The following is a 141,028-nucleotide window of genomic DNA, read 5'->3' as shown; positions in this document are numbered from 1 at the left end:
GTCCTTCATATACCAGTGACAGAAGAGAGGAAAGGGGGCAAAGTCTCCATAGCTGGTCTTGTGGCATTTCTACCATGTCATTTCCCGAAATTGCACCATTTGATTTTGTCAAGGACTGTGGTGGCCAGAACTTTTGTTTTTCCTTCTGGGTCTTCAGTGGCTATGGCTGCAGGATTCACAGAGAGGCAGTAGCCAGGCTGCGTCTCCAAGGAAGCTGCTTCCTGGGATGGTTTCTTCAGAGACTAAGATGGAAGCAGGAATGGTCATCTGGAGTGTGCTGATGCTTCTGGGCTCTTGGCTTTCCTTACCTGATGGTCAATGGCATCTGGGTAACCTTTGGTGTTGGTGGTGGAAAGGAAGGTGGGCTCCTTGCCACAGAGATTGCTCCCCTCCATGATGGCTGCAAGGCTAGGAGTATCTCTGGGGAGCACTGCTGTTTTCAAGACTCCTCTGTTCTGGGTCCTGGGCTGTCTCTATTAGGGTCTGAGGGGAGGTGGTGGTCTAGGTAGTAGTGGTCCTTTGACTTGCCTTTCCCCTGCCCCCTCCTGTTCCTCACCCTTTCAGGGTGTCATGCAGTTTCAACCAGCCTACACCATAGGTGAAAGAAAAAGCCTGTGAGCTAGGCATGGAACTCTTGAAAAAGGAAGAAAAACGTCCTGGCAGGCTGATAACTAGTGAGTCCAGGTATTTGGATGGACATAAAACATGATCCTCAAAGGAGGAGATGTTGCTGGTGTTATATAAATTGTTCACCTAGTTCTGCTCACATCATTCTGTGCCAGTAGATGGAGGTCTTCCCAGGTTTCTCTGAATCCATCCCTTTCATCATTTCTTATGGTGCAATAATATTCCATTTCCTTCATATGCCATAATTTGTTCTGCCTTTCTCCAAGGGTTGGTCCATCTCTTCATTTCCAGTTCTCCCTTACCACAGAGGCACTGCTACAAATTGTCCCTATGGATCCTTTCCCTCTTTCTTTGATCTCTTTGGGGTATATGCCTAATAGTGGAGTCATTGGGCCAAAGGGGGTACACAGTTTAGTGACTTTGGGGGCAGAGTTCCAAACTGCCTTTCAGAAGTGGTTGAACCAATTCACAGCTGCCCTGATAGTGAATCATTGTGCCAGTCGGATAACACCTCTGGCATTTGTCACTTTCCATTTCTGTTACCTTTGTGAATCTCATAGGTGGGAGGTAGAACCTCAGAGTCATTTTCATTTATATTTCTCATTATTAGTGATTTAGAGAGTTTTTTTTATATATATTTATTTTTAGTTTTCAACATTTACTTCCACAGGATTTTGAATTCCATATTTTCACCCCATCTTGCCCCTCCCCCCACCCCAAGATGGCATGCATTCCGAATATCCCTTCCCCTAGTCTGCCCCCCTTCTATCTCTCCCCCCCTTCTCTTATCCCTTCCCCTTCTATTTTCTGTAGGGCAGGATAGATTTCTGTACCTCATTTCCTGTATTTCATGTTTCCCAGTTGCATGTGGAAACATTTTTTTTAAACAAGTGTTTTTAAAACTTTGGGTTCCAAATTTTCTCCCTTCCTCCCACCCCACCCACCCTCATTGAAAAGGCAAGCAAGTCAATACAGGCCATACTTGTGCAGTTATGCAAAACACTTCCATAGTAGACATGTTGTGAAAAACTAACTCTATTTCCCTTAATCCTATCCTGCCCCCCGCTATTTATTCTGTTCTTTCTTTTGACCCTGTCCCTGCTCAGAAGTACTTCCTTCTGATTACCCCTTTCCCAATCTGCCCTCTCTCTATCACCCCCTGCTCTCTTGTCCCCTTCCTCCCCTATTTTCCTGTAGGGTAAGACAGATTTCCATACCCAATTGAGTGTGTATGTTATTCCCTCCTTAAGCCAAATCCTATGAGAATAAGATTCCCTCATTTCCTCTCACCTTCCCGTTTCCCCTCCACTGTAAGAACCTTTTCTTGTCTGTTTTGTGAGATAATGTACCCCATTCTACCTTCCCTTTCTCCTTCTCCTAGTATAATCCTCTCTCACCCTTAATTTTATTCTCCAGATATCACCCCTTCATCTTCAATCACCCTGTGCCTCTATCTATCTATCTATCTATCTATCTATCTATCTATCTATCTATCTATCCATACATACATGCATATAATTTTTCCCCTCCCACTACCCTAATACTGACAAAGGTCTCATGAGTTATAAATATCATCTTTCCATGCAGGAATGTAAACAGTTCAGCCTTAATAAGTCTCTTATGATTTCTCTTTCCTGTTTACCTCTTCATGTTCCACTTGAGTCTTGTATTTGAAAGTCAAATTTTCTATTCAGCTCTGGTCTTTTCATCAAGAATGCTTGAAAGTCCTCTATTTCACTGAATGACCATTTTTTCCCCTGAAGGATTATACTCAGTTTTGCTGGGTAGGTGATTCTTGGTTGTAATCCTATCTCCTTTGCCCTCCAGAATATTATATTCCATGCCCTGCGGTCCCTTAATGTAGAAGCTGCTAAATCTTGTGTTATCCTGATTGTGTTTCCACCATACTTGAATTGTTTCTTTCTGGCTGCTTGCAATATTTTCTCCTTGACCTGGGAACTCTGGAATTTGGCTACAATATTCCTAGGAGTTTTCCTTTGGGGATCTCTTTCAGGAGGAGATCTGTGGATTCTTTCAATTTCTATTTTGCCCTCTGGTTCTAAATATCAGGGCAGTTTTCCTTGATAATTTCTTGAAAGATGATGTCTAGGCTCTTTTTTTGATCATGGCTTTCAGATAGTCCAATAATTTTTAAATTCTCTCTCCTGGATCTATTTTCCAGGTCAGTTGTTTTTCCAATGAGATATTTCACATTGTTTTCTAATTTTTCATTCTTTTGGATTTACTGTGTTGTGATTTCTCATAAAGTCACTATCTTCCAATTGCTCTATTCTAATTTTTAAGGAAGTATTTTCTTCAGTAAGCTTTTGGACTTCCTTTTCCATTTGGCCAATTTTGCTTTTTAGGGCATTCTTCTCCTCATTGGCTTTTTGGACCTCTTTTGCCATTTGGGTTAGGCTATTTTTTAAGGTGTTATTTTCTTCAGTATTTTTTTTGGGTCTCCTTTAGCAAGCTGTTGACTTGTTTTTCATGATTTTCTTGCATCACTTTCATTTCTCTTCCCAGTTTTTCCTCTACTTCTCTTACTTGCTTCTCAAAATCCCTTTTGAGCTCTTCCAAGGCCTGGATGATTCATATTTTTCTTGGAGGCTTTGGATGTGGGAGCTTTGACTTTGTTGTCTTCTTCTGGTTGTATGTTTTGATCTTCTTTGTCACCAAAGTAAGATAATATAGTCTGACTCTTTTTGCAAGGTTTGCTCATGATCCCAGCCAACTACTTGAGTTTTAAAGTCTTTGTTAAGGTAAAAGTCTGCTTCCAATGTGGAGAATGTACTGTCCCAAGCTTCGGGGGTTTGTATAGCTGTTTTCAGAGATACTTCTAGGGACCTGTAAATTTTCAGTTCTTCCAAGGTGGTATGATAAGGGTCGAGGTGTTTACTCTTTTCCTGGCCTGAGCTCTGGTCTTTGAGTGACCAGCCACAAGCAGTCTTTTCTCTCTTGGAACTGTGAGGAGGGTTTCCTCTCTACCACCACTACAAGCTCCACCGTGCCAGCATTCCTCCTCACCCCAGGACCGCCACCCAGAACTGTGACCCACATCCAAGCACGGGCAAAGCAAGAGATTCCTGCCTCAGCACCGGCAAAGAGATCCCTGCAGTCCCCCTCTGATCAGCCACTTGATTCCCCCTCAGTCTGTGGACCGGAAGCTCAGGACACAACCACCGCCCAGAACACATGCTCTGGAACTGGCTCTGACCTAACTCCTCTCTCACCACAAAAACAGACTTTTCCCACTGACCTTCTAAGTTGTCTTTGGCGTTTGTGGATTGAGGAGTCTGGAAGCCGCCACAGCTGCCCGTGATTCAGTCCTTTGAGGCCTGCTCCAGGTTCACTGTGGCCTGCACGCCCATGCCAAACTGCCCTCCTCTCCCCATCTGGCACGATAAGCCTTTCCGATCAACCATCCAGGCTGTCTTGGGCTGGAAATTTGTTTTACTCTGTCTTTTTGTGGGTTCTGCTGCTTTAGAATTTGTTTAGAGCCATTTTTTTATGGGTATTTGGAGGGGTTTAGGGGAGAGCTCAAGCGTCACTGCTTTCACGCCACCATCTTGGCTCCACTAAAAAGGAGAGTTTTTTCATATGGTTGGATTTTTTTTTCTCTTGAGACCTGCGCATTCATCTCCTTTCATCCTTTGTTGTCCAATCCTTTCAGTTGTGTCAGACTCTTCATGACTCCATTTGGGCTTTTCTTGGCAGAGATTCTGCAGTGGTTTGCCATTTCCTTCTCCAGCTCATTTTTGCAGATGAGGAAACTGAGGCAAACAGGATGAAGTGACTTGCCCAAGGTCACATACTTAGTAAGCATCTGAGGCCAGACTGGAAATCAGGAAGCTGAGCCTTTCTGACTCCAAGCCCAGCACTGCACTACCTAGCTATCCTTTTGACCCTTTACTTATTGGGGAATAGCTCTTCTTCTCACGTGTTTGAATCAGTTCAATCAAGCAATCAATAAACAAGCAATTATTAAGTCCCTACTATGTGCCAGACACTGTGCTAGTTTCTGGGGATACCAAGAGAAAAAAGAAGCACACTATGTTTCTTGACTATCAGATCTTTATGACAAAAACTTACTGCAAAGATTATTTACAGGCTCACAGAATTTGAGAACTGAAAGGGACATCATTTTTTTTGCCTGTTAACTCTTTCCTTTCTAATATTAACTGCATTGATTTTGTTTGTGCGGAAGACTTTCAATTTTATATAATCAGAATTATCCTTTTTATCTCCTATAATCTTTTCTATCCTTTGCTTGCTCAAGAACTCTTCCCCTATCCATAGCTACGAAAGGCATCTCCTTTCCTAATCTTCAAACTTATTTTTGATGTAACTTTTTATATATAATTCATGTTTCCATTTGGAAGTTATTGTGGTCTATTATGTAAGATATTGTTCTCCACGTACTTTTTTCTAGACTGTTTTCCAGTTTCCTAGAAGTTTTTATCAAAAAGGAAGTCTTGATTCCAGTAGCTGAGGTCTTTGGGTTTATCAAACACTATGCTGCTATGTTCATTTGTTTCCATGTGATGTGGTACTTAATCTGCTTTACTGATCAACTTTTCTATTTTTGACTGGTGCCAAATTATTTTGATAATTATGGCTCTATAGTATACTTGGAGAACTAGTACTGCTGGTCTCCCTTCCCTGACACATTTCCCCCATTATTTCCCTTAAGATTCTTGATGTTTTATTTTTCCATATGAATTTTATTCCCTTTCCTAGCTGTATAAAATAGCCTTTTCTTTGGTCGTTTGGTTGGCATGCCATTGTCATTTTTATTATATTGGTGTAACCCCTGTCCCAAAGTCCATTGGCATAGGACTCTCTCCTTATTGGTGGGGATGAATGCCCTGCCCTTCAAAACAGGAGGGATTGGGCAAGAGGTGAGAGAGTTCCAGCCTTCCCCAGTCTCTCTGGGGACTCTTCAAGTCTAGCTCCCCATTAGGACTCTGGAAGCACTGAGTCACTGGTTTCCGTCTTTGAGAAGAAAGATGGAAGAGGCCAACCCCACATCGAGTGAAACACTCTAGGAACATGAGTAGGGCTGGCAGTCTCCATTAAGCCCCTATCCCCAGCTTGCTCCTCTATAGACTTCAGGGAGTTTTCCCCTTGGGTGAGATCCAAAACCTTTTCTCTTGGTTGAACTGAGTTACCTTACTCCCAGTGGAAGAGCTCCTTCACTCTGTATTGTTTGAAATGTATCATTCTCTGATTTCTGTTTTGCTATGATTGGCATAAAAGGTTTTTTGCTATTCTCTATGTATGTTGATTGTGGGAGCAGTGTTAGGTAGGAAAGGGGTCACATCTTGGGTATAGAGCTTTGGGGTCCTCCTTTCCCCCCAAAGTGAATGACAAACGGATCCGAAGTTAGATGGAATCTGATCGCATCCCTTGTATGGGAGTTTTAAGGGAGCATCTAGCCTGGTACCTCCTCTTCCTCTGAGAATGATTCCTATGGGATGCTGGATTAGATGACTCTGCCCTGGTCAAATCACACTTGGAGAACTCTGGCCCATGGTGGACACAACAGTCGATCACAGAAGTCGACAAAATGGGATGGATTCATAGGGAGCTGATCAGGATGAGGAAAGGACTAGAGACTATATCATGCTATTGGAGGATCAAGTAAAAGACACGGGAATGTACAGCCTGGAAAAGAGAAGGCTTCAACGTGGCCGGCAGGTGGTACCACAGTGGATACAGCGCAGGAAGATCAGAGTTCAAATCCAGCCTCAGGTACACACTGCCTGTGTGACCCTGGGCAAATCACTTGACTTCTGTCTGCTTCAGTCTTCTCAGCTGTAAAATGGGGATAATGACAGCACCTACTTCCTGGGGTTGTTGTGAGGATCGAGGTAGGGTGATAGCAGTTGCCTTCCCTGCTGCTGCACATTGCTGGGGGCCTTGGCTGATCCCTTCTTTCCTCCCTGCTGCCACCTGCTGGTGCTCGGGCTCTGGTGCTTGCTCTCCAGCTTCTTTGCTACTGCCATTCACTGGGTCAATGCTGAATCGAAGTTACTGTTCGGTTCTTTCCCATCGGGGGCCTTCTGTCTGTTTCTCTTCCTTCATAACCTCCAAGGCTATGTCATCTCTTTTGTGATTCTGACCCGCAGTACTCCAGCCAGAGAAGCATGTCGTTTTCAGCTGCCTTTCTTTGGCTTCAGCTGCCTTCTATTTTGTTTATTCTGAGCGATGAGTGGCGCGTTTAACCTCCCATCATATTCTGTCTACACCATGCAAATCATTCTCTGCCTCTTCATGACTGGGAGAGCACGCTGGACCTGGCAATTTTTGTCTTCCCTTACTGCTAGCCCCAGACTTCCTGTCCTTCCAACATAATTTGTTTAAATCGTCTGGGAATGTGAGAGTTCTTTCAGAAAAAGTCCCATGTCCCCCGGCTAGCGGCCAAGTAAGTAGATCCTCAGCCTCCCTACAAGTCTGAGCCTGCTTAGGTGTTTTGACATCCACAGGGCCAAGAAAATGAAGCTGTTTCCAAGATCAGCAAGGTGCTTGAGAAACCCTGGGCTCAGCTTTGGTGCAGACTACCAGTGTAACAGGGAAATCTTCATTTCTCTAGGACTCAGTTTCCTCATCTTTCAAATGAAGGAGTTGGATTCGATCCCATCTAGCTCTCAATGGTGACCCTGTGCCTGTTCCCCAGTTTTCCACTGTCCTCTTTACTTTCTACATGCAGACAAAAGGCCCTAGGGTACTTTGCTTCCTCTCCTCAGCATTCCAACCAAAATGTATCACCTGCTCTTCCCTAAATGAGACATTCCCTCTCTCCACTCTGGTCCCTTTGGCGGGCTATCCCCCTGCCTGGAATGCTGTCACTTCCCTCCTGCGGCTCTTAGGTGCATCTCAGCTGTCACCACCCCCAATCAGCCTTCCCTGACTTCCCTCATTGTTGGTGCTCAATGTCCCTAAAAATCACTTTGTCTTGATTTGGTATGTACTTTCTGTTGGCTTATTTGATAGGATGGGATGGGGAGCCTGCAGCCTTAAGGCCACATGTGGCCTTTGACTGAATCCAAAGGCTGCACTTGAGGATTTAGAAGGCCACATGTGGCCTTACAGCTGCAGATTCCACACCCCTGGAACACAAGCTCTTTGAGGTCAGGGACTTTTTCCTTTTCTTTATATTTCTATGTCCCCAGCACAGTGCCTTGTAGAAGGTCCTTAATAAATACTAGTTGACAAGATTAAGAGGGAAGCAGAAAGCTGGGAAACAATTTTTACAACCAGTGTCTCTGATAATGGCCTCATTTCTAAAATACATAGAGAATTAAGTCAAATTTATAAGAATACAAGTCATTCCCCAATTGATAAATGGTCAAAGGATATGAACAGACAGTTCTCAGGTGAAGAAATTGAAGCTATCTATAGTCATATGAAAAAATGTTCTAAATCACTATTGATTAGAGAAATGCAAATCAAAACAACTCTGAGGAACCACATCACACCTATCAGACTGGCCAACATAGAAAACAGGAAAATGATAAATGCTGGAGAAGATGTGGGAAAATTGGAACGCTAATGCATTGTTGGTGGAGTTGTGAAATGATCCAACCATTTTGGAGGGCAATTTGGAACTATGCCAAAGGGCTATCAAAATGTGCATACCCTTTGACCCAGTGATAGCAGTTCTAGGCCTGTATCCCAAAGAGATCATAAAAATAGGAAAAGGAGCCACATGTATAAAAATATTGATAGCAGATCTTTCTGTGGTGGCAAAGAATTGGAAATTGAGAGGATGCCCATCAACTAGAGAATGGCTGAATAAGTTGTGGTATATGAATATAATGGAATACTATTTTGCTATAAGAAATGATGAACAGACTGACTTCAGAAAAACCTGGAAAGACTTGTATGGACTGATGCTGAGTGAAGTGAGCAGAACCAGGACAACGTTATACACAGTAACAGCCATGTTATACGAGGACTAATATTGTTAAACTGAACCCTTCTCAGCATTACGAGGATCTAAGACATCTCCAGAGGCCTCGGGATGGAAAATGCTGTCCATATCCAAAGAAAGAACTATGGAAGTTGAATCGCTATCACTTATTTTTACTTTTTGTTGAGTTTTGTTTCATCTTTCTGATGGTTCCTCCTATTGGTTTTAATTTTTACTTACAACTTCACTAATGTGAAAATATGTTTAATAGGAATGTAAATGTAAAGCCTATATCAGATTGTGCGCCGTCTTGGGGAGGGTGGGGGGGAGGAAGGAGGAGAAAAATTTTCAACTCAAAAGCATATGGAAGTGATTGTTGATAAATCAAAATAAATTAATAAAAATTTTTTTTAAAGTTACATTGTGCTATGACTAATATTGATAGACTTAACCCTTCTCAGCAATACAAGGATCTATGACATCTCCAAAGGCCTCATGATGGAAAATGCTATCCACACCCAGAGAAAGAATTATGGAATTTGAATGCAGATCGAAGCATACTATTTGCTGTTTTTTTCCTTCTGTTTTGTTTTGTTTCATCTTTCTGGTGGTTCCTCCTATTGGTTCTAATTCTTACTTAAAACATGACTAATGTGAAAATATGTTTAATAGAAATGTATATGTAGAGCCTATATCAGACTGCACACCATCTTGGGAAGGGAGGTGGGGAGGGAGGGGGTGAAAAATTTAAAACTCAAAAGAGGATAGAAGTGATTGTTGAAAACTAAAAATAAATTAATAAAAAAAAAAGAAGCAGAAACAGTTGAGTATACCAGTGCAATGTTTAATAAACCCAAGAACCTAAAAAATAAATAAATACTGGTTGAACTGTCTAATTGAATTGAAGTTGTTAACATTAAAAAGCTGAACATCTTATCTTCAGCAAGTAAGTTGCTTCTGAAAGTTTAGAAAGTTTAATAATTTCTATTATACTGGAAGGATATTGAGAAAGAATTAAGCTACTAATGCAGTAAACCATATTCTCTCCCTCTATCCAGCCCCTCCCTACCCATTGAGAAGGCAAGTAATAGGATACTGATTATACATGTGAAATCATGCAAAACGTATTTCCACATTTTTTTCCATGTTGCAAGAAAAGAAGAATAAAATCAAGAAAATAAAAGTGAAAACAAAATGGACTTCAATCTGCTTTCTGTTCTCTCTCTTTCTCTGGAGGTGGATAGCATTTTTTCATCATGAGTTCTTGAAATGTGTTGTGGTCAGAGTAGCTGAGTTTTTCACAGTCAAGCACTGTTACAATGTTGTTGTTGTTACCACATACAATGTTCTCCTGCTTCTGCTCCCTTCACTTTGTATCAGTTCACCTAAGTCTTTCCAGGTATTCTGAAAACATCCCCTTCATCATTTCTTATAGCCCAATAGTATTCTATCACAATCATATACTCCAACTCATTCAGCCATTCCCCAATTGATGGACTTGCCCTCAATTTCTAACTCTTTGCCACCACAGAAAGAGCTGTTATCAATATTTTTGTATGTATGAATCCTTTTCCTTTTTCTTTGATCTCTTTCAGATACAGACCTAGTAGCAGTATTGCTGGATCAAAGGGTATGTACAGTTCTATAGCCTTTTGGGCACAAGTTCCAAATTGTTAGCCAGAACGGTTGGACCAGTCCACAACTCTACCAGCCATGCACGAGTCTCCTATTTTTCCACATCCCCTCCAGGATTTGTCATTTTCCTCTTCTGTCATGTTAGCCTATCTGATCAGTATGAGGTACTGCCTCAAGGTTGTCTTAATTTGTATTTCTCTAATTATTAGTGATTTAGAGCATTTTTTCTCATAACGATAGTTTTGACTTCTTCTTTTGAAAACTGCCTGTTCATACGCCTTAACCATTTATCACCTGGTGAATGGCTCTTATTTTTATAAATTTGGCTGTTTCCTATATACTTGAGAAATTAAACCTTTATCAGAAAAATCTGCTATAAATTTTCACCTAGTTTCCTCCTTTCCTTCTAATTTTGACTATTCTGGTTTTGTTGTGCAAAACCTTTTTAATTTCATGTAATGAAAATTATCCATTTTATTTCCCATGATCCCCTCTATCTCATTTAGCCATAAACTCTTCTCTAATCCATAGATCTGACAGGTAAAATTTTCCGTGCTCCCCTAATTTTGCTTATGAAATTACTCTTTAGGTATAAATCATGTCCCCATTTTGACCTTATCTTGGTATAGATTGTGAAGTGTTGTTCCGTACCTAGTTTTTGCCAGACTGTTTTCCAGTTTTCCCAGAAATTTTTGCCAAATACTGAGTTTCTTATCCCAAAAGCTTTAAGTTTATCAGGTCATTTATTTCTGTACTAATATTAACCTATTCCACTAATCAATCATTCTATTTCCTATCCAATAGTAGATTGTTTTGATGATTACTACTTTATAATACAATTTGAGATCTGGTACTGCCAGATTTCCTTCACATTTTAGAAATTCATTCCCTTGATATTCTTGACCTTTTGTTCTTCAGGATGAATTTTGTTGTTATTTTTTCCAGATCGATGAAATGATTCTTTGGTAATTTGATTGCTATGGCACTGAATAAGTAAATTAATTTAGGTACTATTGTCATTGCTATTACATTGGCTTGGCTTATCCATGAGCAATTAACATTTCTCCAGTTGTTTAGATCAGTCTTTATTTGTGTGAAATGTGTTTTATGATTGTGTTCATATGGTCCCTAGATGTATCTTGGCAGGTAGATTCCCAAGTATTTGTCTACTATTACTGTCTGCAGTTATTTTAAATAGAATTTCTCTTTCTATCTCTTCCTACTGGGTCTTGATGGTAATGTATAGAAATGCTGGGGATTTATGTTGGATAGATTATCCTGCAACTTTGCTAAAGTTGTTGATTGTATCAACTGGCTTTTTAGTTGGTTCTCTAAGGATACCATCATATTGTCTGCAGAGTGATAATTCTGTTTTCTCACATCCTGTTCTTATTCCTTCAATTTCTTTTTTCTTGTCTTATTGCTAGAGCTAGCATTTCCAGTACAACATTAAACAATAATGATGATAATGGTCACCCTTGCTTCATCCCTGATCTTACTGGGAAGGCTTCTACTTTTTCTCCATTATAGATAAGGCTTGCTTTTGGTTTTAGATAGATGTTAGATATCTCGAGAAAAGCTCCATTTCTATTTCCTAGTGTTTTTTGTAGTAATGGATGTTGTATTTTATCAAAAGTTTTTTCTGTATCTATTGAGATAATCACATGATTTTTGTTGTTTTTATTACTGATATAGTCAATTATGCTGATAGTTTTCCTAATACTGAACCAGCCCTGCATTCCTGGTCTACATCCCACCTGGTCGTAATGCATGATCTTTATGATATATTGCCGTAATCTCCTTGCTAGTATTTTATTTAAAATTGTTGCATCAATATTCATTAGGGAAATTGATCTATAGTTTTTTTTTCTTTGTTGCTCTCTTTAAACTCATTATTATTTTAAAAGATATTTTGATAACTGTATTTCAATATAGTTGGCTTCCTTTGTAATCCCATGTATTTTGTTTTGTGCATTTATAAACATGATTCTGAGAAGGACCCTTTCTTGATAAGACTGTCTGCCCAAGGGTTTCATAACACATAAAAAAGTGAAGAAATCCTGACCAAGAGAAGGCCTCCAGCACTGGGGGAAGAAGGAGCTGGGGGAAGTAAAGAAGGATTCTCCTTTAATTCCCCAAATCTAACAGTCATTTGTTATGTGCTCACTAGAGGCAAGGCAGTGCTAGACCAAAGGGCCTGACCACAAGGAGCGTACTTCTACCAGGGGGAACACGACATGTAAACAGATAAAATGCAAATACAATATAAAGTCAGTTGTGATAGGGGCGAGCAGAGGTGGCCACCCAGTGCTCTGAATCCTGTTTAAGTGGAAGTGTACCTGAAGGTATCAAGAAAGCTTCCCTGAGGAACTGAGCGGAGGCTCGAAGGGAGAGTCAGTATCTCTACGAAGCCTCTGAGGAAAGACAGAGACCAGAATCACTCAGGATGACTCATAATCATAGATTCACTGAAATAGAAGGATCAAAGAATCAGAATTTTACATATATGGGCCACTTTAAAATTTACAAAATGCTTCCTTCACAGACCCCCTGCAAGTTTGGGAGTATAAGCATTATCCTCATTTTTGAGGTAAAGAAACTGAGACTAAGAAGGATTATGACTTGTTCTTATTCAGCCATTTTCAATCATTTCAAACTCTTCGTGATCCCATCTGGGGTTTTCTCGGCAGAGATACTGAAGTGGTTTGTCATTTCCTTCTCCAGCTCATTCTACAGATGAGGAAACTGAGGCAAATAGGGTACAGTGACTTGCCCAGGGTCATGCAGCGAGGAAGTGTCTGAGGCCAGATTTGAACTCAGGAAGATGAGTCTTCCTGACTCCGGGCTGGGTGCTCTGTGCACCATGGCGCCCCCTAGCTGCCTTGTGAGGATGCCACAGTAATGAGTCAGAGTCCAGGACTTCCAAGTCCAGAGCTCCTTCCAATCACATGTCGTCATGCAGTAGTGTCCAACTCTTCATGACCCTATGGACCATGTAGCACGCCAGGCCCTTCTGTCCTTGACTGTCTCCTGAAGTCAGTCCAAGCTCCTGCTCATTGCTTCCACAACTCTCTGCATCTTGTCCTCTGCTGGCCCCTTCTCCTTTTCCCTTCAGCCTTTCCCAGCATTAGGGTCTTCTCCAATGAGGCCTGCCTTCTCATTGTGTAGTATTTAAGCTTCAGCTTCAGTATGTGACCTTCCAATGAATAGCTGAATTAATTTCTTTATCTATTGACTGATTTGATCTCTTTGCTTTTCAGGGGACTCTCAAAAGTCTTCTCCAGTATTGGGGCAGCTAGGTGGCATAGTGGATAGAGCACTGGCCCTGAAGTCAGGAGGACCTGAGTTCAAATCTGGCCTCAGACCAAACACTTGACACTTAGTAGCTGTGTGACCCTGGGCAAGTCACTTAACCCTGATTGCCTCAAGAAGAAAAAAAATCTTCTCCAGCACCACAATTTGAAAAGTCTGCAGCGCTCAGCTTTCCTTATAGTCCAGCTCTCACAGCCACACATTGCTTTTGGAAAAACCATAGCTTTGACTATACTAACCTTTGTTGGCAAGGTGATGTTTCTGCTTTTTAGTATGTTATCCACATTTGCTACAGCTTTCCTTTCAAGAAGCAAGCGTCTTTTAATTTCCTGGCTGCCGTCACTGTCTGCAGTGATCTTTGAACTCAAGAATATAAAATCTGACACTGCTTCTATTTCTTTTTTCTCTATTTGCCAGGAGTGATGGGGCCAGTCGTCAAGATCTTAGTTTTTTGGGGGGGGGGTTTGCTGTTGAGCATCCATGCAGCTTTTACACTCTCCTCTTTCTCCTTCATCAAGAGGCTTCTCCATTCCTCTTTTCTTTCTGCGAGGGGTTTCCTCTGCATATCTAAGGTTGTTGCTACTTCTCCCGGCAACCTTCATTCCAGCTTTTGATTCCTCCAGCCTGGCATTTCACGTGACGTGCTCTGCACAGAAGTCAAATGGATAAGGTGACAGCACCCGGCCTCGTCATGCTCCTTTTTCAATCTTACACCAGTCGGTTATTCCATGTTCCGTTCTGTCTCTTGCTTCTTGGCCCGAATACAGGCTCCTCAGGAGACAAGTCAGATGACCCGTGCTCCCATCTCACTGAGGATCTGCCACATTTTACTCATGATCCACACAGTCAAAGGCTTCAGTGTAGTCAGTGATGCAGGAGATGTCTTCCTGGGACTCCCTTGCTTTTTCCATAAACCAGCAAATGTTGGCAATGAAAACCAGGCTGTTCTGGGAATTCTCAGTTCACATACTGCTGAAGCTTAGCTTGCAGAATCTTAAGCTTAACCTTGCTGCCTGTGAAATGAGTACAACTGTTTGGTAATTTGAGCATTCCTCCACATTGCTCTTCTTTCAGACTGGGCCTTGGGCTGATCTTTTCCGATCCAGTGGCCACTACTGAGTTTTCCAAATTGTTGGCACACTGAGTGCAGCACTTTAACCGCATCATCTTTTAGGGTTTTAAATGGCCCAGCTGGAATTCCATCACCTCCACTAGCCTTACTGTTAGCAGTGCTTCCTGTGGCCCACTTGGCTTCATTCTCCAGGACGTCTGGCTCCAGATCGGTCAGCACAGTGCCGCGGTGATCTGTGGCGTTAGAATCCTCCTCACGCAGCTCTGTGTGTTCTCGCCGCCTCTTCTTACTGTTAGCAGTGCTTCCTGTGGCCCACTTGGCTTCGTTCTCCAGGACGTCTGGCTCCAGATCGGTCAGCACAGTGCCGCGGTGATCTGTGGCGCTAGAATCCTCCTCACGCAGCTCTGTGTGTTCTCGCCGCCTCTTCTCACTCTCTTCTGCTTCTGCTGCGTCCCTACCATTTTTGTCTTTTATGATGCTTAGTTATTCACGGAATGTACTCAAACAGGTGTCATTCTACCGGTTTTGAGATTATGCCCCGTGCTGCTTTATTAGCTATGAGAGCTGCTCCATTTCTTCCAAGGGATCCACGCCCACAGCAGTGATCACAGGGAATTAAATTCGCCCATTCCCATCTATTTCGGTTCACTGACACCCAAGATGTCAGTGTGTAATGTTGACATCTCCTGTTTGACCGCACCCAGCTTACCTTGGTTCACAGACCTTACGTTCCAGGGTCCTGTGCAGTACTGATCTTTACAGCGCTGGACTCTCCTTTGGTCACCAGACACATCCCCAGCTGAGCTTCCTTCCAGCTCTGGCCCAGCCACTTCTTTAGCACTGGAGCTGCTTGAAGTTGCCTCTGTTCTTCCCCAGCAGCGTGTTAGACACCTTCCAACCCAAGGGGCTCATCTCCTGGTCTCATCCCTTTTACCATTTTGCTATCGTCCATAGGGTTTTCCTTGAAATGATCCCAGAGTCTCAGGGTCCTCAGTACGCATAATAAGTATTTGACATAGACTCGTTCCATCGCAGCACATCTCCTGAGCACTCACCATTTGGAGATCACCGTACTAGAGGTACAGGTGGAGGCACCGAGTTTAGCTAAAACACAGCCCTCATCCTCACGGAGCTCAGTCTTGTGGAGGTCACACAGTCATTCAGTCATGTCCAACTCTCCGTGACCTCCATGAACCATAGCACGCCGTACTGTCCGTGGAATTTCCTTGGCAAAGGTACTAGATGCGTTTGCCATTCCTTCCTATAGTAAAGTAAGGCAAACAGAGGCTAAGTAACGTGCTCAGGGTCATACAGCTAGTGAGTGTCTGAGGCCAGATTGGTACCAGGACTTTCTGACTCCAGGTCCAGTGCTCTATCCACTATGCCACCACCTGCCTCTACCAAACACTCCCATTGCATCAGCCCTGTGAAGTAACTAAGACAAGCATTACAATCCTCATTTGATGGATGAGGACACTGAGACACAGAGCGGTAAAATGACTTGTTCAGTGCCACGCAGCTAGGAAGCGTCAAGAGTCTGGACTTGAACTCAGAGCTATAATTTCAAGACTGATGCTCTATCCAATACACGAGGGGAGATCAAGGGAGATTTCATAGAGAGGTGACATCTGATTTGTAGGAGAGCAATGTGGTCAGACTTGTATCTTAGGAATATCATTTTGGCAGCTGCATCAAGGAAAAATTGGAGAGGGGAGAAACATGGAACGGGGAAAACAATAAAGAGTCCACGGTAGTAGCTGGGGATGGGTAGAAGGACATGGCGTGGCTGACAGAAACCTGAACCGTGCAAGAGGAGTTGCCGTGTATGTGGATAGAAGGGGATGCACCACACTGAAGTAGTGTGTAAATGGAATGGAATATTACTGAGACACCAGAAATGACTAAAGGCAGACAAGTCTCCTCTTTCCCTAGCCAGCTCTATGAAGCGATAAAGCATCCTTTTTTCTATTCAGTTCCCAGTAGCAAAGCTTTTCCTCCAATCAGCTCAGCTCCCAGCAGCAGCTAGAAAGCCTTTCTTCCTCACTTCAGCTCCACAGAACCCTTCTCTCAGCCCTCACTTCAGCTGCTTCTCTATGAAGTGTCTACCCAGCTGAGCTTGGCTGAACATGGCTCCTTCAAACAGCAAGAGAATCTTGCTTCTTTCTCCTTCACCCGGTGTCCATGGTCTTCTTCAGCTTCTATCTCAGTGCTGCCTCAAAGCAGGCTTTCCTGTGTGAAGTGGCCCACCTCTCTCTTAGGGGAGGAAACCACAGATTCACATTTCTGTCAGCCCTGCCACAAACTGGCAATATACAATTGTCCCATAGTCACCAACAAGTTCTAGTTATCAGGACTTCTCAGCTATCGACTTCAAAGTCTTCCTGATAATCCTATGCACATTAGTTGCTGGTGAAAAAAAAAAAGACATTTTGTTTATCTTTGCCTTCAACAAGTATTTTTTATCTGAGGACTGATTTCTCTCAGGTCCTCAAAACTGTGTCTCTCCCCAAGTACCTTTCGGTGGCTGCTTGCTTGGAGGTTCTCTCTGAATTATCGAAATTTCTGGCCCTTTTCTTAAGTAAACTTGTCCCAGTATGAAAGGGACACTTTATACTTATTTATCATAAGAGAGGGTTTCTGTTTATAGTGAAAGAGATGCACAAGAAGAAAAAAAATGAAAGAAGGAGACATCAATGAAACATTTTTAAAATATAAAAGAGAGAGAGCAGAGGGTTTAGGACGGGATACAGGGAAACAAAGAAGTCTTGTTACCACCATGTTAAATTTAATATGCCATTAAAAAAGAAATTATGCATAACATGAGTGCACAGATTCACACAATCCTCTTTTCTGTTCTCTGTATATTGAAATGATCAATTCTGTTGATGTTAATAAAGCTCATAAAAAACTTTTTTAAAGAAGGGGATGGATTCAAGAGATCTATAGAAGTAGAATCAATATGACTTGGCAATTGGGGACAGGAAGAAGGAGAGCCAAGGAGGCCTCAGGGTGGGGTCTAGGAGACTGGAAGGATGAAGGTACCTTTATAGAAACAGAGAGGTTTAGAAGAGAATTTTGGGGGAGAAAAAAGGCCCTGGCACTCCAGCATTCCAGGTCATCCATTCTTCAGAGCCCTGAACACGAGGAGAAGGGGGCTGGAGAAATGCATCCCCTGTGATAGGGCAGGGAAAGTGATCAGGATGATGAAGGCGCTCTCCACTGACCTCCAGCCAGAGCTTCCTGAGGGTCTGGAGAATGTCGGCTGACCAGGTGATGGAGAGTCGGGAGAGTAATAATAGGCACAGATGACACTCTGTGGTTTTCTCTGGGCAGGAATCTTCTCCCTCCCTCCCTGCACACACAGCCCTTTATGGAGAATCCTTGGCAGTGGCTGTGACCACTCTGGCCACCTTGGGTCACAGCTCCTCCAGATCAGCCCAGCTGGTCCTCAGAGAGTAGAGGCCCAATCTGCCACTGGGACCGTAAGAAAAGCTCTGTTACTCAGCTAGGTAAACTGAGGCATGGGGGCACTCCTAGGCCTTAGGGTCACCTCCATGCCATGGTGAGTCATCCACCTGAATAAGAATGACAGACATTTATTATTTGTCAAAGTCTTTGAGATGTGATAAGGAGATAAGAAAATTCAGCTCCTACAGGAGTGGATGGTAGCCAGGAAGATTTGTTCTTTGTAGGGGATACAAGTGTGTTGTGAAGGAGTGTGGCCCCGGTGTAGGACAGGGCAGAGGTTTTATTTTTTTTATTAATTTATTTTGATTTATCAACAATCACTTCCATATGCTTTTGAGTTGAAAATTTTTCTCCCCCTTCCTCCCCACCCCCTCCCCAAGACGGCACACAATCTGATATAGGCTTTACATTTACATACCCATAAACATATTTTCACATTAGTGAAGTTGTAAGTAAAAATTAAAACCAATAGGAGGCACCATCAGAAAGATGAAACATTTCAACAGAAGGTAAAAATAAGTGATAGCGATTCGACTTCCATAGTTCTTTCTTTGGACGTGGACAGCATTTTCCATCCCGAGGCCTCTGGAGATAGGACAAAGGTTTTAGAGGGTTTTGTAAAATTATAAATGATAGGTCAGAGATACTCAATATAGAGCTGTAAGCGACCTCAGATTCTTAATTGGGGTGGGGGAGCTTAAAGTTTCGCTGCGTCTGAGGAGGCCTAGGGGCCCCTTCTGGAACAGAATGGTGTTTTCAAATGCCTAAAACAAAATACACAAGATTACCAAGGAAACCAATTATATTGAGATATGATTATCAAACTATTAAAACATTAAAATATTTGTAAGAAGGTCATAGACCCAGTGCCTCATTTAATGGGAGGAAAGTGAGGGAGGCTGAGTGACTTACCCAAGGTTGTGAAGCTATTGTCAGAGATGGAATTTGAACTCAGGGCTTTTAAAGAGCTGGGGGCTGGCTGAAGGGGAGCATCCAGCCGTGTGAAAGAGGGTGATGTGAGCTGCCCAGGGCCCAGCATCCTCTGGGCTGTAGGTGGCAACACCTGCCTCCGGCCTCCAGGCAGATCCCAGCCATCGGGCCAGGCCAGTGAGGCCTTGGGATCAAGTCTGTGGATTCGTTGGTGCAGGACAGAAGCTGAGAGCCCGCTGGAAGAGAAGGAAGGCGCCTGCAGCCTCAGAGAGGAGGGGGGTCCACGTGAGGAGGGTCTGGCCCTGATTCCGTCTCTGGGAAAGGTGCTGTGCACTGCCCCAGGGCACTATGTATGCTGAGGACCACACGGGGCGCTGTTGGCAACCTCTGGGTCTTCTGCCTGCCCTGTCTTTGTTTGACATGAGCCATCCCAGTCCTGATGACCAAGCTGTTTTAGGGCCGCCCCAGGCACATCACACTGCCACTGTGCGGCGCGCAAAGTTAAAGGTTGGGAAGGCTTGGGGGCAGGGGCAGCAGCCTCCAGGCTCCAACACCAGACCTGTGCTTTCAGCCACGCGGGAGATCCTTCCAGGGACCTGCTTTACACATGATCCTTTGGGGAAGTGCTGGGGGCACTGAGAGGTTAGGGTCCCCCACCCAGGATGTGTCTTCCTGGATCTGAGGCCATCTCTCCATTGGCTGCCCATCCTACTGTGTGGGTGGCCCTAGAGCTTTCACGGGAAGAGATTGTGCTCATTAATATCTGGGTCCCAGGCTGGGAGAGAAGCCCCTTAGAGGCAGTGATGGAAGGACTCCTGATCTCATACTGGACTTGCCTGAGAAAGGCGGGAAAGGGAACTAGCCTGCTTCACCCCCCCTTCACCCCTCTTCTCCTGGAGCCTGCAACTTTGTGTTTTTAATAATAGCTAATATTTCTATAGTGTTTAAAGCTTGCATAGCACTTCACACGTCTCACCGAATACTTTGGCTTGGTGCCATTGTTATCCCTATTTTACAGATGGGGAAACGGAGACACCCAGGTCAAATGACTTGTCCAGAGTCACACAGCTAGTAGGTGTCTAAGCAGGATTTGAGATCAGGCTCTCCTCTTCTGACATCCAGCACTAGCTCCACCAGCCACCAACTGCTTTTAGAACGGGAAGAAGATGGAAGGAGGCGAGCAAGCAACGGGGAGATGGCTGCGGTCCTCCGCTCAGGGATTCAGAGAGGCCTTGGCACCCATCCCTCTGCCTCCCCCGCAGAGACGCTGAGTCACATGGCTGAGTGCCGTTACCATCACTGCTGGTGTCATGCTGCATGCCTAGATCATCTAAGACGGAGGCATCTCTGTGGGACAGGCTGGGGACTTGCTTCAGAACAGTCACCGTTATCCCATCATGACTATAGATCACCAGGAATCATTTGGGATCTCGGGTGGGGGGCAGCGCCAGGGGCATCAGGGAAGTCATTATCAAGGAAGGATGTGTGTGATGGGGAAAGGAGGTGAGCCGGGCATTGGGAGAAAGTGAGGAGGAACTGGAGTGCAGTCACGGTGGCATGCTAGCATGCAGAAGCTATCAAGAGGAGTGAGGAAGGGACCTAACATGGGACTGGACGCTCTGGGATTTGTGGAAGACTGCAGCCCCTCCCCACGCACCCTTTTGCCATAACAAGAAGCAGAGTTAAAAACCCAGTGACACTTCTGCTCCCCCAAGGTCACTCCAGACCTGCGCCAGGGGCACACAAGCTGACTCTGAGGCCAGCTCTCTCTGTGTCCATGGTCCCATTGATAGTAAAACCCTCTTCCCCCAAACCTGGGGCTTAGTCTCCCCCAAAGATGCATAGCATTCATGGGAAGAAGGGCCACCCTCTAGGTGAGGACAGTATTGGTGCTCCCCCAAAGTACCTTGTATTGATTTTGTATATGCTGATTTATGAACATATGTTCTCTCCTGATAAAATGTGCTCCTTAGAGCACATGATAAATTTGAGCCTGCTCTTCCCATAGGGCCTCTGGGTATTTGGGAGAGTGGTGTTTGGGGAAGGAATGTTTAGTCCCAACTGTTCCTACCATACCATCCTAGTGAATGCCTTTGCTAAGAGCTATGAAGTATACTGACTGTTAATGAGGGCTCATGCACTAAGGTAGAAAGGGGCAGCTACTCACAGGATCACCCTGTGACAATGAGAAAGCAGCTGCCCTTGGAGGACCCAAGCTCCAAGTTTCAGGGAAAGCTCAGGAAGGCGGCCAGAAGGGAGGCTAGAGCAATACAAAGCAGGTGCCTCCCTGCAGGGGTGGGCAAGGCACCATGCCAGGGGACGAGATGGAATCTGATTCAGCCCTGCAGGCGCTTTCGATTGGTGACCGATGCCGAGTCTCTGTCACCTTCTCCTTCCTCCAGCTAAAGCCACAGAGCCTCTCTGGCTGTCGTGCTGGGGCCCCCACATCTCACATGCGGTGATGGAGCCCGCCTTCACCTGAATGCAAAGCCAGGGGGACCCTGCTGGTGCCTGCACTTAACACAAAGTCTCCCCAGGGTCAGATCTTGGGGCATCTGAACTCTTTGAAGGTGACCATATGACATCCCTTTCCTGCCGTGGACTCAGAGTACCAAGAAACTATCCCCACAGTGGGGCTGCCAGCACAGACACACAGCAACCCAAGTTATCTCCCATTTATTAAGAGCCTCCAAGGGCTGGGATTGTAAAGAGGAAAGGGAATACAAGCCCGTTCTGCCTTGAAGAAACTCACAGTCTAACAGGGAAACAAGACAGAATGAGCTGAGTGTGCAGGGAAGAGCCCAACGACATGGCCTAACAGTGGGAGCACGGAGTGGAGGGGAGCTCAGCAAAGGCTTCAGGAAGGAAGGGGCATCCAGGCGTGGCTTCTGGGGATTGCAGGGGTAGGGTTCATCCGTCACAAGTGTGGGGCCCACAGCCTAAGCAAAGGTACGGAGTCCAGAGATGACAGGATGACAGAATCAGTCCAGTTTGACTGGTGCACACACAGCCTGAGCAAACCCTGCTGGGGTGAGATCAGGCTGGGAAGGTTGGTAGGAGGATTGCTGAAGGTCCTTAATGCCATAATCAGGGAGCAATGGGGGACTACAGAAGGCTTTCCAGGAACAGAATGATGTGTTCAGAGCCTGAAACCCTGAGGCTCTTTAATTCCCTCCCCCTCCCCCCTTTTATAGAGGAGGAAACCGAGGCCTGAATACTTTTTCATACCTAAGACCAAAGTACAAAGAAAAGATAGTTTATCAGAAGTTCTGGGCCTAGGGTCAGGAAGATCTGAGTTTAAATCTGGCCTCAGAGACTTCCTGGCTGTGTAACCCTGAACTTTATGACCGTTTGCCTCACTTTCCTCAATCGTAAAATGGGGATAACAGCACCTCCTCAATGAGCTATCTGTAAAGCGCTTGGCACAGTGCCTGGCACACAGTAGGCACTTAATAAATGCTGCTCTCCCTTCCCCCCCCACCCCAGTCCTGAGTTGTTCGCATTATGAGCTTGAAATTGTACTCGTTGTTTAAAATAAGTTTATTATTTGTTTTTACATTCTCACAGGTCAACTGTGCCCATCAAATGTGTTCACCCCCTTCCATTCAACAAGGTTAGCACACCCGCTGACCTCTTGCATTTACTAAATGACTACATATGTGCCAGGAACATTCAAGGCAGCTGGAGACATGAATGCAAAATGGGTCGTCGTCCCCCCCATCCCCCCCCCCCACCGCCTTCCAGCAAGGGAACGTGGCACTGTACAGGGAAGTGAATGCAGTGCAAATGCAAAACCAGTACAAAGCGATGGAGAGGGCCACTAACAAGGGGAATGAAAAAAGAGGGAAGACTCTTCTGTGTGGGGAAGCCAAGGAGGGGCAGGGGGACAGCCTAGAAAGATAGATTTGGACCAGAACACGGAGGGCTTCGAAAGCCAGAGAACAGGTTTGGTCCTAAAGGCAAGGGGGAGAAGCAGGAGATGGTCAGCTCTGGGCTGCTTTAGGACTACAGCCTCTGCAGCTCTGCAGAGAGGAGAGGCTGGACCACCTAGAGGGAGACCTCTTAGGAGGGTACTTCAAAGGCCCGAGTTCAGGTGAACAGAGATCGGGGTGGAGGTGAGATTCTTGGGGAGCGGTAACTGATTAGCTATGGGGGGCAGAGGAGGGAGAGAGAATGAAGAGTGGGGCATGACTCACTTCCAAGCCTTGAACCTGGGGGGCTGCAAGATGGGGCATGCTCGTGGCAGAAACAGGAAGTAGAAGAAAGAGAAATGGGTTCTCCTCTGACTACATGGCATTTCTGATCCTCATGGGAAGGCCAGGTCTGAGATGTGGGAAAGGAGCTTAGGAGACATTGAGGATCATCTGTGGAGGGGTGATGGGTCACTCAGGGAAAGTAGAGGGCCCAAGACAGAACCTTGGTGTTCATCCACAGAGAGGACGATGCTCCTGCAAAGGTGCAGGGGAAGGGTCAACCAGACGTGCAGAACGAGGACAGAGCGGCGTCCCGAACAACCAGGGAGGATTCCCAAAGAGGAGCCCCATGGGATCAAATGCTGTAGAGAGGCATCCAGGAAGTCAGCCAGAGGAGACTGGGCTGAGGGACAGCGAGGCCCTCAGTGACCCTGGAGAGGCCAGTTTCAGTCTGGGGTAGAGACAAATGAGAAAGCAAGGGGCTGAGAAGCAGGTGGGGGGGTGAGAAAAGCAGGAAATGAAAGCACAGGCCGAGTTTTTCCCAGGAGTTTGGCTGTGACAGGGAGGAGATGTCTGCTCTCCATATAGCGCTGCCTTCCTAAACAACCTCCTTCTGTTTCTTCCTCTTCCAATTCGTCCTTTGCAGGGAAGCCAATGTAACCTTCCTTATCCAGACACAAATATTTGACCGCTTGCTGTTGTTTACAGAACAAAATTCAGACGCTCTCCACTAGCCTGTCCAATCCTCTGAAATCTGGACCCAACTAGCTGTCTTCGACAGAACTCCCCTCTGCACAATCCCTATTCCAGCAGAACACGACTTTGGGCTGTGCTGTGACCTCCCCTCAATCTCCCCTGTTCCCCTCCATTTCTCTAGGTTCTTGCCAGGCCAGAGACTCAGCATCTCAAGGCTGTCCAGGTAGTTCTCTGCCTTGGAAGCTGGGTGTCAGGGATGCCTCCTCCAGGAAACCTGCTCCCCAGCCACCAACCAAAGGCACCTCTCCTACCTCCAGCTTTCTTTTTTTCTTTTTTAAAAAAATTTCTTTTATTAATTTCTTTTGATTTATCAATAATCACTTCCATATACTTCTGAGTATAAAATTTTTCTCCCCCTTCCTCCTCACCACCCTCCCCAAGACGGTGCACAATCTCATATAGGCTATACATTTACATTCCTATTAAACATATTTTCACATTACTGATCTTGTAAGTAAAAATTAAAACCAATAGGAGGAACCATCAGAAAGAGGAAATAAAACTCAATAGAAGAGAGAAAAAAATAGCAATTCAACTTCCATAATTCTTTCTTTGGATATGGATAGCATTTTCCATCATGAGGCTTTTGGAGATGTCTTAGATCTTGCATTGCTGAGAAGGGTTAAGTTTACCAATATTAGTCATTGCACAACGTGGCTGTTATTGTGTACAAAGTCCTCTTGGTTCTGCTCACTTCACTCAGCATCAGTCCATACAAGTCTTTCCAGGCATCTGGGCCCCCCCTCAGCCCCTCTCCCCCGGGGCCATCCATGGAGGCCTGCCTCCTTGCTTCCCCCACTGCATGGTCAGCAGATGGGCCCAGGGTCTCTTGTTGTGTGCATTTCCCCAAGCAGTCTGCTAGTTTAATTTGTCAGGGGTAACTAAGGGTCCTTGCCCTGTGAGAGCCGGTGTGGCGTGCCAGGAGCTTATGCCTCCCTTCTGGGCCTTCTAGGCTGATGCCCTGGAAAGGGTGTTGTTTGTCTTCAGGTGTGGAAGAGGACCATGACACCAGGAAGGTTATGCCATGACTGGCAAGTGAATTGGATTTGAGTGAGGGAAGAATGTGCAAAGTCATCAGCCTCAGTTTCTCCTCTGGAGCCTCAGGGTCCAGTGGCAAGACATAGATCAAGATGACTGGAGATGGCCCAGGTGCAGTGGGGGGACCTTGGCCTTTTTAAGCTAAGGTCTTTCCCAGGTCTCAGTCAAACTGAGGCAATGCCCATTCAGTGATTAAGGCTAGGTAAGAAAGGAGGTAAAAGAACGGCCTCTTTTACCTAGTTTAAAAAAAATCAATCTGGGAGAGGAAAACCCTCAGCTCCCAAAACAGTAACAATTGCTATTCACATTCACTCTGAGCCATCAGAGCCCAAGCAATGAATGACCAGGTGGAGCGTGGGCTGGGACCTATCACTGGCCAAAGAATGAAATGTGGCCTGTAAACCCCAAGATATCTTTGGGTTTCAACTTCCTGATGTCATGGGCTTCTTGGAGAAGGAAGGACTAACAACCTGAAGTAGCAGGAGCTGGGGACCCCTGGGGACCCAACTGACCGGCCTGGTTGAGCAATGCAGCTTCTTCCTGCCTGTCCACATAGGGTGTCCACTCTCACCAGCCAGTGCTCTGCCCAAAGGAAGGTAAACTTTGATCCTGGAGGGGACAGAGGATTCAGAGGCCCAAGCTTGGCCAGCCTGCTCTTTGTCACTCTTGGGTCCGGCCCCACCGCCTTTCTTGCTGTCTCTCCCACCCTAGACGATCCCCGTCTCCACGATCTTACAGCGGGCAGGGACCGTCTGGGTCCCCAACGCGTCCCGCGTGCTGGATCTGGGGGAAAGGCCGGATTCGGTCCTGGTCCACGCTGGGCACGTGCTCACTCCAAACCTGTCTCTGGGAATCTCCGGTTTCCTTTCGGTCCCGGTGTCCCCAGCGCCCAGCACGGCGCAAGCAGCGAAAGAAACCACCACTAAGTGTGGGCTGGTTGGTCTCCAAGCCTGACCCCCATCTTACCTGGCTAAGGTAAGGGACAGATGGCCCCAGGGGTCACCCGTGCTCCTTCCCTGCTCCCCTGGCCCAGACTTTATCATTTTTGTAACGGCCCCTCCCCATAGCAAAGAATGACAAAGAGGAACACCACCGGTTCTGTGGAACTACCCACATACGCGAGTGCGGCTTTGTGCCCTGGGCTCCCGACTCGCGTGGGGCCCCCAACTTGCGCCAACGGGGGAGGGGAGGGGGGCCTCATCGCCCCCCCCCCCGGGAGCTAAGGGCCTCTGACTGCGGGGGCGGAGGGCAGGGAGCCTTGGCTCGAGCCTCTTTCTCCACCCTCGGACAGTAAGCTCTGTGAGGGGAGGGGCCCCCCACAGGGCTTTGGCCACGATGACCCCAGACGGAAGTGACCAGTCCCTTCCTCCACGCTCCCTCCCCCTCCTGCCCAGCGCGCGAGAACAGCTGGGTGCGAAGGGAGTCTTCCTCCCTGGGGTCGCGGTGCCCCCCATCACCTGTGGCCCCGCCCTGGGAGACCCCTCCCCGAAGTCGAGGTGCCCCCATCACCTCTGGCCCCAGCCTGGGAGACCCGCCTCGCCCCCCCCCACTAGGGGCGCTTCTGCGCGAAGCCAATCTCTCCTCTCCGAACCCAGAGAGGGAACGCCTCCTCCAGGCAGCGTCTACCTTTATAAAGCGCTTTAGAAGCCCCGGGACCTGGGTTCGAGTCCCGCCTCCGCTACGCTTGGCCTCAGTTCCTCCTCTAGCACCTGCCTCTCAGGGCGTGGTGAAGGGCCAAGGAGTGGATGACTGCAAAGTGCACTGGACCATGACACCTATCATTACACCCAGTCTCCCGATAGGGGAGCTGAGGCTTCAGGGTTGGGGACCTGGCTGGCGGCAAGGCCCCGCGCGCATGCGTACATTTCCCTCTCTTTCCCTGCCCCCGCCTCAGCCTTTAGGGCCGTCGGCGGATGTGGGCGGAGCAGCCGTTCAGTGGCGTCACGCGCTGGCCGTTTCTGACAACCCCCCCCATTCACCCCTTCTCGAGATGCCAGGACGAGGGAAGCGCATGCGCACGTCGTGAGGGCCGTAGGCCTCGCATTGCGTCACACCTTCCCTTTACAGACGCCTCTTCCCGTCGTTCTCCGCCACAGAAAGGGCGGGGGCGGGAGTATGCGTGGGGCGGCCCGACGACATGTACGTCATTCACGTTAGCGTTAGCGTTTCTAGGCGATCCCCGAGGCTACCGTGGCCTGCTCTGAGGGAGAGCCTGTTCTCTCGCCGGCCTCAGGTTTCCCCCGTGTACCTCCCTGCCCCGCCATGGCACCAAGCAGGGGCTTCCGGGCCGCCTCCGTCATGGGGCGGGGTAGGGCCGCGCGGAGTCCCGAGGCGGGCTCAAGTGCAGGAGGACAGCCGCCATCTTGAGGCGGCCGAAGTCCTGCGCGCGCTCCCGCCCGCATTTCCCCCCCCCCTCCCCTCGGGCCCTGCCTCTTCTCGCCTTCAGTGTCCCTCCCATCCCCCGGCCGGTTCGTGCGCGTTCTCGCGCCGGTCTCTTCCGCCCCGGCCCGGGCGTGCGCGTTCCCGCCTGCGGCTGGCCCCCTTCCCTGGCTGAACGTGCCGGGGCGTGCGCGCTCCCTACCTCTCTCCTCCCCCGCCCTCCCCCACCGTGGTTGGCCGCCGGAGCTGGAGCCGCGGGCGCCCCGCGCGCTGTGGGAGCGGAGCGGGAGGGGAGGGGCGGGGGAGGAGGAGGAGGAGGAGGAGGAGGAGGGAGGGAGGGAGCGGGGAGGGGGAAGAGGAGGAGGGGGCCGAGACAAAGCGGCCGCTAATGAATGGGGACCGGGATCCGGATCCGGCTGCTCCTCCTCCGCCTCCGCCTCCTGCAGCCGGGCCGCCGGGCCGAGGCCGGGGCCGGGAGAGCCGCGGAGGTGAGTGCGGGGGCGGGGGAGTCGCAGTGGGGGGTGGGGGGGCGGCCCCCCGGGCTCGCGGCCAGGAAGCGCCCGCCCCCGGGGCCCGGGGCCCCCCATTGTCTGCGGCCGCGGCCCCGACCCGGCCCGGCCCGGCCCGGCCGCCACGCGGCCCCGCGCCTTGACAGCTGCCCCGGGCCTGGGGGCGCCGTGACCCCGCGGCCCGGCCAGCAAGAGCTAGCTCGGACCCGCTCTCGCGGAGGGGGGCGGGGGGCGTCCCTTGTGGTGGCCGGTGCGGGCGGGCGTCCGTCGGGCCGCCGTGCCCGCTGCCCACCGCCCACCGCCCGGTGCCCGCTGCCCGGGGAGAGAGGAAGTGAGTGTTCGCAGGAGCGTGCGAGGAGCCGAGCAGGCTGCCGGGCCCCCCCCCCGCCCCCCCGGCCCGAGCTGCCCGGCCCCCCGGGCCCCGCGGCCCTCCGAGAGCGCAGGGAGAGCGAATGTGCGGGAGCTTTCCGGGCGGGTCACCGCGACCCGGGCACGGCCGGGGGCCGGGGCGGACGCTGCAGAAGCGGGCCGGCGGACAGGTGTACAGACGTGGAGTGCGGGGCGTTTCTCCGAGTCCTCTACACGCACAGGCAGCGGGTTATATCCGGGCGCGGATCTGCAGCCCTGGGAAAAGACCCGGACACGAGAACGTGAAGAGTACTTCAGGAGGAGTCCCACAAAATCGTCCTTTGAGTTGAAGGGAGAAGAAAGAGGACCAGTTTGCCCCATCGCCCTTTGTCAGACGCCGAAGAGCGAAGGGAACTGACTTTTTAAATGACCTTTAGCAAACCCCCCATTTGTACTAGTGAATACCTGAATTAAGTGGTCCGTGTTTTGGGGTGTGAGACCCCCTCTGTACCCTGGCCTCACTCACCGGATGTAGTTAGTACCAGTGCTGGGCTGTACAAAAACAGACAGGCTGGACTCCTGCAAAAAAGAAACACTTAAAATTTCAAGGAAATGATGAGGCCAGCAGTCATGGGTTCCACGGGTAAACTCCGGAGATTGTCCCTGCAAGAGGCAGATGGGATTCTCTTGGGTGGGCAGCTCCTGGTTCCCTCCTGTTGCCCCCAAAGCTCGACTCAACCCAACCAATGAAAGGCATCTTCTGTTTTTCAGATCCTGTTTGGACGTATGGTTGGGAAAGTGAAGAAGAGTGTGGGAAATGAAGTCAGGGGCCAGGGAGAAGACGATGAGTAAGTGTTTCCTTTCTCCTCCTTTCTCAGTGGCATTTCTCTCCCCTTTTTGGTGTCTTTTCTCCTCTGAGGCCAGTGAGACTTTTGGAGCTGGGTCCTGGGCATCACCAGGCGGAGAGGGCTGCAGTCGAGGCCCCTTGGGGGCCCCTGGCAGGAAGCTGCTCAGGTTTTTGAAGTGGCATAGACTCTGACCCCGAAGCTGGCCGAGCCCACGTGCTTCCTGGTTGCCCTCTGCAGCGAAGTAGTCGTGCTCTGGGCTGCTTTCAGAGTGAGGTGGATAAACATCACCCTACGAAGAAAGTCACGGTTGCTTTTCATTTTTTTGTGAGTCATGCTGAGTGTAATTCTTCCTCCAGAGTCAGACCTCCTTGTGACAGTCAGAAACACCGAGGGACAGCGTGCACAGTATTCTGCCCTAGTGGGCCCTACTCTTTGCAGAAAGGCATGATGTCGTTTCTCTCTCCTCCCTGGGCCGTTCTTGGTTTTTCACTTGGAGTTAGTCTTCCTTTTAATGATGTTTTCATTTACGTGGCATAATCTGATTTTTAAAGCATTCCATCGGTTTTAGGAAGGTGTCTTCTACTGTCGTTTCACATTTTACTCTCCTTGGTGAATGCAACGAAACGAAGAGCAGAATCTCTTAAAGTTTCGTTGTGATGCTTGCCAAATGCTATAGAACAGGCAGGAAAAACCTGTTGGTGTGGTCACCTATAGAAACCATTGAGATTGCATTTATTCTCATTCTCGTGTTTTTGAGCATGTGTACCAGCATTTCCCCTTCCACTCAGAGGCCTCACATCTGTGACTGTCTTGCTACAGTGGATTTTTCAAGCTCCTAGTGTTGTCAACAGCATGCCCCCCTCCCCTTTTTCCTTTGGCTCCCTGGTCTCCTTATTTTTTATGGATTCTGTTAGATCGCCAGTCCTCCTCATCGCATCTCACACTGGAGCTCTGGTGGTCAGGGCTGGTGCCCAGCAACAGGAGGCCAAGGGGCCAAGGAGCTGGTGGTCCCTGGTGTTAGTCCCTTCTGTGCTCTGGGGCCTCCCCTGCATCTGGTGGAAATGGCTTCTCTTCAGGATGACTTGTGCCGTGCTGCTTCGCCGCGAGTCTGGGAGTGCCTGGTGGGGCCTCGGGCCCCGGGGCCGTGACTGCCTCCTGGGATATCACTGCCCAAGGGATAGTCACCTACATCCATCTCTTAGGTGGGCTGTGGTTTTTTCTCTGCCGTTCCATCTAAAACCACAGAGCTGGGTTTGAAGCCTTCGGACTAGATGAGAGATAATTTAAGTCTGTCCTTATTTGGCCAAGACCAGGAGCTGGTGTGGTCTGATATAGGTTCAGTTACTCTACCGGCCAGTTTGTGTGGTTGAGATGGAAGAAACCTGGCAGGGCCCTGGCTTCCAAGTTCCCGTACCAGTGGGGGTCCCTCTCACCAGGATGGGATGCCCTCAGGCTGGGGGTGGTAGAGGCACACCTCATGTGGGGAGCTAGGAGAAAAACTGACAGCACAATCCAGGGTCCTGGTGTTTGACCCAGAACGTGCCCAGGGCAGAACGGAGACCAGATGACCTTCTCTCCGACTGTTTGCTTGCTCTGGAATGCACTTTGTTACTAAGGTAGCCTTATCAGACTTTGTGAAAGGGCTGCTCACCCGACCCGTCCCATTCGGGCTGTGGGCTTGCTATGGTCCTCACCACACCAGGCCAGGCTTCTCCAGGGCCAGAATGGCAGCCACGTGCCCGTCCTCGGCAAGGAAAGAAGGAAGGTGCAGCAGCGGGCTCGCTGGCTTCTGTGCCCATAAACACGGCCCTAGTTTGCATTAACCTCACTAGGAAAGAATGTGATCTACCAGTTTGAACCAGGCCAACCAGGGGCTGGCGAACTCTGCTGGGTTTGTGTCAGAAGGCTCTGATTTACTGGGTGCCTCGGACCAAATCAGCCAGAGCCGCGACGCTCCAGTTTCAACGTGTCAGAGAAAAAGGAGCCGAGCTGTTAAATGGCCAGAAAGTGTGTTTGGGGAGATCTCTTTAACATTCATAAAGCATTTTGGGTGAAAAAATATAACCTGTGTAAATAAAACCATTTTCTCTGTAGGCATTCACTACAGAGGGGACAGCCTTTGAGGCAGAGGTGGGATATCGGTGGTCGAGGGACCGCTGAGCTACGGAAGCTTCCTTTGCTGGAGTGGGCTCAGGTCTCCTGCGGTAACTTGCAAGTTTGAGTGAGCTCCCTGGAGATGCTGAGAGCTTGGGTGACTTGCCCCAGAGGGTCAGAGGCTGGGCAAGCCTTCCCTGAACAGAAAACACGCGTGTACTCCTGGCTAATGAGAAGGTTGGCACTCAGATTTCCACTTTATAATTATTTGGAATGTGTGTTCTTAAAACTGATGGGTGAACGAGATAAATTCAGCTCCAGAGGCACGTGTGAAGTGCCTGGTATGTATGAGGTGCCCCCTGGCTCTGGGGTCATTTGGACCAAGGTTAGTCCCTGCCCACAGAGGACTTACGTTCTACTCGGCCACGGCTGTGTGATTCAGTACCAGCACTTGGCACTTTGGGAATCTGAAGTCTAGTCATTGACACAAAGACAGGGCGTTGAGATTGGGGGATGTCTCATGGTCTGGAGACCAGATGAAGTGAACTCCTTGTCTGATAACTCATGGGTCAAGTGAAATCTTTAAATGAAAATGCTCTCTTCCCCCCGGGGTAGGAGAATTTTGTTGGCTTTTTCAACTTAGAATTTTTTTTAGTACTGACTTTCTGTGCTTGGGATTTAGTTGAGTGAACTTTATTTCATTTTTCATGGTTTCAGAGATTTTTTTTCATTTGTTCCTTTTTACCCTCCTGGCCATAATTGAAGAGCAGACAGGTGACGGTGCATGCTACATACAGTCTCTGTGTTTAGTTTTCCCCTCCCCCTACTTTGGGCAAGGTATCTTGAGGGTGACACCCCAGCGTGTGACAGTTTTGTGAAAGTTTCTGGCCCATGATGGCTCTGAAGGTGTGATGATGACTAGCTGAGGACAGAAGTGTAAGATTGACATTGGCTGGAGGAGGGGTTTTTCACTGAATTTTTTTTTCCATTTTGCTGTTATGTGCCAGCTCAAACCAAACAAAAAGCAGGCTTGGTCTTGGTGGCTAGAGAGGGCTCCAGATGTGAGCGAAGGTGGATTTCAGTGTGACCTCCAGGCCTTGGCATGCGGTGGGCTTCTTCAAAGTTTGGCGAACCCTCTTCTGAATTAGGGTTTATTTGATTTGTTTTGTTTCCAAAGAAACACTTGTAAAGGAAGGAAAAGCTACATTTCAATGAGAGGTTAGAGTTTACAGGCTTCTCTGACATCCAGGACCTGCTGGGGACTCCCCAGATAGCTGTGAGGGGGCCCTTCCTGCCCAGCCAGGAGCCCTGATTGGTTCAGGGATACAGGTGGCACGGCCCTCTTTGGGAAAGAAGGAGGCTTTGGGCAGCTGTGCTGGGCTAATAGCACTGTGATGAACGCTTCACAGCCGTTCTCATTAGATCCTCACAGTGACTGTGAGGAAGGTGCTGTTACAAGACCCATTTTACAGTTAAGGAAACTGAAGCACATAGAGGGGAAGTGGTTTGCCCAGGGTCATGCAGTTAGTAAGTGTCTGTGGCTGGATTTGAACTCTGGTTTTCCTAACTCCAGGCGCAGCGTGCTCTATCCGCGGGGCCAGTGGCAGAGCTGGGGCCCAAACCAGGCCTCACTGTACCAATCAGCAGGTGCCTCTTCTGGGCCCGGCCCTGCCCTGCCCTCAAAAGGCAGTCTTTTTTAAGATGTTGAGAAGGATTTTCAGGTGTTGGTCCCAAGGCAAAGCCGCCACTGCCTCCGTTCATGTATATAGCGTTCAGGATTTTTTTGATAGGGAAATAACCTAACTTTAAAACATAAACTTTGAAGTGTGTGGGAGGAGGGCCAGGCTGCTCCTTCCTCGGCTTACCTGATGTAGGCGTGAGGAATGATCGTGAACAAAGGAGAACTTCGTGGGGGCATTAAGGGAAAGATGACGACGAGCCCCTTGTCACCTGACTGCGCCGTTTTGGCAGCTTCTTGGAAGAGGTCTCACCTTTCCGTCTATTCATCTGTTGGGTTTAAGGGAGCCATTTCTCTGTGCCTGGACTGAGGGAGGAGAAGGTGGGCTCCCTGCTTCCCCCGGCTCCCAAGAGAGGTTCTCATTGAAAGTGGGAGAAGTTGGCATCCACCAGCATGGACGTGGCCACCTTGGGTGCTGGGCTGGCTGCGGTGGGGACGTGGCCGTAGACCACCATCCCTCTCCCAAGGAGATTCTGACCTCTAGAAACCGTATGTAGAGAGAAAGAGGAAGGATCCAGGCTGATGTGTGGGAGGAACGGGTGGTGAGTACTCTAGGAATTCTGGGGCTTCCATGCCTTGCCCCCCCCCCCCAGGGGTCAGTGCCCTGCTCATGCCCAGCCTTCCTGCCGCAATCTCTGAGATTCTTTTCCTTACTGCTTGGAGCGAGTGCATGGTTTAACATGGAGACTCTAGGGGGAGCTCCCTGCCTTTGAAAGCTTTTTGGTTTCTGTTCCACCATCATTTTCCAGGGTATAGAGGGTGGGGGGAATCAACCTCTCCTCTGTAACAAAGAGAAAGTGTTTGAAGCAGTGTATGCAGTGCTCTGATCCAGGAGCTCCCCACCTCCCCAGCCAGAGTCAGGAGTATTGTTGAGCTCAGAACTGGGCATGGCACTTAGAACTTGGCCCTCTTCCTCATTTCTGGTGTTATCGTTTACATTCCCCTGGTCATTGTCATGAGAGTCATTCTCTCTGGAATCTGTCTCCCCACGTTTCTCTAAGTTTCTCCTCTTTGTTATTTCCTAGCGCACAGTAGGTCTCCTACATTCCATCCCCGTGCACTAGCTAAGGGCCCTGGCCTCTGGGCCCTTCCAAGCAGTTTGATCAGCTGTTTCCTAACTGATAGGCACTGACTTGGGCTTAAGATGCTGATAAGAATATTTTTAGCATATATGGGATCTTCCTGTCTTCCTTCCATCTCTTTGGGGATGGTGCCCCGGGGGCTGGATCACTGGGTCTGCAGGTGAAGAGAGCTCTGTCTGATGCCAGGCCCCAGACTGGTCCAGATCAGATGCTCAATCAAAGTCCTAGAGTGCAGGCCAATTTGAGTTGGAACGCTCATACTCCTTAGGGTTCTTAGTTCCCCTTTAGAACGTGTGGCCTGGCTCCCCTGATCTTTGGGTGTTTGGACTGGGCTTGAAAAAGTCACTTCTTCCTTGGCCCCAGTGATTTCCTCCCTGGGCTGACCTTGCCACCCTCCACTGTAGGTCTTGATGGCATTTCGCCCTGCCCTCATTCTTCTCTGGCCTAATTGGTTTGGCCCAAGTAAATTCATAAGCTGATTAAGAATGGTTTTATCCCCTTGAAAATGAGGTTCTACCTTAAGGACTAATGTTCTAGGCATGAAACGGTCACTTACAGGCATTACATACAGATATAAATTGCTAAATTGTGCAGTGTACAATTAGAGACTAGAACTGTGGATTATAATGTACTAATTGTGTGGAGCAGACAGCTAATTCTAGAGGAGTGGGGGGGGGGCGCTGGCGTGATTAGCTAAAGCTCCATGGAACTGGAGGAGGAGGGACAGTGGGGCCTGAAAGGAGCGCTGGGATGGCCAGAGAGAAAAGGGCCAGGGCTTCGGGAAGAAAAGCATGAGCGATTAGTGGGACAGCCTTCCTGGAATCCTTGGGGAGAAGGTTAGAAAGTTCATGGAGGCCATGTCTGGGAGGTTCTGAGAATGAGACAGAGCAGTTTGGATTCCCTTACCAGTGTGCTGTGGCCACAGCCTGTGATTTCACCTCTGCAGCATCCCTCAGACACACGCCCTCCCCTCCTCTGACACCACCCCTCATCCCCTTCTGCCAGGACTCTTGCCTGCGGCTGGGTCAGCCTGCCTCAAGCCACTGCCCCCCCCCCCCGCCCTTCCCCCATTCAACCACTAAAGTGATTTTCCTCAAGTTAGGTGTGACCATGTCAGCCCCTCTTCAATAAACTTCAGTAGCTCTCTGTGGCCTCCAGGAGCAAATACAAAATCCTGGGTGGTGTTCAAAGCCCCACATAACCTGCCCCCTCCTACCTATCAGGCCTTCTGACTCCCGACTCCCCGCTTTTTGATCCAGGGACGCTGGCTTCCTGACTGTTCCTGGAACAAGACCCTCCATCCAAGACCCGCCCTAGGCATTCTCTCTGGCTGTCCCCCATGCCTGGAAGACTCTCCTTCCTCATCTCCACCTCCTGACCTCCTGGGCTTCCTTGAAGTCCCAGCTAAAGTCCCCCCTTGTACAGGAGGCCTTCCCCAACCTCCGCACCCCTTAACTGCAGTGCCTTCCCTCTATTAATTATCTCCTATTTATCCTGTTTATAGCTTGCTTTGTGTGTATTTGTGGGTTGTTTCCTCCAAGGTCAGGGACTGTCTTCTGCCTCTCTTTGTATCCCCAGCACTTAAGACAGTGCCTGACCCTTCCTGATCCCAAGGACCAGAGCACACCAGGCACTTCTCTCCTGCACTGTCTCCTGAAGTCTGTCCAAGGTCACATCCATGGCTTCTGTGACACTCTGTCCATCTCATCCTCTCCCGTCCCCTTCTCCTTTTACCTTCAGTATCTACCAGCATCAAGGTTTTCCAGTGAGTCTGGTCTTCTCAATATGTGGCCACTGTATTTAGGCTTCAGCTTCAATATTTGCCCTTCCAGTGAATTTGTTATCAGTTGTTTCAGTCATGTCTGACTCTTCATGAGCCCCTTTGGGGTGTCTTTGGCAAAGATACTAGAATGATTTGTCATTTCCTTCTCCAGCTTGTTTTACAGATGAGGAAACTGAGGCAAACAAGGTAAAGTGACTCGCCCAGGGTCGCACAACTAGTAAGTGTCTGAGACCAGATGAATGAATCATGAAGATGTCTTTCTGATTCCAGGCTCAGCTCTCTATCCACTTCTCCACCTAGCTGTCCAAAGAATCGTCTGAATTAATTTCTTTTAAGTATTGACTGATTTGATCTCCTTGCTGTCCAGGGGGACTCTCAAAAGTTTTCTCCAGCACCACAATTCAAAAATTCGCTTTCCTCATAGTTCAATCATGGCTTTGACTCTGTGTGTGTGTGTGTGTGTATGTATGTGTGTATGTGTATGTATGTATGTATATTTGTCAGCAAGATGGTGTTTCTCCTTTTCAGTCTGCTGTCCACATTTGTCCTAGCTTTCCTTCCAAGGAGCGAGCATCCTTTAATTTCCTGGCTGCCATCACCATCCGCAGTGATCTTTGAGCCCAAGAGTATAAAACGGGACACTGCTTCCGTTTCTTCTCCCTCTGTTTGCCAGAAAGTGATGGGACCGCTTGCCAAGACCTTAGTTTTTTTGCTGTTGAGCGTCCATGCAGCTTTTACGCTCTCCTCTTTCTCCCTCATCAGGAAGCTTCTCCATTCCTCTTCCCTTTCTGCATATCTGAGGTTGTTGCTACTTCTCCCGGCAACCTTCATTCCAGCTTTTGATTCCTCCAGCCTGGCATTTCACATGACGTGCTCTGCATAGAAGTTAAATGGATAAGGTGACAGCACCCGGGCTCGTCATACTCTTTTCCCAATCTTAAACCAGTCGGCTGTTCCATGTTTGGTTCTGACAGCTGCTTCTCGGCCCACGTACCGGTTCCTCAGGAGATGAGTCAGGTGACCTGCACTCCCATCCCTCTGAGGACCTGCCACATTTTGTTGGGATCCCCCAGTCAGAGGCTTCAGTGTAGTCAGTGAAGCAGGAGGAGACGTCTTCCCGAGACTCCCTTGCTTTCTCCATGATCCGGCGCGTGCTGACGGTTTGGTCTCCGGTTCCTCTGCCTGCTCTTCTGGGATTCTCGGTTCCCGTGTGGCTGAAGCCCAGCGTGCAGAATCTTAACCTTGCTGGGGTGCGAGATGATCACAGGTGTTCAGTAATTTGAACATTGCGCTGGCATTGCCACCCGTTAGGATTGAGACGTAAACTGATCTTTTCCAGTCCAGTGGCCACTGCTGAGGTTTCCAAACGTGTTGGCCTGTTGAGCGTGGCCCTTTAACAGCATCGTCTTTTAGGGATTTCAGTAGCTCAGGAGGTGGATTCCATCACCTCCACTAGCCTTATTGCTAGCAGTGTTTCCTGCAGCCCACTGGACTCCATTCTCCAGGATGTCTGGCTGCGTATCAGTGACCGCACCATCCTGGTTATTGGTGATGTCAGGATCTTTCTTGGGTGGTTCTTCGGTGTATTCTGACACACAGCCTGACACGTGGTAGGCGCTTTACAGATGTTTATTGAATGATTGGGGGTAATTTGTTAACTTTCCTCAGTCCAAATTTCCTCACCCTTCAAATGGTGAGGACACTTTTTACTTTGTGGGGTCATTGTAGGAAAAGTGCTTTATGGAGCACTGTGTATTATAGATCATTTTAATAACAGTCTTGTATTGGTCCATGTATTTATTCTTACTTCTGCTCTGTCCTTCCCTGCCCCTCCCCACCCGCAACACGAAAGTCCCCCCAAAGTAGCGCCCTCCTTGTAAGTTTGCATAGTGCTGTCCGTCTCTGCATGCTGCATCGGTCGCCTTGCTGGCAGGAGTGAGTGCAGTGTTTTGTCTTCTCTTCACTGGATTCATGGTCCATCATCACCTTGAGGATGCTCCAGAACTTCTTTTCTCTCTCACGTTGTTGTCATCGTGTGCATTGTTCCCCCAGTTGGGCTCCCTTTGCAGCCTTCCTAGCTTCCCGTGAAACTGTCCGTTTCATCGCGCTCAGCGTGATAACGTGTCGCTGCATCCTCACACCACTGCTGTGTGTGTGTGTGTTCTGTGTGGCTGTTCCCCACGAAGAAGAGACTCCCTTAGCTTCTGATCCGGGGCTGCTATGCTGTAAATGTTTGAGGCCGTAGGGGCACTTTTCCTCTCTCTTTGAGTTCTTTAGGGTATAAGCCTGATTCTGTATAGCTCAGGAACTTTCGGGGCCCAGCTCCCAATTGCTTTCCAGAGTGGCCGAACAATGCCCGACTCCACCAGCGATGTTCCAGGGTGTCTGTTTTCTCACAGATCCTACTTACGATATTTGTCATTTCCCTCTTTTGTACCTTCTGCCCATCTGGCGGGTCTGAGGTGGCCCCTCAGAGCTGCTTCGTCAGTGGTCTAGAGCATTTGTTCCATATTGTTAACCGTTGATTGGCCGAATTTCTCAGAAAACTGCCCGTTCACGTCCTTTGAATGCTGATTGGGAAATGCTGCTTAGTCTTCTAAAGTTGAGTCAGCCCCTTATCAGAGAAGCCGGCTGTTTTTCCCCATTAACTTGTTTCCCTTCCAGTTTTAACTACATTAGATTTGTTGGTGCAAAAGCTGTTAAATCCTCTATAAACAAAATTACTCCTTTCATCTTGCGTGATCACGTTTAGTCGTGAACTCTCTCCCCCAGTCTGTAGGCCCGAAAGTCGATTTCTTCCTTGCACCTCTAATTTACTGAAGAGCTGACCCTGTCATATCACAGGCCCCATTTGGTTGTCTTTTCAGGGTTACTGTTACTCCAGCAGTGCCCTCCACCCCTGGGAGAGCATCCTGTGGACTAGAGAAACCAGGCAGGCTGCCATGATTGATCTGGGCTGGTGGGGCTCCCAGAGCGCTCTTGGCATTATCAGGGTCGGCATGTTCCATATCAGCTCCTCCGTATTTGGCTTCTTCTGTTCGCTTGCCAGGACTTGTTCAGTTGTGCCCATCGGTCCTTTGCTACTGCGCCACTGCCACTCTGATGTTTGGGTGTCTGTGTGACCTTTCCTTCTGGCTGTAGCCTCCATGCAGTGGGATCCCTTGGCCAAAAGGGGCGCACGCTTGAATGACTCATCTACCCAAATGGAGTTTTGTTATCGTTAATGTGACTTCTTGACCCAGAGTGGTGCTAGGTAAGAGAACCTGGCAGGATGAAGTTCTGGGCCGTTGCAGCAGTCCCGCTACTGAGTAGGAAGGTCCTGGACAAGGATGTGCAGAAACAGCAGTGACTTTGCTTCTTCCTTCTTTTTTTTTTTAATTTATGGAATAAAACAAGCGTTTCTATAACATAGTATAATAAAAAAAAAAGACGATTGCACGTGAAACTGCAAATCTATTATGTACAACTTGCTATTCTTTTTAAATATATGATACATTTTTTCCTTTTTTTCTCCCCCCACTCCCCCACCCTAGAGATGGCAGCCATTAGACACAAATATAGATATGTAAAATTATTCTATGCATCTGTTTATCAGTTCTTTCTCCAGATATGGACAGTGTCTTCATATAGTTAATTTGGAAACTTATAATGGTCAAAATGACTTATTTGCTCAGTACTGCTGTTAGTGTATACAGTGTTATTTTGGTTCTGCTCATTTCCCTCTTCGTTATTTCTTGCAAGTCTTTCCATGTTTTTACAAGATCATCGAGCTCATCATTTCTTAGAGCACAGTCATATTCCATCACAATCATGTAGTACAACTTGTTCAGCCATTCCCCAATTGATGGGGATCTTCAGTCTCCAGTTCTTAGAACAACAAAGAGAGCTGTTGTAAACATTTTAGAACCTGTAGGTTATTTTCTTTTTCCCCTGATCATCTTTAGAAATAGACTTAGTTGTGATATTGCTGGGTCAAAGGGTATTGGCCGTTTCATAACTCTTTGAGTACAATTCCAAATCTTTCCCAAAATGGTTGGATCAGTTAACACAATTTCACCAACAATGAATTAGTGTCCTAGTTTTTCCACATCCCCTCCAAAATCTGTCACTTTCCCCTTCAGTCATTTTAGCTAGTCTGGTAGATGTAAATTGATGTTGTTTTAATTTGCGTTTCTCTAATCAATAATGATTTAGAACATTTATTCATATGACTATAAATTGTTTTGATTTCTTCATTGGAAAACTGCCTGTTCATATCCTTTGATCACTTATCAGTTGCGGAATGACTTATATTCTTATAAATTTGACAGAGTTTTTTATATATTTGAGATATGAGACCTTTACCTGAGAAACTGTCTATAAATATTATTTTCCAGTTTTCTGCTTTCCTCCTGATCTTGGCTACATTTGTTTTATTTATACAAAACCTTTTTAATTTAATGTAATTGAAATTATCCATTTTACAGCTCACTTTGCTCTCTGTCTCTTCTTTATTCATGAATTGTTTGCCTGTCTGTGAGTCTGATATGTAATGTATTCCATGGTCTTCACATTTTCTTGTAATATCTCCCTTTGTATCTGGTTCATGTGTCCATTTTGACCATATCTTGGTAAGTGGAGTCACTATTGGTCTATGCCCACTTTCTGCCATATTGCTTTCCACTTTTCCCAACAATTTTTACTGTTTCAGGGGGATATTGTGGTGCTTTAAAAAATGCTTTATAACAGATTAACATTGAACAGCAGTGAAAACCCACTAAACTTGCTTAGCCACTATTTATATTTAAATTCACTCCAGTGTATAATATGTTACAGTTTTTCTGAGGGAAATTTTGCAGGACAAATAATCAGGATTTGTGATTGGATATTCACATTAAGGGACACGGTTTGAAGCAAGGTTATGGTGGTGCTGTTGACACAAACTGGAAAGTAAAGACAAGTTAGAAGGCACAGGGCATTGTGAAGGAGCGACAGAGCACAGATGGGAGGCCCCTGCCACTGGCAGGCCTGGGTTGTGGAAGAGATAAGGCGGCTCAGGGTCCCTAGAGCCCACGACGGGGGGGATGTTGTCTGCAGCAGTGCTCCAGGGTGCCAAGAGGTCAGAAAGGAGGTGGCTGAAGGATGGGCCTTGTGCTCCTGCCGGTGACCTTCCCCAGGGTCAGCAGGCTGCAAGGATGGAGGCTGGAGGCCAGTTGGAGGGGGGCAACGCCTCGAGCTCCTCTCTCAGGAAGGTCCGGCAGAACCATTTGAAGGCCTTTTATGAAGAGCGTGGCCCAAAGGTCTTTTTGAAGACAGAGGGAAAGAAAGCTGAGGAGGGAGAAAAGTGGCAAGGGCTCTGGAGGGAGGGTGGACATTGGGGGAGGGGCAGGAGCTGGCTGCCCTCCTTGGACGTCGCTCCACCTGCCCCACTGCCATCTGGCTCTTGCCCGTAACACTGTGCCTTCCCTCCCCACGCCTGGAGCTCCCGCCTACTCCACTTACCGCTGCCTCCCAGGATCCCTCTTCCTTGGAGACAACTCAAGCATCATTTTTTGTGGCTGAAAGTCTCCTGATACCCCCCAGCTGCTAGTTCCCTCCCTCCTGCCATCTTGCATCTACCTGCATCTTCTGTCTGTTTATTCATTCACACTGTGTGTTGCTGTAGGTGTTTATGGATGCACTTGGCTCACTCATTAGAGCGTGAGCTCCTTGAGAGCAGGGATCCTGTCATTCTTAGTCCTTGCACCGCAGGGCCTAGCATACAGTAGATGCTTAATCAGTTCTTGTAGGTCGATTGCTCTGATGTCCCATGTGTGGGCCAGATGAGTGGGAGGGTCTGGCCAGAAAAGTGACCTTGGACAAGTGTGTTCACCTGACTTGAGACAGTTTGTCTTCTGCAGAAAGTGGGGTGGGGAGGGGGATGGGACATAGTTTCCTTTGGGTGACCTGCTGGGCCACTCTGGCTTCAGATTTTGCGGTTTCCTCCAGGTCAGCTGCCCCGAGGCCAGTCATCAGTAATGCCTGCAGCTGGGGAGGGGCCTAACCAGGATGAGTCTGGGCCAGGGACTCAAGATTTTATAGTCAACCTGTTGTCACTTTAATCACTGATCGGAGTATTTAATGTTAGGAATTTAACAATTGGCCTTGGATGAGTCAGAAGTAACAAGACTTAGGAAACCTACTTTAATTCAAAATGTGTAATTGTATCTTTTACCCAAAGATAAATATTGTTGGGTTAGCAATGGCAAATATTTAGAATATTTAAATCTTTGAATTCCTCAGTTGCAAGTGGTATTTTAAGTAGTCATCCCAAAACAACCCAGAACCAGAAAGTTGTCCTTGGTGAGGCTGCATGCTTGTGTTTAACGGATGTGAAATGGTTCTGAATGAGGTGTTCCATCTTAGGACGTTCTCCATGTGGATCGTGAAGGGGGCTGATGTCCTTGTGGAAGGAGCCTTGGACCATTTGCTCAGTGACACCGAGGGCTGGCAGCGGAGGCAGGATGTGGAAGGACCTGCTGCCAGGGGAGGTGGGCGTGGGGTCTGCGAGGGAGCGAGGGCGCCTCTCCTCAGGAGGTTCTGCTCCAAAGGGGAGCTGCAGGTGTTTTGTGAGGGTAGTGGCCTCGTAGGAGAAGAAAGTTAAAAAAGTGATATACGTGCAGATAAACATTAAGTGCCTGCTGTCCACAAGGCAGGCCCTGGGTTGGGTGCTAAGGTTAGAAAGATGAAATGAAATCCTGCTGGCCCCCAGGCCCCACATAAACAAACGTGGGTGGTCATCGTGGCTGGAGGAGGGAAGGGTGAGTAGGAAGGCTTCTCTGGAAGAGGTGGCACGTGGTCTGACCCTTGAAGGAAATGAGGGTTTCCAAGCATCAAAGGCCTGAGGGACAGGTGGTTCAAGGGCGCCGAGGTGGCGATGAGATGGCGCATTGGGCTAGATGTGGAGTCTGTGCCCCTGGGCCCTAGGGAAGCAGAAGCGTGAGACAGGACCACACTTTGCTTTGGAAGGACCCCTTGGCAAGTGGGTGAAGAAGGGCTCCAAGGGGCTGGCTGGCTGACCTGGGACACTAGTGGTGGCGGTGGAGGCCCAGCACCCGGGGTGGCCCAGACACTTGTCAGACTTGGTAGTAAATGGCATGTGTGGGGAGGAAGGGGCAGTTCCTTCTCCTGCCCAGATACGCTTCTGGTTGTGATGGCAGTCCTGTAAACTAGGGAGGGGTCTCATCAGGTTCTTCTCAGGGTGACCTGCCTGCTGAGGACCCGAGCTCCCAGGGCCTTTGACATTTCCTTAGAAGTAACTGGGTTTTCTGTTGAACGCTTGATAGGGAGTTAGTCATTCCGCCCTAAACACACAGACAAAAGTCAGATGCACCAGAATGACTATTCTTTCTCTTTCTGTTTCTGTAAGGTGTCGGTGGTGAGCCTTTGCTGTGTGTGAAAGCTACTTTTACTTTAACGTTTGCAAAATGTTTTATTAGGTTGCCTCCGTCCCCCTGGAGGCGCTATCCTTATCCCCATTTTGGAGCTGAGAACACTAAGGAGAGGTGAAGTGGTGTGCCTTGGCTCACACAGCCAGTGAGTGTCCGTGGTAGCATTCAAACTCAAGTGCAGGTCTAGATCGCGGTGTAGCTTTTTATCTGCTGTGCCACAGGGACAGATGCTGACTGTGTGCTCTTCCTTGTGGCTACAGACTGCTGCGTAGACAGAAAACCAGCCATTCTGATGTTCTAGAGCTCTAGAAAAGTCTTTGCCTTTGAAGAGCAAAATTAGCAAGTGCCCCCGAGTCTCACCTGTCTCCTTTTTATTTTTTAAATAAAACTGTATTGCACTCTTTTGTTTATATGGCACCTTCATTTCCTGGTGTGACCTTGTCTTTCCCAGAGAGCTGTCCTTAATAACAGAGGGTCAGAGAGAAAGGAAACAGTGTAGCAAAGCAAATGGATGTTTCATTTTAAAAAGGTTGTATTTTCTCTTCAGGCCCAAATTCTCTCCCTCCTCCCACCTCCTCCCCACCCATTGAGAAGGCAGGGAAAAGAAAACCCATTACAAATACAGAGAGACATACAACAGATTTCCACATTAGCTGTATTCTGAGGTTGAAAAAAAAAGTAGGAAAAGGTAAGAAATCGGCTTCCATCTGCATGCTCGGCCCACCTGTTCTCTCTGTGGAGGTGGATAGCGTTTTTCCTCCTGGGTTCCTTGGAATTGACTTGGCCATTGTCTTGATCAGAGCAACTCCTTTCACAGCTGATCATAGTACAGTGTTCTGGTTCTGCTCACTTCACTTTGCATCAGGCTATGAAAGTGTTCTCAGGTTTCTCTGAAGCCATCCCCCCACACAGTGGTGTTCTGTTAATCACATCTGTGTGTCTGCCTCGCCACTTCAGCCATTCCCCCCCATCTGACAGGCATCAGCCAGCTACGATTTCAGAGGCGCTGACCTCGTGTTCCACACCCGCAGGCCTCCCCCTGTGATGCAGAGGAGAGGAGACAAGAAGTTCTTCTTGGGCAGGTCCTAGCCTGGTCGTCATTTTGCAGTTTTCACTTGGGATGGTTGCATTCTTTCCACTGACTACGTTTCTGTAATTGTGTCCATGGCCGGTGAATTCCTGGTATCAGTCAGCTAACATTTATTAAGCACCTACTATGTGCCAGGCCCTGTGCTAAGCCCTGGAGATACAAAGAACAGCAAAAGACAGTCCATCCCTGCTCTGCAGAAGCTCCCAGTCTAATGGGGAGACAGCAGGTAAACAGGAGTGCACGTTGGGGTAGTCTGAGAGGGAAGGCCCTAGGATTCATAATTCATTCATAATGATTTAAAGGTTCCAAAAGTGCAGTGAGTCCCCCTCCCCCAATTCTTCATGAAAGATAACTGGGCCTGGGTTTGAATGCTGCTTTTGAGGTAGATCCGGGCCAAAGCTCTTGCCATCAGACCATGGGTCAGCTCAGCCCCTGAAGGTGTTTGCTGACTCTCAGGCTGTGCTCTGAGACAGATGGCCTGGTGTGGTCTTCATGGCTAGCCTGGTCACTCTAGTGACTTCTTGTGGGTGGTCTTTCCATTTCCCTGTTTTTTTCTTTGTGAGTCACAGGACCCTCAGTCTCACGGGGGCCCTCGAGGCTCTGAGGACTTCCCCCATCTTTCTGGGCTTCTCTGTGCTCCTCGTAGTCATCACTTCCTGTGGCACTGTGATTCCTGTGCCCAGACTTATGGGGCGATTCCCCAGTCATCGAACAGAGAATATGGAAAATAGGCATTTCTTTCCAATTCTTTCCTCTAGCAAAAAGTGTTGCTGCCCCTGGTTTAGTTTGCAGGGGGCTGTCTTTTTAACGTTGATCTCCTTGGACTGTGTGCTGCCTGGCAGTGGGATTTGGGGGCCAAGGGCTGTGGATGGTATTTCCCCTCTCTGTGCATAATTCCAGATTTCTTGGTTCACAGCTTCTGAAAGCTCCCTGAGACTCCTCTTCCCTCTAGTCTCCAAATCCTTTTGTTTTTTGCATTTAGTCCTCATGTCTCTCCCTTCCTGCTGCCACCTTCTGCTGTGGGTGGTGGCCCAGCTGACCGTGGGTGGCGGCATCATGAGGTCCCAGCTCGAGAGCCCCAGGCCTGGCCTCCGTGGCCCAGGCAGCCCCCTTGGCTCTTTCCCTTGGCTCTCACTGCTTTACAGAAGTTTTTCTGAGTGTCAGGCCTGCATGCCCCTATTTCTACTTCTGCCCTTAGAGGCCAGGCAGAGGACATTTTACTTTCCTCCCAGTGCCAGACAGCCAGCTCTTCAGGTGCTGAGGACAGTGACGAGAACCATCCTGCATCATCTGCACTGAGCTTTCCCAGACTCTTCTGGGTGCCTTCCTCTTTATTCGTGTCCTTCCTGGAGTGTGGTGAGCAGAGCCCACGCCTGATGTGGGCGGGCCACCCTCCCACCTCTCGAGGTCACACAGTTGACTCCTGTTGACCTTGTGGGCCATGCAGACCCCCAGACCTTTCCGGAGCACACTGGGTCTGGGGTCCCTTTCCCACCTAGCACTTTGGAAGTTGAGGTTTTGTACGCAAATGAAAGACTTTTATTTGTCCCTGTTACATTTCATCTTTGATCACATGCCAGGATAGGCCAGCTATTATCTATCCCATCTTTGTCATCTATGGATGTGAGAGTCATGTGGCCTGGCCTGTTGTCAGTGATAAAATTGCAGCCCAGGCCCAAACGCGGATCCTGGAGGTGTCTTTTTTTTTTTTTTTGGTTAGGCAGTGGGGTTAAGTGACTTGCCCAGGGTCACACAGCTATTATGTGTTGTGTGTTGTAAGTCTGAGACCGGATTTGAACTCAGGTCCTCTAGACTTCAAGGCTGGAGCTCTGTCTACTGTGCTACCTAGCTGCCCCATGGAGGTGCCTTCTTTAAGGACCTTGGCTTAATTGTACTCGTCTCACACATTTTCCTCCATCCCTTCCATCAGAATGTCCTTTATTAGAGACTTTGTTTTGCCAGAATCTGGGCAAACAGTATTTCTCTAGGTAGTATATACACACCAGGTCACCAGATCTGCTTCCAACTCAGTTACCACAGCCATCATTGAGGGGAGAGATCAGTGGGGAGAGGGGGCCAACTGCCAACCAGCTGCCCCCAATGGCCAGTTGGATGGGCACAAGAGCGCCCCCCTCCAGACTGGTCCTCGCAGCCATCATCTGGGGAGGCAGCTCCTATGGAGAAGGGGCCAGCCATCCCCACCAGCTGCCACCCCCAGGGCAGGCACTCACCAAACCGAAGCAGCAGGACGCTGAGGGAGAGACAGGCAGCAGGTGCTGGGCAGCTCAAACCGCCATCTCCCCTCAGACTCCGATGGAAACAGCCCGGGACCCCGAACCCAAGAGCCCTCCCCATCCAGGGGAGCTGCAGCCCAGGGCCTGCTCCTGTAGGGGCTGCAGCCGCAGAGAGTGAGGACCCAGGCGAGAACGTGCCCTTGGCCCTGTCCGCTGGTTCAGCATCAGAAGCGAGTAAGATTTCCACAGTGGAGATGACACAGAAGACGAGGCCAGAGCGCCTGCTTTGCTGCTGCCCCCGAAGGCCCAGGGGACCTTTGCACTGGACTTGTAGCTGAGGCCTTCCCCGTGTGCTGTCTCCTCGAGTGGCCTGGGAGCGCTGTGAGAGCAGGGACGTCTCCCTTTCTACTGGATCCCCAGCACTCGGCCAGTCCTTGGCACACAGTAAGTGCCTCCTCCATTCATTCATACTGCATTCCTCTTTGGCCAGTCTGGTTTAAAAAGAGAGAAAGAAAATGAAATTCATCTGGTATGACCTGTTGTGGACCGAGGCACGTTTGGTCGTTGTGATCACTGCTTCCTGTCCTAGAGAGCCCTCTACACCAGTGTCAGTGATGCATTCTGGAATGTTAGTCGAGCTGCAAGGCCCATGCTTTGCAGACTGTTCCTTCCCTTTTTTGATCATTGGAACGTAGGCCTTTCTTCAGTTCTGTAATGTCGCTTCCTGTTCTAAGGGATCTTTTTTTAAAAATTATTTTTGACGCCATTTTTCTGTCACCATGCTCTCTGAATGTATCTTGCCCTGCTTTCTTGCTGGAGGTAGCTCTTTTAAGCAGATATTTTAAAAGAAAGCGAAAAGTGAGAGTGAATCATTTAACAAGCATCATTAAGAGACTGCTCTGTCAGGCACTGGAGCTACCAAGGTGCAAGCTGGTGGATCCCTCATGCCCCCAGGGAGCTTACACTCTCCTGGAGGCAGAGACAACACGTGCCTCTAAAAGCGTGCCTGAGATGGGGAAGAGCACTTGTAGATGGGAGGGCCCTTGACGCCCCTGGAGGGAAGGTGGAATGCTGAGAGGAGGGGGTGAAGGAGCGCAGGGCAGGGGGCACCAGAGTGGGAAGCTCAGCTCCCCTGTTCTGCAGAGCAGAGAAGTGGGGAGCACTGCGGGACCAATTTAGAAAGGCAAGTTGGGACCAGGCCATGCAGGGAATTTTATATTTGATCCTCGAGCTAGGCAACAGGGGGCCACTGAGTGATCAGATCTGAGCTGCAGCTGGGTGGACGGTCAGCTGTAGGGGCCAGGAGGCTGAGGGAAAATCCTGGGCATGATGAGGGCAGGACATTGGGTGTGTAGCGTGCATGAACATGTTACTGAGGCTGCCCAGGGGAATGCACGGTGGCACCCTGGATGGGGACAGGAAGTTCAGAGGAGGGGCCCCATCTGGAAATGAGGTGAATAGGTTCTGTTTGGGATATGCCTAGTTGCACATGTCTACAGGACATTCAGTGGAAAAGTGTTTGTGAGATCAAGGCTGGTAGTCTCATGCATAGGGACATTTATCCCCAGGGGAGCTCAGGGGGCCACCCTGTGAGAGGATGTCCAGAGAAAAAAAGAAAATGTACTACTCCATCCCCCTGCAGAGCCAGGCGGGCCTTGGGGGGCTGCTAGGGTTAGGGTGCAGCAAAAGCGCCCTACAGGTCAGTTGAGTCTGACTGTGTGTGTGGTATTTCACACCTCTGTAGGGAGGCTCGCGAGACACGCTTTTCTCAGCTCTTCGTGTTTCCATGATCTTTCAGAAATCTCTGAGTGGCTTTGGAATCACAGGTTCCTACTGCTTCCCCATTAGCCGTTTTGAACTGAGTTTAGATCCAGCCTCAGGCACTTAGAGCCACTTTTTTTTTTGCCGAGGCGGTCAGGGTCAAGTGACTTGCCCAGGGTCACACAGCTAGTTAAGTCTCAAGTGTTTGAGGCCAGATTTTCACTCAGGTCCTCCTGACTCCAAGGCTGGAGCTCTATGCACTGCACCACCTAGCTGCCTCCAGAGTCACTTTCTAACTCAGAACCACGGGCTGCCTCGGTTTCCCCATGAAATGGGTGAAATGGGAGACTAGTCACGTCTCCTTCTCAGGATTATTGTGAGGAACAGATGCAATGCATCTGTAAAGCGCTGAGCCTACGGCATGTCCTACAAGCTTTTTTAGGCTTTGGTTAGTGGCAGCCTGCTGTTGCCTTTTCCTGGGTATGATGTTTGGGGTTTTTTTAGGCAATTGGGGTTAAGTGACTTGCCTAGGGTCACACAGTGTCAAGTGTTTGGTCTGAGGCCGCATTTGAACTCAGGTCTTCCTGACTTTAGGTCCGGTGCTCTATCTACTGTGCCACCTAGCTGCCCCTTGATTATTTTTTAAACCTCATTTTCTCGCCCCAGTTTCCTGTCCGGCCTTTGGCGAGGTGCCCTTTCCCTTTCTCAGGGGTCCTGCGAGGGCAATCCCCCAGCTCCCACCTGGGGCTCCTCAGACACTCATGGGGTTCTTCCTTCCCTCCCTGAGGCTGAGGGAGTCTCCTGATCCGGCCTCTCGCGGCTGAGGTCCCACCGCTGTTGCAGCTGTTCCGCCTGGGGACTAGCAGGTGAACTGCCAGATGGTCAGGCCTACCAGTGCTATCCTGGAGCCTTCTGTGCCCGTCTGGGTTTTTTTCTGTGGGCATCGGGCAGGAGGTGCGTTTCTCTTTCTGCCGCACAGAGGGTTTCCCTCCTCTGCTCTCAGGATTTCTTCTTGTGAATACGAATTCTTCACAGTAAATGTTTCCTGAGGGCCTACTGTGCACCAGGCCTTGGGAGTACAAACAAAGGCAAAAAGCAGCCCCTGCCCTCGAAGGGGAGTCAGATGACAGGCACAGAATAAATCGGAAACAACCAGCAGAGGGAAGGCACCAAAGTCAAGGGGAGAAGAATTGGGAAGGCTTCCTGTGACGGTGAGATTTAGTTGGGGCGTCCAGGAAGATCAGTAGTGGGAGCAGAGGAGGGAGCGCGTTTTGGGCCTGGGGGCGGCCTGGAGGATGCCCTGAACCCAGAGATGCAGGGTCCTGGTGGTGGAACAGCTGGGAGGCTGGGGTCCCGGGATCGGAGAGGTCGTGTCAGAACAACAGACAGAGCATTTGATCCTGGAGGCCGTAGGGAGCCCCTGGAGTTTCTGGAGTAGAAGGGCATGTGGTTGGACCGGAGCTATAAGAAGATCACTTTGACAGCTGAACAGAAGGTGGGCTGTGGTGGGGGGAGACCCCAGCAGGCAAGGGCGCAGGACGGGGCTTGTAGGAGGGATGCTCCAGAGGTGGCTTGGGTGGGCTTTGGCACCAGGTTACATGAAGAAGTGCTCCTGTGCCCTGCCTTTGACTGAAGCCATTCCTTTGGCCTGAGCCAGGCCAGCCCCTGCCTTCAGGCTTCTCACTCGTATGTAAATGTTGCAGTATTTTCCTGAAGAAAAGGGAAAAAAATTTACTTTTCTCTCTGCCTTGGCTTTCTGTTTGACTCTAATGGTTTGGTTTGTTTTGTTTGTTTGTTTTTTCAATATTTATTTTTTGTTACATTTTGACTTCTGAGTTATCTCCTTTCCTCCCTCCCAGAGGCTATTAGAGAAGGCCAATATTTGATATGTGTGTTTGTTTCATCGTTTCAGTTGTGACCAACTCTTCAAGACCCCATTTGAGGTTTTCTTGGCAAAGAAACTAGAGTGGTTCAGCCATTTCCTTCACCGGCCCATTTTATAGGTGAGGAAACTGAGGGCAACAGTTAAGTAGCTTGCATTTCTCTCTTACACACACACACACAGAGTATATCCATGTGTCAGTTCTCTCTCTGGTGGTGGATAGCATTTTCCTTCATAAATCCTTTGTAGTTGATTTGAACGTTCCTGTTACTCAGAATAGCTTAGTTATTCACAGTTACTCATCAAACATTGTTGTTACTATATACAACATTCTCTTGATTCTTTTCATTTCACTCTTCATTATTTCATGCAAGTCTTTCCATATTTTTCTTTTGGATTTGTTTTACAGTGTCTTGTTTTCTCATAAAGTCACTACCTTCCAATTGCTCTATTCTAATTTTTAAATAAGTATTTTCTTCAGTAATCTTTTGGACTTTCTTTTCCATTTGACCAATTTTGCTTTTTAGGGCATTCTTCTCCTTATTACCTTTTTGGACGTCTTTTGCCATTTGGGTTAGGCTATTTTTTAAGGTGCTTTTTTTAAAAAATTTTTTTTAAGGTGTTATTTTCTTCAGTGTTTTTTGGGGTCTCCTTTAGCAAGCTGTTAAATTGTTTTTCATGATTTTCTTGCATCACTCTCATTTCTCTTCCCAGTTTTTCTATTTTTCTTGGAGGCTTGGGATGTAGGAGGTTTGATTTTGTTTTCTTCTGGTTGTATGTTTTGATCTTCTTTGTCACCAAAGTAAGATAATATAGTCTGACTCTTTTTGCGATGTTTGCTCGTGATCCCAGCCAGTTACTTGAGTTTTAAACTCTTTGTTCAGGTATGAGTCTGCTTCCAGTGTGGAGAATGTACTGTTACAAGCTTCAGGGCTTTGACTAGCTGTTTTCAGAGATACTTGTAGGGACCTGTAAATTTGCAATTCTTCCAAGGTGGTATGTTAAGGGGCGAGGTATTTACTCCTTTCCTGGCCTGTGCTTTGGTCTATGAGTGACCACAAGCACTCTTTTCTCTCTTGGAACTGTGAAGAAGATTTTCTCTGCACTGCCACTACAAGCTCCACCACACCAGCGCTCCCCCTCGCCCCAGGACCGCTGCCCAGAACTGTGACCCAGATCCAAGCAAGGGCAAAGGAAGAGATTCCTGCCTCAGCACCGAAGAGCACCCTGCAGTCCCCCTCTGATCAGTCACTGGATTCCCCTCAGTCTGTGGGCCAGAAGCTCAGGAGGCAGCCGCCGCCCTGGGGCCGAGCTTGGGAACTGGAGCTGGGACCACCATCCTTCTTTCTCACCTCAGAAACAGACTTTTCGCACTGACCTTCTAAGTTGTCTTCTGCGTTCGTGGGTTGAGAAGTCTGGAAACCACCACAGCCGCCCACAGTTCAGTCCTCTGAGGCCTGCTCCAGGTTCACTGCGGCCTGCGTGCCCACGTCGAGCTGCACTCCTCTACCAGCCTGGCACGATATACCTTTCTGATCAACCATCCAGGTTGTCTAGGGCTGGAAATTTGTTTCACTCTGTCTTTTTGTGGGTTTTGCTGCTTTAGAATTTGTTTAGAGCCATTTTTATAGGTATTTGGAGGGGTTTGGGGGGGAGAGCTCAAGCAAGTACTGCTTTCACTCTGCCATCTTGGCTCTGCCCCTCCATATTTTTCTAAAATTAGCCTGTTCGTCATTTCTTTTTTAAAAAATTTTTTTTTCTACATTCACTTTTATAAGATTTTGAGTTCCAAATTCTCTTCTCCATTCCCCCCTTTCCTTCCCCCTCCCCAATATGGCATGCAGTCTGATATAGGCTATACATGTACATTCCTATTAAACATATTTCCATGTTAATCTCGAGGAAAAACCTCGAGAAAGAAAAAAACAAAAACAAAAAAGAACAAATAGTCTGCTTCTATCTGCATTCAGATTTCATGGTTCTTTCTTCTTTGTGGATAGCATTTTCCATCACGAGACCTTTGGAGATGTCTTAGACCATCGCATTGCTGAGAAGGGCTAAGTCTGTCAAAACTGATCATCACACAACGTGGCTGTTACCGTGTACAACGTTCTCCTGGTTCTGCCCACTTCACTCAGCATCTGTTCATCATTTCTTACAGTACAGTAGTTAATTCCATCACAATCATATACCACAACTTATTTAGCCATTCCGGGCATCCCCTCACTTTCCAGTTCTTTGCCACCACAAGAAGAAATACTGTCAGTGTTTTAGAACATGTGGCCTCTTTTCCTTTTTCCCTGTTCACCTTGAGAAACAGACCTAATAGTGGTATTGCTAGATCAAAGGGCATGCATAGTTTTATATCCCTTTGAGCATCATTCCAGATTGGTCTACAAAATGGTTGGATCAGTTCACAATTCCACCAGCAGTGTATTAGTGTCCCACTTTTTTCACACTACCCCAACACTTGGCATTTTCCCCCTCCATCATTTTAGCTAATCTGATAAGGTGAGATGGTAGCTCAAAGTTATTTTAATTTTCATTTCTCTAATCAGTAATAATTTAGAGCATTTTTTCATGTGACTATACATAGCTTTGATTTCTTCTTCCAAAAGCTACATGTTCATATGCTTTGCCCATTTGTCAATTGGTGAATGACTCATATTCTTACAGATTTGACTCAGTTCTCTACATATGTCAGGTATGAGACCTTTATCTGAGAAACGATGTATAAATTTTTCATCTAGCTTTCTACTTTCCTTCTAATCTGCTACATTTGTTTTATTTGTAAATAAAATTTTTCTTTTCTATTTTAGTTATTTATTTTATTTATTTGTGAATAAAATTTTTAAAGTTAATTTTAACTTTTAATTTAATGTGATCAAACTTATCCATTTTATACCTCACAGTGCTTTCTATCTCTTGTTTGTTCACAAATGCTTCTTCTATCCATAAATCTGATAGATAATGTGCTCCATGCTCCTCTGATTTACTTAGGATATCTTCCTTTCTGTCTGGATCACGTATCCATTTTGACCTTCTCGTGGTAAGTGGTGTAAGGTGTTAGCCTGTACTTTGTTTCTGTCAGACTGCTTTCTACTTTTCCTCACGGTTTTTACCAAATAGTGAGTTCTTATCCCCAAAACGTGGATCTTTGCATTTATCAAACACAAGGTTACTATAATCATTTACTACTGTGTATTGCATACTTAATCTGTTCCACTGATCCACTGCTACATTTCTTAACCATCATTGGATAGTTTTGATAATAACTGCTTTATAATACAGTTGGAGATTCAGTATTGCTAGACCTCCCACCTTCGTGTATTTTTTCATCAATTCCTTTGATAATGTTGACTTTTTTGTTCTTCCAAATGAGTTTTGTAATTATTTTTTCTAGCTCAGTAAGATACATTTTTGGTAGTTTAATTGGGGTGGCACTGAATAATTAGATTAATTTGGGTGGAATTGTCATTATTATATTGGTTTAGCCCACCCATGAACAAAGAATATTTCTCTGATTATTTAAATCTGATTTTATTGTATAAAAAGTATTTTTAAATTATGTTTATATAGTTCTTGGGTATATCTTGGCAGGTATACTCCAGATATTTTATATTGTCTATAGTTATTTTAAGTGAAATATCTCTTACTATCTCTTCTTGCAGGGGTTTCTTAGTGATAATAGAAATGCTGATGATTTATGTGGGATTTTTTATATCATGCTACTTTGCTGAAATTGTTCATTGTTTTTGCTAATTTTTTTAGTTGAATCACTAGAATTTTCCAAGTATACCATCATATGGTCTGTAAAAAGAGATAGTTTCATTTCTTCGTTCCTTCTGATTCCTCTGATTCCTTCAGTTTCTTTTTCTTCTCTTATTGCTATTGCTAGCATTTCTAGTGCAGTATTGAATAATGTTGGGGATAATGGGCATCTTTAGATCACTCTTGATCTTACTGAGAAGGCTTCTAGCTTATCCGCATTAAAGAGAATGCTCGCTGATGTTTTAGGTGGACGCTCCTTATCATTTTAAGGAAAAATCCGTTCATACCTATGCTTTCAAGTGTTTTTAATGGGAATGAGTGTTGTGTTTTTGTTAGGTTATTTTTCTGCATCTGTTGATATAGTCATGTGATTTTTGTTGCTTTTGTTATTGACATAAATAATCAGTTATGTTAACAGTTTTCCTTACATTGAATCATTCCTGCCTTCCTGATGTAAATCCCACTTGGTCACAATGTGTGATCTTTGTGACATACTGTTGTAGTCTCCTAGGTAGTATTTTATTTAGAATTTTTGCATCAATATTCATTAGTGAAATTGGTCTATAATTTACTTTCTTTGTTTTTGCTCTTCCTGGTGTAGGTATCAGCACTATCTTTGTTTCATAAAAGGAGTTTGGAAGGATCCCTTTTTTGCCTATTAATCCACATAATTTACTTATATTGGAATTAGTTGACTTTAAATATTTAGTAGAATTCACTTGTAAATCCATCTGGTCCTGAGGCTTTTTGTCTTAGGAAATTCATTCATAGCCTGTTCTTTTTCTTTTTCTACAATAGGTTTATTTCGATGTTTTATTTTATATTTTTGTTTATATTTTTGTAAGTATCCTTCTATTTCACTTAAAATTGATACATTTATTGGCATATAATTGGGGAAAATCACTCTTAATTCTGTGATTTCATCTTCATTAGTGGTATATTCACCCTTTTCATTTGTGATGCTAGTTTACTTCTCTTTCTTCTTAATCATACTAAATATTAATCAGTGGTTTATCTATTTTACTGATTTTTTTGTAAAACCAACTCCCAGTTTTATTTATTAATTCAATAGTTTTCTTACACCCAATTTTATTAATCTCACTTTTAATTTTTCAGGATTTCCAGTTTGGTGTTTAATCGGAGATTTTTAATTTGTCCTTTTTCTGGTTTTATAAATTGCATACCTAATTCATTGATCTGCACTTTCTCCGTGTTATTGATGTAAGCATTTAGAGATACATATTTTCTCTGATTACTGCTTTTGCCGCATACTATAAGTTTTGGTATGTTGTCTCATTATTGTTATTTTCTTTAATAAAATTATTTATTGTTTCTCTGACTTGTTCTTTGATCTGAGCCTAAAGTTCTCTTCAGGTCTTGGAAGGCATTTTTTTTTCCAATTTGTTATTTATTTATAACATTTTAAAAAATTTTGAGTTCTAAATTTTCTCCTTCCCTTCCCTACCCATTGAGAAAGCAAGCAATATGATGTCAGTTATATGTGTGAAATCATGCAAAACGTATTTCCATATTAGCCACATTGCAAAAGTAAAATAGCGAGAAAAATAAAGTGAAAAAATTGTACCTCAGTTTGCACCCTCAGTTTGCCAGTTCTCTCCCTAGAGGTGGGTAGAATTTTTCATCATGAGTGCTTCACTCATCTTGGGTCATTGTATTGATCAGAATAGCTCAGTCTTTCATGGTTGACCATCCTTACAATATTGGGGTAGATTACGCTTCTTTAAAATTAATTAATTTTTAGTTTTCAGCGTTCCCCTTCGTAAGCATTGGAGTGCTTCTCAGCTGGATGGCCTCTTCCTGGATGTGGTGGGCTGGGACATCTTCGTAGGACTGACAGTGCCCCTGGTGCCAGGTCCTCTTGGCTCGCCTTCCTTTGCCCCTCCACAGCCTGTGCTCAGAACCGCCCTCCTCCTCACTTCTCAGCCACATGCTGCTCTCCCCGTCCATTACTGAGCCTTTCCCCAGTGGCCGAGCATGAGATTCCATCTTGGCTCAAGACTGTTCTTAGTGTGGCTGATCCAGCCCTGCGGCTTTGTGCCCAATCATGTTTTCTCTTGTTAAAAAGTAGGAACATTTTGTGACTGTTCCTAAGGGATTCCAAATTCTTTTCCAGAATTGTTGGGCCAGTCCGCAGTTTTCTCCCTGGTGTATTGGGGCACGCTCTAGCATTAACTAGGGATGTCCGTCAATGTGGGACAGACTTTTCCACCTGCTAGCTTCAGCACCAGGGAAAGAGTCTCTACTCGTGGTTTTCCACAGTTTGGAACGCCCTTTTCCTGTCTCTGTCATCCATGGCTAGCGTGAGTCCGCCGCTCCACGAGGCTCTTCCAAGCAAACCTTGACCATAGGCTTTCCTCCTGAGACCCCCACCTCGCTGCTCCTGGCATGTTTGCCATACTGCCTCAGCTGGTCATTTAGCCCCACTTTTGAACTCGGTCTGATGGTGTCTCTGGCACAAGGCTGCCAAGGTCTTTGTCTTCAGCATCATTCCTTGACACCTAGATTTTTGTTGAAGTATCTTGATTTCTTGAATGGAGTCTCCCACACAGATGTCCACAGGAAGCAGTGCAGGAATGGAAGCAAAGAGAAAGGCAGAAATACTTAGATGTCCTTGGGAAATAATCTGTTTAATAATTTAATTTTCTAAGTAGCTGAGCCTGACCCTGCAAACCTTTTTTTTTCTCTCCATGTTATTCAGTATCTGTTCAGTGACGGCCCTCTATATGCCTGGCAGTTGTTAGTTTTTATTAGAAGTCTTTTGAGGTAGATTTCATGTGTCTCCCAACCATTTCTTTAAAAAAATCTAGTATGGATAGTTTTTGTTCTTTCCTCATTTTCATTTTGAAATCTGTTCTTCCTGTCTCACACCTAGCAAGCCATCCTTTGTAGAATAAGAAAGGAGTCCAGAAAAACCGAATCAGCAGCCCCCTCAAATCCTGGAGTGTATAAAGTACTCTGCACCCATAGTCTCCCCCTCCCTCCCCACCCTAGCAAAGGCTGGCTGGGTTTCATCAGCTCTCCTCCAGTGGCCAACCTTTCTGACTATATTTGAGTGTTCTATTTGTTTTCTTTATGTTGTCATTTACACTGTCATTTTTATGCTCTTAAATATAATAAGCTTATTTTTAAATGCATTTGTAACCCCTCTTCTATTCCCCTCAAATAAACAACAGTAGAAACCTTAAAATTAAAATACCTCCCCATACTGATCTGGCATCGGGCTGTGTTTTAAGTTCCTTGCCTCTGCAGCAGGAGAGTGGGAGGTTTCATTTTCTACCCTCTGCATTCATGCGTTTCTTTGTGTTGTTCTGCTCGGAGTTCTAAAGTCATTCAGAGTCATTTGTCTCTCTTGTTGTTCTGTTCACTTTACATCAGTTCATGGAATCCCTCCCAGCTTCCTCTGAAACTGTCCATCTCATCTTTCCTTACAGCACAATAATATTCCATTTCCTCAATAGGAGGACATCCCCTTAAGTTTCCAGCTTGGGACTACTGTGGAAAGAGTTGCTGTAAATATTTTTTGTGTGCCTATGGGTCCTTTTCCCTCTTTCCTTTCTTTCTTTAGGAACATAGCCTAGTAGGGGTATCCCTGGGTCAAAGGTTATACACAGCTTACTAACTTTGGGGGCACAATTCTAAATTGCTTTCCAGAATGGCTAGACAATTCACAGCTCCACCAACAATGTACTAGTATTCCCATTTTCCCACAAACTCTCTAGCATTTGTCATTTACCTCTCTTGTCATCTTTATTTTTTTTTTTATTTTCAGCCAAAGACAAGGTTTATTAGAAACTTCCATATTGGGCAGACTCTTAAGGAGTCTGCACATGAGTAAGCAGTGGCTAGATTTTAAGAATCCCAGCATCTTATTGGAGACAGGATGGACCTTATATACAGAAAACCTGTGGGAGGGATCTAGGAGTGGATTGGAATGGGAGTGGCCAGTAAGCTGGGGTAAACAGGACCCCTGGGACCTGGACAGTGGAGCCCAGCTAGGATTAAGGGTGGGAAGTGGCCAGGGGCCATAGGGAGGGCTAGGCTAGGTTAAGGGTAGCAGAATTGGGAGATGGGTGGAGCCACAATGAAAGGCCAGTTGATGGGATTATATCCTCGATCAAATGCCAGAGATTTGGCCATGTGGGAAAGTACAAGGCCTTTCCTTTCTGGGGCCCAAATCCCAACCCCATCATTCCCCCCTCAAACAAAGGGAACCCAAATTCTTTTGGAGTAAGGGGCGAAGGTCTCAGCTTCTGAAACTGCTTCCTGCTGGCAAGGGGCGTAGAGCTGTTCCTGCCTCAAGGGGTCCCAAAGAGGAGGTTGACTAGAACCGAGCGCAGGCTGCATCCAGGGAATGATGTGGGGACATTGGCTGGTACTTGCTGTTTGCTATCAACTATAGGTGAATGGCCCCTAGTCTGGAAGACACAAATCTGACAGAAAAAACTGCAGGGCCCAGATACTAGATTTAGGGCCCAACTTTGAGAGGATAAAACATCCTTATCTCTGTTTGGATTCAGATAATTCAGTTTTCCAACCATGCAGTATCAAATCCATCTCATAGCCAGGTGGGTAACATTCCCTTTCAAAGGAACATAATGGGGAAACTGAGCCAGGAGGATCCATCTTAGACTGAGGCTAAAATTGTCCTCTCAGCTTTTCCCAATGCTGACTTCCCACCAGTATCACATTCTGAGTAGCTTGTGGCATTTCTCTCAGATGGTGGATTATTGATTATCGATGGATTATGACCCATCAGACAACTCAAAATAAAATCCTACAAGCTTTTACCTCAAACAGCAAGTTTTACTAATTACAGCTTAGAAAAAACTTTTCCAGGATTTACATCTCAAACTTAAATTTGTCCTGGTGTAAAAAGCCAGTCATTAGAGATTTCCGTACACTTGCAAATTCTCAGCAAGCCATACATATAACCCAAACAAACTTTTTGGCAGGTTTACACATTAAAACAATAATCAGCAATAGCTAGATTATTTTAGCGGTAACCAAATTATGAAAAGTTGCTTGATGTAACTGATCCAGAAAGTTCACCAGTTTGAAACTTGAAACAAACCAATTACCAATCAAGTGACTTCGGCTTTGCTAAATGCACTTCCAAATTACTTTTTAAAGAGAGAATCAACATCTCATCTTTAACAGTTAAAACTACAAATTTAAAAGAGCGTGCTTACCCACATTTGGAGGCTAGCTTCTTTACCTTGAGCAGGATGTGCTGAACCTGGGTAATGCTTCCAGGTAAAGGTTGCCCCAGGGCCCAAGGCCATTGCCAGGAGGACCTATGCCATAGCTGCTGCCCCTCCCTCCCCTTCCTTTCCCAGGTAGGGGAGGGGGAAATCAAAGGTGAGGGGTAAAGGGTGAAACTCTCTTCTCCTATGAGAGGGGTTAACAGATACCCCCTTGACTCAAGGGAAAGGAAGGACCAGGGTTGTAAGGAGGTGTTTCAACACTCCTTAATGATCAATCACAAAACCTCCAGAATCTGCCAACATAGTTTTAGCTGTTCTGACTTTCCCTGGAACCTCCATGAAGGAGGATTCGGAGGTGCAGAGGGAAGGGAGGAAGGAAGCCTCAGGGAACCAAAAAGCAACTGCAGTTTTCCCCACTTCCCTAGCGCTGAGGGAATGAACAGAATTGACCATACACTTCCGGATAGGACATCCTTCCTGGTCCTCTATGCCACGCAAGGTGTACCCAGGTCCACGGCCTCGAACCGACCCAACGGACTGAGAGCCTGAGGGCATCAAGCCAAGTGCGAGACAGCCTCGTAACTGTCTCCCAGAAAAGCACCTCCAAGCCTTGGTGCTTAGAGAGCGACCCCAACTGCAGAGCAAGAAAGGAGGGGAGGGGGGAGGCTTACATACCTCACGGCCTTCGCTGGAGAAGAACTTGAGGTTAGGCAGTTTCCCCATACGGGCCACCAAAATGATGCGGTTTAGGGGTTCAGGGGTTCTGGGACCCCAAAATCACAACACGGGGTCCTGCCTGAAAAAATTCAACCCAAGCCTTCTTTCAGCCAAAGACAAGGTTTATTAGAAACTTCCGTGTTGGGCAGACACTTAGGGAACCTGCACATGAGTAAGCGGTGGCTAGATTTTAGGAATCCCAGCCTCTTGTCATCTTTGTTAATCTGGTGAGTCTAAGGCGGGCTCTCAGAGGGTCTTCGATTTGCATCGCTATAGTCATTAGCAAGTTGGAGCATTTTTTCCTGCCTGTGATAAATGTACTAATGCACTAAATTGGTGGGCTCTGTGCAGCCCCATCTCTAGGCTTCATGCGGGCTTCATCAGCCATTGCAGCGTGCCGAGTAGCGGCTGTGGCTCTTGTTGAGCATTTAGTCCAGCGCTAGACACAGTAATAGAGGGTCCTCTGTCAATCGAAGCCTCGGGGTGGGCTCCCTTCTGTTACAGCGCTGCTGTGGACATCCCTCATGGCAGGGTTGGAGGCCTCTGAGCGTGGATCTCATCTGATATCATCAGAGGCTCACTGAGCCCCGTTTTCTTTGTGGTCGCCTGCTGTATGCTTGGCCACAGTCACTGGTCCTGAGACAGTTCTGCTCCCACCCTCCCCTCTCCAGGCGGCCCACCCCGTAACAGAGACGTAAACAGTTACACAAAACCAGCCTGGCAGGGACCAGCGAGGGGTCAGATAAGATCATGTTGGTAAAGCACAGAGTAGGTGCCTAATAAATGCTTATTCCCTTCTCCTGCTGCCCCCCCACACCCATTAGAATTGTTGATTGCATTTAATCTGAATACAGCTGTTTTCATGTGAAGGTTCAAAATTATTGTTCTCTTCTTTGTTCTGTATCCATTTGAATTTCTCTGAATTCCTCACCCTTGCCTTGGGGTTCAGTAATAACTCCCTTTATGGACTTGTTTCACTCTTCTCTATGAAGGGATCTTGTGTCTTCTTAGCAGATGCCCCAGCGGCCCCTCGTCGAGGAAGCACCTTGAAGGCTCTCCTAGGCTCTGTCAGCTCAAATAATCCTGCAGTGGGAGCTGTGGGGGCCTCGAGGGTGGTGAGGCCACCCAGAGATGCTTCCCAAAGAGGGGAGCAGAGAGGCGTGTTGGCCGGCTGCCGACAGCTTGCTCTGCGCCTTCTTGGGGTAGCGAGGAGTCCGTGGTCTCGTCTGTCTTCTACAATCTGGAGACTTGATCCCTGACTGTTCTGAACACAACGCAGGCTTTTCTTGACGATTCCTGTCACCGCGTGGACGAGCTGATTCAGTCCTGCTCTGATATAGTCATTCCCTTGACAGCTCCAAGGACTCCCGGGCTGTGGGCTCTTTGGCTAAAGGGCTCCGGGATTGCTCTGCGCTGGCTTGCTGCAAGGTTTTGGCCCCTTGGCTCAGCTGTCAGCTCACCGGCCTGTAAGGAGGCTCTTCTGTTCTTTCTAGTTCTTACTTCTGGTCTGCTCTGGGTAGAGACCCACCTTGACTGTAACTGTGTCTAAAGAAGAGGCAGCCTGTGGAGCTCCTTCAGAAAGGCGCATCCACGCCGAGGACTCTGTCAGACGTGTTTGGGCCCTTTTTGTTTTCCCACCAGTAGGTCCATTGTCTTTGGCCTGAATAGGCAAAGTGGCCAGTGCCACACGTGTCCTCCATACGGAAATTACTTGTTATATAAAAACTGAATGATATGTTCAAATGTGTTTATTCTTACTTTTGGCAATTTTAGCTTATATTAAAATACTTTTTATAATTTTATTTTAGTTTAACTAGTAAAGTTACAAAGTCAATAATTTGCCAAATTTAAGATACTATAATATTATCGAATTATGAAATAATCATTTCTCAAGACGTTGACATAATGAGTAGATTATTTTAATAGCTTGACTCTATATGCATTTTCTGAAATAATCTCGAGGTTTTCAAGGAATTCTCAAAGAATCTCACTTTTGTGGAGATAGCAAATACAGAGTTGAGTCTTTTTAAAAATAGATTTTTATGGATATCTTTTGTTTTGACATCACTTATATCATTATAACCTTCCCCTTTCATCCCTTATAACAAAGATTAAAAAAAATTAGTTAAACCGACCAATGCATTAAAAATAATCTGGCATGCGCAGTGTCTCCCACCGTTGGGCCCCTACCTCTTTAAGAAAAGGTAGAGTATAGAAAGGAGTCTTCTTGCTCTCTGAGGCCAGCTTGTTCTTTGTCATTTTTTTAAAAAATATAAATTTATTTATTTTTAGTTTTCAATATTCACTTCCACAAGTTTTTGAGTTCCAAATTTTCACCCCATCTCCCCCTTCCCCCCACCCCAAGATGTCATACATTCTGACTATCCCTTCCCCTAGTCTGTCCTCTCTTCTATCTCTCCCCTTCTCTTATCCCCTTCCCTTTCTATTTTCCTGTAGGGCAGGATAGACTTCTGTACCCCATTTCCTATATTTTTTATTTCCCAGTAGCATGTGAAAACATTTTTTTTAAACATATGTTTTTAAAACTTTAGGTTTCAAATTTTCTCTTCCTCCTCCCCACCCACCCTCATTGAAAAGGCAAGCAACTCAATATAGGTTGTACATGTGCAGTTATGCAAAACACTCCAGTAGACATGTTGTGAAAAACTAACTCTATTTCCCTTAATCCTATCCTGCCCTCCCATTTATTCTATTCTTTCTTTTGACCCTGTCCATCCTCAGAAGTATTTACTTCTGATTACACCCTTTCCCAATATGCCCTCCTCTCTATCATCCCCCTGCTCTCTTGTCCCCTTCTCCCCCATTTTCCTGTAGGGTAAGACAGATTTCCATACCCAATTGAATGTGTATGTTATTCCTCCTTAAGCCAAATCCTATGAGAATAAGATTCACTCATTCCCTCTCACCTTCCCCTTTCCCCTCCACTGTAAGAGACTTTTCTTTCTTTTTTTGTGAGATAATTTATCCTATTCTACCTCTCCCTTTCTTCTTCTCCGAGTATAATCCTCTCTCATCCCTTAATTTTATTCTCCAGATATGACCCCTTAATCTTCAACTCACCCTGTGCCCTCTATCTATTTATCTATATACATACATATAATTTTTTTCCTCCAACTACCCTAATACTGACAAAGGTCTCATGAGTTATAAATATCATCTTTCCATGCAGGAATGTAAACAGTTCAATCTTAATAAGTCTCTTATGATTTCTCTTTCCTGTTTACCTCTTCATGTTCCACTTGAGTCCTGTATTTGAAAGTCAAATTTTCTATTCAGCTCTGGTCTTTTCATCAAGAATGCTTGAAAGTCCTCTATTTCACTGAATGACCATTTTTTCCCCTGAAGGATTATACTCAGTTTTGCTGGGTAGGTGATTCTTGGTTGTAATCCTATCTCCTTTGCCCTCCGGAATATTATATTCCATGCCCTGGGTCCTTTAATGTAGAAGCTGCTAAATCTTGTGTTATCCTGATTGTGTTTCCACAGTACTTGAATGTTTCCTTCTGGCAGCTTGTAATATTTTCTCCTTGACCTGGGAACTCTGGAATTTGGCTACAATATTCCTAGGAGTTTTCCTTTGGGGATCTCTTTCAGGAGGAGATCTGTGGATTCTTTCAATTTCTATTTTGCCCTCTGGTTCTAATATATCAGGGCAGTTTTCCTTGATAATTTCTTGAAAGATGATGTCTAGGCTCTTTTTTTGATCATGGCTTTCAGATAGTCCAATAATTTTTAAATTCTCTCTCCTGGATCTATTTTCCAGGTCAGTTGTTTTTCCAATGAGATATTTCACATTGTTTTCTAATTTTTCATTCTTTTGGATTTGTTTTACAGTGTCTTGATTTCTCATAAAGTCACTAGCTTCCAATTGCTCTATTCTAATTTTTAAGGAAGTATTTTCTTCAGTAATCTTTTGGACTTCCTTTTCCATTTGGCCAATTTTTCTTTTTAGGGCATTTTTCTCATTGGCTTTTTGGACCTCTTTTGCCATTTGGGTTAGGCTATTTTTTAAGGTGTTATTTTCTTCAGTATTTTTTTGGGTCTCCTTTAGCAAGCTGTTGACTTGTTTTTCATGATTTTCTTGCATCACTCTCAGTTTTTCCTCTACTTCCTTACTTGCTTCTCAAATCCCTTTTGAGCTCTTCCAAGGCCTGGGACTGATTCATATTTTTCTTGGAGGCTTTGGATGTAGGAGCTTTGACTTTGTTGTCTTCTTCTGGTTGTATATTTTGATCTTCTTTTCACCAAAGTAAGATAATATAGTCTGACTCTTTTTGCCTGCTTGCTCATGATCCCGGCCAATTACTTGAGTTTTAAACTCTTTGTTAAGGTAGAATCTGCTTCCAATGTGGAGAATGTACTGTCCCAAGCTTCAGGGGTTTGTAGCTGTTTTCAGAGATACTTGTAGGGACCTGTAAATTTTCAGTTCTTCCAAGGTGGTATGATAAGGGGGAGGTGTTTACTCCTTTCCTGGCCTGTGACTACAAGTACTCCTTTCTGTCCTGTAACTGTGAGGAGGGTTCTCTCCACAGCCACTACAAGCTCCACCAAGCCAGCCTCCTCACCCCAGCACTGCGCCCAGAACTGTGACCCAGATCCAAACACGGGCAAAGCAAGAGATTCCTGTCTCAGCACTGACAAAGAGATCCCTGCAATCCCTCTCTGATCAGCCACTGGATTCCCCCTCAGTCTGTGGGCCGGAAGCTCGGGAAGCAGCTGCCCCCCCCAGGGCACCAGCTCTTGGGGAATGGAGCTGAGACCCCGCCTTCCTTTCTCAGCACCAACAGAAACACACTTTTCCCACTGACCTTCTAAGTTGTCTTTGGCATTGGTGGATTGAGGAGTCTGGAAACCTCCACAGCTGCCCGAGATGACTGAGGCTGCTCCAGATTTGCTGTGGCCTGCGGGCCCACGCTGCAGCCTGCGCGTCCATGCCACGCTCCCAGCCCGGCGCGATACACCTTTCTGATCAATCATCCAGGTTGTCTTGGGCTGGAAATTTGTTTCACTCTGTCTTTTTGTGGGTTCTGCTGCTTCAGAATTTGTTTAGAGCCATTTTTTGTGAGTATTTATTTGGAGGGGTTTGGAGAAGAGCTCAGGCAAGTCACTGCTTTCACTCCGCCACCTTGGCTCCGCCCCCTGTTCTTTGTCATTTTACAGCACTGATTTTCCTATTGTTTTGTGGTGGGTCTTTCTGTTTGCATTGTTATAGTCCTAGGGTCTGTTGTTTTCCTGTCTCTGCTTCCTTCACTTTGCATTGGTTCCTGTAAATTTTTCCTGTTTCTCTCTGCTCATTGAGTTTGACATTTCTTATAGCACCCTGACATCACATTTTTCACATGCCACAGTTTGTTTACACCTCAGGCATCTCTTTTGTTTCCAGTTCTTGGTGTAGGTGGGATCTTTCCTTTGGTCGTTGGCTTCCTTAGGTCATTTGCTCAGTAGTGGGATCTCTGGGTCAAGGAGTAAGGATATTTTAGCCCCTTGATTTGCATGATTCCAAATGGCTTTGCAGAAGGGTTGTAGAGTTGTATCTTACAATGAACAGCTGGCATCCCGAGATTTAAGACTCTTGGGTTCTTTCTATTAGATTGGCCAGACCAAGATGGGACGAATCTTACTTTTCTGAGGCTGCCAGGAGCCCTGGTACTGTCTGCGGCTGCAGCACCAGCAGAAGTCTGGTGTCCAGGACGTGGGAGGCGAGAGTCCCCTGAGCGTCCTGCCAGCTCCATCAAAGACGTGCTCCAGAGGTGTGCCTGGACTCAACCTCCGTGATCCAGTGCTTCCACGTCACCTCCCACCTCCCAGGCCTTCGATGTAGCTGCAGTTCTCCTCTGCCCCTCTGGCCTTGCCTGTTCTGTGCCCAGCCTTGACCTTTACCTGCTCCTTTCTCATATCACTTATAACCCAGGATCTCTTGTCTCCTTTCTCTGGTCTCCATCAGCTTCTCTTCCTCCCTGGGGAGACTCCATCACCTAAGATGCCATTCTGGCTCCAGAACTTCAGAATGTTGTTAGAGAAAGTCATGCCAGCGGCTGGGCGTGGGGCCCACGGCTGTGATCCCTGCTGCCCCAGAGGCTGAGGCTGGCCATCTGGGCTGAGATGATGGGGTGTCTGCACTAAGGCTGGCCACCAGCTTGCAAGGGGCCTCCAGGCTCTGGGAAGAAAGGGGGATTGGGCCGTGAGCAGCTCTGCTTCCAGGCTGACGCCAAATGCTTCTCCTTGGGCCCAGAGGAGGGTCTGCTGGCCCGGGCTTGGTGGAAAGTGAGAATTCACTGTCCCAGGCCTTTCTCTCTTTTCATGACCAGCTTGACTGTTGGCATCGCAGGCCCCACTGGGTGCCAGCCTTTGCTTCCCAGGCTCTTTTCAACTTTTATTTTTAAAAAAATCCCCTAGAAAGAGAGTCCTGGGATGCCACAATATTTCCTGGCTGGAGTGGCCTGGGGTCCTCTTGCAGGGAATGCGTTGTCCTAAAGGGGGCAGTGTTGCAGTGTTGAATAAGGGCAGAGTGATGTCAGCCAGGGCCTGGGCAGGGTGGGGGTTGGGGGCTCATCTCCTCTCCCAGCTGTTGGGCCTGTTGGGGGGAAGTCATGGGGGGAGGGGGAGCAAGGGGCAGCAGATCTCAAGCAGAAACACTACTCAGGACCTGATTCTTTAGAGCCAGGTGAGGGGAGGGAAGAAACACAAGATAACACACAGTCATGCAGATCAGTTAAAACAGGCGTTAGCCTGCCCCCACGGAGCTTCTGACTTAGTGTGGATATGACCTGACAGCACCAGTAATTGCTACATAAAATACAGTATTGTTTAAGGTCAGTGACTCCCGTACCACTCTTCTCGATTACAAATCCTCCCCTTTTTTAAACAGCTTGAACACCCCTTCTTTTCACCTAATTAACGCCAGCCACAGTTCTCTCCATTACTGGGCCATGCCATTAATGACCCACTACCAGGCATTTCAGTCACTCTTAAGGAGTCTTCCATAGAGGCTGATTTGACCTAGTGTCTATGGAAAGTAACCACTTTGTTAAGGTAATACTTTGACGTGGGGTAGTTCCTAGAGGCAGTGAATTCGCTGCAGATTTGCTGAATGAAAACACGACAAGTCCTGTATATGAGAATTGGATTTCAAACTGTCCCTGGCTTTATTCCATCGTCTGCATGCTCTCCTTGTGCCTGGGGCACATAGTAATCCAGTAAGTGATCTAGGTCCCCTAGACACTCCCAGTGGGACTTTGTGAACGCCCAGAGATTCTGGAGGTTTTGAGCAAGATTCATCAGCACACATTCCAGTCTGGTTCAGCTTCTGTTCAAAGTTACCTACTTGGCTAACTGGGGGGGAGAGCTTCACGTGAAGTGGACCTTGGTTTACTTTTCCCCTTCCAAAACACAAGTGGGTCATCCAGCAACATAAATATTGAAGTTTATTTAAATAATATTTTTTTTCCAGGTTGCATGTAAAGACGGTTTTTAACATTCATTTTTCTTTTTAGCCAAAGACGAGGTTTATTAGAACACCCGTCATATTGGGCAGACTCTTAAGGCATCTGAACATTAGTGAGCTATTGGCTAGATTCTAGGAATCTAAGCTAACATTCCGGGTTTTAAAAATTTTGAGTCCACATTTTTTCTTTCCATCCCCACTCTCTGGAGGCAGTTAAACAATTTGATGTTGGTTGTACGTGTTCAATCATGCAAAACAAAATATTAAAGTTTAAGAAAATTTTATCATGAAAACAGAGATGAAGCTCAGAACCAGACCTCTAGGCCCTTTCACACGTTGGCACCTCCCAGTTCACGAGGCTTACCTCTCTCAATGGCCAACATTGGCTCAGATCTGCATTTGGGCTCCACGTACGCAGCCTCAGTACGTTGTTTGTGAAGCTGGCTTTTCCCAGGAAATTGGCAGTTTGACCGTAGGTCACTGGTGCACGCCACCCTGGCGTCCCTTTGTGAGGCTGGGCCTTGCCCCGCTCCTTGCAGTAAGTTCTGTGGACTTGGGGGATATTCATCCTGTCTGTGGCAATGTTGTTAGCTCGAAGGGCGGCAGAGACCCCCAGATCTTATCTTAGGCTAGCTGATGATAGGAGTGACTCTTGAACCCACAAGAGCACAAGGCAGTGAATGAACAAATGTTGAAGGTTTGGCCACAGCTTTCACATCTTCTCTGTTAGAAACTTAATAACATCAACAAAAATAATCAGAAAATCACATGCGAAGCACAGCCTGACCCCAGATCCTTCCTCTCCAAGGAGGCAAAAGCAAATGAATTAACAAGGAAAATGATTTTGTTTTGTCTCTCCTTCTAGCCTTGCCCCCTCGGCCTTCCTTCTCTCCTTTCCTCCCTGATGTAGTGGATACAGAATACTGAACCTTTGGGTCAGGAAAAGTTCTCTTAGCTCGGCGACCCTGGACAAATGGCTTCACTTTTCTGGTTCTCTGTTTCCTCATCTATAATGCTGGCTCTTACCTCACAGGAAGGTAGGATTAATTCGTTTTGTGACTTATTACATCCCACATGATTGCTGTTCACACATTTGTACCATTTTATAGTGCCACTCATCATATGAACTTTCTGATGCCCCACCAACATCAGAGTTTCTTTTTAAATTTTTTTCCTGTTCTTATATGTAATATGATCATCTCTGATTATTAAAGAATTTGAGCATTTTTTTCATGTCGTTCTTTAAAGGTTTAATTTCTTTCAGAAGCTGTGTTTGTCCTGTAAGAATTTCTTATTAGGTAGCGTCTGTCACTGGTCTAAAACCTGTTACTGTCCGTAGGTTCTGGGTGGGGGAGGTATGGGTGAGTAGGTGCTCAAGCGCTCACATGGACGCAAAACTGATGTTTTCGCCCTGTGTTCTAGTCGTGTGTATCCAGCCACCTCCTGGACGTTTCCTACCGGACTTTTAGAGGCATCTTAAATGTAACATGCCCAGACTCAACTTACTTTCTTCCTTCGCCCTCTCCCCAGTTTCTGTCAAGGGGCCCCACTGTTTTTGTGGTTACCCAGATCCCCAACCTTGGGTCATCTTTGGCAGACCCTGTACCATTCCATCTCATCATTGCTGAGTCGTGACACTTTTGATTACATAACGTCTCTTATATCTGTCCCCTTCTTCTTAGGCAGCTACACGGTACGGTACAGAGGGTTGGCCCAGGAGTCAGGAAGACCTGAGTTCAAATCTGGCCTCAGATACTTACTCCCTGTGTGATCTTGGGCAAGTCACATCAGCTCTGCCTGCCTCAGTTTCCTTATTTGCAAAATGGGGATAATAATAGCATCTACCTCCCAAAGTTGTTGTCAGTATCCGATGAGATGATAAGTGTCAGGCCTTTGGCATAGTGCTGGCGTATAGTAAGTGCTGTTCAAATGGTAGCTGTCATTACTGTTACTGTCCCCTTCTTCTTAGGCAGCATCCAGTGTGTTGCCCAGGACTCTTGGTTTCACCTTTGTGACATCTCTCGAATACACCCCCTTCTCTCCTCTGACACTGCCTCCCTCCTAGTGTGGCTGGGCCCTCATTGCCTCACTCCTGGACCTTTATAGTGACCACCTGGATGGTCTCTTGGCCTCAAGCCTCTTCCCACTCTAGTCCATCCTCCAGCGCTGTCAGTGATCTAAAAATACGGGTCTGACCATGTCACACAACTAATCGTTAAACTCCATTGGTTTCTTACCAGCTCCAGGGTCAAATGTAACATTCTCTGGTATTCAAAGCCCTTTATAACCTGGCATATACCCCCCTTCTACCAACACACGCGCACACACACATATACACGCACGCACACACATGCATGCACACACCTTTCTAGGGTTCTTATACCTTATACCTCACGACATACTTCTTTTAAAAAAAATTCTTTTCTTTTCCACTTCCATGTAAAAACCATTTTTAACATTTTTTTAAAAAAATTTTGAGTTCCAAATATCTCTCTCCCTCCTCTCCCCCCTCACTGAGAAGTCAAGACTATACACACGCAGTCATACGAAACAGATTTCCATATTAGCCATTTTGGGAAAGAAAACATAGGCCAAAAAGAAGAAAAAAGTAACAGAAGTTTTTTAAAAAGTATGCTTCGATCTGGGTTCAGACTGTCAGCTCTTTTTCTGGGGATGGACAACGTCTTTCACACAGGCCCTTTGGCACTGTCTGAGATCATGCTCAGTCATTCCCAGCTGATCGCTGTGCATCGCCGCTGTCACTGTGTGCGGCGCTCTGGTTCTGCTCCCTTTGCTCCACACCAGTTTGTGTAAGTCTCTCCAGGTTTTTGTGAAGCCATCCTGCTCATTGCTTCTTGTAGCACGTTCATATTCCACCACAATCATACACTGCAGCTCGTTCGTCCCTTCCCCAGTGGATGGGCCTCCCTTTGATTTCTAATTCTTTGTCACCACAAAAAGAGCTGCTGTGAATATTTTTGTACATATAGGTCCTTTTCTTTTTTCTTTGATCTCTTTGGGATGCAGACCTAGTAATGGTGGTACAGTGGTTAAACCCCAGGCCTGAAGTCAGGGAGACTCTTCTTAGTGAGTTCAAATCTGGCCTCAGACACTTACTAGTTGTGTGACCCTGGGCAAGTCACTTAAGCCTTTTGCCTCAGTTTCCTCATCTGTAAAATGAGCTGGAGAAGGGTATGGCAAACTATTCCAGTATCTGGAACCCAGGAAGGGTTGGACACAATTCCAGATTGCTCTCCAAAAGGGTTGGATCAGTTCACAACTCCACCAACAGTGTATTAGTGTACCTACTTTTCCACATCCTCTCCAACATTTGTCATTTTCCTTTTCTGTCACATTAGCTGATAGGTGTGTGGTGGTATCCTAGCGTTGTTTTAATTTGTATTTCTTTTTTTTGTTTGTTTTTTTTTGGTTTTTGTGAGGCAGTTGGGGTTAAGTGACTTGCCCAGGGTCACACAGCTAGTACGTGTCAAGTGTTTGGTCTGAGGTCACATTTGAACTCAGGTCCTCCAGACTTCAGGGCTGGTGCTCTATCCACTGTGCCATCTAGCTGCCCCACTTTGTATTTCTCTGATACTGATTTAGAACATTTTTTCACATGACTATAGACGGCTTTGATTTCTTCATCAGAAAACTGCCTGTTCATATCCTTTGACCATTTATAAGTTGGGGAAAAAATTTATCAACTTTAAATAGAATTTTTCTCTCTGTCTCCTCCGGCTTGGTTTTGTTGATACTATGTAGAAATGCTGATAATTTATGTGGGTTTATTTTATATCCCAAAACTTTGCTGAAGTTGTTAATTATTTCAGCCAGCTTTTTAGTTGCTTCTCTAGGATTTTCCAAGTATAACATCACATCAGCTGCAGAGAGGGATAGTTTTGTTTTCCCACTGCCTATTTTAATTCCTCTGATTTTGTTTTCTGATTGCTGCAACGAGCATTTCTAGAACAGTAGTGAATAGTAGTGCTTACCACATACTCTTTGATGCACTAACACCAGCCTCCTTCTGTTCCTCAAGTAAGACACTCTGGACATTTTCCCTGCCTGTGCCCCGTGGCTGGAGCTTTCTCATCTTGGCCTCCTGGCCAAGTCCCAACCAAAAATCCCACTTTCTATAGAAAACCTTTCCCAATCCCTATTAATTCTAGTGCTTTCCCTTTGTCGATGCTCTCCGATTTATCCGTGCTGGGGTGGGAGAGGCGTGAGGCAGGCAGACCCACCAGCAGCTGTTGCCATAGTCCAAGGTGAGGTGATGAGGCCTGCCCCACCATGGGTCAGGGCCAGAGGAGAGAAGGGGGCACATGCAAGAGATGCCTTGGCAACAGATTGGATAGATTTGAAGGTATCGGCCCAGAGATGACCGCCGGATCCATGGTGGTGAGATCACTACATGAAACTGATCCTTGGACCCTTTAAGGGAGAGGCAGAGTTAAGATGGAGGGGCAGGTTAGAGACGGTGCACAGAAGGGTGTGCCCACAGATCCCAGACAGAAACAGGCCTGGGAAGAGCCCCACGCTTGGTCCGGCTGGACCTAGGGCCCCCCCAGTCTCCTCGTGCTGTGAAGTGAGGTGAGTGACACTTGTCCTGATGTCACCACAAATGCTGAGATGGGGCGGGTACCAACGGGAGCAGGCCTCCCCTCCGACATACTCTGAGTGCTTGGTTCTGTGGGTGTCTGGGAGATCCCTCGGACTGTTGCCGCCTCTAAATGTGACACCATTACCGCGTGGAAATACTACCGCTAGCTAGAATTTTGTCTTTCCTTGCGTCTTTGGTCAGAGATGGCTAAGTTCATTTGTGTTTGACTCCTGGGAGTGAGGAGGTGCGCTTAAATTCGCCTTTCCTGTTCGGTGTTAAGGAGCACGTGGTGTCACCCGTCCCGTTTGAACCCTTCCCTAGGAGGGTGTTCTTGCTGCCTCTGTGGGAGCTGGGGGAGAGGCTGGTGCACAGAGGAGGCCTGGCCAGCTCTGCTCGGATGCCCCAGTCATTCCCTGTTGGTCACTGCGGGGAAGGTTCTTTGCACGCATTAGTCTTTTGTCCTTTTGGCTTGGGCTGAGTAGAGTCTCATCTGGCTTCCTGGTGAAAACCAGAAGCCATCTTCCTCGCCCTCTCCCTCACCTTACCTCCTGCATTCATTCCACGGTTAGTTTAGTCTTTCCCCAGTAGGGGGTGTACAAAGGCTGCTGGGACTGTTTAGTTTACATGGCGCCTCTATTTCTGTCTCTGACCTCCTTTGCATAGGGGCCTAGCAGCAGCTCTCTGGGTCTAAGGGGAGGAGCATAGTAGGGCCTTTAAAAACCAACCAACCACCATAATTCTGAATGGTCGGACCAAACGTTCTACCGACAGTGCCCTGCTTCCTTTCTTTCCACTGGCCCCCTGGCATCGAGTTTGCGCATCTTTTCCAATTTGCTGGGTATGAGTTAAAATTTAAGATGAAATGTTTTTATTTGTAGTTCTGTTATTTCTAGTGATTTAGAACAGTCTTTCATATGGTTATTTAGTAGTTTTCAATTCTTTAATATCACATATTTATCAGAGATTTGATGCAAGGATTTTTCCCAGTTAAGTTTCCTTTCTTATCCTCATTGCATTTTGTTATTGCAAAAGCTTTTCAATTTCTTGTAAATGAAATGATCTCTTCTTTCTTTAAAAAAAAAAGCTTTTATTAATATTTTATGTTTCTTGTATCACCACAATGTCCCATGTACTCTCTCCGCCCCCAAGCTTCCGGGCCATCCCATAAGACAAATAGTGCTTTTTTGGAGAGCAGAAAGAAGGGAGAAATTAGCACGACTGATCCATATGTTGAAAAAAATCTGAAACTATACGCAGTGTCTAGTGCCTGTGGACCTCTCACTTCCACAGAGGGCTGGGCTGGGGGCATATCCTCGTGTCTGGTCATTTGAGTCCTGCTCAGTCTCTGTGATTTTGTTACAGTCACCTTTGATTGTGTCAGTTCATGTGAATGTTTCTGTTTTCCTCTGTATTCGTCACCCGCATCCTTTCTTACAGCATGGCACTGTTCCATTACATTCACGGACCATGATGTGATGAACCACCCCCAGCCGCTGGGAGACGAGTTGCTTTGGCGTTCTTGCCATTCGGTTGTTTCAGTTGTGTCTGACGCCTCGTGACCCCATTTGGGGTTTTCTTGGTAAAGGGAGTGGAGTGGTTGGCCATTTCCTTCTCCAGGTCGTTTTGCAGATGAGGAAACTGAGGCAAGCAGGGCTAAGTAACTTGCCTAGGGCCACACAGCTAGTGTCTGAGGCCAGATTTGAACGCGGGAAGATGAGTCTTCCTGACTCCAGGCTCAGCGCTCTCTCCACTGTGCCACCTAACTGCTTTCAGTTCTCAGTTATCACAAAAAGTGCTGCTATAAATATTTTGAAGTATATAGAGATTTTTTTTCTTATCAGTGGCTTCCTTGCAGTATAAGCTCAATAATGGAGTGTCTGGTTCAAAGGGTATGGCTCTTGTAGTCACTTTATTTGCATAATTTCAAATTTGCCTAGTTTTCAATACAACTTTACCATTTTACAGCTCCACCAACAATGTATTGGTGTGCCTTTCTTTCCACACCACCTTCAGCATTGACTGTTGACTTTTTTGTCCTTTTTGCTACTTTACATGGTATGAAATGAAACCTCAAGGTTATTTTAATTCTCATTTCTCTTATTAGTGATTTGGAATATTTTTTCATGTGGTTGTATGGGATTTCAGTGAACCACACAGACTGCATCTTGTGACTTAATTCAGGATCTAGCTCAGTTGCCTTTCTATTCAATTATGCGTCTGGTCTCATTTCTGTCTTGTGAGAAACCTTATTTAGTTGTGGGAATTGAGAAAAAACCTACCTCTGCGAGGCTGGGAAGCTGAGCCACTTCCACCTGGTGTTTAGAGAATCTTAGCTAAAAGCTTAGGTTATGCTGACCGGAAACGCTGTCAGATCTAAATATTGGCACAAGGAGTTTTCTCACGATAATACATCTCAAGCAGCCCATATGTCTTATCTGAAAACCGGCCCTGTACTGGCCAGTCAGTTCCATGTTCCTTTGATTGTTGACAGACACTGGAGAGGAGGGGGACAAGGCTGTTTGTGGTTTCAGGGAATTGTCCCTCTTTGTTTCCCCCTCCCACCTCGGAAAGTCTCTAATCTTTCCTCCATTAGAAATCAGATGACCTAATGTGTCCTGGCTTGTATCTTGGTATTGTTTTCTTTTAATTAATTGGTCTTCTTTGATGAATTGTTTTCAATATATAAAAATCTGCCTTACTCTTTATTCAAGGTCTTTGAACTGGGACTGGAAAGTCCATTGATCTTTTTATTATAGCATGTTTTACTAATAAATTGTATACCTTGGGCTATTTCCTCAGTCATTAGTTATTCACCACAGTTGTGAATGCTTTGAAGTTTTTTTGAGAACTGTTCGCATCCTTTGGGCCATTCATCCACTAGGGAATGGCTACTCATCGTATTTGCTTATTGTTTATATATCTTGGCTACCAAACCCTGTTGAAGAAACTTGATTCCAAGATCTCTTCCCATTTGTCCACTTGCACTTCCCTTCCGATCCAGGATACTTTACTGTTGCCCGTGCAGGAGTTTTTCACCTTCTCTGCTGTAAGCACAGGGTCACGTTCCTTCAGTTGCTTTACTTTAGTCTTTTTTAAGGAGCCGCTGTTCCCACTAGCTGTCTTCCCCTTCCCCTCTGATAATCTCCCTTTCTCTCTTCTCCTTCAGCTAGTTCCGTCCTTAGTTTTTAAATTTCTTCTTTTTAATGCCCCTTTCCAAACAGGCTTTCTTTCACTCTTTTCATTACCCATTTTCTCGGTCTGTTTACTCTAGGCCCTCGTTCTCTGATTCGTGACCCCTCTAGTTATCTGGTCTCCTCCTTGTCTCTGAAGGTGTTCGTTCTGGAGTCTCCCCTCCAGATGCTTTCTGCCACTGCCTTGTAAGTCTCCCCTTCTCAATCCCCCTTCTCCGTCGTGCCTCCCTTCCAGCACAATGTCAGGGACTACAGTTGTCTGGACACTGGCCCGTGGAAGGGCCCCTTACCAGCAGTGCCTCCTGCTGACTTTTCTGTGTTTGCATGGGGTCTTCTTGTGTCCGTGCCCTCTCCCTGCTGCAGGTGCCATTGGCCCGAGGGGCTCCTACTGCCCAGGCTCTTCACACGCTGAACCCCCCCGGGTCGCATCCCAGAGTGGAACCCGCTTTGTTGCTGCTCCTGCTGCTGCCGCTGTTGACTCCTGTCCAACTCTGTGACCCCATTTGGGGTTTTCTTGGCAAAGATACTGGAGTGGTTTGCCATGTCCTTCTCCAGCTCATTTGCAGAAGAGGAAACCGAGGCAGGCAGGGTGAATTGACTTGCCCAGGGTCACATAGCTGTTAAGTGTCTGAGGCTGGATTTTAACTTGGGTCTTCCTGACTTCAGGCCCAGCACTCTCTCCACTGCACCACCTAAGCCACCCTAAGCTCAGGGTCAGTGAGAGTCAATTCCTAGGATTGGGTTTTGATTTGTTTTGGTTTTTTAACCTTATTTTGGATTCTTAGGTGTCCTAAACTATGGAAACAGTGGAAGTCACTTCATTTTTGGTGCACTGTTTCTCTTTTGGAGAGTTTTGAGAGGTTGTAGGCATTGGAGAAAACATCTAGTCTGCCATCTTGTTGCTCAAGTGACCTCGCAGTTATCTGTCATAACTTTTATAATCGTCTCTCTTTTCTTTGTTTTTTTAAGAACCTCTCCCTTTGGGGCAGCTAGGTGGCGCAGTGGATAGAGCACCGGCCCTGAAGTCAGGAGTACCTGTGTTCAAATCCGGCCTCAGACTAAGCACTTAACACTTACTAGCTGTGTGACCCTGGGCAAGTCACTTAACCCCAATTGCGCCGCCCCCCCCAAAAAAGAACCTCTCCCTTTAGTCAGAACTGTGCAGAGTGTCTGATGTGGTTCTCTTCTGACTTATTCTGTGACCTTTAGCAGTCACGATGTAGGAGCTCCATGCCCTTTCTGATGTAGCGGCAATGTGGTGTGGTGCCCAGGGTGCCAGCCCTGTCTCAGGTGCTTCAGTGCTGGGTGGACGTAGGCAGATGTCTCCGAGACTCGTCTCTTCTTGTCTAAAACGAGGGGCTCACGCGAGGTCGCTTCTCAGGTCCTAGTCAGCTCTCAGAGCTGTGCTCCAACTACAATGCTTCTTACAGTCACGGCCTTTTTGGTAATATTTTCCACTGGCTCTTGGCTTTCTTGTCATTTTGATTTCAGTCCCATTCGGGACGCTTTTCTAGAGCAATTTAGATGAGCTGCCTTTTAACCACTCCACTTCTTTAATTCAGTCTTGGGGTACCCTCATCAAACCATCATCTAGGAGGCAAAGCAGGTGATCGATAGCTCTGTTGTCTTCAGCTCTAGTCGGACCACATTTGGAGCATTCTGGTTATTTTTGAGTATCAGATTTTAAGGTGATCGTTGAAACTCCGAAGTATGTCCAGATGAGGGCTTTCTGAGTGATGAAGGGACTAGTCCACCATGCTGGGTGGACATGAGTTGAAAGAAGTGAATATGTTTAGCCTAGAAGGGGAGAAGATTTAGGGGAAGATAGGATCATGGCATTTAGAGCCAGAAAGAAGCCAGGGACATCATCTCATCCAACTCTCACTTACTGAAGAAACTGAGGCCCGTGGAATCTTAATTGCTGTTGTCACCTATTTGAAGGCCTGTTATTATGCAGGAGAACGTCCTGCCTGCTTTCAGGTGATAGAACTGGGAACAGCAGGGCAAAGTTACGTGGAGACATTTTGGTTTGATAGGAGGAAGAACTTCTATGAAAGTTGGAGATGTTTAAAAATGACAAGGCTGCTCCTCAGGGAAAGCGGAAATGGCTGTATGGATTTGTGGTCCATGGGAGGATTGGCCTGGACAGGCTCCGGGGTCCCTTCCCTCTCTCAGACAGTGGGCTATTCCCTCTCTTCTTCCTGATCTCCCTAGCTCTCTAATGGCATCCTTGGCACGTGCCCTTGATACTAGCTGCATCTTCCCATCCTCCCTGTCCTTCACTTCTTCCTTCTCCCTGTTCAGGGATAGAAGCCACGTCCCATCAGTTCAGCCTCCACAGCAATGCTGTTCTCCCAGCCATCTACTCCCTGGCTCCATCTGTAGATGATCTCTGCCTCCTTTGGCGGGTGATGGTGGGGCTGTCTCTTTTACAATGTCTACCTTGAATTAGGGTTATTCATACACATATCTTATGTCTGTTACTAGACTGGAAGTTCCTTGAGGACAGGGACAACATTCTATTCATCTTTGTGTTCTATACTTAAGTTTAATCAATAATTGATCTTTAATCATTGATTAAATTGATTGATAATCATTGATTGGTTAATCATTTAATAATTGACAAGGTTTCACAAGGTACTTTTCTCACAAAAACTTTCAGAGGCAGTTAATGCAAGTATTATCACGATTTTACAGATGAAGAAACAGACTCAGAAAGGTAAAGTCACACAGATAGTGTTCAAGCCAGGATTTCATCCCGTGTCTCTCCTGAGCCCCAGATCCTCCATTTAATATGTATGTCAGAATGGTGTTCATTTGCTGCAGGTGCTGTCACTAGGATTAGGCTTCCTTATTGTTTTTTTTCAGCTGTAATTTTGGGCATCAAGCAGATTTTTTTTTTGTCTTTTTGTAGAAGAGGAGAGATTGGGGATCTTAGCATGTTGGAGGAAACTTTTCTAAGAAAAGATAGAGTGAGGTTGTGATATGAATAAACTTTCTCAATATAAACTAAGGTATTCTGTAGCTATTATTTTTGAGGGGGTTAAGCTTTCAGCTTTTGTTTGCTTTAATGGCATTGTACCCCGAGTGGGTGGGGTTTGGTCTGGTGTTTTTTCTGGGCCTTCTTTGATTTTTCTGTGTTTTGTCCTGTTTCAATCTTTACCAGTAATTGTAATAAATTAAGGAAAAGTTACATTTAGGTTGTTATTCTTCATTTTATGACAGCTCTTGCTAACATCTCTGCTCAGATTTTCACAGACCACGGGAGAGCATAAATTCTTGGTCAGAATGTACAGTTCGGGGCTATGGCTGTCCTTGTTTTCCATCTCCTTTATCAGTGGATTTTTGAGTGTTTGGCGTGATGTTTATTCTTTTTATTGTTTTTTTTTTAATTGGTGCCTTTTGTTTTGTCAAAACCTTACCTAATCTCTGCCCCCCCTTCCCCCCTCACACATACTACCTTCCCCATAAAAAAAGAGAGCTAAGGCCAGTTGCCTGATGGTGTAATGATGACTAATGGTGCCCCTCAGTTTCCAGTTTTGTAGTTTACCATTTGTTCAGCAGAAGGAAGAATGTGGTGTTTTGTTTTGGAGCCAACATTGTTTGTTGTCTTTGACTTGAGTGTGTTTGCTTTTTAATATTGTATCCATAGAGATCATTGTCATCTTTATATTTGCATATTATTCTTCTGGTTCTGCTTTCTTCACTTTGCATCAGTTCATACACCACATCTTTCCCAGCTTTCAACCATGAGGTTTGAAGTTTAAAGAATCTCTTCTGTTTGGCAGATTCATGACATTGTATTAGTGCTTTTTTCCTAGACTTTACTTAATGAGATGCAGAAAGTTAAAATGGAAGAACACGTCCCCTGGTTTAATTCTCCTCTGCGGTTTGGAGGAGTTACCTAAGAATTATGTCTTATGTGTTTGTTATAGAACAATGGAGATTTTCAGGTTTGATCCAATTTAGTATTTACTTTGATTTCATCTTTGATTTACAGGTGACACAAAAGGATCATGTTTACATTTTCAAGATGAACGAGATTCTGACCTTGAGAAGAGAAGCTGAACCATCGCGGCCCACGCTTATGTTCACAGCATGGAGCATTTGTACTCAAGAGGCTCAGAACGGTGACTTGGGCCCTGTGATGATCTGCTCTCAAAGAGACTGAGTTGTGTCTGCAAGTTTTCAGTAAGAGTGGAAAATGAATCCTGTTTGCAAAAACAGCCACGTTACAAAAGACTGAAGATTGGACGTTTGTGCTCTTGCACAAACTCTGTTCTTTGGATCAAATTGTCCTCCTAAGTTATTACCATACAATGATACAGCCAGAATAATCACTGTCAATCATGGATAAGAATCAGGAAACATGTCCAAAAATGGATAATAGTTTTGTGTTAGATAAAATAAATTTTAAAGTAGAACCCGAAGATAACATGATGAACCATAGTTTGGAAAGAATGGATTTTAAAAGTGAGCAACAGGATGTGAGACAGACGGACAGCAGCGACGAACAAGCAGAATTCAAAGGAAAAAGCCGTAGCAGTCGTCACCCTGGGAAATACTCTTCTCCTGACAACGAGGAGGAGTATGGCTCTTTATTTTCACAGTACAGCAGCACACTGTACGATGTGGCAATGGAAGCTGTGGCGCAGAGCCTTCTTTCCAGCAGAAATATAAGCTCCAGGAAAAAGTCTCCAGCTTGGAATCACTTCTTCATTTCTCCTCGGGATAGCACTAAAGCAATATGTATGTACTGTATGAAGGAATTCAGTCGGGGTAAGAATGAGAAGGACCTGAGTACCAGCTGCCTGATGAGACACGTGCGAAGGGCCCACCCCACCGTGCTCATTCAGGAAAACGGGAGCGTGCCCAGCATCGCCTCCTTTCCATCTCCATCCCTACTCCTCCCTCCACAGCCTGCGGACGTCGGCGACCTGAGCACCGTCTTGTCACCTATAAAACTGGTCAAGAAGATCGCTTCCAAGATGCCCTCCCCAGACCGCTCTGTCGTGGAGGAATCTGGCTCCGTCGTTTCTTCTGAAGAAATGTCGTCCGACTTGTCCATCTCGGAGAAATACCACAAAGAAGAAGCCCTGGTGGCCTCCTCTCCCCACCTGGCCAGCGCCCAGTACGAGGAAGCTGTGGAGAACGTAGCAGAAAAGAGCGTGGCCGTCCCGAAGAGCGCATCAGGGTCCCGGAGAAGGTCTGCTGTCTGGAAGCATTTTTATCTGTCTCCTCTAGACAACTCTAAAGCCGTCTGCATCCACTGCATGAATGAGTTTAGTAGAGGGAAGAACGGGAAAGATCTGGGGACGAGCTGTTTGATAAGACACATGTGGAGGGCCCATCGCTCAATTGTTTTGCAAGAGAACGGAGGAGGGACAAGCATACCACCTCTTTATTCCGCTCCCCCAACACTGTTGCCTTCTTTACTGCCCTCGGAGGGAGAGCTGAACTCTGTGGCATCTTCTCCAGGAAAGTTAGTGAAAGAGTCACCCTCAGCCTCCTCTTCTCCTGATAGGCTAGCGGAAGAAATCCACTCTCATCTCAATCCTGGAGATGCTTTAATGGAAGACGTGTCTGTCCTGTCATCTTCTGATGACATCGGGGAAGCATCCCTGGTGTCTTCTCCCGAGAAGCAGGGGGATGCATTGAGTACCTTAATATTTGAGCCGGGCACTGTTTTTCAGCAAAATAAAAAGATAATGAAAAGACTGAAGTCTGAAGTTTGGCATCATTTTTCGCTGTCTCCCACGGACAACTTGAAAGCAGTCTGCAGATATTGTAGTTGTATGATTAGTCGTGGGAAAAAGGGTGATGTTGGTACAAGTTGTTTGATGAGGCATCTGTACAGGCGTCATCCAGAAGTGATTGGGAACCAGAAGAGCTTCATTGATGCTAGTTTGGCAAATTCTCCTTATGCCACTTTGGCTTCTGCAGAATGTTCCTCCTCCAAATTGACCGACTTGCCAACGATGGTTACGAATGATAATCAAGTGATCTTTCCTGTTAATAGCAAAAAGACCTCAAAACTGTGGAATCATTTTTCCATTTGTTCAGCAGACTCAACAAAAGTAGTATGTTTGCACTGTGGACGTACAATAAGCAGGGGAAAGAAGCCAACCAATCTGGGTACCAGTTGCCTTCTAAGACATTTACAACGGTTTCATGGCAACGTGCTGAAAAATGACGCCTCAGAGACAGTGTTGCCCTCTGCTGCCGAGATGCGTGTGCCCCTGAGCACAGAGTTACTAGGATCATCGTCCTTGGACGAAACCAATGAAAAGTTTTCTGACTCTCACCCAGTTGCCAAAAAAATCACAAGTCTTGTAGCAGAAATGATTGCACTTGACCTTCAGCCATATTCTTTTGTAGACAATATTGGCTTTAACAGGCTGCTTGAATACTTGCAACCTCAATATTCTTTACCTGCGCCATCTTACTTTTCTAGGACCGCAATCCCAGATATGTACGATAATGTGAAGCAGATCATTGTTTCCCATCTTAAAGAAGCTGAGAGTGGCGTGATCCATTTCACCTCCGGGATCTGGATGAGTAGCCAGACTCGGGAGTATCTCACCCTCACTGCACACTGGGTCACGTTTGAGTCGTCAGTCCGGCCCCATTGTGAAGACTACCACTGCTCCGCACTTTTAAACGTGTCCCAGGTGGATTGTGACTACAGTGGGGTCAGTGTTCAGAAGCAGCTGGAATATTGGTGGGAAGCCTGGGTCACCTCGGTTGGCCTTCAGATTGGGATTACCGTGACTGATAATCAGAGCATTGGGAAAACATTAAATGAAGGGGAACACTCCAGTGTGCCGTGTTTTGGTCACACGATTAATCTGATCGTCAATGAGGCTATTAAAAGTCAGAGGATGGTTCAGAACTTACTTAGCATCGCTAGGAAAATCTGTGAACGGGTGCATCGGTCAGCAAAGGCAAAAGAGAAACTTGCTGAGTTGCAGAAAGAATACGCGCTGCCTCCGCACCATCTTATTCAGGACGTTCCGTCCAGATGGAATACGTCCTTCCACATGCTCGAGCGCCTCATTGAGCAGAAGAGGGCAATTGACGAGATGTCCATCGAATGCGGCTTCCGCGAGCAAATCAGCTGTGACCAGTGGGAAGTCATGCAGTCTGTGTGCCACGCCTTGAAGCCCTTTGAGGCCGCGAGTCGGGAGATGAGTGCACACGTGTCCACGCTGAGCCAGGTCATCCCGATGATTCACATTCTCAATAGGAAAATAGAAATGCTGTTTGAGGAAACAATGGGCATTGACACCATGTTGAAGTCTTTGAAAGAAGCAATGGTAAGTAGATTATCCTCTACCCTTCATGACCCAAGGTACATTTTTGCTACGCTTTTGGACCCCCGTTATAAAGCTTCCTTATTTACAGAAGAGGAGGCTGAACAGTACAGGCAAGATTTAATCAGGGAACTAGAAATATTGAGTTCTACCTCAGATGATAAACCTGTTTCCAATGGGTGTGATATAGGTTCACCATCTACAAACTCTGTTGGAGAGGACAGCCTCTGGTCACTTATGGCCAAGCTTAAAAAAAAAGATCTAAAAGACAAGACAAAGCTGCCAGAAGAAATGGTGCTTGCCTACTTGGAGGAAGAGGTGCTCGAACACAACTGTGACCCCCTAACGTACTGGAATTTAAAGAAGTCGTCCTGGCCGTCCCTGGCCAAGCTGGCCGTCAGGTTCTTGGGCTGTCCCCCAAGCATCGTTCCTTCGGAAAGACTGTTCAGCAATACATCCAGTGAAAACAGCAGCTTTAGCCAGTCCAGGCTCATGATGGAACACTTTGAAAAACTGATCTTTTTGAAAGTAAATCTTCCTTTAATATACTTTCAGTATTGAAACGAATGAACAAGCTGCCAGATTCAAGCGATTGACGCCTACTGAACATTCACTGTCTTTGTGACTGGGATGGTTGAGTCGCTCCACGTAGGGGCCATGTATGACATCCAATCAGTGACCCTGATTCCAAGGTTAGCGCCACTCTCCAGCTTTCAATCCAATGTCTACATGTGCCTTATCCATAGTTCTTCAGGCCAGATGGTGTATATATGTTTTTTTAAGAAGTCCACACTAGGTAGAGTCTGTCTTGTCAAATTATAAAATATGACTATTAGGTTTTAATCCATAACTGTAAACTTTTAAGGGGGGATGTCAGTTATTTGTTTTAATAGAATGGCAAAACAGAGAGAGAGAGATGGACACAGTTTGACTCTGTAGGGTTTTTTTATTCAAGTATGTAAAAACCATGAACCAGGTACTGTATTTTAGTTCATCTTTGCTCTTAGGGCAGCAGAGCCACTTTTAGAGCTGTCCGGTGGAAGCTGGGTTTCAGAGGTGGAGGTCAAAGCCATCCTTTCCTAAGCAGTTGTTGACCGCCGGCTCTCAGATGGCGGGAGGGTGCAAACAAGCCAGACGGGGGGAGCCGCTTACTAGCATGGGAAATGTTTAGTATTCGAACACGCAACTAAAGTGAGAGGTATTATGGAATATCTGTTATACAGGGATCTCTAAAGAAACTTCCCATTGGTTTTTGTGTTTGTTTTTTTGTGTTTTTTATTCAGGTTTTACATTTGTCCTTGAACTTCAGAACTATTCTGAGTATTTATATAAGCTGCTTGGTATTTTCACCAAGGTTTGTGAATTCATGCTTATGTTATTTAACACAGTGCATAAGATGGCAAGATATCTACAGCAGAAGCTCAGTTAATTGATGGTGAAGCCTTTAAAATCCACTTTGTGTATCCTCTGTTGTTTATGAGGCTCCTGGTGTCAGATCCGAGTCCACTGAATGCATAAGAATCTGTTGTAGAAAGCCGATTACTGTATTCCCTTCACAAGAGTAGCCTTATAGACGTGGAGCACTGCTTAGTCTTTTTAAATGTACCTAGGGATGATTCAGCAGGCACATGGGAGATTTTAGAATCCTAAGACATCAGAATGAAGTAAAAGTAGTCAGGTTTTCTTTGGACAGTATGTTCTCAATATTATTTTTGTTTTAACATCTAGAAAAGGGGTCAATTTCTCATTTCAGTTTTTAGATGAAATATTTGGGGGGTAATAAGTCACTCATTTGCCTATGAACTTTTAGAAAAGTTGTAGTTTTGTTAAAATACTGTACCTTTGCCTAATCTAATTTTTGCATTTACTATGTTTTAGTGTATTTATAAATGGTGAACTCAGTTTCTGAAATTAAACATTTTATTTGCAATTTTCTAGTGCTGGCGAACCCTTTTATTTCTAAGTGCAAACAGTTTGTGTAACCGAACCATTATACCCCATTCCCGTGTACTATCAAAGTCTAACTTGATTCCAGATTGAAACTCAATATGCCAGGCAGTCAGTTACCATTCTTGATAGCTCTCTGTGCCCTGTGCTGGGGAGCTCTGGGCAGGGATACCCTTCCTCAGGGGAAGAAAACTGATCCTTCTCTCAATCCTGAAGATGGAAGGAAAGTGAACCTACCTCAGATAAATATGAGCATGAGAAACAAGTTAGGATATACAGCTAACATCCCTCCCAAAACCATACTAAGCAGAGAGGGGTGAGAAGACCTGAAGTTTGTGTGTGTGTTTGAAAAATGATGATACGGAATTAGTATTTGTGCAGAAGGGTCTCAACCGGGCACAAGCTCCCTCCAGGGGAGTGATTGGCTAAAATATGGTCTGACTGGGGAGGTGGGGGGTGAGGGCCAGGTTAAGGTGTAGTACACAAGTGTGCCCTTGTCCTGGGGGCTTCTTGGGAGCCTGTCTGGCGGGGCCTTCCTCACCCAGGCCGTCCAGCGGTTTGGCATCTGCTGTCTCATCACCTGGCCTCCATGTCACAGAGATGTTGGGATAGGCCATGGACCAAGTCATGATCCTGCAGAAAGCAGCTGGCTACCAAGCACCTTACACTCAACTTGACTAGCCAGACAGCTGCAGATGTCCAAGAAATCTAAGCCAGCTCAAGAGAGGGAATGGTGACTCCAGACCTGGAAAACTGTGCTGCTCACAGCCAGCTAGCCTTCTGGCTCAGCCCGCCTCAGTGGTCCCCCTTGTTCAGGCATGCCCAGGCTGGTGTCGAGGGCAGAGACACTTAGTGGGTTCCTGTCAACTGGGCCCACTAAGAAGAAAATAACAGCAGAATAAGAAATGTAAAAAAAATAACCCGTTGAAGACCCCTGTCCTTCCTCTGTCAAACGAAAATGTAAAGTAGCTGTCCTCCAGTGGCCCCCACCGCAGTCAATTCAGAGACAAAACTCCAGGTGGAAGGCACCTTGGTGGTCATCTACTCCAGAGGAAACCCCACCAGTCTGGTCATCCCGCCTTGGCTCGCAGACCTCCAGTGAGGGAGCCCACTATTGCCACCCATTACTTCGGGTTCTCCTGGTTCTGCTTGAAAACTCCTACTGTCCCCACCCCCACTTCCAAACATAACGGTTTCCAGTTCCTGTCACTGTCCTCTGGAGACCGTCCAGGTGATAAATGGCCCTTCTAAGCCGTAACACCCAGTGCTTGAACACAAGTCTCCAGATGGGGTCTGACTAGGACGGAAGACCTTTCAAGGGGCAAGCCTGGAAGCGACACTTCTTAATGGACGTCAGGATGGCGTCTTGGGATGCCACCACACTGCCAACTCATTGGACTTGCGATCCATGAAAACTCTTCTTTTTCAGACAGCCATGTCTAATCGAGCCTCCTCTGTCTTACACTTGGGAAGATGATTTTTGAACCCCCTAATACTGAATCCCTATTGAATTTCATCTTCAAAAAAAGGATAACTTTTATTTTACCTTATCTTCTCTAAATATATCCTTCCCCTTATCCCTATCTAGATGGCCTTCTCCTGCGGCAAAAAATTTTAAAAAATGAAAACAGAGGGGAAAACAGCAGTCAGCAAAACTACTCACCACCTTAGGGAGTCTGATAGGATATGCAAACAAGAACTCCACACCCACAGTCCCTCACCTCTGCAAGAAGAGGGAAGGGCAGGGGGATCACTGTCATTCCACTTGTGTACTGCTCAGGTTTTCTTTCCACTTATGTTGTGATTAATCATTATGGCTTTCCTGGTTGAGTTGACTTCACTTCACTTTGACCTCTAACCCTAATTGTCCTACTTCTCTGTGATCTACAGTCATCATTTCTTAGGGCACAGAAATACTCCATTACATTCATGCACCATAATTTGTTTAGCCATTCCCCAACTGATGATCCACAAGGATCTGGGGGCACATGGGAGTTATGTTTTGACCTTCTTGGGGTACATACCTGGCCGTGGGAATCTCTGGGTCAACAGGAATGGGCATTTTAGTCACTTCCTTAGCATAACCGAATTTCTTCTTACTGGGTTAAGTATTTAAGCCTGTTAGGATTCTGACCCGCTCAACCATTGGATTAGCGGTCTTTCCTGCATGAGCAAACATGGTAAGCATGCCATCTCTGTCTTCGGCCATTTCACTGGAGACTTGGAAGACCAGCATAGATCCCTGGGGTACTTCCCCAGAGACGTGTTGCCATTGCATCCATATTAGCTACTCATTGGGTCCAGCCATTGAATCGAGTCAGAACTGATGTAGCTTCCTCACCACCTAATCCGTATCTGTCTTTCTCAGAAGCATAGCGTAAGCTACTTTACACAATACTGCATTTGTCAAACATCTAGGTAAGCTGTGTCTCTGGTCCTTCGCTTGACACTGCTTCAGTTATCCTGACAGAAAAGAAAATGAATATTCTGGCATGACCTGTTCTGGGCAAAGACTTGATGGCTCTTTGTGAGACCCACAAGCCAAAGCAAGCATTTATTAAGCACCAGCTGTGTTGCCAGGCATGGTGCTACATATTTTAGGAACATCATCTCATTGATTCTCACATCAGCTTTGGGAGCTAGGTGCTATCATTACACTCATTTTACAGATAGGAAAATAGGGACACAGAGAGCGGGAATAAGCATTTATGTAGCACCTACCACATGTTCTGTGTTGTGTGAAGTGCTTTACAAAGATTTCATTTAATCCTCACAACCGTGGCAGGGAGGAGCTTTATCCCCATTTTACAGTTGAGGGCACTGAGCTTAAAGTGACTTGCCCTGGGTCACAGACCTAGTAAGTGTTTGAGGTTAGATTTGAACTCGAGTCTTCCTGACTCCAGACCTAGCTGCCTCCATAAACAACTTGTGTTTTATAGAAGTTCCTCAGCCATCTGCTTAATTCTCGAATTTTATCAGGACAAGACCAGCTCATTGGCCTGTAATTCGAAGATTCTATTTTCTTCCCCCAGATTATGGTATTTGCGCTTCCTTGGACTTGTGACGCCAGGCTCATTCTCTTCAGCCTTTCAGCTGTTACTGACATCAGGTCAGCAACCACAGTCGGTCTTTCAGTCCCGAGGAAGGCCTTCATCGTGGCCCGGTGACTCAGCCTCATCCTGGGCAGCTGGATGCGCTCTCACTATCTCCTTCCTCACTGTGGGGATTAGCTGGCTATTTGGGGTCTCCTGTTTCCTTGGCAGCAAAACCCAGAAGTAATGACATCTGAGCGGCTCTGCCACCATCTTGTTCTCCCCTTTCCTCCAGTAGGGCTTTGAAAACAAAAACCAAACCCACCCCTTGTTTGTTGATGTCCCTAGCTTCCCTCAGCTCATTCTGAGTTTTAGGACTATCGACGGTATTTGTATTTTTTTTCTGATGGTATTTTTAAAATAGGCTTTTTATTAATATTTTAAATATTCAGATTGATTAAATCTCCCCAGAAAATCATCCCTTATAACAAAAAAAAGGAGGCAGAGAAAAACTTTCAGTAGAATCATTCAACACGGTCAAACCCCCCTGCCATCATAGACGGTGCTGCACACCTGCAGATCCTCACCTCTCTGAAGGAGTGGGAAAAGGCACCTTCTGACACCTCTGCTCCGAGACGTGCTCATTCTTTATAATTTTGCAACATTCAGGCGCGATGGTTTGCTTTTTTATTTGCTTTGCTGTAGTCGCTGTATGGAATCTTCCTGGCTCTGCTCACTTCACTTTGTGCTTCTGTTCTTACCATGTTTGTCACTTCTTACAGCGCCGTGAGTTTCCATTACATTCGTGTGCCACAGTCTGTTTCATCATTCCACAGTCCTGGTCATCTACTTTGTTTTCACTTCTAACATACAAAATTACTGCTATAAATATTTTCAGTGTATCTGGAGCCTGTTTTTATCAATAACCTACTTGGGATTTGTGCCTAGCAGTGCAATCTTTGAGCTGAAGGTTATGGGCCTATTCTGCCACCTTATTTGCAGAATTCCTCATTGCTTTCCAGAATGGTTGTACCCTTTAACAGCTCCACCAGCGATGCATTAGTGTGCTCATCTTTCCATGAGCCCTCCAGCGCTGACCCTCCCATCTTCTGTCCCAACACTGTATTTATAAGATTATGCCACTCTTGACCATCTTTTTTGCCTATCACATTTAAGCTCTGTTGGGATGCCCCGTTGGCATCCACACTGGTCTATTCTTTCCTCTTCATCAGAACTGTTTTCTTTGGGCTTTCAGAATTGGATTTTTGAGAGTCTGGACTGATTTTCCCTGTAGAATTTTGCTCTATCTTTCCTCTCGACCTTTGATGTTTTCTCCCCAATCTTGGATATTTATCAGACCACGCCTAGTTTTCCTCCTCTCAATCACAATTCTAGGAGGGAGTGGTCCCTCACCTCCAAGACTTTCATAATTTTTTTTTATAATTTATTTTTAGTTTTCAACAATCACTTCCATATGCTTTTGAGTTTTAAATTGGCTTTCATGATTTCTACACCAGCTTTCACTTCCCTGTGAGACTCATATCCAGAATAGTTTCCCCTTGCTGGTTCCTGCACTGTTTAAAAAATGAAATTGTGGTTAAGGCAAGTCAGGTAGTTAACTAGTTACTCCCATTTTGGGATAAAGAGAGAGCTCCCACTGCATCTGAGTAGCTGACCTTATGGGTCACTGTTGTATCGTACCCTTTGCCAAGCTCCTGGTGGTTCCTCAACACATTTATTTCCTCTCTGTCCAGATGCTCTATAATCTCTAGCATAAGAGCTGTGTCCTGCAACTCTCAACCCAAATTTATGTAACTGATGCCCATATACTGTCATCTATCAGATGAAAATGCCTCTTTGAGTCACTGAATCAGTCAATGTACAGTGTCTACTTAGCCTGGACGGTTCCTAAGACTTCGCTTGAATTAATCAATATAAGCCAGGTAAAACAAGCAAACAAAAAAAACCAAGCCTTTCCTTGCTGAGTTCGGGAGGAAGATAACCCTTGGGTTACTGAATAAAGAAATCAGAAGAGGCCAGACCCAGAAAGGTCTGTTCTTGGCCAAAGACAATCAGCCTCTGCACTCCCATTTACAATTATTTCCCGTTTTGGCAATGAAAACGGGGAGGGGTGTGTAATTGTTGCTAGATTTCAGCTAGCACAGTCACTTTCATTATTTTATCGATAGAAGCAGAAATACAAGCTTTATAAAACAAAACCAAAAAAAGACAATCAGCCTTGCCCAGTGGGTCCTGGCTTTTGGGGTGCAGCAGACCAGCCCAGGGGGTGGGGCAGCCCTAGCCACGTCCTTCACAAAGAATGGATTGTGGGTTGGGGAGGGGGGAGAGGGAGGGAGGGTGACTGTGTCTCCTCCCCCTTGTGACCTGTGAAAGGAAAGATTTGGACTCATGTCATTGGTGCTGGTAGCAGTGGCCCTGGATTAGCAACCAATGACCCAAAGCCATGGTGATTTTTTTCCCCCTCTTAGTAAGCACCAGAGACTCCATATTGCCTAGGAGAGGCGACTGGGTGGTAAGATGGATAGCACTAGACCTGGAATCAGAAAGATGGGAATTCAAACTAGCTCTGTGACCCTGGACAAGTCATTGCACCTGTCTGCTTTAGTTTCCCCATCTGTAAAACTGGGATCATAATATCCAGCCTCCTAGGATTGCTTTGAGAATTCAGTAAGAAAATTTGTGAAGCGTTTTACCAACCTTAAAGCGTTATGTAAACGCTCACTATTATTATTACCCCTGTGGCCAAATAGAAATTCCTCTTTGGAATGGAAGGCCTCCCACAAATTGGCTGCTGCCCTGCTGCCCCTGGTTTATTACGCATTTTGTCCCCCTCTTGTCCTCTACGCTGCAGCCAGACTGGCCTCTTGTTGTCCTCCCCGTGACCCTCCGTGTCCAGTCTCAGTCCTTGCACATGGACTGACCCCACCCCTGGAAGGCATCCCCTTCTCCCCACCACCTCCTGAAGTCCGTGGCTTCCTCTGACGCTCAACCCAAGTATGGCGTCCTACAGGAGAATTCTGATCCTTCCAGCCTTACTGCCTCCCAATTGTCTTGTATTTATGAACCAGAAGACAAGGAAAACACCTCGAAAGATTTTCAAAAGCATTTTTTTCACCACAGATGGTGCCTCCTCCTAGTCCAGGCCAAGGGCTACAGGAAGGCATAAAAAAGTGCTGACAGCACCAACGAGAAGAGCAGTAGGCGAGACCCCACGGACCTAGAGGAGGGCTGTGCTGGGGGAGACACAACCTTCCAGGCGTGGGGACAGCACTAAAGATTTGGTGGGAAAATCATTTATCTTACGGTTCAGAAACAGAGATGGGACAGACAGTTTTCTCACTGTCTCCAAGACGGGCTGTTGTGAGCCTTTCCCCAGCAAACCCCAGCACATGGCTGGGCACAGTGGGTGTGGGGTGTAAGATGGCTCAGTGAACATTAACCAGACCCCAAACAATGTCATCACTTCCCCTGGGGCTGGATCCACAGCTGGGGTTAACTCCCGCCCCCACCACCCGCTTTGCCCACCAGCTGAAATTCTGCCCACCCTTCGAGGCTTAGCTCAAATCCTAGTGGCCTCTTCCCCTTGTTTTACTTCCAGTCTTAGAACAGAAAAGCCCCATGTGGAATTCTTTGGTCCTCATGGCCTCTGTGAGCGCCCCAAGGCCTGGATCAAGGTTCATTTTGTTATTTTCCCCACTCTTTGTGTTTTTTGGCTAGGCAATGGGGTTAAGTGACTTGCCCAGAGTCACACGGCTAGTAAGTGTTATGTGTCTGAGGCCGCATTTGGACTCAGGTCCTCCTGAATCCAAGGCCAGTGCTCAATCCACTGCGCCACCGAGCTGCCCCCTATTTTCCCCACTTTCTACCTTAGTAATTCAATGCCAGCACACACAGGCATCTGGTAGTACAGTGAACCAGAAAGGAGCCTGGACCAGAAGTCGGCACAACCCATGTTCAAACCCAGCCCCAGAGCCTCCTGGACAAGTCCCATCTCTTCTGCCTGAGTTTTCTCCTCTGTGAAATGGAATCATAACAGTGCTCAGCTCCCAGGGGTGTGGACAGCATGCGATGAGATGATATTTGCAAAGTGCTCTGCAAACCTGAGCTCCGTGTGAATGCTAGCCGAGATGACAGCTCCTGTTTCTGTGGCGCATTGGGGTCTCCCGCCCCTTCCTCCCAGCACATCTTCCACGATCATCACCGTGGGCACTCTCACGGCCACCCTGCCCTAGCCCCGGGAGGGCTCCTTAGGGACGCACCTTTGCTGACGGGCAGCCAGCGACACCTGGGCTTTGTCCTCTGGGAGAGACCTCAGAGGCTGTGTACCCCTGCCCCCCTCCCCCATTTTACAGAGGAGGAAGTGGAGGCTGGAGTGGGGCACCTGTTCAGGGTCACAAAGGTAGCAGGGGAAGAGCCAGGGCCTCAGACTCCCCGTCAAAGAGGAGCAAAGGGAGCGGGTGGGCGCGGGGAAAGGTCGCCACTTGGAGTGTCCCGAGCCTCGGGTCGTGGGGGATGTCCGTCTGCCCGGGGCTGCCTTGCTCTGCCCCAGCTTTCCTCCCTCGGGTTGGGGGTCCTTCATTCCCGCCTTCATACGCACCTCTCCGCCCCCACCCCACATCAGAAGCCCCTCCCTTGCCCCGGCTGCTCTCCGATCTGTGTGCCAACCGCTCCCTTAGATGGTAAGCTCCTGGAGGGCAGGGCCTCCCTCTGGCCTCTTTGCTTCCTGGCACTCAGCACAATGACTGGCACACAGTAGGCACTCTGTCAGTGAGTGCTGCCCCGGAGGACCATGAGTAAAGGCTTTGGAGTGTGGATCCAGAAGGCCCTGCTGAGGAGATGGTCAGGACCTGGGGGGCCTCACCACTCTTCGAGAGCCAAGGCTCCACTTCTACAGTAACGGGCTGGAGGAGACCCAGTGTGTCACCCAGAGCTACAGATGAGCAAACCGAGGCCTGGGGGAGGGGGACCAAGCTGCCCAGTCCACTGGGGGGGGGACAGCCTGGCCCAGATGCCAATCCTGCTCTCTCCACCTTCTCCCTCCCTTCAGAAAGCCCCACAGGACCTCTGGGCGCCGGGGGCGGCCACTTTGGGGAATCCTAGCTTTGAGGAGCCGCGGGACCTCCGAGTGTCCCAGGGAAGGAGCGTTCCCAACACCTGGCTCCTCGTGGCGGAGGCCACGTGCGTCCTAGTCACTCTACAGCCCGCCTGCCTCACACTGGCTCCTCTCTAGACACGCCAAGCTGACCTCTCTGGGGTCTCCTCCTCCCGGCCCCCAGTCCTGGTCTTGGTCTGGTCCTCCCCCTGCACTCCTCTGACTGTGGTCCACACAACCCACGGACCCCTACGGATGTCAAAACCCACCAACCCCCACAGGGCTCTAGTGGCGGTGGCTTGTCACTGACCACCTCCCTACGGCAGATCGGACTGAGAGCCCCACCCTCACTGCCCCGTCTCACCAGACCTTCAGTGCCCTCCCGTCCGGCTGGGCCCTTCCAGGGAGCATCCTTAGGTCTGGGTCAGCACCAGGAGGACAGCCTGGCCACCCCTGCAGCATGGGCCGGCCGCTCTATTCCAACCTCTCGGGCCACAGGGTTTGGTCCGGCAGATGGCTGGGCGCGGGACCACACCGGGCCCTTCCCGGGAGTCTCCAGAGAGCTCACCTCCCTGCAGCAGGGAGGTCCCACTTCCCAGAGCCCTCTGGTTCTCTGTCTGGGCTCAGCCTGGCTTCTTCCTGCCTCACAGCACTGACCCTCGCCCAGCCCTTGTCACGGGGGTCCCCACGTGCCCCTAACTCCTCTACCACAGCCTTTCCTCGGGCCACTTACACCGAGGCGTCAAAAAGGATGTCAGAAGGGCCCCCCCCAGCATACCCCCTGGTCTGGCTTTCCCTCCCTGTACCCGCCACAAGCTGACCAGGAGCCACAAAATCCTCTGCGGACAGCAAGTAAGAAAATTCCTTTACTCTGGACTTTGGCATGGGGCAGGTTTCACTGCTCAGTCCGGCTGCTGACGTCCCCCAAGTCGCAGTGAGGTGACCCATCGGGGCCGAGGCCCCCCAGGATCGCCGGCAGGCTGCACTCGAGAAGCGGGGCGGCCACCGCTCGGGCCAAGGGTCACGGGAAGGGGGAGAGCCACGGACCCCAAGACCCCGCCGAGGCTCTGCGTCATTCTGAAAGGTTTTATTGCCGGTACGTGGGCGGGCCTCATCTGGGCAGGGGGCTCCGCTGGCTTCCATCTGCCCTGCCGATGGCCGTGAGGGGTGGTCAGCAGGGGAGGGGCCGCTGCCCCTCAGGAGGGCCTGAGCAGTCTCTCCAAAAGCACCAGCTTGGTCTTCAAGTTCAGGTCGAAGGGAGGTAGTTTGGTGAGGTTGAGCTTGACGCCCGTGGTGCCCGCGATGTTGGCCAGCACGCGGTGGGTCTTCTGGTAGAGGGACAGCTGCACGGGGTCCATCTCCAGGAGCAGGTGCGTGTAGGACATCATGGGCCCCGCCCCGGGCGTCAAGCCTTCTCTCTTGTCGTACCTGGGAGAGAGTGCCGAGGAGGAGCCCCTCAGATGACCCGCCCTCCCCCCACCCCCCACAACCGCAGTCGGCTCTTTAAACAGCCACGAGTTACTTGTAAAATGGAACTCTGATGAACAGAGGTCACATGCTACAGCAGAGCCAGGGACCGGCGTTCGAATCCCAGCTCTGCCTTCCGCCCTGGCCTGCGCACCCGACCCCACGACCCCTGGCGGCATACGTACTTCCAGTCGTCATTGACCTGTAAGAAGCGAGAGACGCCTGTCTGCGCCGCGGCCACGTCGATGTGAAGCGCCACATCTAGGAAGAAACGGGAGGGGCGGTGGGCGAGAGCGCATCGCGGCCGAGCCGTCGCCCCGCCCCAGCGTCTCCTCCGTGCCGAGGACCCACGCACCTGTTTTGGGGGGCACCAACTCGTGGAGTTTCTGTATGGCCACCCCCCCCGGGTAGTTAAAGTGGGAGACGTAGAGCGACGTTGCCGAGTAGGCGGCATTGACCACGAGATGAGCCAGGACCAGGAGGGAGCCGAGCTTGTACAGCCAAGACTTCCGGGAGTTGTTCAGCCTGAAGGAGCAGGCACCAGGTGAACAGACCGCAGGCGTGGCAGGGGCGTGGCAAGACAAAAACTAGAGGACAGGCTCCCACCTCAAATCTTTCTGCCAAGTGAGAACGACGCACCCACTTCCACTCGGGAGGCCAGCTCCTCCTTCCCAGACTCCATTCCCCATCTGCCCTGCACTGGGGCACATCTGCCTCTGGGGAACCGCCTCTGATGGATAAGCCTGGCTTCTGGGGGGGGGGCTCTGCTCCTGGGGTGCCCAGGGCATGGCAGGGCAGGGACATCTCACCCTGTAGGTTCTGGTGGCTGCCAGCGCTCTGGAGAACCTCCCAGACCCCTCCTGGACCCCCACAATCCCCCGAGGCCCGAGGGGAGAGAGACAGTCTTAGAAAGATGGGGGAGGGGCCGGCTCAGAAAATGGGCATGACACGTGCACAGAAAATCAGTACCTGTGCAAACTCAAGAAATGGTCTTAGTTACAACCGAGCAGCGCCCTCAGAGCAAAGGGGCGCCAGAATTACACAAATCCTTCAGGAGGGCTCCAGGCAGACCTGGAACCCAATTAGGTGACTAAGAAGTCACAGGCATCCGGGCGCCTCCAGAGTCCCCGCTGGCAGAGACGCCCAGGCCGCCATTTTTCTTTTTGACACGCCTCTCGGGGCGAAGGCCGCCACTACGGCCAGGACCACGCGCCCCGGGACCCACCTGAGGCTCCTCCCGAGCCGCGGCCGGCCGAGCCCAGGAGGGGAGCAGCCTTTGGCGCACACTCACATGCGGGAACAGCCTTTGGCGGCCACGATGTTCAAGACGGGGAAGGTGTACATGATGAAGCGCAGCTCCTTGTGAGGGAGGAATGAGTAGAGGAAGATGAAGCCCAGCGCAGGCAGGATCAGCGCCCGCGTGCGGCGATCCCACAGGCCCAGCGGCACGAAGAGAAGGCTGCAGCCCAAGGCCCGGGGCAGGGCCGAGTAGAAGTACCATAGGAAGGGCGCGGTCTGCGGGGTGGGGGCCAGTCAAGGAGAGAGGCCGGATCGCCGAAGGGGCACCCCGGCTCCACCCCCACAGCAGGACCCCCGGGCGCCCAGGGCCACAGCACTGCCTTTCTAATGGGGAGCTCTCTCCCTCCTGTCTGACCCAGCTGTTTGTGCCGGGAGCGGGGCAGCTGGGGCATGCCAGCAGGCCCCTCCCATGTAGACCACATCCCTGGGGGTCTGAGGGATAAGGCCGTGGGCATCCTACCCACCAGCTGGGCAGCCGTGGCCCTTCCTGACCCCACAGGCTTAAAGGATACACCCCAGTCCGAACTTTTATTCAGAATCGTGTTGTACCAAAGCACTTGACCCTCTGGCCATAAAACATGGCGCCAGAACACGGAATCCACGGCGACCGTCAGTCCTAGGAGAGGAGAGAGACCCGTCTTCAGTTATGAAATCGGCCGCAGCCTCCGGGAGCCCCCAACGGTCCAATTCCTTCACGCACTGACGAAGCTCTTAGGCTGCCTACAAAGGCACGAGGGGTACCAGGACGAAGGAAAAACTGCCCTGCCCCCAAGAGGCTTACACTCTACTCAGCGACGCAACACGTGTGCAGATAAACTGATTTAACTTGGGGACAGAAAGCCAGCCAGGACAGTCCAGGCAGGCAGGAACGCCTGGGAACAGACCGGGGCCCGAGATGGCCCCAAGAAGCGAAGGGACGCCTGGGCACGTGGAGGCCAGGCCCGCAAGCAAGGTCTCATCCTGCCCCAAGGAGGACCCCTAAGGCTTGTGAGCAGGGGCAACCACGAGGGATTGAGTGGGATTCTTCTGAGAGCCGTGGGGGAAGAGGGCGTAGAGAGGGGGCCGAGAATGAGGTGACTGTGATGCTTTGGAGGGGGCAAAGAAGGCACGGAGGAGAGCCACTGTGAGACCTAACGAGGCATAGCCACTGTCCAGATGCCGGATGCCTGATGTGGTGTCCGAAGGCCCTCGGAGGCCAGGGAGGCCGCTCTCCAGTGGACGGAGGAAGGACGACTAAGAGGCGGGGCTTCTGTCTAGCCTGCTCAGAGACCTCCCAACTTAGCTGCTGCGAGGGAGGGTGAGCCCCAGGCACGCACACTGCCACACGCCCAGGGCTGAGATAGTCAGAGTGCCCTACTCCTCCCAACGTGCCGTGCTGGGAGGATCCCAATGTACAAGAACATAAGTGAGACTGTCGATTGTGCTCCGGGCTACGGGCTTCCTGCTTTTTCAGTATATGCTAAATTTAACGTTTAGGTTTTAAAAACCAACCCCCCACCTGCCCTGTTTGTCTGTGTCCTCTTCAGACCCTTTTGCTTTCCTGGGCGTGTTTAAATGTTTCTCATGACTTTTTCCTTTCTTTTCTCAATGTCTCCATCCCCATTGACCCTTCACCCCTGGGCCACCAAGCACTGGACCCACTGGCTATGTCTGTGGTGGTGGCAGGGGAAAAGTTCAAGGACAGACACTGACACCCCCCCCCCGCCCATCATTACAGGACCAAGGGACTGGGGCACTCACCCAAGCAGACGATGCCGGCGGGAATGGCGTGACCCAGCACCTTCAGGAGCGTGACCTTCCTACTTAACAAGGTCAGCAGCAGCATGAGGCCGAGGAAGACACACAGCTCTGACCTGAAGACGATGATGGCGAACGCTGAGAGCCAGATGAAGAGCGCGCGCTTCTGCTGCATCCAGGTCGTCAGGGCCAGCAGCACTGCCGAGACAGAGGGCTGCGGCTCAGCCCGGCCCGGCCCCTCCCCTGCTGCAGCACGCCAGCCTCCTGACCTGGGGGAGCCGGCCCCGGCGGCCTCGTTGACACCCAGCCACGTCCCCGGGGCCCATCGAAGCCTGGTGGCCTCCTGCGGCTGCCTGCCTCCTCCGGACCTCCCGTGCCCCCACGTACCTATGGGCAGTGCAAACACGTTGGGCAGCGTCCGCGTGCAGTAGAACATCAGGTGGAACTGCGAGGCCGTGATGAGGCAGAAGACAGTGGCCACGGTGGCGCCCAGCTGCCTGCGCACCTCCTTCTGCAGCTTCCAGAGTCCGTAGATGACACCGAGCCCCAGAATCCCTCTGACTGGGGAGAGCAGAACAATGCCCTCATCACTGGCTCGTCGGGCAGAGGACCACCCCGGCCTCAGCACCCAGAGGCTCCTGGATTCCCAACAGCAAACTGACCTCATCCTCTATGTGGTCAGGCCTGACTCTAGGAGAGTGACCTGCCTGTGGCGCTTGGCCCCGCAAAGGGAGGCCAGCGATGTGCCCAGGAAAGGGCGTCTGGCTGCCACACCAAGGGAAAGTGGCGGAGCCAGCCACCAAGCTAGGCCTCTAGGGCTCCCCCCTCGGTGCTCTGTTCACAAGGAAACCACTCCCCTCATCCCTTGTCTGTACAGACAGCTCCCAGGCAGACAAGCAGGATGGCTTGTCCCCCAGCTCAGCTACCCTCCTGTTCACCCTCTGGTGGCCAGACCTGGCTTCCAGAGGCATGGCTGAAGCAGGGCCAGGGATGGCGTGATGGCAAGAAGCTCGGGGAGAGGGGTGAGGTAAGGATCCCAAAGGTGGCCAACGGTGGCCGTCCGCACTCGCTGGGGGATGCCCCAGGGCCCTGCGTGTGTGGTTACCGGCTGGGTGCTGCCCCGGTTATCCCCTTCCCCAGATACCCGGAGTTACCCCCCACCCCCAGGAAACTCTCTCGCACACACCCGTCACCTCTAGTTTAGGCTTCTCCAACAACCGCCCCCCAGCTCGACCATCTCCCTGCCATCCACGCTTTTCTCCCAGTCCTGGCCACTGCTGAGGGTCCCCCACTGTTCCCGCTGCCACTGGAGAAAGTCTCTCCGTGCTCACACTGCACACCCCCCAACTTGCATTCACACTCGCAGCAGATACAAGCTGGCCTGCTCTACCAGCACACAGGCAACGCTCCGCACCCACAGCCCCCAACCTCTGCAAGAAAGGGAAGCCGCAGCTATACTTTCTCAGGGTTTTTGGCCCAACCTTTGGCCCGTACAACCTTCAATCTCACACTCCCCAACAAGTAACTCATTCTAACATACATACATATATAGAGATATAGATATAGATAGATAGATAGATAGATAGATAGATAGATAGATAGATAGATATAGACATATAGATATATAGATATATAGATACATGTCACATGCTCTTTTGTGACCCAGGAATACACCCGGTGTCTGGTGTTCGCGTGGCCTTTCAGGAGAGACTCTGAGCTACGCAACTAAACCTAGGTGCTATGCCAAAATCCTGCCCAAGGCCGCCTCCTCCAGGAAGCCTTCCTTCAGGTGGTTTCTCCTCCCTCTGCATCTCTGTCAGACCCTTTTCATCAGCTGCCTCACACTGTGGCTGTGAGCCCGAGATGCGCTCCCCACCCTATCACTGGGCACATGGGTGGTCTCTGCTGAAGAAGTACCCTGTAACACCAAGCAGGTGCTGGGCCGGCCCCCCCGTATGACGCCTGGAAATCTGTGGTACAACAAGATGTAACCTTCAACTCTCACCGAGGGCCACAACAGAAGCAGCGTGAATGGCCTCATGGAAGGAGCTGGGCGAGCCTGAGAGCCCCGACTGGCTGTCCACCCTGGCCCCTAGGGGCAGAATGGCTTGTGGCACCCATTTGCTGAGCCAAAATGGAGCTTTAGAAGGGGATGGGCGCATCCCAGGGGTTGTCCAGGGGACGGCACCACTGGACGCTGCTTTTCTTGGAGTTAATTTGCTTCAGGGCTCTGTTGTGGTGGTGGTGGTTTGTCCTTCCTTCTTGAAGAGGACTGTGACATCAGGGAGGTGATGTCATGACACGCAAGTGAATCGGATTTAAGTGAGGGAGGGCTGTGCAAAGTCACCAGCCTCAGTTTCTCCTCTGGAGCCTCAGGGTCCAGTGGCAAGACATAGATCAGGACTGGAGATGGCCCAGATGCAGTGGGGGGACCTTGGCCTTTTTAAGCTAAGGTCTTTCCTAGGTCTCAATTTGACTGAGGCAGCGCCCATTCAGTGATTAAGGCTAGGTAAGAAAGGAGGCAAAGAATGACCCCTTTTACCTAATAAAAAAAAAAAAACAGTTTGGGAGGGGAAGACCCTCAGGGTTTCTGGCCAAAACAGAAACAACTGCCATTTCCACTCCCTCTGAACCCAAACAATGACCAGGTGAGGCCTGGGCTGGGAGCCAGAGTCCGATTCTGACCCTAAACGCCTTGAACCCAAATCCCTCTGGTTCTCTGCAATGCTTTAGACTGTAGGGGTGCCAGGATGCCCACAGCACTGGGCTCAAGCGGCATCAGAGGGAGAGTCTCCGAGCTGATTCTGAAGCTACAGGCCTGCCCAGGGTCAGAATCCTCGCTCTGCTGGCCAAGCCTCAGCCCCCTCACAGGTATGATGAAGGGCCGGACCACTGGGGACTCTTCCAAGACCTGACACTGTGACTGTTTCTACAGCAGAAGTAGTGAGAGTTGCAAAGAGCCTGCGGACACCTGAGGATGAAAGGGAGAAGGCGACCCAGCCTGACCCCGGGTCAGCAATCACAGCTCGCTCTGAGGCTGTGGGATGGACTGCCCTGAGGACGGAGCGGCCCTCAGGAGTCTACCTGTTGGGGGGTTCTGGAAGGTTGGCCGCCAGTCTGCAGGCGCCACACAGGCCTCACGCAAACGCAGCAACACTCCCAAGAGGCAGAAGCCAGGCATCCCAAATTGTGAATGGAAGAGCCTAGTCTTATGCCGCTCTCTCAAGTGACCTCGCAGGGCTGCCCGCCTGGGACAAAATGGGGCTGGGGACAGCCCACAGCGCAGACAAGACTGACTGGCAAAGATCTCTTTATAACAGGGATTTATTGCACCTAGGGAAATTCACTTTTTTGGGAAGTGAAAAAAGGCTGAATGGAATGTCCATTGTGAGGAGGGAAGCCCTCAAAGATGACCTCACATAATCCCCTCACTTTACAGGGCCAGCGGGTTGGGGGGGTTCCTTAACATAGAGATTCTAAACTTCCTGAGCTGCAAGACTCGCCAGGGTATGTAGTTGGCACCAGGACTTTGGGGGACCCCAGACCCGAGGGGTCTTCCTTCCGAGCTCCCTCGCAGGGGGCCTGTCGAACCTCTTGAGGCTGTCTGAGAGGTCTCCCCACTACGCTTCCTTCCAAGCTGCCTTAGAGCCCATCTGGGGAATGTCTTGTCAAAAGGTAAGCAGGAGCAGAGAACCAAGGAATTCGAACCCTTGGTCCAAGTCATTAATCAGGGAGGCCACGGCAACAAAGCACTTCACAGGGTGCCAAGGCTGGTCTATCCACCACAAAGGGCAGACCCCACTAGAGCAAGACACAGCCAGCTTCGGCTGGCTCCCTCCCCAGCCCATTCACCAATGCGTGCCATAAAGCCACACACTCGGTTCAGCAGTGCCCTCTCTCTGCTCAGAGAAATGGCAGCCTGGCCACAGGAGCCCCCTTCCCCTGTCGGCCAGTCAGGAGATGCCGCCGCTGCTGCTGGGAGCATGCACGGAGTAGATAAGCAGTGAGCTGGCTCCCGACCACCCTTTGTTCACACCGGGCAGCAGCTGGCTTTTCTAGCGCACGGGCGGGGGCTCAGATTCCAAGGGAAGGGAGTTTCTGCGGTGGGAGGACAGCTCCTCCTGTACCTTCAAGCCTCCTTACCTATCAGCTGAGAATAAAATTTGGACATTTCCAGCATGGACAGCACATAGATCACAGGGCTGGAAAAGGCTGCGATTAAGATCGGCCCAAGAAACGTTCTTGGGACGACTCCGGGAAACTCGTGGTGATCGTACTACAAAGAAAGGGGACACGGTTACCAAGCAGAGCATTCGCATGGGGCGTCACCACAGGCGTCGGGGGCTCCCTCCTCCCCGGCAGCCCACTCGCCTTGTCCAGGTCCCAGCGGTGATAGAGCAGGTCGTGGATGGCCTGAAGGTTGAAGCTCTCCTCCACCTTGGCGTAGGGACAGGCGGCCAGGTGGATGAAGGCCACGGCAACGAACAGCAGGAGCAGAAGCGGCTGCCGCCTGGCTTGTCTCTTCGTGGCCATGGTGGCCCCTTCTGGGTGCCCAGCTCTGCCCTTTGAGGCTTGAGGAAGGAGGGGAGAAAAGGCCCTGTTTCGGGAAAACACCAAAGAAAAAACTCTAAAAACCAGGGTGCGGTACAAACTCCCTCATCCTGGCTGCCGACCTGAGGCACCGGGAGAGAAACTTCAACCTCTAAACCTGAGATTCAGGCCTCTGAGCAAGCAGAACACACACATTAATGAAGTCCCAGCCCACAGCGCGTCCCGAACACCGCTCAGAAGATGCTCGCTCCTCGGCTGTTGCTGGCCCACGGTCCACTCTGGACGCTTTACACCAGAAGCCAGAGACCTCACCTGAGGTGACGAGGACAGCATGAGGGCGTGCAGGGAACAGCGGCAGCTCTCGATCTCAGACCCAAACAGCCAGTGTGGCTCAAAGCCCACAGCCACACACCTGACGAGATCCCAGAGGTGACGCAGGCACACGCTAGGGAAAGGACAAGGACTCACCGACGCACTCAGTGGCCTACGATGAAGACCAGCTCCTTCCCTCCTGCTCTGGTCATCAGATGGAGGTTAGCAGAAACGGGAACAGGCCAGTACTTCCCTCCGTCTCCTGCAGAATCCTGCTTTTTGGGAGGAAAGCATCCTGTGAGTGCTTCCCCTCTTCCCTGGCCAGCTCTACTCACCTGCCCCACACTCAGGGCCCGGTTTCCCACCCCAAGGGCACTCAAAGGAGGACAAAAACAGCTGGCTGAGTCCAGAGGAAGTTCCATCTCCCTGACCACAAGTGACACACGGCTCCAGGGACCAGAGCCTGCCCATCCAATGGCCTCCAAGAGCTGGAGGCCTCGGGTGGAAGGCAGAGAAAAGCTCGAATCTCCCTCTCTCCAAGAGTGTCTTGGGGGACGTTCCGCACTGGCCACTTCTGTCCTTCTGCCCCCTCAGCCCAACGAGGAGACCTTCCATTTGTGAACTCAACTTTCAGGAATCGAGCGGCACACCCTGCCACCGGGGGAGAGTTTAAGGTGGCTCCACAGAGGGAGGGTCTTTGTGGACAGACTGTGGCCCTTTGCACACTCCTGCCACTGCTGTGATTACCCACAGATGAAAATAACGTCAGAGAAATAGGACTGGAGATCAGAGGGACTTTGTCACCCCTCTGGCTTATCTGAGGAATGATGAGCTGATTCTGACCCCAGAGCCTGTTTCAGTACAAGATGAGGAGAAAAACCAAGGGCACATTGCTACATGGTGAATACCATCTTAAGAATCACACAGCTCAGGGGGCAGCAAGGTGGTACCGTGGATAGAGCACGGGCCCTGAAGTCAGGAAGACCTGAGTTCAAATCCGACCTCAGACCAAACACTGGACACTTACTAGCTGTGTGACCCTGGGCAAGTCACTTAACCCCAATTGCCCAAAAAATAAACAAATAAATAAATAAGAATCACACAGTTCAGGCGCAGCTAGGTGGTGCAGTGGATAGAGCATCAGCCCTGAAGTCAGGAGGACTTGAGTTCAAATCCGGCACCAAACACTTGACACACTTACTAGTTATGTGACCCTGGGCAAGTCACTTAACCCCAGTTGCCTAAAAAATCAAAACAAAACAAAACAAAAGAATCACACAGTTCTTTTCCACCAAATGGAAAGAAATTCCTCAGTATCTAAAGCCCTTTAGACTCAAATACCAGGGGGGCAGTACGCAGCACCATCTTGAAGTATTTTTCTTGGGGATAGGGCTTTGGTGGGAGAGACAACGAAAAACAAAGGGCCAGCACAGGGAAATGTGAACTGAGCACTGAGACACATGCTTGTGAAAAGCCTGGATGCACAATTAAGATGGGATATGCTACGGTCACCTTGTTAAAACGTTAAAATGATGAAACCCACACTGATACAATGCCCTTCCTAACTGTCCCAAGAAGTGGACAATGTAAATATTATTAGCTCTGTTTTACAGACAATGAAACTGAGGATCAAGAGGTCAAGTGACTTGCCTGGTCACACAGCTAGTGAATAACACAGCCAGGACTTGAACCCAAATCTTCCAACCCTGAGCTGAGTATTTGTTTCACTCTGCCAAGCTGCAAGAAAAAAAGGGGAAGCCATTCCACAGCTTGTCACGAACATAGCTAAAGTCTTCCCTACCCCAGTTAGAATCCTCCCAAATGGCTGGGTCTGGGGCCAACAATGCAGAAATGGGATCACAGGATGTGGAGGCAATCTCTGGAAAACTATGGCAATCAGGAGGAGAACCAGATGATGGGAGAAGAGTCAAAGAAGGTAGGTCCTGGTTACTACAAATTTTAAGTCTGCAGGCGTTCCCTGGGGCAACTCTGAGGTGGATCACTAAATACTGAGTGCTTAAAAAATTAAAGAGGGAGCCCTCAGAGGTAAGCATGGCTATCTTAAGAATAAGTCATGGCAACGTATTCTTGCTTTTTTTTTACTTTTTTAAGTTAGTTAAAAGACTCTGGTGCCAAGGCTTGTCTATTTCACTCTGCAGCATCTCTTGTCCATTTCACCTACAAAGCATCTCTCTTGTCCATTTCTCCCAAGAAAGCCTCTGTCCATTTCACCTCTTCAGCATCTTCTGTCAATTTCACTCTTCAGCATCTCTCTTGTCCATTTCACCTGGAAAACTTCTGTCCATTTCACTTCTGCAGCCCCTCCGGTCCATTTCACACCCCCCCCCTTCCATTTCACCTCTACAGAATCTCATCCATTTCACCTGGGTACATCTCTCTTCAATTTCACCTCTGCTTCATCTCCCCAATGTGCCCCCCCTTTCTCCTCTGATCCTGCCCCCAAATCTGGTGGTGGTGGCCTTCATCACCTCACACCTGGACTATTGCAATAGCTGCTGAGAGGTCTGCCTAGCACCAGTCTCTCCCCACTCCAGTATACTGTTCAATCAGCCAGTAAAGTGATTTTTCTAAAGCACGGGTCTGACCATGTCACCCCCTACTTAACTCCAGTAGCTCCTTTTTGCCTCCAGGATCAAATACAAAATCCTCTGTCATTCAAAGCCCTTCATAACTTGCCCCCTCCTACCTCTCCAGTCTTCTTACACCTCACTCCCTACCATATGCTCTTCAATGCAGGGACACTGGTCTTCTGGCTGCATCCATCTCTGGGCATCTTCTCTGGCCATCCTCCATGTCTGGAATGCTTTCCCTCCTCTATTCCCACTACTGATCTCCCTGGCTTCCTTCAAGATCCAACTAAAACCCCGACTTTTGTGGGAAGCCTTCCCCATATGCCTCCTCTGTGGATTATCTCCAATTCATACTGTCCAGAGCTTGTTTGTATGTAGCTGCTTAGGGCAGGGACCGTTTTTTTTTAAATTTTCACTTTCTTTGCATCTCCAACGCTTGTCAACTGACTGAGCCACTTGCTGGAGACCGGAAGGACGGCAAACTAAGATATAACTATGGGATTGCAGTAGCACTCTTACAAAAGCCTTAAAAGTCCACCGGCACTGGGCAAACAAGTTGATTTTCAAAATAATGAAAAAAATAAAATTCTAAAAAGCGCTCTCAATTTCAAAACATTAACATGTGCGAGGAGCCCTTTAAAAACCCTCGAGCTTACTCGCGGTAAATGGGAACAAAAACTTGCAGAGGTAACCTCCGGCCATCTCCTTCTTCATCTGTAAAATGGGGAGAATTATCTTCACTGTGGAAAAGACCCCAGGCTCGGGGTAGGGGCCTCTTCCTAGGTCGGCACAGCCAGGGGCTCCTCCCCCACCAATGACCAGGGAGTGAGCTCCCCGTCACCAGAAGCCTGACCCCAGGGTCACGGAGGCCACCTGGGCTGGGGGCGAGAGGTTCCAGTCCCGCCACCGCTCCCTGCCTCAGTTTCCCCTCACTGTAAAACGGGGGTCACAACAGCCGCGCCACGGACCCGAAGAGTTAACGCGCGGAACCCGCTCCGATAACGCACAGCCGACAACGGCGTGGGCCCCATCGCTACGTGGGCCCGGGGTGGGGGGCGCGGCGCCTTTGCCCGGGCCGTGCTCCCACCACGGATGCCTTCCCAGTCCGCCTGGCCCGCCATGTGTCAGCCCCGGGGCCCTCCCGCCTGCAGGCCCCGCCCGGGAAAAGCCAAACCTCACTCGGCTCGGCTCCGTCCCTCGCCCCGGCTTCGGCTCCTGCCTCCGCGGACTGAATCACTCTCTCCCTGTAGCGCTCTTTCGCGCTCGTCGCGTCCCGCTGGCGTGGCGTGGCGTGGCGTGGCGTGGCGTGGCGCGGCGCGGCGTGGCGTGGCACGGCGCACGCGCATTCAGCGACTAACGGTCGCTGAGCGGTTCCCGAGGGGCGGGGTGCCTCGAGCGTGGAGAGGTCAGGGTTGGGGGGGGAGGGGAGACCCGCGGCGTCTGGCCCTTTAAGGGCCGAGGGAGATGCAGCCCGCACCAAATATGGCCGCCGCACGGACGGGAAGCCGCAGCCTCTGCCCCTAGTCAAGATGGCCACCCACTATGACTTAACTCCAGGAGAGAGGCGGGTCTGGTTTCGGGGCTCCAGTGCCGGCTTTGTGCTGACACGGGCCTATCTCATTGGCCCAAACTCGTTGGCGAGGTCTGATTCGTTCACGTACTCTCAGCGCGGAGGTTTCTTGTCCAATGACGATCCGAGGGCTGGCAAGTGGGGCGGGGCTTGGCTCGTATCATCGTGAAATAGACCGGTTCCGAAGGAAGCCGGCTTCCGCGCGAAGGAGGAGGGGCCTCAGTGTTCTTCTCTGCGCCTGCGCGAGCTCGAGCTCCTGGGGCCTCGGTCCGGAGCCGGGTCCTCTCTGGGACCGGCCCAGGTGTGGAGGCGGAGCCTCCCTTGTCCGGCTCCTCCAGGATCCCGCGGACATCCGAGCCCGGCTCCACGGGATCCATCGTGCTGATCCCGGACCCCTCCTCCTTTTTCCTCCATTGATCCCGGACCCATCCTCCTTTTTCCTCCATTGATCCCGGACCCCTCCTCCTTTTTCCTCCATTGATCCCCAACCCTTCCTCTGCTACTATCTCCCCTGTCACCTTTGCTGATTCCAAACCCCTTCTCCCCCCCACTCCGTGCAGATCCCGGATCTCTCCTCCTCCCTCCCTCCCGCCCCCTCCCAGATCCCTCCTCCCTTTCTCTGCTGTCCCTGGCTGCTCCCCCAGCCGGTCCTCCCTCCTGTTCCTCTTTGGTCCTCGCTGTCTGGCCATGCTTCCTCCAGGTCCCCGGGGCCAGAGCTGGCCCCTGCCTCGGCTCCTCCTCCCGCTCCTGCTCTTGTCGTCCGAAGCCTCCCTTTCCTCCTCCTCCTCCTCCTCCTCCTCCTCCTCCTCCTCCTCCTCCTCCTCCTCCTCCTCCTCCTCGCACAGCCACAAGCCGTGCACGGTCTGCAAAAACATCGTGGATCAGTTCAACAAGGTGCGAGGCTGGGGCGGGGGGAGCCCAGAGAGGGCAAGGGGTGCCCGGGGGCGCACAGCAAGCTTGGTGCCGTCCACCGCACCAGGCGGCCGCCTCCAGGCTCCCTCGTGTCCTAGGTACCTTCTGACACTGCAGCACCTTCCCCTTCCCCGCATTGTCAGAAGTGGGAAGCAGAACCCGAGTCTCCTCCCCATGTAGGACTGTGACTCTGAGCCTCAGTGTCCTCAGCTGTCAGTTGGGGTGTTGTGCCATGCCCGTGCTGGCCTGTCCCCCATGTCGGGGATGCTCTGCGCCTTCTCCTCCCCATCTCATTTCCCTGGCTTCCTTGGAGGCTCAGCCCTCACCCAGCTGCTCCAGGAGGCCTTTCCTGGTCAGTCCCCAGCCCTGCCACCCTCTCCAGAGCTGGAATGTCCCTCTTCTAGGTCTGTGAGCGCCTGCAGGGCAGGCATGTGCATGGTAGGCGCTCAGTAAGAGCTGGTTGTCTAAGTCCCGGAATGTCAGTAGAGGGGATTCCTGTTCAGGAGCCTCGGCGGCCCCTGCCAGCTCCAAATGAAGCTAGAATCAAAGGTGGTGAAAGGTGAGAGCACGATTAACCTGAAATTCAAAGGTCTCTTTCTAGGAGAGAAGGGTAGGTTTTATCTGTAAGGTGTGTGGCCATTGAATGCCCACGGGCAGTGAGTTTTCCTGGGCGCCTGCTGCCCAGCTGGCCACAGGAAGACAAGGGAGATTCCTTCAAGTCCCCTGGAGTTTTCCAGATAAGATTCCTAGCTGAGTTGTTTCCCAGAAAAATATCATTAACTGAACAAACATTCTGTGTTTTCATTTTGGCAGGGATTGGCAAATACAGAAAAGAAGAATTTTGGTGGCGGAAATACAGCTTGGGAAGAGAAGACGCTATCCAAATATGAGTCTAGGTTTGTCATCACACAGTGGCCTGGGTCTCCGGCACCCCCAGCCCTGTAATCTCGATGGGTCAGGCATCGAGGAGGAAAGGAGAGAGAGCTGAGGGGGCCAAGCGGGGCGGGCCTGGGGGCCTCACGTAGGCCTCCATTGAGTTTCAAGGGGCCGCTCCATGGGACTTATGGAGAGATGGGGAGCAGACTTTCATGAGCCCCGGCTCCTTTCCAGTGAGGGACACTTTATTGCTGTGGCTGGTGGAGGATTCTGGTCTTTAGAGATCACCCCTTGGGAGGAGTTTGTCCCCTGCCCCAGCCTCGTTGTCATCTACACGCATACCCCACTATCTCAGGCAGGTGCTAGATGCCTTTGATTTCCTCTAGTGCTGACTTGTGGTTTTTAACGCTCCAGTGAAATCCGTCTCCTAGAAATCGTGGAAAACCTGTGTGAGAGCGATGCTTTTGATTGTAACAATATGGTGGAAAATAATGAAGAACACCTCGAAAATTGGTGGTTCAAACAGTAAGCCTGAACCTTGTTGGTGGTTTGAGGGCGGGTCCTCAGCTGGACAGAGCCGGGGAGAGGGTGCAGGTCGAGCAGTGGTGTGTGGCTGTCTTTGCATCTCCCTCCCTGGAGAATATCGCTGCTAGGACACCCTGGGACGAGGGAGGGTGGGATTCAAGTTCTCTGCCATAGAGGGTGGATGGCTGCCTAAGAAAAAAAAAATCACTGTAGGCATCATGGCCAAACAGAAAGAATTCTGAGCTGGGAGTCTAGAGAGAGCTGGGTTTGAATCCTGCCTGGGTTGTGGCTGTAGACAGGTCCTTTACATCTGGCATCCTTAGTTTTCTCATCTGTAAGATTGGGACAGTAGCACTAATTCTGCCCACCTCATTTCTGGAATCACTCTGTGCTCACCACTTATAGCTACCAGCTGTATCCAGACAGGACTGCATGTGGTTTAGAGGGTGGGGAGCAAGGAGGATGAGACTGGGGTTCAGGCCTCGGATGTTGGGGCCTATGGCAGCTGATGGTCTCCTGCCTGATATGTCCCCCGCGGGGCAGGCTCAGCCCTGGCAGCGCCAGGGTCACCTGCCACCTCACTCTGAGGGGGGCTATCCCTGCCCGGGTGTGAGGAAGCCCACCCCCCTCCCCCTAGGTTGTAGGCCCCGGCCTGACACGCTGTGTTAGAATTACATCATGCTCTGTTAAACAGAGTATTTGTTTCTTTTAGGGAACCTAGCCTGTGACCCAGGCTTAATGATAAAAACCTGCTTCTCTTTACTCAGGAAAAAGAAACATCCCGACTTATTTAGGTGGTTTTGTGTGGAAACTCTGGAAGTGTGCTGTCTTTCTGGAACCTACGGACCAGACTGCCTCGGTACGTCTCCTGGTGTTTGCCTGGGCCAAGAAGAGAGTGACCCTGAATGGTGCCTCATGCAGGTGGAGGGTCAGGTGCAGGCACCCCCAGAGCATGTGCGCACGCACACACATGTACACATACTTGTGCACGCGCACACACACACACACACACACACACACTGCCTTGCCTGGCACGCTGCAGACCCTCCATAAATCAGTGATGGATGAATGAATGAGTTGGGAAATGGCCCCTTTTTCCCTTTGCTTTGTCCACATCTCTGTGGACCTTTATGGCACCTTTGCTAAGTTAATTGGGCTTTTCTGGACTTTGGTTTACTTTAATCAATGCCAGACAGGGACATTGAGCCTTGTAGAGGTCACTCTGCCTAATGACCCTTAATCAGAGCAGATTTGAGTGGAGGTGGCCGCTAGCCAGCCCATCAGGCAGGAAGCAGTAAGCGCCTTCTGTGTGCCAGGCACTAGGTGAGGTGCTGGGAAGGCAAAGAGAAAACTGAAATGATCCTGCCCTCAGGGAGCTTATGTTCTATCTGGGGGTAGGGGATAGGGTGTACAAAAGGGAGAAAAGAGGAGAGAGAGAGAGAGGAGAGAGAGAAGGGGGAGAGAGAAGAAAGAGGAGTAGGGAGAGAGAGAGAAAGAAGGAGAAAGAAAAGAAAGAGGGGGGACAGAGAGAAGGGAGGACAGAGGGGGGGAGAGAGAGGGATTGAGGGAGGGGAGGGGAGAGGAAGGGGGGAGAGGAAGAGAGAGAGGGGACGGAGGGGAGAGAGAGAAAGAAGAAAGAAGGGGAGGAGAGAGGGATTGAGGGAGGGAGAAGGAGGGGAGGGGAGAGGAGAGGGGGAGCACTGAGGGACAGCTTCTCTGCTCAGTGAGCGCAGGGCCCTCCGTTCAGAAGACCCTGAGCTAGGGCACTCTGGCTGGATTTCAGAGGGGCCCGTGGGCTCTGCTGGCCTCTGAGCCCCGTCTGTTTCCCCTCTGACTCCAGAGTGTCCTGGGGGGTCCAAGCAGCCGTGCAGGGGAAATGGTTATTGCAACGGGGACGGGAGTCGTGTGGGGATGGCAAGTGCATGTGTCACCTCGGCTACATGGGGCCACTCTGCATGGATTGCGTCGAGGGCTATTTCAGCACCTGGAGGAACGACACCCACTCCGTCTGCACAGGTGACTTGGCCATCTGCCCCAAAGGCCTTGCAGGGGGTCTGTGGGTCTCCGGGGCCCCCAACTGTTCAGGCAGATGAGGAGGGGCCAGAAGGACCCACGCCAGGGAGGGGAAGGGAAGGGAAAACCCTTGCTCTTTTTGAGGCCTCCCGGGAAGAAGATGAGCCTGGGCTCCAGCCTGGCCCCTGAGCATACTTGTCCCCCTCTGCAGTTTCTTGAGGCCTCATCTCTTTTTTCTGGTTCTTTGACATCTTGGGTGCCCCCCAAGGAAGGGGCTCGGAGGTGTCCATGAGGACAGGACCCCATCTGCTGCCCGAGGGAATGCCAGGGAAAAACCCAGCTGTGCTCATCAGGGCCAGACTTTGAAACGTGTCTTTTCCAGTGTGTAACCCAGCCTGTAAGACGTGCTCTGGCCCGACCCATAAAGACTGCAGCGAATGTGAGGTCGGGTGGGTCCAGGAGGAAGACGCCTGTGTAGGTGAGTTGGGAGAGTGCCAGTGGGGGCGGGGAAGGAGCCTCACTTGGGTTGTGCCCAAGAGGAGACTGAGGCAGACAGCATGAAGTGACTTACCCAGGGTCATGCTGCCAATAGATAATGCTCTTGGCCTGAAGTTAGGGAAACACGAGTTTAAATCTGGCCTCAGGCACTTGCTAGCTGTGTGACCCTGGACGAGTCACTTAGCTTTGCCTACCTCAGTTTCTTCATCTGTAGAATGAGGATAATGACAACCCCTCTCTCCCAGGATCGTCATGGGGATGAAACGAGATCCTAATTGCAAAATGCTGTCTTATCGTTATCTCTCATTACTAATGAGGAGTGTCGGTCCAGATTTGAGCTCAGTCTTCCCCGATCCACGCCCAGCGCTCTCCCTGGTTGTGCCCATTTTCTGGGATGAGAAAATGAGGGTCGAGCAGTTAGGTTCCGTAGTCACTGGGCAGATCCCACTTCCTCTGATGGGGCCATGGCGAGGGGGGAGGACGCCCCCAAGCCTGGACATCTCACAAAGCCAAGCAGGCTTCCCGTGTGGCCCCGGCCCAGCCAAGGGGCTGCTGCAGGGCGATGCCAGAGACCACCTGCTCTGGTGGGCTTCTGAGGCATCCCATGCCCCTCCGAGTAGGATGCCCCGCCCTCGGGGACCTCTGTCCGGGTGCCTGCGCCCAGAGGAGGCAGGGGGGCAGGCTTGCCGGGTGTGACTTCGGCAGGCTGGGGAGGGCAGGTCCCAGGCAGGCACTGGGAAAAGTCTGGGGAGGGAGACCACGGTCCCTGGGGGTGTGACTGTGGAGGGTGGTGTAAGTGAAAGTGAGGGGAGGGGGAGGACAGAAAGTTCAGTTTGCTGTTTTTGGCCGGCACGCCAAACGGCCAAGTGAGAGACTCTGTTGTGGGTAGGCTTGAATGCCAGGGTCAGCGCTGCCTTGGCTTCCGAGGGTCTGGGGGACATGAGAGGGACTGATTGGGGAGGGGCGGCTGGGAAGGAGGCTGAGGAAATGAAGGCCCAGGCACCTGGTCGTCCGTGGGTGGCATAAGAGGGGGGTCTCTGAGGAACAGAGAGCGCCTGGCCCGCTTAATGAGTGCTTGCTGGCTGATTGCATGTTGAGTGGAGGTTCCAGCAGGCAGGGGGCGATCCCGGCCCAGAGCTCAGGGCAGGGGAGATGGAGGTTTGAGTCAGGGAAGCACAGCTTTAGAGCTGGCCTAATCCAGAGGAGGGAAACTGAGGCCCAATGCAGGAAGGCCTGGCATCACCCAGAGCCGGAATTGGAACCCAGCTCCTCTCGGTTCCACGGCTCTCTGAGGACCCAGAGACGTGCCATTTGTAGAGGCGGCACACAGCAGGCGCTTCATAAATGCGTCCCAGTTCCCTGAAGTGAGGTCGGTGCTTGGCACAAGGATGTCATTAGTTAGGGCCAGGTGCTTGAGCTGCAGAGTGGCCCGGTCCCCCGGGGGCATTCTCGGGTGGCACCGGGTGAAGGTGGGGAGAGGAAGGGCCAAGCCAGGGTAGGGGACTTGGCAGAGGGCTCTCCTCCTCCATGGCCTGGCATCTTGGGATGCCTAGGTGAGTGAAGGATGGACGTGGAGACACCGGGGGCCTGCTGGGAGGGGTCAGAGGACATGGGTTCGAATCCTGGCCCTGAGCAAACCGCACCTCTCTAGGAGAGGAGAGGGCTGACCTGCGGGACCTCCAGTGTCCCTTCTCCCTTGGAGCCCCTGCTGGGAGGATGCTGCTACTTCTGGGCTCCTTTCCACTCACATGATCGTTCTATAAACCTGTGGGTCCTCCGTCACCTTTGGCTTCTGCCTCCAGCCTGCCAGGGAGGGCAGGGAAGCTGACAGCCAGAGAAGCCCATTTTACAGACTAAGACTGAGGCTTTTCAAAGGCGAGCTGGTCCAACCTGCTCTCTTTACAGACAAGGAAACTGAGGCACAGGAAGTAAAGTGACTTGGCCAAAGTCACACTGGGAGTAAAGAGCAGAGCCAAGATTTGAATGCAGGTCCTTGGGCTCCGGTGCCTTCCACACTGTCCAGAGGGCAGCAGATTGGTAGCTGGAGGGGATAGTGGAGTCTTGGGATTGCTTAGAGAATTGACCTGGCAACTGCCCGGTGTTTCCTGTGGCGTCTGGAGTGCAAAGGGCAAAGCCTGGGGACTGTCCAGGGCACCTGCACCATCTACATGTCGTCCCAGGAATGCAGAGCCGGATGCTAGGTTTCTTGGCAGTCCCTGGGACCCACCACCTTCCTCCTAGCCCGGCCTGCTCCTGGCAGGCTCTGACCGTTAGGAAGCCCGGACCTCTGCCCTCTGGGGCTGAGAGAGCCCAGCCAGCCCTTGAGATGCTCAGGGAGAGTCGTCACGGCCCCGAGTCCTCCCTAGGCTGCTTCTCTGGTTTCCTGGCAGCCCTGCAGCCACGGCCTGGCCAGGCCAGGGTCTGGGGGCCGCTTCCCGCCTCCTTTTGGACGCTCCTGGCTGCTGGCACCCCTTGAGCTCGCTGGAGGCGAGCCAGAGCCCCCGGGACTTTCCAGATGAGCCACTGCCCACTGGGCCTTCCTCCTTCTTGGACTTCCTTCCATCCCCACTGAACACGTCCTGGGACACTCGGATGGTTTGTGGCTTGCCAGGGTCTCCGTGGCCCTCCGTTGTGTGTTCTGTCACAGCGAGCCTCCCGGCCTGGTGGTACCCACGGGTTTGAAGACAGGCACGCTCCCTCCAAGCCCCCGGCAGCCTTGAAAAGGAGAGGGGCCGCACACAGATCCCCAGACCCCGCCCCCCGGAGGGAGGTGTGAGAGTTTATGTGAGTTGCCCAAGGTCACACAGAGGGAAAAGAAGATTCCCAGACCTCCAGCCTTCATGGTGACATGGACCGTTCATGCCCCCTCTTGGGTCAGTCGTGAATCCACGTCTCTCCAACTTCCCCACGGAAATAGCACAGCATGGATACTTCCTGCAGCCCTGCCCAAATGGAGGCAAACTCCCCCCCTCCACTCCTCCCCCCCATCAAGATCAGTTTGGTCACACGGTCAAAAGAAGGAGCTGAGGCTTGTCTGGCCTGACCCCTCCTCAGCGCGGTCACGCCTGCGCTGGATGGGCGCCACCCCCTGAGTTTTCCAGATGTTCACTGGCCGCCATTCCTTCCCTTTTCAGGACTCTGGCCAGCAAGTACTGGCCCTGGAGTCAGGAGGACCTGAGTTCAAATCTGGCCTCAAGACACTTGACACTAGCTGTGTGACCCTGGGGAAGTCACCTAACCCTGAGTGCCTCACAAAAAATGGCCAGCATTCACCCTTCTCCAGCCCTGTGGTCCCTGCCCTATTCTCCATGGGCTTTCTCTTTTTTTTATTTTTTGGTTGGGCAATGGGGCACACAGCTAGTAAGTGTTATGTGTCTGAGGCCGGATTTGAACTCCTGAATCCAGGGCCGGTGCTCCATCCACTGTACCACCTAGCTGCCCCCTGACATTCTCTTTTTAAGTTTAAAATTTTTGAATTTCTACATTTACAAATGTGGGGTGTTTGGACAGACCCCCCACAAGACCATTTCCGTATACAGAGAAGAACAGAGGAGGGTCCCGGTGAAGCTTACGCACGCGGCCTTCTTTGAAAGGCGTCTAGTACAGCGCATTACTTGTCACCGATGGGGGCTCCGCAGTCACATGCAGTTGTGCTCTCCGTGCCCGAGGACGTGGTGCCTCTGGGCCGAGGACTTATCGGGGCAGTCAGCTGCCGGCCTACGTGCAGCACAGAGATTCATTTTGCTCTCCTTGGCCCGAAAACGAGGAGGGTGGGCACACCTCAGCTGGATGAGAGGGAACGCTTGCCAACAGTTGGAAGGGGCTGCTGTTACAGGTAGTGAGCTCCCCGTCACAGGAGGTGTTCAAGCACAGATTAGAGGAGCCTTTGTTGGAACAATGGAGAAGAGATTCTTGCTCCGTGGGGCTTGGTCTGGGTTACCACTTTGAGGTTACATGGGGCTGGGTCCCTCCCTGCTGCTGGCTGGGCAGTGACCCAGGATGTGGCCAGGGATGGGGGGTAGGGGAGCTGGAGGAGTGTACACCTTTGCCCTTTTAGGTTTCCGAAGCACTTCCTGTCCCTTATCTCATTGGAATCTGACAACAGTGCTGGGGGGGGGTGCTTTTATCCTCATGCCTGTTTTACAGAGGGGGAAACTGAGTCTGGAAGAGGTAGAGTCATGGTCCTAAGTCCCCCCGTGAGAGGGGTCTGAGCTGGCAGGACATGGTGCCTTGTGGTTCCTAGCAGAACTGGGCTGAGAACCTAAGCTTCCTGCTAGGCTGCCTTCCTTCCCCTTTGGGGGCCCCAAGTCACTGGGGATGACAAGTGTGTGGCATGTGACCTGGCCAGGACCCACAGGGCAGGCACCCTCAGGCAGGGGACTAAATGAGCCCCAAACCTGCTCCCAGCCCCCAGAAGCCCTCAGCTGCCCCAGTGACTTCCAGCAACATGGCCCCTGCTGTTACAGACACCCGTGGGTGTGAAAGGAGCCGGTGTGGAGGATCAGGGGGTCACCTCGGGAGCCCGGAGGGCTGGGAGCTGGGCCCTGGGCCATGGGAGGCCAGGCTGCAGCCTTGTGGAGAGCACAGGGGAGGCCAGGTCTCTGGTCACAAATTCCCCCGGGTGTGAAAGGAACCGGTGTGGAGGATCAGGGGGTCACCTCGGGAATCCGGAGGGCTTGGGATCTGGGTCCTGGGCCACGGGAGGCCAGGCTGCAGCCTTCTGGAGAACTCTGGGGAGGCCAGGCCTGGTCACAGACTCCCCCGGGTGTGAAAGGAGCCGGTGTGGAGGATCTGGGGGTCACCTCAGGAGCCCGGAGGGCTGGGAGCTGGGCCCTGGGCCATGGGAGGCCAGGCTGCAGCATTGTGGAGAGCTCAGGGGAGGCCAGGTCTCTGGTCACAGACTCCCCCGGGTGTGAAAGGAGCCGGTGTGGAGGATCTGGGGGTCACCTCGGGAGTCCGGAGGGCTGGGAGCTGGGTCCCAGGCCACGGGAGGCCAGGCTGCAGCCTCGTGGAGAGTGCCGGGGAGGCCAGGCCTGGTCACAGACTCCCCTGGGTGTGAAAGGAGCCGGTGTGGAGGATCTGGGGGTCACCTCAGGAGTCCGGAGGGCTGGGAGCTGGGTCCCAGGCCACGGGAGGCCAGGCTGCAGCGTTGTGGAGAGCTCAGGGGAGGCCAGGTCTCTGGTCACAGACTCCCCCGGGTGTGAAAGGAGCTGGTGTGGAGGATCTGGGGGTCACCTCGGGAGCCCGGAGGGCTGGGAGCTGGGCCCTGGGCCATGGGAGGCCAGGCTGCAGCATTGTGGAGAGCGCAGGGGAGGCCAGGTCTCTGGTCACAGACTCCCCCGGGTGTGAAAGGAGCCGGTGTGGAGGATCTGGGGGTCACCTCGGGAGTCCGGAGGGCTGGGAGCTGGGTCCCAGGCCACAGGAGGCCAGGCTGCAGCCTCGTGGAGAGTGCCGGGGAGGCCAGGCCTGGTCACAGACTCTCCGTCTTGTTTCAGATGTGGATGAGTGTGCAGCAGAGACCCCTGCTTGTGACGAGGGCTTCTATTGTCTCAACAACAACGGCTCCTTCTTCTGCAAAGGTTCACCTTCCCTCCGGGTCTCAGTGGTCATTGCACGAGCAGGGGGCCCTCCTGGGGCCATCAGGCTCAGGTTCCCGTCCTTGGGCGTTTCTGCCTCACGCCCACAGAACAAGGATGGAAACGTGACAGGACAGAATCCAGGCAGTGCCCGGGGGCTGGGGGCAAAGGGGTGGGCTCCCACGTAGGAAGTGAGGCGGACAAGCTTTATAGGAAGGCTAAATGGAGGAGGAGGCTTTGACAGCCTGCCACCTGACATGCTCAGGTGCTTTACGTGAATCAAAAACACCCTCCCCCAAAAAACCCCACCCAAACTTCTAAAAAGGGTGCACTGTTTAGAATTCAGGAAATAGGGGTTCAGAGTCCTGAGAGAAGACTGGCCGATGGCTGCCCAGGTGAGAGGAGTGACTGGTCTCAGTTGGCCTTTTCTGGTTGGAGGGGACCTCAGCCTTCACTGGGACTTGCCCGTGAACCCCAAGGTACAGAGCCAAGACTCGAACCCAGGCCCTCGGACCCCAAAACCAACATTGGCCTGTGCTGCCCCTCACTTGCCTCAAGGGTGAGCTCCCAGGTTATCAGGCCCTGAGATCGGGCACCAGCGTCCCTGAATGTTGGGCCTTTGCTTTGTCCTTAGAGTGTGACCCCAGTTGCGCAGGGTGTGTGGGAGAGGGTCCAGGACACTGTACAGGCTGCACGGCTGGTTACGCACAGGAAGATGGCGCGTGTCGAGGTCAGTGAGCGGAGTCCCTGCCCCTGTGTGGGCCTCTGCCTCGGGGTCACCCGTGACGGTCACCGCCTCCTCAGCAGCCGCTGGGACAGGCGGACCTGCCACCCATCGTGATCGAAAAGAAAAAAAAAGCCTTTATATCCCAGCGTCCTCCTGCCCTCCTCCCTCCCCCTTGACAAAGCAGAGCCATTAAGCGGAGCGTTCAGCAGCAGGTATACGCTTCTCTGTCCCGGGAGCCCCCCGCCTCTTGTGGGCTTCATCCTCCCTTTGCGGGACCTTAGATGATCTTCCCATTAGGCAAGGCCAGCCTCCCTAGAGTGCTCTGGTCACTTAGATGGTCTCTCATCACCGTGCGTCGTCCTCTGGGCTCTGGTTACTCAACACCGTTGTGGAGTCCGTGGTGAAGGTCGCGTGTGTTGTGTGACGAAAACCAGCCCGACACCGTCCCTGTCAAGTCCTCAGGGTCCCCCAGCCCCCCACCCTACCCCCACAATCCCCTCCTCCTTCCTCGGGGCCCATGGGGGCTGCCATCTGTCATGAAGCTGACACGCGTGGTCCCGAGTGCTGCCCTTTGGCAATCAGCGCACGGCAAGGCCCCGGTGACGGTGCTGGCTTGGCTTTTCTCCATCCGTAAACCACGGGGAGTCGTTAAGCCCATCTTCTTGTTATCAGACCTGTGGTTCTGTCGGTATTGGGAACTCCCAGTGAGCAAGTTCCTTCTCTGAACTTGGACCCAGAGAGCTGTCCAGAGTTCCACAGTCAGGATATGTTAGAGGCTGGATTGGAACCCAGGGCTTGAGGCCAGCTCTGACCACTAAGCCACGCTGGCTCTTGGCCTGTTTTTTTAACATGGAATCCAGCGTTGGCTGTCCTGACTGCCTTCCTATCATCCGCTTACCTTCGGCTGTGGGGTGGCCCCTCCGCTCCTTCTCTTCCCCCTCCATGGGTCTGAGCCCCCATGCTGAGCTCACAAGAAGGAGCAGAGAAGCCTCAGCCTCCCTCCTACCCCACCCCCCAAGCTGGTGCCCCCTTCCCTGGGGGAGCAGTGGTTTCCATGCCAGCGGCCGGGGCCCTGGGGCTGGGGCAGGGCAGGATGCCGGCTCCCTGTTAACTGGGCATGTGGGCATCTCATCTGTAGATGTAGATGAATGCTCCCTCCCGGAGAAGGCGTGTCCCCAAGAGCACCAGAAATGCTTCAATACCCGGGGCAGCTACACCTGTGCCTGTGCCGAAGGCTTCCAGGAGAGAGATGGCACCTGTGTGCCCACCGAGGACACCCGAGGTGAGGAGCGGCGCTGCCCAGACGCGGCTTCCCTTTGCATCCCTCCCGCCGCTGTCTCTCCCATCAAGGACTCCAGGGGACAGGCTGCTTTGTCTCTCTGGGCACCCGATGGCCTGCAGGAAATTTAACAAGTGTGGTCCTTGTTCAGAAATGGGGAGAATCTGAGCCCAGGGTCAAGGAGGAGGAAGGGAAGCTCTCCTGTGCCTGAGTGCTGGGACAGCCGTGGAGAGTGGGTGTGGGAAGGAGAGAAAAGGAGCCAGGGCGGATGCCCCCCTCTGTGGCCTGTGGCCCTGACCTTCTCCCTATCACCTGCACGATAACCAGTCCTACGGGAGGGCCCGCCTGTGGGGCACCACAGAGGGGCCACAGAGGATGGGCCCCTCCCTCAGGGAGGTTCAGGAGATAGACTCAGGTCACGGGACCCAGGGGGAGGACAACAGAAGAGGTGGCATTGGTGGGAGGGGCAGGTGAGCGGGCATGTTGGCGATGTAAAAACGCAGCAAGGGGTGGAAGCCGGAGACCGGGCACTGCCCTCCGCTCTGCATGTGACAGCTATGGGGCAGGTGCCAGGCCGGTCACTTGCTCTGTGACCCACCAATGACTCCCCAGGTCCCTTCTGGTTGCGATGCGGGAAGCTGTCAGCAGGCCGAGGTGCTGACGTGGCTGCTCGTGTGGGCATCTTGGATTTCCTCCAGGCTGAGGCACCCTACCCCACCCCCGCCCCGTTCTAATTTCTGCAAGTCAGGCTGCTTACGGCTGATGTGTGTTTGCTTTTGACAGAAGATGAAGAGGCAAAGGAAACTCTGAAACCTTCGCCACATGAAGACTTGTGATCTACCTCCCCAAACTTCCCGCTATCTGATCGTTAACTTAAATTATTCAGCTGGAAACTCTGCCCTTAGTGGGAGTCCCGTGGAAGTCTTAACAACCAACGGAGTCCAGGCTGCTGAGACACACCGAGCCACCGTGACCACCTGCCTACACGGGGGAGAGAAACTGCTCCTAGCGGATGGGCCCTTTCCAAAGCTGCATTCGTCTCTTGTTCATAAAGAAACTATATTGTCATATATTTTGATACTGTTCTTTGTAATAAAACTGACTATGGAGGGAGGAACAGAATATTTACTTATTTACTTATTAAAAGACCAAACAGCACAAATACCCACATTCCAGATTTTTGAAGGGAAAGGTCTCTGGGGAGTTCGCTGTTGGCCTCTTCCATGGCAATGGTGATTTCTTGGGAAGATGCTGAGTGCCATGTTGGGCAATTTTGTGCCACTCCCCCCCCATCCCCCAATAAATAAATAAATCGATTGGTTCTTGATGTAAATACACATTTTTTCCTTCAGACTTGCCATTAGGGCATTTGATGGGCTGTTAGGACAGTAGGATTTCAGGTCCTTCCCTATAATAGATACCAGCCCTTTTCTTGAAATAAATTTTTGTTGACGTCTTTTATTACATTGCCATAATCTCCTCTAGTATCTCTTCCTCTCTCCCTCCCAGACAGACGTTTGCGTAACAAATAATACCCTTTAAAGACAAAGAGAAGAAAAATCAGCATCGTTGATTGTCGAAAAAGCCTGGAAATTTTCAGCATATGGGGACCTTCCAGGGCTGTGAAGAGCCAGGCTGGACCCCCTTCCCTTCTCCTTCACTCCGGTACTGGTTGGTCTTCGTCATTTTGTTCCATTACTTTGGATTTTTGGCCCTGTCCTCGTTCTCGCCGTTGATGTTACTTGTGTGGAGGGTTATGTTGGCTCTGCTGACTTCACTCTGCATCAGTTGGTGGAAGTCTTCCCAGGCATTTCTGCATTCATCACATGCTTCATTTCTTACAGCGTGGGAATATTCCATTACACGGATTGGTCTTAACTGACTTAGTCATTCCCCAATCCATGGGTTATCAAATCTTGATAGCACAAAAAGTGCCGCTACAGATGTGTTGGTGTATGTGGGGACTTTGCTCCTGGTGGTGGCTTCCTTAGGGTATGACCCAGTAACAGAGACTCTGGGTCACAGGGTATGGACTTCTTAGTCACTTTCTCTACGTAACTTCCAAGCGCTTTACAAAATGGTTGCACTACACCCACAGTGCCCCAACGATGCACCAGTGTGCCTGTCTTCCCATGACTCCTACACCATGGACTCTTCCCATCTTTTGTTGTTGTTGCCAGTCTGTAGAGAGTGAGGTAAAAACTCGGGATGGTTTTGTTTTGTGCTTCTCTTTTTATTAGCACTTTGGATCACTCTTTCATATAGTTGTGAATCGTTTGTAATTTTTTTGAAAACCGTTCAGATCCTTTGACTGATTTTCTGTTGAGGAATCAGCCGCTGACAAGCTCGCCTGGGGTCTTCCCTTAAAATGAAGGTTCAGGTAGGAGCCAACGAATCAAAAGAAGGGGCCACAAGGGAAGAGGAGTTTTTGAGGATGGGGAAACATGGGCACCTTTGTAGGCATGAGATAAAATGGAGCATGAGATGGGGAGGCATAGCAAGGCAGTATTCCATGCAGAGCCTTCTCTGGTTCTGAGTGCCCTGCAGGCTTAACCCAAGGTCAGCAGTGCAAAATGGCAGCCCTATGGCGCCTCTCTCCCCCTTAGCATTAGGTACAATGCTAACTGCTGGATGTGTCGCTGTCTCTGTCTCTGTCTCTCTTTCTCTTTCCCCCCCTTCCCTCTCTCTCTCTCCTCTGTCTGTCTGTCTGTCTCTCTCCCTCTCCCCCCATTCACTCTCTCTTTCTCTCTCTCTTTCTTTCTGTTTTTCTCTCTGTCTCTCTCTCCACTTCCTTCCTCCTTCCTTCTCTGTCACTGTTGCCTTCTTGTCTCTCTCTCTCCTTCCTTCCCTCTCTCTGTCCTTCTCTCTGTGTGTCTCTCTGTCTCTCCATCCACCTCCCTCTGTCTCTCTTAGAAGAGTCATCTCATCCACAGCCAGGACCGGGCCTACTGCCCTTTGCTGTGAGCAGTCCACATCTGGGGTAGCAGATCTGTGTTGGGACGTTGATGAACTAGAAATCATCCAGCTTCGAGAAGCAGCCAGAAGGTGAAAATGCTGGAGTTAATATTCCATGAGGAGTGGATAGATGAATTGAGGATGCCAAGCTTGGAGAAGGGAAGATTCAGAGGGCATGAGAGCTAGGTTTGAGTGTCTGAAGGGCCGCCCCACACAGGGATTAGATAGATCTTCTGCTCGGCCCCAGGGGCTGAACTAGGAGCCAAAGGGGAAGGGAAGTAGTTGTAGAGAGGAAGACAAAGTCTGGTGTGAGGAAAAGCCTCTGCACAGGGAGCCCTACCCCAAAGTAGAGACGTCTGCTGAGGCGGGGGGGGGGGGGCTTCCCATCGCTGGGAGGCTTCGGGCAAAGGCTGGATGACAAAGTGTTGGGGCATACTGGATCTGGTGTGGCTTGGACTTGAGATTCTGAGGTCCTGTCCTATGCTGAGATTTGCTTTTTCAGTACAAATAACAGCTTACTTGGCCTTAAATGAGAGGTTATTTTTATGAGTGAGTTCATTCTCCATTGGAAGGCCATAAGCAAGCGTTACACGCTTTTGGTGATTTCACAAGGACCGTGAGGGAGGCTGCGTCCTGCAACGGCCCCAGCTCAGAGCTGCCCCTCAGCAGACCCAGGCCACAGGAGAGCTGGAACTTGAAGTCTTAAGCTCAGGCCTCATTCTGTTGGGGGGCCAGGAGGGAGCAGAACCTGGGAGGAGGGTTTTGGGTCCACTGGGGGAGGGTGGACAGACTCTGGCACACTGATGCTGGGCAGAGTGTGACCGAGGGAAGGCTCAGGATCCCATTCTGGCCAGGGGCCCCTGGTTTCCCCCGATCCTGGATGTTCCTTATGAAAGCTGTAGTAGAGGTCCCTAAGTCTGCTAACACCGCACAGAGCCCAGAGGGCAGTTGGCCCCAGTCAGGTGCAGCTACGTCAGAATCCCTGGGGTTCCATAGAACAGCTGTAGAACCCTGACCCCCAAATCCCTAGAGGGGACGTGACAGGGAGGAGTCAGCAGGAAAGGGGGCCCCAGTAGGCTGGGGGAGAGGTCCTCAAGGTATGGGGATGTTGGACCAGAGGAATCTCTGGAGAGGATGCTTGCCCCTCTTAAATGTCATCCCCCTTGGACAAAGCCCCAGGCCCCTGGCCTAGGTAGATCTGGCCAGAGAGAGGCCTAATGATCTTGTGCAAGTCACAAAACCAGAACCATGGGTCACTCGGCCCAATCTGTCTCTCTTTAAACGCCTGTCCCTTCCCTCTTCCCTGTCTCGGCTTCTGCCCCATTGGAGCTCCTCGTCTGATCCCAGCTCTTCCCTCCTAACCTAAGGAGGGTGTGGGGGCTCCTCTGGCTTCCCCTGGCCCAGCCCTGCCCTAGATCCTGCTCACCTCTGATCCCAGTCTTGGGTCCATCCTGCCATTGTGGACCCTCCAGGCACATGCCACCCCCTCGCTGGGCTTCTGTCATCCCCCTGCTCAAACCCGACCTGCAAATGGCCTCCCGCTGCTTACTGAACAAAGCCCTGCATTCAAGGCCCTCCTGTCTGCTCTGACCACTCTGCCAGGCTGATACTCCATGACTCCCCTTCCTAGACTCAGCTCTAGTCTTCACTGCCCACCAGGCCTGGCACCAGCTCCTCTCCCCATCTCCAGATTTCCCTGCCCTGACCAAAAAGCCCTGTCTTCGGCCCTTTACCCTTGTAATGGGCTTGGGTGGTCAATACCTCTCTCCCTCAGATTGGACCGTAAATTCCCCCAGAGCAGGGTCTATAGAGCACTGATTTTTGTACTCTTGAAAATAGTAGGTGTTTAATAAATGCATGTTGCTTTGAGTAAAGTTGTTCAGACCTTTGTGTTTTCATTCACAAGTGTTGCATCCTAAGCTCTCTCTCTCTGTCTCTCTCTCTCTCTCTTACCTCTCCTCCCCAACACTAGGAACAGAAAAAAGAACAAAACTTTCATCAGGAACACGTCCCTCATTCTTTTTTTTTTCATCATTTAATCAACCAATAAGCATTTATTGAGCATGCACTGTTCTAGGCACTTATGCTAGAGACAGAAATGAAACAGGCCCTTCCCTCCAGGAAGACATTCTACTGAGGGAGGAAGAGTCACCAGGACCAGTGGACCCCAAGCTTTCTTGAGCACTTTTTCCAGCAGAAATTTTAGAGCAGGCATTCCCAATACATGCGCATTCATTTATTCATCAGTTTCTATACATGTATGATTGTGAGGCTTTGTCCAACCCCAAACCAGAAGGGGGAGGGGGCTGTATAATCACTGGGCCCCCTCCTGGGGTACCAAGCCCCTCCTCTGAGGGGCCCCTGTGGCAGTCCTGAGATGCTCTCAGGGCAGGAGTGGGAACGCTCTCAATGGCCCCACAGAGCTGCCACTGCTGTGGGTGCCTGGGTCAGGGAGGGGCAGAGGGAGGGAAGTCAGGGTACAATGGGCAGGTGTCAGAGATGAGCCGCACGATTGGCTGGTGTACTGTCGTCAAGGGCAGGGCCCATTTGGGGCTTTTTGGTAATCCATGCTTAGCACGGCACCTGGCCTTTGTTGGGTCACAGCGCCCACTTTGGCAACTGCTGACCAGCTTCTTAACTGGTCACTCTGATGCTGGCTTTGCTGTCTGAGTCATGTGCCCCAAGCCTGGCTGGGACCATCTTCCCCTTGTATAGACACTCTGAAGGACTCACTATCAATTACAGAATAAGCCCCCATGCCTCAGCTTGGCATTCAGCATCCTCCAAAGTCTTGTTCTGAGTTTTCTCTGCCACCTGACCTATCTCTCTCTTCTTTCCTTCACCTACCTGTGGCCCAGGGACAGTTTGCAATGTTCCACCCAAGCTTTGGGGATAAAAACTCATCATGTGACAAAAATCTGCTGGGCAAACTAGAAAACAGCATGGCAGAAACTAGGTATAGACCAACGTCTCACACCCGATGCCAACATAAGGTCAAAATGGGTACCTCATTAAAGGATGATGCCATAAGCCAATTAGGAGATCATGGAATAGTTTACCTGTCAGATCTGTGGAGAAGGGAAGAATTTAGAACCAAACAAGATATAGAGAGCATTACAAAATACAAAATGGATAATTTTGATTACACAAATTAAACATTTTTGCATAAACAAAACCAATGCAACCAAAATTAGAGGGAAAACAGGAAACTGGGAAAAAAATTTTACAGCAAGTATTTTTGTTAGAGGCTTCATTTCTCAAATACGTAGAGAACTGAGTCAAGTTTATAAGAACACAAGCCATTCCCCAATTGGTAAATGGTGAAAGGATATGAATGGGCAGTTTGTCATGTGAAAATAATGTTCTAAATCACTATTGATTAGAGAAATGCAAATTAACACAACTCTGGGGTACCACCTCACACCCATCAGAATGGTTAAAACGCAAAAAAAGAAAATGACAAATGTTTCAGGGGTGTGGAAAAGCAGGGGCACTAATGCATTGTTGGTGGAGTTGTGAACTGATCCAACCATTCTGGGGAGCAATTTGGAACTATGCCCAAAGGGCAACCAAACTGTGCATATCCTTTGAACTAGCAACACCACTGCTAGGTCTGTATCCCAAAGATATTTAAAAGTGGGGGGGAAGGACCCACATGTACAAAAATATTCATAGCAGCTCTTTTTGTGGTGGCCAAGAATTGGAAACTGAGGGGATGCCCATCTGTTGGGGAATGGTATATGATTGTAATGGTAATAGTCCATGTAGCACTATGTTGTTCTATAAGAAACCACAAGCTGGATGATTTCAGAAAAACCTGGAAAGACTTATATGAACTCACATAAAGTGACGTGAGAAGAACCAGGAGAACATTGTACAGAGTAATGGGTTTGTAAGATGATCTACTATGACTGACTTATCTATTCTCAGTAACACAATGATTCCAGACAATCCCAGAGGACTCAGGATGAAAAATGTTACCTGCTTCCAGAGAAAGAACTGATGTCATCTGAATGCAGACTGAAGCATACTATTTTCTCCCTCCCTCCCTTCCTTCCTTCCTTCCTTCCTTCCTTCCTTCCTTCCTTCCTTCCTCTCCTTCCTTCCTTCCTTCCTTCCTTCCTCCCTTCCTTCCTCCCTTCCTTCCTCCCTTCCTTCCTCCCTTCCTTCCTCCCTTCCTTCCTTCCTTCCTTCCTTCCCTCCTTCCCTCCTTCCCTCCTTCCCTCCTTCCTTCCTTCCCTCCTTCCTTCCTTCCTTCCTTCCCTCCTTCCCTCCTTCCTCCTTCCCTCCTTCCTTCCTTCCCTCCTTCCTTCCTTCCTTCCTCCCTTCCTCCCTTCCTTCCTTCCTTCCTCCTCCCTCCTCCCTCCCTCCCTCCCTCCCTCCTCTCCCTCCTTCCCTTCCTTCCTTCCTCCCTCCCTCCCTCCCTCCCTCCCTCCCTCCCTTCCTTCCTTCCTTCCTTCCTTCCTTCCTTCCTTCCTTCCTCCCTTCCTTCCTTCCTTCCTTTTCTTCTTCGAGTTTTCTTGCACAAATGACTAATATGGAAATCTTTTACATGGTTGCTCATGTATAGCCTATATCAGAGTGCTTACTGTCTCAGGGAGGGGGGAAGGGAGGGCAGGGAGAGATAGAATTTTCAAAACTTAAAAAAGACAAATCTTAAAAATTGTTTTTACATGTAATTAGGAAAAAATAAAATATGTAAAAGAAAGAAAGAAACCCAGACAGGGCACAGAGAGGCTAATGCTGAATTTGGAATAGGAGGAGCTGGGTTCAAATCCCGGCTCTCCCACACACACTACTGTGTGACCTTGGGCAAGTCCTTTCTTTCTCTGTGCCTCAATCGCCTTCTTTGTAAAAGCAGAAAGATGGTCCCGAAGTCCTTTCTACAATCCTAATAGAAGTATGTTGCCCAGAGCCCAGGAGCTGATTCTGAATGTGACATTGACGACCCGACGATCCCCTGAACTTGGCTCTCTGGGCCCCGGGGTAGTCTTCTGTAAAGGGAGGAGGCTGGGACCCCTGCCTGCTTCAATAGACCACACGCTCCGCCTGACTCTTCGGGAGCCCGGGGAGGCAGCGAGAGTGCCCACACTGAACACACGGGGGCGCCATTGGCTTGGCCAGGAGCAGAGGACCAGGCAGGTGAAAGCAGCCTCCAGCTCTCTGGGTTTCTGAGGCTCCCTGGGGCCGGCTTCTCGGTGCTAGGAGCCCAGGCGCCAGCAAGCAATAGCAGGCTACGGGCCGGAGTCCCAGAACGCGGCCCCTGGGGTGCAAAGCAAAAAGTGCGCAAGCACTGCGCAGGACCAGGCACCTCCCCCACGGAGAGGGGACAGGGGGCAGTCCAGGTCCCCCAAACCCAGCTCAGCCGTGCGCAGCTTTCCTGGCACTCCTTGAGCCCCTAGTACATGCAGCCCCTGTCCACCCTCTTCATCCGCATATTTCTTCCCTTTGCCTATGACCTGGCCCTCAGATTCAAGGCCCATTCCTTTGCAAAGACCCGTGATCCTTCAGGTTCACTTTCCTCAAGAAGGGGAGGAGAGGGCGATCAGAGTGGACTCCCTTCGCCGGGTCTCCTGGGACCCAAAGCTGGGAAAAGCTCCCAGACACGAGAGCTGTCCAGCAGCGGCTCTGGCTGGGGTTGGGTGGGGGAGCGAGCGGTGGGACGTCCCATCCTTGCAGGGCTTCAGGCAGATGGAGTACCCACCAGCAATGCCGTCCCATTGCTGAAATCCTGTGATTCTGTGAACTTTCTGATCGCTAAGCCTAACCTAGCACCGTTCCCCTCAGTGCCCTGGTTTTAATCCTGTCCTCCCTCCACACTTCCACCCCCCATGCCCAATGGAGTCCAGAGCCAACTCCCCTCTGCACCACTGCGGCTGAGCAAAATAGGACTAGTTGGCATCTACAGAGCCTTTCACATTTGCCAAGCTCCCTCTCACACACGCAGCGTCCCGTTTGATTCTCCTAACAATCCTGGGAGGTAGGTAGTATTATCCCCATTTCACAAGTGAGGAAGCTGAGGCTCGTAGGTAAAATGGCTTGCCCAGGATCCAGTGCGGGGAGGTCACGTTTCCCATAAGGAAGAACATTCTAACCGTGACAGCTGCCCCAAAGGGAGCCGCGGGCTCTGAAGTAGTGCAATCTCCATCCTTGGAGCACTTCAATGGGAGATGAAATGAGGATGAGGGAACCAGGGATGTTTAGTCTGGAGAAGAGAACATTTAAACAAGGGGATGGTGGCTGTTTTCCTTGAAGGAAGAGGGATTCGCCGGGTTCTGCTTGCCCCGGAGGGCAGAACCAAAGGAAACAATGCATGTATGGAGAGAGAGACAGAGACAGAGAGAGAGAGACAGAGAGACAGAGAGAAAGAGAGACAGAGAGAGACAGAAACGGAGACACACACACAGAGAGAGAGACAGAGACAGAGAGACAGAGAGATAGAGAAGAGACAGAGAGAGAGACAGAGACAGAGACGGAGACACACACACACACACACACACACACACACACAGAAACAGACACAAAGACAGACAGAGACAGAGATGGACACAGAGACAGAGAGAGAGATAGGGAACAAAGAAGAAAGCCACAGAGGACTTTGGCCCAAAGTGGGGAATACTTTCTTGGCATCAGAGCTGCCCTAAAGTGGAATTCAGCACGGGGAAAGATAAATGTGAAGAATTCAGAAAGACAGATGGGCTGAAATGATAGGGCTGGGAGTAGGTAGGACAATGACTAGGGAAGAGGACAAAGTGGAAGGGCAGCAGGACAGGCTAGGACAATGGAGCTGCCCATCCTCATTGTTACCTCGGAGCACACACCCTTCCTCGATTTTATTTTTATTATGAACTTGACAAATGTCAACAAACATGAGCCTTTCTATATACAAGGAATAGGGGGAGAGGATTGTCTAGGGAAGAGTGAAACTCCATTATGTACTACTTAGGGTTTTTCCTTTATATATATATAGTTGTTATTTTTAAACACTGCTGCCATTTTACACCCTTAGTCTCCTGCCTCAAATCTCTGCTCACTTGGGTGCATCCTCCATTCAGCTGCCAAACTGACTCCTCAAGTGCAGGTCTGACTCGCCCTCCCTCCTCACCTCCATAAGCTCCAGGGGCTCCCTTTCACCTCCAGGAGCATACACTCAATCTTCCCTTTGGCATTTAAAGCCCTTTCTAACCCAGCCCCTTCCTGCCTTTCCAGTCACGTAGCACCTTATCTACTCTCATCCTCTGTGACCCAACTATACTAACCCAACTAACTGACTGCTTCTCACTCATGGAGCCCCATCTCCTATCTCCCATGCCCTTCCCCTGGCAGTCCCCTAGCCCCGAACCAAGCTCCCTCCTCACCTCAGCCTCATTGGGTCCCTCTCTGCCTTCAAGATGCAGGTCAAGGACCACCCTCCCTGATTCCACCCCCACCCCCACTGGTGGCCTTCCTACCCATGTTATCTCACATTTAATTCGTATATATCTATATAGGCATAACCTCACAGAGTAGCACTCCCTATAGATAGATAGATAGATAGATAGATAGATAGATAGATAGATAGATAGATAGATAGACAGATATTGAGATATCTGTCTAGAGGGAGAGAGAGGGAGAGAGAGAGGAGGAGGAGGAGGGAGAGACAGAGAAAGAGAAAGGAGAGGAGGGAGGGAGGGAGGGAGAGAGAGAGAGAGAGAGAGAGAGAGAGAGAGAGAGAGAGAGAGAGAGAGAGAGAGTGCTCCTTGAGGGTGGAGACTGTGTTTTTGCCTTTCTTTGTACACCTATACTTAGTAAGCACATAGTAAGCACTTAATAAATGCTTATTGATGGATTTATTGATTAAAGCTTCACTCTCCCTTACACTGTGCCCTCCCCCCACAATGAGTTACCCAGTCCTATTGATTTTACTTCCACATTTCTCACATCTGCCCCCTTCTTTCCACTCAATGTCATGACCCTGGTTCGCACCCTCACCCGCTTTCTTCTGGACTTATAGATTTCTAATTGGCCTCTCTGCCTCAAATCTCTTCTCACTTGCACGCATCCTTCATTTAGCTACCAAAATGATTTTCTGTCAGTGCAGATTTGGCTGTGCCTCTGCCTTGCTCATGAAACATCATTCACTCCCTATTACTCTAGGAAAAAGCACAAACCCCTCAGCCTGACATTTGAAGGCCCCTCCCAGTGTAGTTCCAGGCTGTTTTTCAGCACTGAGTTCCCATTCTTTCCCCCAGCCCCCTACCTGTGTAGGATTTTGTTGCTGTAATTGCTTAAGGTGCCCCCCCCCCTCGTCCCTGGCCTCATCTCCACCTCTTAGAATTGCTTACTCCCTGGGGCCCAGCTCAGGAGACTGCATCATACCTGAGTCCTTTTTTCAGCCTCCCCTCAAGTGTTCCTTTCCCTCTTCCTTCATGCTGTCCTGAAGTGATTTTGGATTTCTGTTGCATTCACTTATCCACGTATATATTATTGCCTCCCCTTCCCTCAACCCAAGTAGAATGTAAACTTGAGGCCCAGACCTTTTCATTTGGGCTCTGCCTCCTTGGGTAGTGCATGGCATCATGTAGTAAGAATAATGATGGTGGTAGCTAGCACTTAGGTAGTATTTTAAGGTTTGCAAAGCATTTTACAAATAACTCTTTTGATCCTTACAACCACCCTAGGAGGGAGGTGCTATTTTTAGCCTCATTTCCAAGATGAGGAAACTGAGGCAGTCCTAGGTGAAGTGCCTTGTCCCAGGTCACACAGCTAGTGTATGTCTGAGGCTGGATTTGAACTCAAGTCTCCCTGGCTGTAGGCCCAACACTCTACCCGCTGAACTGCCTCGATACTAATAATTGCTTGTTGAGTTGAACCCCCTGCAATGGAACCCTCCCTTCTAATAAAGTTAAACCAAAACCACACATTACCGTATCTCATAGCAGATGCCTCGTTCCACACTGGTGTTCCACTGCGCCCTCCTGAGGCCAAGCTTGACTTACCCATCGCCTAGCTGGGACTTCTGATGTGTCTGAGCACGGCTGCAGTCTCCTTATGCTTCGCCTTCCCATTCTCAGAACGTGGATTGTTCGGCCGGTTCCGCTCATGTCTGTACTCAGCAGCTCATACGAGGCTTCCCAAGTTTCTCTGCATTCCTCATTGGTCATTTGTAAAACGGCCCTTTAAAAGGCTACGAGGCACAGTCTTGAGGGCAGGACCCTTAATTTGGAGTGCCTGAACTTGTCTTACAAACATATTGATGGTATAAATTGTCTTCCTTCGTAGCCCTCTGGGTTTTATTTCATGCCTTTACAAACATGACTGAGAAAGCTCTGCAGACGGCCCCAAACATGCCCTATAAAAGATGAAGCGCCTGCTCTCGGGGCTTAGGGGAGGGTTGAGGTGCAAGGCGGCTCCAGGAGTCCCGAACACAGCCAGTCCTGGCCGAGGGAGCCCCTCCGGCCCAGCTCGGGGAAGCAGAAGCCCGCTCCCCAAGAAGCAAAGGGCCCTCCCTGCACTGCCGAGGTGTGAGCTGCTGCTGCCTCTGCCCTCCTGTTCAGGTGCGCTCACCCTGCCACCTGCTCTTTGGGGGAGACTGCGCCCCGGGCTCAGGGGGCAGACCTTACTCTTCTGCGCTGTCTGGCCCAGCTGCTGGGGTGGGAAACCTCGCTGGTTCAGGTGCTTCTTCAGACTGCCCAGCTGGGTGAAAACAGAATTTATCAGTAAAAGAAAAAGGGCAGGAAGTGGACTATCCCCCTCCAGAGGTAGAGCTCCCTGTCACAAGAAGTGTCAGCATCAGCGATTCTAGTCACACTGAGCAGACAAGACAAACCCATGGGGAACTGAGGCCAATAAAGACAGCTGGTCAAGGCTTCTTAACCAGCTGATCTCGCATCTTAATAGAGTCGATTTTAGAGCCAAAACTATGGGCAGAGCCCAGGACAGTAGCAGGGGCCGGAGTAGAGAGAACGGGTCCTTTGAATCCCAGCTGTCTAACTTTGCCTCGCTGATCTGGGTTAGCCTTAAATCAAGTTCACAAGCATTGAGTGTCTGCTGTATGCCAGGCACACTGCACTGAGCCCTGGGGATACAAAGAAAAGGAAACCCCTCAGGAAGCTTACAGTCTAATGGGGAAGAAGCAATGTGCAAACAACTTTGTATGAACAGAACTGGAGACCGCCTGGTGGGAGATAAAGGTCCCAGATCCTCAGGCCCTCATCTATAAAATGAGGGTTGGAAGGGTTCCTTCATCTCTAGGAACCACGACTGAGTCCTCCCAGAAGCCCGAGGGGATTTCTGTCTTGGCTGGACGGGTGCACGGTATAATATAGAGTGTAAGCTCCCTGAGGGGCAGAAACTATCCCCTTTTTGTGTGTGGTATCTCCAGCCCCAAGCATAGCGCCTGGTGTATAGTAGGTGCTTAATATATTCTTATTGCTTGATTGAGTTAAAAAAATAATCAATACATTTTGTTTTGAACAAGGGATATTCAGTAATGGATCTAATTAACTAAAGCTTTGCTGATAATTGGATTGCAGCTTGGACAGCTTCTGTTTGTGTTAGGGCTTGGCAGGAATCTGCTAATTGCTGATCAAAGGCAGCTAATTGAGGCTGAGAGAGAAAAGGCAAGGGTCCTCATCAATATTAAGTGTTGTTCTGAAGCCCCCAGATTGAGCCTCTGGGAGAGCGTCTCTGGGAATTATTGTGCCTGAGGCCAGGGGAAGGGCACACACCAGGGTATGGTGAGGGGTGGGAAGTGTGCCTTGGGGTCCCCGTGACGTTTCTATTTGGCTAACACACCCGCTGCTGTTGGGGAGGGGCGGGCGGGCTGGGGGCCTCCAGGATGGCCCCGGGGCAGAGCCCTCATCACCCTAACCTAGTTAAACCCTGGCTTCACTGCGGAGATCTGAAATGGAAAGCAGGCTGTTTGACCCTGGCCACCAGACCTACCGTGAGTGCCGCCAAGGAGAACAGCAGAAAACAGAGCCCCTCCCTTTATGTGAGCAGAGAGGAGAAAGAGGGATGCGCATGCCCCCCGGAGAGAGCAGTTCTGTCAGCGACAAGAAACAGCTGGGTGGGAACAAGGTGCACGTTGGTTCCATCCCAGAGGATCTGGTGAAAAGGCTGGATCAATAGTCTTCAGCAGAGAATGAAGTGTTCCTTGGGAGAATAGAAAAACTCTTTGAAAGAAGAAACAATGAAGAAAAAGGCTGAGCAGAGGCCGAAGGGAATCCTCACCTGTGGCCCAAGGAGGAGGGAGGGGGGAGGAGGCCTGAGCCTTTGGGAGACTGGGGGCCTGGGGAGCCCGGGAGCCCAGCTCAGAACAGGGTCGGTAAATGCATGAGTAAAGTGCAGGGGTTACAAAGGAGACCAGTTCTACTGAACACAGCACGTCGACATAGAAAAGCATAATGTAAACATATAAACAATGTAAAACTATTTTTAAAAGTCCACGACCGCCAGGTGAAGAACCTTGTGTAAAGGTGGAACTTGGCACTCCGAGGACAAGCGGTTGGTTATGGTCTCCTGGAGGAGATGGCTTCTACTTTCCTGTGGAGCAGGCGTCCAGGACAAGACTCAGGACTGATCAGGTCTAACAGCCTGTACCCTATTCCTAGTAATTCATGTGGGTCAATGTAATGGCATCAGGAGATGAGCCCGGAAGTCCCCTGCAGGGGGAATGAAGTCCCAAGTGGAGACAGGGAGGGCTCTTCATCACAGATGCTGCTACAGGCAGGACCTTCAGCCCAGACAGGTGCCTGAGAACAGGGCTTCGGCCTCCAGAGCATAGCTTCAGGTACAAGGAGACGGATTTGGGGCCAGGCAGAGAAAAGGGCCAGCCAGACTCTGCTCCTGGAGACCTGTGGGTCGGATGTCCAGGGCTTTCATCCGAGAATGGAACGGGAGGGAGAACTCCAGCCATACGCACGGGTAAAACCAGACCCTGCCAAGAGCAGTGGGCCTCCCGGAGGAAGAAGAATTCAGAGAAATGGAACACAGTGCTCTTCCTCCTCCTCAAACACACCTCATCTCCCACCTCCCTGACTTTGTCCTGGCTGTGCCCCTACACCGAGTGCCCCCTCTCTTCACTCCACTTGCTGGATTTTGTTTCTTCCCTCAAGAATGAGCTCAAGCATCTCCTCGGGCATTATGAGGCCTTTCCCAGCTGAGAGAACCTTCCCTGCCAGGAGTTCCTTCCACGTACTCTGAATATAGCATCTGCCAGTGACAAGCAGGAGCGACATACGAACCATCTGGACATATCTTATGTGTACCAACTCACTTCCACGTGCTCTCCATGTTAGCCTGTAAGCTCCTTGAGTTGAGGGCAGGAGCTGTGTTTCTGGCCATTGTTTGCATCTCCAGCATTTAGTACAGTGCCTAGCACATAGAAGGCACTTAATAAGTGTTAGGTGACTGACTACTTGACTGATAGCAGAAGAGAGAGAGGAACAAAGCCTATGCCCTCCCACACAAACACAGAAAGCCAGGAGGACAAGAGACCCTAAGAAAACAGATTTGGTCTCACAGGCATCACCAAGCCTAATGGGGCGAGACCTCTGACTGCAACACGGTTGTGGAAGGGCGTGTCTTATTCAAAAAGAAAGAGGTAAGGGATTGAGCATCATTTAATTCAATTAGACATTGATTGTGCACACAGAGAAGAGTCACTGGTCCATCTACTAAAGTTTTTGCTGACATAGACACAGAGAAATAAATGCAGGGTAAATTGGGGAGGAAGAGAGAAATCAGAGAAGGCTCCAAGGGCGAGGGTGCCTGAGCTGAGCCTGGAAGGAGGACCAGAATTAGGAATGAATGAATGAATGAATGAATGAATGAAAAAGCATTTGTTAAGTGCTTACTATGCGCTAAGGACTCTTGGAACTCCCATAGCACCTAGTAGGGGGAGAGTCCAGCTGTAGGGCAGATAGAAAGGTGCCCTGATCCTTATCGGGGGGCAGCAAAGCAGATACAAGTGTCTCTCCCCTTTAATGTTGTTGTCACCACTGATAAAACTGTATATTTCTGTCAAACTCTGTTGTGATGGTGCCAAGGGATTTTGGAGGCGAGGACCCTCTTTCCCAGGTCTTTGGGAGCGGAGGCTGCCGGGAGGTTGGGAGGTGGTTGCATGCTACCTTGAGACGGGAGAAAAGGGATGGAGTCAATCTGTCCTTCAGGGAGCTGGACTTCCATTCTGGACCACATTCTAGAATGCATTTTTAAAGGGATGATTGGTGACTGATTAGAAAAGGACGAGGTAATCACAGACACATCACGGCTTTCTTGAGAACAGGTCGTGTAATGATGGAACAACTCTCCCTCCTCACAGCAGAGAAGTGGGGGGCTACTGGGGCATTATGGTGCATGCAGTGCCAAAGCTGGTACAAAATCGTTTTTTGCTTAATTGTTTTACTTTGTTAGAGAGAAGGTTCATTCTGGAGGGAGAGAGGGAAGGTTCCCTTTCTCCGAAATGACTGATTTAAAAACAGAAACATCAATAAGGTGTATTTTTTTAAAAAGTCATGCCAGACTAAGCTCACTTCCTTTTTTCCGGGGGAGGTAACGAGTATTCGACATGATTATCTGGATTCCACCGAGGCTTTTGACCAACGCTCCTGTGCTATTTTTCGGCAGACGTCCAACTCAAGCTGGTTGTATGCTCAGACTCAGACAACAGTCACTGGAGGTTTAACCAGAGGTCTCCAGTGGCGGGCCTCAGGGATTTGTACCGGGTCCTGTGCTGTTCATCACCTTTTAGAAAACCAATCACTTGAATAAAGACCCAGACGTGTCCAATTATCTAATGGCAAAGAACTGGGAGGGGGTGGCTACTGTACTGGGTGGAAGAAGACTATAATGATCGTGACTGGCATTTCTACAGAATTTTGAGGTTCGCAAGGTTGGGGGGCAGTTGTACTGCACAAACAACTCCTTTGATCCTCACAACAACCTTGGGAGGGAGGAGCTGTTATCCCCCCTATATTACAGATGAGAAAAGTGAGGCAGAGACAGGCTAAATGACTCACCCAGGGTGACATAGCTAATAAGTGTCTGAGGCTGAATTTGAACTCAGGTCCTCCTGATTCCAGTCCCAGCTCTCTATCCCCTGCACCACCTTGCTGCCTCATTAGCCATGACAAAGGTGATGTGCTCTTAGGTTTCATTAAAAGTGTGTTTTTGGAGGGGCAACTAGGTGGCACAGTGAATAGAGCTCTGGCCTTGGAGTCAGGAGGACCTGAGTTCAAATCCAGCCTTAGACACTTAATACCAGCTGTGTGACCTTGGGCAAGTCACTTAACCCTAATTGCCTCACCGCCCCCCCAAAAAAAAAGAGTATTTGGGTCTAGGACCAGGGAGGTGGTGGTTTCAAAGTCCCCCTGTTCTATTCAGATTGAAAGTTGGGGTCAGAAAGGACTTGCGGACAATGGGTGCTGCCCGACCTAGTGCAGGTCACCTCTACAGGTAGTGAGTTCCCCGTCAGTGGAAGAGACCTTTAAGGAGAGGCCGGATGACACTTGTTAGGGTTGCGTCACAGGGGAAGGGAGGGCAAGGGTGAGGTTCAGGAGTGACCGGCCTCTGAAGGTTGGAATTCACCAGGAGAGCAGGGAGCAGGCGGGGCCGAGCCCCAGTGAGGGGAGATCACAGGACGTGCTGTGCTGAGCAGAGTGGGACGGGAGGAGGCTTCACTCTTTGGGTGAGTTGCCCCCAGGCCCCAGGGGAGGGGCCTTCCACCACAGAGGAAGCTGGCAGGTAAACAGCCCCGAAGGAGAGAGGGAGTGGGGCCGGTTGCCTGAGGTCCCAGCGTGGGACCGACGTGCTCCTCATCAGGGCCCAGCGACGCCGTGTTCTTTCCTATGGCAGAATGAGGCTGTTTATCACCCCAATGTTTAGACATCTTGAAGGCAGCAGCAGAACACAGTGTCCAGCAGGAGGAGGGAGGGAGGGATGGAGAGGCAGAGCCGGGCGACATCATGTTCCCTGAATAAACTGTTGAGTAAACTTCCCCAGGGCTTGTGTTTATCCCTGAGCTGGGCCACATGCTTCCAGGAAAGGCTCCATGTTGGGACACAATCTGCCCCTAGCCCCTACCCCTGGCACAGTGGTCAGGAGCTCCGGGGTGGGGGTGGGGGGCAGAAAAATGGGGCGGGAGAGAGAGGGGACCGAGGGGGAGCAACAGCCTTGGGATGTCCTCTCCTCTCTCTGGTCCTTTGCTGTGAGAGGCCCTCCCCCCATCCATTGTTCTAATGTTTGGCCCTGGCTTGGGAGGCTGGCCTGAGGGCTGGAGAGTCGGAGGCTCTGCCGACCTGGGGGAGCATTCAGGGGGGCATTAAATAATTCTGATGCGGGGCATGGCATGGCCACTTTCACAGTGTTTGGACAGCTTTCCCTCTCCCTTTTCTCCTCTTCCCTCCCTAGTCTAGGAGCTCCTAAGGGCAGAGCCTGGAACTGCTCCTCCTCTTTCTCCCTTTCAAGATAGCCTAGCCCAGTACTCTGCATACAGCAGGTGCTTAATAATGCCTTGAGGGGAGGAAGGAAGGGAGAGAGGGAGGAGGGAGAGAGGAAGGGAGGGAAGAAGGAAGGGAGGAAGGAGGGAGGGAAGGAAAGATGAGAGAAGCCTATAGATGAGTCATCCTCATTTTGAGAGATTTTACCGGGTATTTTGGTGATATGCAACATGACTGGGAATAGGTTTAAATGGGAGTTTGTCTACAAATGCCAAAATGGTTGGAATTCGACCAATTTAGTGACTCTGGCAATGGCACTGTCGGAATCATTCTGGCTTCATGGAATCAGGAACAAGCCCAAAGGCTCCCTCCCAAGCCCAGGACCTTAGGTCTTTGACTGACTTTTCCACTGTGGCCGGTTAACGTGGGACAACCAGCGGCCCGGCAGAAAGGGTAGACCAATTAGTCTTTTGCTAGTTTGCTGTTCTAATGAGGCCCAGGGAATAGGAGCCCAGGGATCCAGTTTCTTGGCCAGGTTTTAGGATTCTACAGAGCTGGAAGGGAGCTCAGAAGCCAAGTCCAACCCATCATTATACAGGGTAGGAAACTGAGGCAAGATGACCGGCTCAGATTAGTGAGAAGGGGCAGAGGGGGGAATTTGAACCCAGGACATCTGAGAGGCAGCATGGCACAGGGGATAAAGCACTAGGCCTGGAGTCAGGAAGACCTGGGGTGTGTGACCTTGGAAGAGTCATTTAAGACTGGTGGGTGCCTCGGTTTCTTTGATTGTAAAGGGAAGGGGCTGGAGACGCGGCCTCTGAGGTCACTTGCAGCTCTAGCTTGAAGATTTGACGGCTTCCCTTTCATTTCCATGAATGCAATGTTAGCTGGTCATGACGACCCTGAGTCACCAAGGGAGTCACTCCATCAATTCCAAGTGACCCTGCCCTCATCTCAGGCCAGACCTTGGACCAGAGGACTTAGTGACGACAAGGACGTTGTCTCTGCCTATTAGAAGGACTGGTTCAGGGGACAGCTAGCTGGCGCACTGGATAGAGCACCGGCCCTGGAGTCAGGAGGACCTGAGTTCAAATCTGGCCTCAGACACTTGACACTTACTAGCTGTGTGACCCTGGGCAAGTCACTTAACCCCAATTGCCTAAAAAAAAAAAGGGCTGGTTGGCTGCTTCTCAGGAATGGTGAGAGAGAGACTCCTCCCTAGACGTTGGCCCCTCATCAGCCCTGAGAGAACCTGGGGTCTTCTTGGTGGCCCTCTGGGTACCTGAGGACGGGGATCCTGCCTGCCCTTGGTCATCCCTTCTCCAGGTAGAACACCCTCAGTTTCTGGTTCTTGAACCAAACACCCCTTGGACCAGTCCTTTTTTTTTTTTTTTTTGGTTAGGCAATGGGGTTAAGTGACTTGCCCAGAGTCACACAGCTAGTGAATGTTATGTGTCTGAGGCCGTATTTGAACTCAGGTCCTCCTGACTTCAGGGCCGGTGCTCTATCCACTGTGCCACCTAGCTGCTCTGGACCAGTCCTTATGCGGCTCTGCTCCTGTCCTGTCTTCCTGCCCCGGGGCCTTCCTTCTCTGGGAGCCGTCCAGCTTATCTTCCTAAGATGTGTCTCCCCCTAGGAGTGGTCTGATGCGGGCAGAGGGCAGAAGACAGAGGACAGAGGCCTGACCCCTCTGGACACAGAGTGCTTGGGCACTGAGGCTGTGTTAGGCTCTTTTGACTCCCCTGGGACCCTGAGGGCACACATGGAGCTTGCAGTCCACTAAGACCCCTAGATCTCCCTCCTCCCAACCTCCTCCACTGGAATTTGTCTATCCACAACTTCCTCATCTTTTATTGGTGAAGAGTCTTTCCCAACACCAGCAGAAGACTTTACCTTGAGCGCTGTCCATCTCACCCTCCTTTTGATTTTGTCCATCCTTAGCCCATTGAAGTCTTTTCCAAGTTACCTGCCTCTGCCCAGGGTGCTTCCCACAGGCCGCTCTATGATGAGGGCTCACTCCCCTGTGCCAGCTGAAGTATTTCCCCCAAGAAGACCCCTTCAACCCCAGTGTTCTCCCCACAATGCCACATGGCTGTGAATCAGGGATCCCCGACAAAACACAGAGCCAGAGGGCCATGGGAAAACTCATGGTGGGAGGAAAAGGGGCCACAGTGAGGTGCTCCAAATGGCTGGTGTAAGTCACAGACAAAGACGGGCATTATCAGAAGAGGAGATGGGCCAGTCAGGTAGTGAGAGGATGGGCCAAGCGATGGACAGCCTGATGCTTCCCTTCATGACACACTCCATGGGCCCAGAGCAGAGTTCCTCCTCCTCGGCCCTAAACTCTCCCCTCTTTCTGCTGAGGCCATCCCCAGCTTCCCAGATGCCCGGAGGGGTAGACCTCGGAGTCACCCTCACCTCTCCTCTTGTCCTCACCACCCTTTCCCCCCACCAATTGCCAAGTCCTGGCCTTTGCCCCTCTATCCCATCTGAACCCTCCACTCCCACAGCTTTATCCCTTCTCCCCTGGACTGTGGGCCTCTCTGACTTTGGTTCCTCCCCACTCCAATCTTTCCTCTGCCCCATCTGACCCCATCACTCCTCTGCTTAAAGCCTTCAGTGGCTCCCTATGGCCCCCAGACTAGAATACAAATACCTCAGCCTGGTACCCATGGTCCTCCACAAACTGTCATATGATTTCACACAGCAGTCCAACTAGCTCGTTAGCTGTCCCCCCAGACTCCCGACATCTTCCAGGACATGATGCACTCCCACACAGAGAAAACCTTCCTTGGTCTCCACCTCTCAGAATCTTTCCCTTCTTCCAAGACCCTACTCAGAGTCCACCTCCTCCATGAAGCCCTCCTTGATCCCAATCCCACTCACCAGTGACAGTCTCTGTCCAGCCTCGTGCTTTCTTGAGCCCCTGTCTTTCTTTTCTGATTCTGCTCAGCCTTCCACATCCCTTGGGGCAATGTCAAGTCCTCCCTCCAGTTGCCCAGCACAGACCCTGTACCCAGCAGGAGCTTCAGAAACATTGGGAGGGTAGAATTGAGGGGTGGACTCAGCCCTGATTTGCCCCAACTGAGGTTTCTTTGCCTGCCTATCTTTTTAAAGGAAAAGATAGACAACACTTCCCCTGCCCTGCTGCCCTCCCCCAGCCTCTTGGAAGTTTTTCTAGCTTTCTTCTCCAGGCCTTCTGAAAATTGTGTCCAGTGGTTTTTTAGCAACAGCCAGAAGCCCGTCCAACTGTTGCTGAAAAGGTGCTCAGCATACCAGCCATTGTAGCCACTATGTGTGCAGGGTGGGCCCTGGAGCAGAACGAGGTATGCCCAGCCTACGCAGGCTGCAGTGGGCCTAAGGAAATGGGAGGGAAGGTCATCTCTTGCCAGCAGGCCTTGGCCCTGGAGCAGCCAAAGAGGCCTGGAGCCCAAAGGTGGGCACCCAAAGGGATGTAGAATGGTGGAAAAATCCTGCTCTGGGAGGCAGGAGTCCTGAGTTGGTTTGCATCTTGTCTATGAGCCTCAGTTTTCTCTTCTGTAAGTAGGAGTGTGACCCTTTTAGGTCCTACTTCCCAGGACTTGTGGGGCTCCAAAGAGCCAATAGGCCTACAGTACCTCCTGTCTGAGAGCTGCCCACAACCTCTGTCACTGACATCCACATAGCCTCTCCGAGCATCCTCTGGAGCTGAGCTTACCTTCTATAGGGAGGCTCCCTCACTGGACTGTGAGACAGAGCACCCAGAAGGTACCAGCACTTTGGAGCTGGAGATGATCGCAGGGTCTACTAGACCAGTATCTGCAGAGGCCCTCAGAAGCAGGCATCTACCCTGTGCTTGAAGCCCCCAGTCAGGAGGACCTGTCACTTCCCAAGCCTGAAGATGTTCAGGATTCCATTATCAGGGTTTGATTCCAAGACAAAAGGGATTCCTGAACATGGAGGCAGACACTGGGAGGCCATATGAAGGGGATGATATCAGTGATGAGATCGTCCACTGGTGGGGAGGCAGGGAGTGTAGAAGGTAGCAAGAGCCAGAGTTTTGCTTCAGTGGGTGTCCAGCCCTTTGTTAACCCTAACCAAGGGGGATGAAGAAAAAGAATACACCCAGGCCCCACCTTCAAGGGGTTCTCAGTGTGAGGTCAGAAAAGAAACTGACCTGAGCCTGCCTTCAGGGGGCTTTTAGTCTAAGGGACAGAGGAAGAGCAGCATTGGCACCTGTCTTCAGAGACTTCTGTCCTAGG

The 141,028-nt window shown here is 49.6% G+C and overlaps 4 protein-coding genes across 5 annotated transcripts; 2 read left to right on the top strand and 2 right to left on the bottom strand.

The window, feature by feature from the left end:
• Positions 1–28,271: 28,271 nt before the first annotated feature.
• Positions 28,272–36,868, bottom strand: LOC144455975 (uncharacterized). Its single transcript, XM_078150516.1, has 5 exons — positions 36,722–36,868; positions 30,725–30,819; positions 30,381–30,483; positions 28,709–29,319; positions 28,272–28,458 (listed from the first exon to the last, which is right to left on the bottom strand). The coding sequence occupies exons 1-5, from the start codon at positions 36,866–36,868 to the stop codon at positions 28,413–28,415; spliced, it is 1,002 nt and encodes a 333-aa protein (XP_078006642.1). The 3' UTR covers positions 28,272–28,412.
• ZBED4 (zinc finger BED-type containing 4) lies at positions 28,954–84,319 on the top strand. 2 transcript variants are annotated; one of them, XM_020982943.2, is made up of 3 exons: positions 28,956–29,030; positions 68,147–68,318; positions 79,073–84,319. In XM_020982943.2, exon 3 carries the CDS (start codon positions 79,422–79,424, stop codon positions 82,944–82,946), a length of 3,525 nt encoding a protein of 1,174 aa, XP_020838602.1. In that variant the 5' UTR covers positions 28,956–29,030; positions 68,147–68,318; positions 79,073–79,421; the 3' UTR covers positions 82,947–84,319. The 2 variants fall into 2 exon arrangements, with proteins under 2 accessions (XP_020838601.1, XP_020838602.1); XM_020982942.2 differs by lacking the exon at positions 68,147–68,318 and having other exon boundaries at positions 28,954–29,030.
• Positions 84,320–93,549: 9,230 nt separating this feature from the next.
• On the bottom strand, positions 93,550–105,919 carry ALG12 (ALG12 alpha-1,6-mannosyltransferase). The gene is made up of 11 exons (XM_020982939.2): positions 105,609–105,919; positions 102,000–102,115; positions 101,352–101,577; positions 101,124–101,256; positions 97,368–97,541; positions 96,984–97,178; positions 95,756–95,859; positions 95,236–95,459; positions 94,300–94,469; positions 94,130–94,205; positions 93,550–93,905 (listed from the first exon to the last, which is right to left on the bottom strand). The coding sequence occupies exons 3-11, from the start codon at positions 101,511–101,513 to the stop codon at positions 93,674–93,676; spliced, it is 1,470 nt and encodes a 489-aa protein (XP_020838598.1). The 5' UTR covers positions 101,514–101,577; positions 102,000–102,115; positions 105,609–105,919; the 3' UTR covers positions 93,550–93,673.
• A 271-nt stretch (positions 105,920–106,190) lies between these two features.
• On the top strand, positions 106,191–119,743 carry CRELD2 (CRELD disulfide isomerase 2). Its single transcript, XM_020982940.2, is given in 11 exon segments — positions 106,191–106,898; positions 107,730–107,812; positions 108,207–108,317; positions 109,085–109,176; positions 110,158–110,220; positions 110,223–110,333; positions 110,713–110,808; positions 116,324–116,407; positions 117,039–117,134; positions 118,270–118,413; positions 119,194–119,743. Coding segments are annotated over 11 exon segments (1,140 nt in total). The 5' UTR covers positions 106,191–106,691; the 3' UTR covers positions 119,247–119,743.
• Positions 119,744–141,028: the final 21,285 nt, after the last annotated feature.

The sequence above is a fragment of the Phascolarctos cinereus genome, unplaced genomic scaffold (genome assembly GCF_003287225.1).
Source record: "Phascolarctos cinereus isolate Bilbo 61053 unplaced genomic scaffold, phaCin_HiC Scaffold_1;HRSCAF=81, whole genome shotgun sequence".
In the NCBI taxonomy this organism is placed as follows: domain Eukaryota; kingdom Metazoa; phylum Chordata; class Mammalia; order Diprotodontia; family Phascolarctidae; genus Phascolarctos; species Phascolarctos cinereus.
The sequence above is the reverse complement of the archived record's forward strand: the minus strand, read 5'-3'. Positions and strand labels throughout refer to the sequence as shown.

Coding starts and splice junctions, on each gene's coding strand:
- LOC144455975 (XM_078150516.1), bottom strand. CDS start 36,868: ATGGAGAAAGCAAGGGAGTCTCGGGAAGACGTCTCCTCCTGCTTCACT. Junction 30,484..30,724: donor GAGAAGCCTGGCCTGGTGTG/GTGAGGACCATA, acceptor TACCACCCCCAG/CCTGAGGGCATCCCATCCTG. Junction 28,459..28,708: donor ACTGGTACTAACTACATCCG/GTGAGTGAGGCC, acceptor GTCTTTTCCCAG/GGCTGCAGATCCGCGCCCGG.
- ALG12 (XM_020982939.2), bottom strand. CDS start 101,513: ATGGCCACGAAGAGACAAGCCAGGCGGCAGCCGCTTCTGCTCCTGCTG. Junction 97,179..97,367: donor CGTGTTTGCACTGCCCATAG/GTACGTGGGGGC, acceptor CTGTCTCGGCAG/TGCTGCTGGCCCTGACGACC. Junction 94,206..94,299: donor GTTGGTGCCCCCCAAAACAG/GTGCGTGGGTCC, acceptor GTTTCTTCCTAG/ATGTGGCGCTTCACATCGAC.
- ZBED4 (XM_020982942.2), top strand. CDS start 79,422: ATGGATAAGAATCAGGAAACATGTCCAAAAATGGATAATAGTTTTGTG.